The sequence below is a fragment of the Parasteatoda tepidariorum genome, chromosome 5 (genome assembly GCF_982258835.1).
Source record: "Parasteatoda tepidariorum strain Cologne lab strain chromosome 5, Ptep-v5.0, whole genome shotgun sequence".
NCBI classification, from domain to species: Eukaryota; Metazoa; Arthropoda; class Arachnida; order Araneae; family Theridiidae; genus Parasteatoda; species Parasteatoda tepidariorum.
In genome coordinates, this window is record NC_141759.1 from 67,121,309 (window position 1) to 67,239,002 (window position 117,694).

General features: G+C 31.0%; 7 protein-coding genes across 8 annotated transcripts; 1 reads left to right on the forward strand and 6 right to left on the reverse strand.

The window, feature by feature from the left end:
• Positions 1-4,159: 4,159 nt before the first annotated feature.
• On the reverse strand, positions 4,160-4,891 carry LOC107441790 (E3 SUMO-protein ligase ZBED1-like). Its single transcript, XM_016055167.2, has one exon. It carries the CDS (start codon positions 4,889-4,891, stop codon positions 4,160-4,162), a length of 732 nt encoding a protein of 243 aa, XP_015910653.2.
• Positions 4,892-4,939: 48 nt separating this feature from the next.
• LOC147809442 (E3 SUMO-protein ligase ZBED1-like) lies at positions 4,940-5,581 on the reverse strand. Its single transcript, XM_087162813.1, has one exon. It carries the CDS (start codon positions 5,579-5,581, stop codon positions 4,940-4,942), a length of 642 nt encoding a protein of 213 aa, XP_087018939.1.
• Positions 5,582-12,582: 7,001 nt separating this feature from the next.
• On the reverse strand, positions 12,583-43,168 carry LOC147809443 (galectin-4-like). Its single transcript, XM_087164131.1, has 8 exons — positions 42,920-43,168; positions 36,379-36,429; positions 31,404-31,492; positions 29,845-30,049; positions 27,491-27,610; positions 22,243-22,353; positions 16,147-16,235; positions 12,583-12,990 (listed from the first exon to the last, which is right to left on the reverse strand). The coding sequence occupies exons 2-8, from the start codon at positions 36,400-36,402 to the stop codon at positions 12,663-12,665; spliced, it is 966 nt and encodes a 321-aa protein (XP_087020257.1). The 5' UTR covers positions 36,403-36,429; positions 42,920-43,168; the 3' UTR covers positions 12,583-12,662.
• Positions 43,169-46,187: 3,019 nt separating this feature from the next.
• Positions 46,188-76,707, reverse strand: LOC107441793 (galectin-4). Of its 2 annotated transcripts, none has more exons than XM_071185817.2 (8): positions 73,877-74,009; positions 72,515-72,565; positions 66,908-66,996; positions 64,547-64,751; positions 61,266-61,385; positions 51,624-51,734; positions 48,361-48,449; positions 46,188-46,607 (listed from the first exon to the last, which is right to left on the reverse strand). In XM_071185817.2, the coding sequence occupies exons 2-8, from the start codon at positions 72,536-72,538 to the stop codon at positions 46,280-46,282; spliced, it is 966 nt and encodes a 321-aa protein (XP_071041918.2). In that variant the 5' UTR covers positions 72,539-72,565; positions 73,877-74,009; the 3' UTR covers positions 46,188-46,279. The 2 variants fall into 2 exon arrangements, with proteins under 2 accessions (XP_071041918.2, XP_087020256.1); XM_087164130.1 differs by lacking the exon at positions 73,877-74,009 and adding an exon at positions 76,581-76,707 and having other exon boundaries at positions 46,199-46,607.
• A 9,017-nt stretch (positions 76,708-85,724) lies between these two features.
• On the reverse strand, positions 85,725-114,155 carry LOC122273861 (galectin-4-like). The gene is made up of 8 exons (XM_087164132.1): positions 114,056-114,155; positions 110,835-110,885; positions 108,456-108,544; positions 104,813-105,017; positions 100,606-100,725; positions 97,769-97,834; positions 96,138-96,226; positions 85,725-86,123 (listed from the first exon to the last, which is right to left on the reverse strand). Exons 2-8 carry the CDS (start codon positions 110,856-110,858, stop codon positions 85,796-85,798), a joined length of 921 nt encoding a protein of 306 aa, XP_087020258.1. The 5' UTR covers positions 110,859-110,885; positions 114,056-114,155; the 3' UTR covers positions 85,725-85,795.
• LOC147809444 (THAP domain-containing protein 1-like) lies at positions 91,157-92,455 on the reverse strand. The gene is made up of 2 exons (XM_087164134.1): positions 92,158-92,455; positions 91,157-91,392 (listed from the first exon to the last, which is right to left on the reverse strand). The coding sequence occupies exons 1-2, from the start codon at positions 92,308-92,310 to the stop codon at positions 91,294-91,296; spliced, it is 252 nt and encodes an 83-aa protein (XP_087020260.1). The 5' UTR covers positions 92,311-92,455; the 3' UTR covers positions 91,157-91,293.
• Positions 92,766-94,652, forward strand: LOC147809445 (THAP domain-containing protein 1-like). The gene is made up of 2 exons (XM_087164133.1): positions 92,766-93,058; positions 93,826-94,652. The coding sequence occupies exons 1-2, from the start codon at positions 92,906-92,908 to the stop codon at positions 93,922-93,924; spliced, it is 252 nt and encodes an 83-aa protein (XP_087020259.1). The 5' UTR covers positions 92,766-92,905; the 3' UTR covers positions 93,925-94,652.
• Positions 114,156-117,694: the final 3,539 nt, after the last annotated feature.

A 117,694-nucleotide genomic window follows, 5' to 3' on the forward strand; every position in this document is an offset into this window, starting at 1 on the left:
TTCAAAAGTTAATTTTTAATAGTTATTATTTTTTTTATCATTCTATAAAATAAAAATCGAAAAAATTTTGAAATGTTAAGTATACATTTTTTACTTCATTTTACAGAATGTAATTTTATTTGACAAAATGCAAAATTTGATTAAAATCCGACAAATAGTTTCTGAGAAGTCTAATTATAACATTTTTAATGTTTGAGTTTTAATTAGATGAATTTTGCGATCTATATAGGATTATTCAAATCATCAATCATCATGCGATCGAATCAACCAACCACATAAGCGTATTAACTTTATAACTTATAGCCAAAATAGAAAAATTATATCGCGTAATTTTTTCAAGTTTTTATAAATTTTAAGTACCTGCGCAAACAGAAGATACTTATCTATTTAAAAAAAATCTTATGCATTTTTTATTTTTATTACAATAATCAACTTTTCCGCATTATAACGTTCCGAAATTCGCAAATTTATTTTTTACACCCCCTCTGTTCTTAACATTTCATTATCACCTTCAATTTAAAAAAAAAATATTTAAATTATTTTTCTACCATTTAATATTTTAAAATGATGTTTATATAAATATTAAAGTTTTCCTTAAATATAAAATGTCTTAAGAGTTTTTTTGCAGTCTTACAGAAAGCTAGTAATTCTAGCTGGAATAAAATGTAACATTCATTCTTTTCGAGAATGGATTTTCCAAGTTGTAGTAAAACAATTACCAAACAACAGTTTTACTCAAAAAGATATTTAATCAGAGTGAAATTCGCTATCGTGAGGACCAATATGCTTTTCATATATTTGTTGTAATTATTTATATGTAGTGGTGGTCAAACTCATTTATAATTATTAATGTAATTCAAAAAGTTAAGTGAAATAACATGAATTTTGCTAGCATTTTAAATATGAAAAAAAAAATCTTCCTGGAAAACCGGAAGAGTTGGCAGGTATGCATTCTTTAGATTATCCGTATTGAATTCATGGGTGAAAACCAGACGGAAGAGCTGATACTAAAACCATTTAAATTTTAACTATAGTCTTAGGGAAGAATTAAACAATTCTCCTTTTTTAAACTATCCAAGAATATTTACTTTTTTTCTTCGTAAAATTTAAAAAAATCTCATTAGTTACAGAAATGTAATTTTTCTAGAATGAAATGTTTTTCGTACCAGTTTTTGCTCCTTTCCGTCTTGGTATATATAGGCTTTCAGCTCTGAACGAAAGAGTCGAGTCTCACTCGTCAAATGTATCCAAAGGTTAATACGCATTATATTTTGCGATCTTTATTTATGATTTCCACAATAAACGTTAAGGTGACATTCTGAACCCTAAAAAACCAGAACAAAGTGAAAGCAAAAACAGTTCTGTTATATTAACACTAGGGTTTACGGGACGCGTCATTTTGGCGCATTTCGAGTTTTGTAAGGAAAATTGCAAAGCCCGTTTGCATTTTAAGTTTATCTCTTGTAATGACTTTTATCCATTGATCGAGGTAAACATATATTGAAGTCTATTTTCTTCAAAAGCGTTGAAATATTGAAATTCTCTTTGTGGTATACCTATCTCTTCGGATATGCGTCAATTTGACGCGATCGTAATTTAGACAAAATTTTGAGTAAACATGCAAACATCACATCAATAATAAATAGGAATGAACCGACAATACTTCGATCCGTTATCTGATATTGTTATTTCAAATGAAACAAGCGATAAACAACTGTTGCCGATAATCAATAATAGAAAGAACAAACGCAGAATGTAAATTGGTGTCAGATTTTCAGTTGCTTAGTTTAAGTATTGAAAAATAAAATACTAGAACATTTCATAAATATAAATTTTATGTTTTCATTTTTTTTTCTTATAGTATATATTTACATTGCGTTTTAAGTGCAGAGATGCCAACTGCTCCGGACACGCCAACGTAATTTTTTTAAAAAAAGGTAAATAACTACAATGTAAATTTTGCAAATATGAAGTAGTGAATTATATAAGCCTACGAATTATTTAGAAATAGTGGTGGATAAAAATCTTCTAAATTGAATTTATTGAACCAAGAATTAAAATTGATAAACTACCACTTTAAAATATATATTTGCTGTCCGGAGCAGTTGGCATCTCTGAAGTGCTGTTATATGTATTCGTTCATGCTTCAAATTGACGCGTGTTCGTAGAGATAGGTATATAAGAATAGTCCGTAAACCTAGTGTTAAATATTATTTACCAAATATAACCTGAAACCTTCATCAAATGCTTTGTCATTTATAAGATGTGGTAATTATCAATGTATTATTTCTTTCTGAAATAGGCTGACAGCAAAATATTTAAGTCACCACTTCTTATTCATTGGTAATTAATGCATGACGAGTCTCACTCGTTAACTGTATCCCCCATACCTGCCAACTTTTCCGGAAGATTTTATTTTTATATTTAAAGTGGTAGTAAATATATACTATTTTTTCTTTTATAAACTTAATTTTTAGATGATTTTGATCACCACTATTCTTACAAAAATAAAGCACATATATTAATATGCGTTACTATCATGGTTGTCAATTTAAGGTTTCTGAAATACAACGTATTTGTTTGCTTAAAATTGAAGTTTTAACTCCATTTCAATACCATTGGGAAAAATGATAATGGAAAGGATTAAAAGTTGGCAGGTATTAAATACGCATTTAGTCGCTTATGGTTCGTAATCGCATTACATTTTGATATACTTATTTATGAGTTCCACAATAAATGTTAAGTCGACGTTCTGAACCCGAAAATGGTCTGATAGATAAATATCCCTGAAAATGTCACATATCTACCTACGTGCGTCAGTCACTAAAGCTCTTAAATTGTAATGCAACTTGCTTCACTTAGTCTCAATTTCTTTTCTAACTTGAGAAAAACTTATTTTTTTAACCCTTAAACGCAGACGGGACACCGGTATCCATATTATATATATATATATATATATATATATATATATATATATATATATATATATATATATATATATATATATTACGGCTTTTTAATTACAAGCAAAAATATTTTTTGGTATGTTTTAATCATGAATAACAGTCTAATAGTTATTAAAAAATATGTTAGATTATCTGAATTATATTAGTGTTAAATTATAAAAATGTAAAAAAAATAATAAATTTAAATAATTTTAAATTTCTTTTTATATTCAATTAAAAAATATTATGAATAATTGATTCCGTAAATCAAAGAAAATTTATATCTCTGTTACATCACTTATAGACTTCTCTCTGCTTATAGTGACTGTCAAATTGTCATTGTGGTAATTAGGACTGGGCGATGCTAAGATTTCAACATCGTGATGCATCGCCACTCAAACATCGCGATGTTACGTTACTGTTTCACATTTGGTTTTGCTTAATTTTGCATTCTCGCACTTTTTAAGCGTTTGATTGATTGATTGTGGCATTTACATCTTGTAATAAACCCAATCCTTAATTATCACATAAAAATTTTTATAAATTTGTCTCATTACTAACAATAAATTATATTAGTAGCCTGTATTCCAATTGGGTCTCCTCATTTTCACTAGTTTCTACAAAATATGATCTTTGTTGTAATTGTCTAATGTCAAGTAAATTTTTTCGACTGAAAAAAAAGGAAGAAACTGGTGATCTCCGCATATAGTCTTATGAATCATATATTAAGAGCAATATAATTGTAACCAGATATTGAAAGCTTATTTTATTAAATAACCATTATTTTGTATTCATTACCTATGCACCTCATTATTTTGCGAACCTTATTATCAAATATTGAAAAGTTATATTACCTTTTCGTAAATCAACTGTACAAAAATGTTGTTCATGAATACTTTCGAGATAAAAAAAGAGGTATGATTATGTTTCTTTAATTTTAATTAATAATTTATTTTATTTGGCATAAAATTTTTATTTACTTTGTATGCATAATAAACAAAATTATATTGAACACAATAACGTGACAAAATAACAAATTATCACGAAATATTATTAGAAAGCCACGTACAAAGTTGTTATGTGTAGTTTAAAAATAAATCATGAAATGATATAAGCATGAGAACAGCTTGTATCAAATAAAAAGAGAGGTTAAATTGCAAATATAACACAAAAATACTTTCAAAGAAAGTAAACTGCAAATCAATACAGAACATTCAAATTAAGTTTTTATTTTGGAATAAAAATACTAGCATTTCCGCATTTTTCGGTAGTAAAGATGCTCTGTGTTTAGTAATTACATTCCCTCCAGTGCTGAAAATTCGTTCGGAAGGAACACTTGATCCTTGAATGGCCAAATATTTTTTTGCAAGAGCTTTTATAATTGGAAAATTGTGCTCATTCAACTTCCACCAGGTGAGTGGGTTTTCATTCAGGCCTATTTTAGGCATGGATAAATAATTTTTCAGTTCTTTCTCTGCTTTATTACGGGGAAGAAAATCGTCTATGCTTTCAGTCTCTTCGTCGTCTTCTAAGAGTTTTTCTAATCCTTTTTTGGGCTGTGGAATTATTCTTTCACAGCTTGAAACTGTTGGCAATTCGGTATGCAGGCTGATCATCTTTTCTAAAGCTATCTTTTTTGTTTCCTCTGCATCCTCCACATACCGGAGACGAAATCGTGGGTCGCTGAACGTGCTAAGTCTTAATAAAATCATAAGCTCATTATTGTCATATCTATGAAATGGTGACAAAATTTCTACTTTGATCTGCCTCTGCAAATTGCTATCATTTTCCTCTACCTTTAAACATTGTCGTATTTTCCGTAGAAGAGGAAGAACCGATGACATGGTAGTGTAGTTTTCGCCAGAAAGGTTGTTTGTAATCTCCTGTAGTAGATTTGTTGTTGACAGCAATTCTTCTATAGCTCTAATTTCCTCATTATCAAGCATTAGATGTTTTTTAGCTGAATGAGTTTGAAAGAGCTTGCATAAGGGCAATTAGTTGTCCAAAAATCTACGGCAAAGCTTCATTATGCTCCACCACCTTGTTATACATGCGCTGGGCAAGGAAACAACTTTCATTTGAAGAAACTCTTGGGAGTTTTTAAAATCCCTTGCCATCTTCCAGCTATGTGCGATTGAGCTTTGAAGCTTTCTCAGTCTTGTTACAGCTTTATTTAACACTGGAATTTTCAAAGCTTTATTAATTCCTATATTTATTGTGTGTGCAAAACATGGCATATGAGGTAAGTTTAATAATTTTATAGCTTTAAGTATATTTGCCCCATTATCAGTAGTACAACAGCTAAGTTCTGGCACATTAATTTTCCATTCTGTTAATATATCTGTTAAGGTTTCTGCAATATTTTCAGAAGTATGGTCATCTTGAAAAACAGTACAGGAGAGGCAAAATGATTTCAAATTCCATTGAAGATCAATGAAATGAGCAGTGATAGCAATATAAGGAACATTGGCAACTGATGTCCAACAATCAGTTGTTACAGCCAGATCTTTAACCTGTATGAGTGATAATTCTTCTCTTACCTTATCAATTGTTTGATTATAAAGTTTTGGTATAGCTGTTTGTGAAAAATATTTTCGGCTAGGAATACTATATCGTGGGTTGAAAGTTTTAATCATATTTATGAAGTATTGGGACTGAACAATGTTAAATGGCTGTAAGTTGCCAACAATGAATCGTGCAATTGATTCAGTGCACTGTTTTGAAGAATTTCCATCGAGTGGCTGAAAATCAAGCATTGTCTTCTGCTTCTTTTGGGGGGGGCAATTCAATAATATGACCAGATTTTGAGCTTTTGTCATTTTCAGTCTGAAGAATGACTTGTTCATGATCATCAAATTCCTCTTCAGCAGTTGCTGCAACCTGCATGAATTTATTAGCAAGAGAAATTGGATGGTTAACCTTAAGGTGACCTGTTAAATTTGTTGTACTCCCCCCTTTTGAAGAAACGGGAGCCTTGCATAAAATACAAATAGCAACATCGGTTGACACTAACTGGCCTTTTTCATTAGCTGGTTGTCTGAAATACTCCCAAACAGGAGTTTTGGTTTTCTTTTTTTGAACTAACTGTTCATATTTTGGGCAGTCTAATCCACGGCGAGCAGGACCCATCTTTCAGCTGCAAAAATTTGAATATTTCTTCTAATTTCAAGTAGAAAAAAAATATGTCCAAAATATATATGAAAACCGAAAATATATTCAAAATTTTATATTTTGTAGTGAGTAATGACAAAGGGATATAATAAAAAAATAGACAAGTGTAATTTAATTGCAAAATGATATTTCCTTTTAAATTTAGAAACATTAGGTATGTTTTAGCTTATCAGTAAAAAAAGAAGAACAAGTTTTGAAACTTTGCTTTTAATTTATTTGGTGCTACTGTGAAGTAAAACTAAAACTGAAATTTTAAATATATCTACATTAGAATTTGAATTGGGTGTGAAAAGGAGAGAGAAAGATTGCTGAGATGGAGATATTCAGATAAAACTTTTAGAAAGTGGAAATCTGCCAAAATGCATCAAACTAACTTTATACTAATTATATTCATTTTATAGGTAAATATTAACAACTAAGTAATTTATAATTGAATGTGGGATTTAATTTCAATAGAGTTATATCAAAAATATAATCAATAGAAAGAAAAGTAAAGATAGGAGTAAATTAAACCCATGACTTTTTATAGCTTGGTTTATTATAAAAAATTATGGTAAAATTATTTATTGTAAATGCTTTTTTTATTATTTTTATTTTTAATATTTCCTTCTTTCGAATTAAAATAATTCAAGACTATCTTTTCTATTTAAACAAAACACAATTTTTCAATATTTAGATTTTGTTGAAAAAAATCTGACATTTTTTAAATAAAAGCAAGAAAAGAAATAGTGTATTAAATAAATAGTTAACTAGTGAAATGAATAATTTATTAAAATTTTACATGCTGCTTTAAGAAAAAGAGTAAATTATTTTTAATGAAGAATTAAGAAAAGTAAAAAAAAAATAATAAAATAAAATTATCTATCAACCTTGACTAACAAAAATTTCTTTTAACTTACAACATTATCAAAGTTTGTTATGTATCTTAGACAAAAACACATTAAGAAATTATTATATTACATTAAGAAATACTTTTTCTAGAAAAAAAACTGAAGAAAATGGTGCATTTTTTTTCTTCAAGTTTTATATTTTAATAATTTTATATTAACATGAATATTTCAGCAATTAATACATATTTAATATATTTGTGGAGGGAGAATTATTATTGTAGTGAGCAAAAAAAAAATACTTTTAATAACTTTTAGACTTAATAATCGGATTCAAAACAGTCTAATTTTTTTAAATTTATTTTTCAAAAACTATTCAATTTCTTTCAACTTTTGTATTTTAAAATTACTTTCTTTAAAAAATTGCAGTTCAAACTTTTTTCAATTATTAATAACAAAATAATAAACAAAATAATTAAAAATCATTTTGCATGAAATTATATTTGAATAAACGAATTTTATAATTGCTTGCTAAAATTTTTTAATTCGAGTAAAACGTTCTCGAGTTGTGGCGAAATACGCTAAAAGTAACAATAACATTGAGTGGTCCCTAACTATTGATTTCACTCCTGACCAAATTATTAGGACAATATTTCATAGACTGCGGCTACGGCCTATATCTTGAGGGTCAGGCATCATAATCCGCAGAAAAATATTTTCAGATAAGTACGTTTTTGTGCTTCACTTCATAATTTAAAATATCACCTGCTTTTAGCATATTTAAGGTCTCTTCCTTGGAACCACAAAGATTAAGTCCTAATCCGCAAAAATCCGATCTTTAGACCAAAAGTTATTCTGGGTGATTCGAAAAATGCAGAACATCACAAAGCAACCTAAGATTTAGCGGGACCTGCAGCAGTATAAGCCTGTCGCAAAGTATGTCAGCCAATTGTAGAAATAATATCGATAGAGTTATAAAATTTAAAAGAAAATTTAAAATGCACATTGAGCCAAGAATTATAAAAATCTTCATAAACAGAAAAATAAAAAAGATGATTAAAAAAATGGATTGGGGCAAATAGAAAACTTAGAACAGCTGATGCGGTTTAACCTCCGACCTTTTCATTCTCCAGAATTTATTTACTACCTTCAATATTTTTGAGGAAATGGAGAAAAATTAGTATAGAAACAAAATTTCCTGGAAAAGAATTCGATGGGAATTAATATTATGGCTTCAATAATGTGAAAATCAATAATTTAAAGATTTAATTTTATAATTATAGTCAACCAAATATATTATTATATTGATAAACTATATTTCATGAAAATAAAATTTAACTGCATAATCTTATAAAAATCGTTATAAATAAAGAATGATTTGAGAAAGATCGAATAGCTATCAAACCGAAAATGATGAATGATCATGGAATGACGAAATCGAAACGATTGTCTTAAAAAGAAACTTTACATATAATAAGTTGTCAATATAAAAACGAGTTTGCCAAAATTTTTTGTAAAAATATTAGATTTTTTATATTTTCTAACAATAATAATTATCTTTTAAATGGAGTAGTCTTAACACAAAATTACGTATGTGAAAATTTTATCCATATTGAAGAAATGCAAATTTCAGATTTAACTAATAAATAGTTCAAATAAATAAATAAAAAAACTTACCGGAACAGATATCCGTCAAACAAAAATGATCTTTTCTTCAACAAAACAAAACTAATTTGAAAGTATTATCGAATAACAAAGCATCAATCATCTACAGAGAATCACTTTCGTTTAATGGATTTGCCCGATTTGAAGAAAGCACTTTTTCGTCCTTAGATTCGTTGGCGATGAGTTAGTTTCACTCATAGTCACATCGGAATTCATCGTGTCAGCACATTCGCGAAGGAAGAAACACATGGGGAAAAGATCGTCACGACAATCGATGTCGGCTCGCGATCGGGGGAAAATGCTCTTCACGCGTGCTTGCGAACATCGATGTTGGAGAGGGAGAATCGTGCTTCGTGGCATCGGAAAACATCGATGTCCACCAGGCATCGGAAAACATCGTGCTCACATCGGAATTTACGATGCTTCGAAAAAGAATCAAACTAAGCATCGGATCGGCGATGATTGCACAACATCGATGTTTTCCGATGCATCGATGTATCGCCCAGTCCTAGTGGTAATTGGAATAGAAAAGGGGCATTTTGCCTCTATATACATGTAGGGCTGTATATAGAGGCAAAAATCTACGATTTTTGTAAAAACTTATTCTAATGGTAGCTGACTTAAAGTTTTGATGTATTATTTTTTATTCATTTAAACTTATATTTTTCACACCGGTATATGTAAATGATTTAAAAGTTTGCATGCCAACAGCTTTTACCCGTACTTCCTGTAGATGCTACTGCTAAAACCAACAGCGGACAGTCATTCAAACTGCGCACTACAATGTTACACTTCTGTAGCTTTAGGAATAATTTTGACTATTCAAGGTGGAAAATTAAGATATTTAAATCCATTCGTATAAAAAAAACAGTTGTCATTTTAACCATTTGCACTCCTATGCCACCTCTGAATAGACATAGAAAATCGCCACTCTAAAATTTAAAATCTTAATAATCAGTAATCACATTATTTTATGGTTATCGATTATTAAGATAATCGATAATAAATTCGACCTAAATATAGCAACTGGTTTAGGATGGAGGGAATATGCAGTTTAGATGATTTAGTATTTACATTACTGCAAATATATTAAACTAATCGGAGTAACTCAGTGTAAAAAAAAATTCCTATTTTAAAACTACTTCCTATTCTTTACACACAAAAAATACACCATATTAAGTTTTTTTAGTAAATCCCTAGTACACAGCTTAAAATATAATAAAATATATTAAAATATTGATTATTAAATATAAATTTGTAAAATTTGTTGAACAAATTAAAAGATTGCTTATAATTTAAACTATTACAAATAAACTCAATTATCCTTACTGATACGAATTCATTTAAAAATATAATAAATTCTTTATTTTGTTAAAGAAAACTATATTGTATTTGATAAATGAAAAGGAAAATAAAAGAAGTTGATCAATTAGAATTCCAACAATTTCAAAATACTTCTGCTCAAATATTTGAGTAACGGTTGCTTAGCAACAACGATTATCTGAAGTTGAAAATTCTCATTTTAAGCTGCAATTTTAAAGCAGAATATTAATGCGTCACTCTTAAAATTAATTAGGAAGTTCTTGAACTTTACTCTTTAAAATTTGCACTATGCGCGGAATATTTATTTAGATTTTTCTTTTATTTTAAACTGCATAGAAAAATCTTCCAGGTCTTTAAGAAATACCCTTTAAAAAAGATATTTTGCAAATATTTTGTAATGTGATTTATTTGTTTACAATAACAAAATATTTCTCGTAAAATTTTTTAAAAATACCGTCACAGCCTGCATTAAAAAATTCATTGAATTATAATGTAATGATAAAGAAAATTAGATATTAAAGAAACATATCAGTCAGAAACTCAAATGTGCAAATAATGTAAAGGTAAAATAATTTTTATTATTTAATGTACATCCTGAAATATTTTTTTGAAAACTTCAAAAGTTATTTTTCGTTTAAAAACATTTTTCAGGCCTTTTATCTTTAAAACGTTCCCGCCGGGCGTTGCGCCTGAAAGCGGAACGGAAAAGAGAAAATACTGGTAGAAGAACTATTTCAATATTAGATAATATTCAGGAGGAGTTAGTCTATCCTTAACAATAACAATTCACTGTAAGGAAATTTATCACGGCGAAGAAGCAATTCAATATAAAAATTGCATCCGTTAAAAACAATTGGTAGCTATGGATTTTTATTATTCCCTGGAAAAACTAAAAAATGACATTTATTGTTACCAGTTTTTACTCCGGTGCGCTGCCAAGATGAGACAATCTAGCGTGACCCACCGGTGGGTCACCATTTTTTTACTTACGGGTTTTATTGAACATCTAAAACAATAAATTAAAACAACAAGTATCAGATCAAATGCAATCAATTACTGCCAGGGATGAATGCAATATGCTTGCCATCTTTTAGTATATCGGTAATCGTAAATTATTATTTATTTATGCTTATTTCGATTAGATGTATCTGTTTAGAAAATCTTCCTTGTCAATTTTTCGCATTATTTTTCCCAATACCAGCAAAAATTGTGCATTATTGATTTATTTTTGGTACAAAAAATAAGATTTAAAAGAACATTGACCACCATTATATAATAAGTGGCAAATTAACCTTCAATGCTTGAGAAATCAAAAGTACTGCCGCCTATACCTATTGTATTCAAGGCGTTGAATGCCAAGATTATTAGTAACACATAATTCAAGTAAATTTTTTTATATTATTATCGTTACTAAAATGGTTTGAAGAAATTAATGCAACGCATGCTGAGAAAATCATTTTGGCCAGACGGGCAAGCCATGTAAATTTAGAGTGGTATTGAACGTGTTAATTATCTAAGCATTTTGCAAAATTTTTTTAGGTATAGCAAAGAAACGTTACTAAAAATTCTGTGTATGTGATAATGCATTTCAGAAAAATGACAATCGCACTAAATTATGACAAAACATAAATCAATGTGACGAAATTTTATGGCAAATATTATTATTTTAAAGTTAATTAAAAATCTTACTCCCAGGATTGTTTTATATGCTTATTTCAATTTTAGTTAAAGAAGATAAAAATTCTTAAGTTTCAAAGTTTAGATTTTTTTTATTAAAATTAATACAAAACAGAAAAAATTTTGTACATGGTTCCCACGGTTCTTGGAAAAAAAACTTAGTACAGGTAGTACATTTAGGCTAACGATAGAAGATATGTCTAAATTTAATACACCACTTGGATGTTAAGTGGTTTAAAAAGATCATCATCGAAATATAACTGGGCGCCTGGGGCCGTTAGCGGCCTTTTTCTCATTCATCTTGTATTTAATCTTTAAGGTCCCATTCATCTTGTATTTAATCTTTAAGGTGGTTCTTTCTGGTAATTGGAATAAAAGGAAATCATATATTTTGTATTTTAGTTAAAATTATGTCACTACAAAAATGAGCTGCAATCGGCCTGAGGTTTATGTCTTCTCTTAAGTTTTCGAAAGTAAAAATTTCGTTGAATCCTGCGGTGTCACAATATATGGTCTTTTCAAAACTGGTTTAAAAAGATGGAATTTTTTTGCACATATACTTTCTGTGGAAAACAATTTTTAGTGGTAGTTACACAGAAATTAAATTATCGACATTTATTTAACTTTCGTTCCCACTTTTTAAAATTTACACGACCTCGGGAACCCTGTTGTATCATAAAATTTGTTTGAAATTGGTTAAAAATTTAATCCAATAGTCATTTTTATATGGAGAGTCACCATACGGGTGAATTACTCTTAGTGTTCAATGCGAGCATTTGTTCCTTTTTATATTTTTAGCACCCCTCAGTACATCTCGTTTCACGTCATGTACTGAACTGACTACTCGCTTGGTTAGTTATAAAAATGGCACATCTAGACCAAATGGCTATAAATCTCTACAAAATTAAATACTTGAAAATGCCCCACGCATCTGAAATTGCAATCTTTTTTGAAGAAAATAAGAGATCAGCAAAACCTAAAAAACATTTTTATAATGAATTTTACAAAGCTTAAACAATACAAAACACTTCATATGAAAACAAAAAAATAACATTCATGCAAATCGAATGGATTGTACGGAAATATCGTTTGCAATGTATAGAGTGTCAAAACGAGAAAGTGGCCACAAGCGATGCCTGAACTCGATGAAGTGCTGCCCATTAACTGCAACCATGTACTTATTCTCAGTGACACGTATTATCATATCGAAATGACAGATACTGTTGAAAGGGAAGGATGCTGAGAGCGTTTCTTCGTCATGCCATGCGTTGTTGGTGCGAGTGTTTCTTACAATTGATTGATTGAAGAAACGGACATCGAAGTGAAAAGCAACATCGGGAGGAGCATATGGTGAAGTACCGGCCTGAAGATTGATTGTGAATCTGTTAAACAAAAGTAACACATGATGTAAAATGATACAGCACAGATATAAATATAACCAAAAATGGCAGAAATCGGTAGCTGTTTCTAATGCCACTTGCCTATACAGCAAGGGAATTTAGTAATTTTTTCAGTGGTGCCATCTATGGGCCATGATTTCAACTTCAGTCACACATAAACGTCACAACCCGTTTCACAAGGCGGACCTTTTCACACACTTTTCATCCATCCACAGATCCTAATTTTGACCTGAACCAGAGAATGATTAATCTCCAATTCAGTGCCTTCAGTAGTACTATACTTAGTAATATAACTATAGTTTGTTATAACAATTTGTGACCTGACAGATTTAACGTGCACCAGTCACCATTTAGCAAATCTTCAGCGGCGGGAACCGAACTCACGACCCCTTGGACATAGGCTCAACGCCCTACCAGCCAGGTTATCCCGGTTCTCAAAATAAATATACTCCAGGGCTCGAAAAAACCCGTCCCCGAGGACGGCTTGTTCAACAATGTACCCGTCCTCCTTTGAAACTAACCCGTCGCTTCTAAATAAATACAAATATAATTTTCTCTTATTTATTACAAACATTTATATAAATTGCACAATGAGTTAGTAGTTACTAGGATTACAAATACTAGGATTACATTATACAGTAATAAAAGAAATACTAGGTTACTAATAGTAAAACCTAGTATTTCTATTATGAAATAATTTATTTCTATAATGAAATAATTTATTTCTTTGATGAATTAATTTAAATAATAAAGGTTAAGTTATCTGTCAATTATCATGTCAATTTATCCGATGGTACTGCATTTTTTAAATGAATCAAGTATGACGTTTGCCAGTTCCACAATCAAGCCAATGATTTACAGAGGTTTCTACACAGAAATCTGAAAGAGGTTTTCCATTTAGGTAGATGTTCATAAATGCGTTTAACGCTTCTTGTTTAAGACCTGTAAGTAATGTGTTTTTTTGTAAATTCACTGAAAAGCCCCTTTCAACCGCTGTAGTACTCCCAGACAGAGAAAACATCAATTCCACTATGCGCAGTATGTTGCTGTATTTCGAGATTAGAGGGTCATTTTAGAAGTGAGGCGCTAGACTCTTGTAAGATAACAAAAATTGAAAATGTATCACGAACATTAATGGGAAAATGGCCGTCCGCGCGGACGCTGAATTCGAGAAATTTGTCGTCCGCGGGGAATTTTTGACCGCCGAGGACGGGCGGTTTTTCGAACCCTGATATACTCGTTATACCGATAAAAGGAATGTTTATTAAAGTTTTGATAAAAATACAACGATATGACTACACTATTCCCAAATACTGTCATACCTGTCAATTTGACCATTTTATATTTCATTTTATTACCGTCATTGAACAGCCGACCCAATTTTTGGGTTTATGACTACTAATGTTCAACTCCGTAGCCTTGTAATTTTGAACCCAATCCAGAAGACAAGGGAACTCCTGGATCAAGTATTGGGAGAAATTTGCCTTCGTGGAGGACTTTTTGATGAAACTAACCCGCATTTGCGTTACATGGAGAGGAAGACAACGAGAACCTCCCACGGTTAGCCTGACGGCATGTGTTAATAGTTATTATTTAATTCAAGTGACATTAAATATTTCGTCGAAGAATGACAAAGATTCATTAAAAGAAGTATAAACTATAAAACCACTCTTCTTAAAATATTTGCCAATATAATAAGCTACAGACAACGAAACGAAACAAAAATAAAATAGTATTTCTATATTTTAAAAAAATGAATTCTAAGTCAATAACTCAATAACCTATCATACGTCACAACAGCATTAGTTCTAGGTTTATTTTTAAAAAGAATCAATAAGTCAAATACAGATGTGCGGATTGGAGATTAGAAGGCTCGACAGAGATTTTAACTATTTATATTTTAAGCCGTTCATGTTCAATTAATTCTGAGACCTAAGCTTATTCTGGTAACATTATATTTTTGTGTTTCAAACTAGGTTTGTTTTATCAAAACAACGTTTGTTTAAATATACAGCATTTTACGTTTTTAATGGAACCTAGGTTACTTTTTTAATTCAACAAATAACTGTTTTACTTTATTGTCAACCATGAAAGAAATATGTTTGACTTAAAACAAAAAAGAAAAATTACACCAAGTATGCGTCACAGCGGGTCACTGATGAAAGTTTTTTTTATAAAATGTAAAGTTTATTTATTGCACGTTAGTGTGTTTATCTTTTTTATTTATATAACCCAATTTCATCTCTCTTAATCCATGAGAGCTACAAGCACATTTATGAAGCATAAAACTCCAAACCGGACCGTCAAATTACTACTTTTATTTTTATGATTTTTTTTTTTTGAAAAACTAGTGGGCTGCGCCCCCTGCTCGCCAACCCCCGAAAATTACTGCGCAATCTTATATGGTTTGCTTCGCAAACCAAGCTCGCTTCGCTCGCTACTAACTTAGGTACATTGCAAATGCACAAAATTCTAAGAATTCAAAACAATCATTCAAATCCATATAAAAACTATTTTTTTTTTTAAAAAAATTACATCTTTTTAGTAAATACTAAGTCATTAAAATAAATTTGAATTCAAAATAAATGACATGTAATTCGTTAAACCTATTAGAAATGTGCTATAGTATAATTCGTGATATAAATCAAAAATCGTCAAATAAATTCGTGATATATAAATTCGTGAAAAAAAGAGCTTTCGACAAAATACTAAAATAGAGATCTATCGACAAAGACTACTCACTTCTGTCTAGCTTAATAGTATGAGATTGCCGCAGCTGATGCTCTCTGGTGATTTCAGTTTCCGTTTTCAAGAGCGCTATACGTTGAGCCACCTCAGCTAGATTTGGCATGTGACATTTTTTAGCGGCAATCATCGGTCGATTCGCAGTGTGAGAGAAATAGTAACGTAAATAAAACAAAGCAAATGTTGCCACCGGCGGAAAAGAAATACAGCCAAAATTTGGGAGCCACGTAAGAGAATTATATATATTAGATATTATTGAGTGCGCTGCATTGTGCATATCATAATATAGAAATGAGTAGAAACTAAGCAAAAATAAAATTTTGGAAATTACACAGTGTTGATTTCTTTCAATAGTCTGTAAGTATATCATTTGGATTGACTGGTAAAACTTACTTGTTAGGGTTCGTAGTAGGTTTACCACTAATGTATATCATCATGCCTGGTCTTAGGCCTCCACACAAAGGATAAGCATAAGGTATACTCTGTAAAAAAGAAATACACAACCAGTATCATTACATAATTTTCTTTATTCTTGTTTGAAATATTTAAACCTTAGACTTCCTCAATATCAGTTTAAATTTTTGTTGAAGGTCGTATCTCCTAAAAAAAGGCGGGAAACTACTGTTTATCACCTTTGATTAGAAAAATTGGCGACAAGCATTAACTTAGATTCAATAGAGTTCTGAGTTAGTATCCAATAAGTTTTAAAATCGGTACCCCCTGATGTTTATATTTCGAGGGAAATATCTAGTATATATTCAGGGGTCTGTCCAGACATTTTGTGAAAGGTCTGTTTTTGTAAAATTGTGAAAAAAAATTACTCGTAATTTGTGAATATAAAATGAACTTAAAGTCACATTCCTTCAACCAGGGTCCGTTTTTAAGAATTTGGGCAAATAGGGTCCGTTATTTAAACCTTTCCAAGGATTTTTTAAATTGTAAAGACATACAAGATTATGCTCAACATTGTAAAATTATAATTGAAAAATAAACAGCAATTGCTGCTTCTAAATTAGAGTTCTAAAATACATACAGGGTGTCCCAAAACGACCGCATAAACTCAGCACAGCTAGATTCCTCGTTGGGAGTACATAAAAACTGAAGAAGCGTTCCCGCACGATCCGTAATTTACGAGAAAAATACGAAAAACAAAGTATGACATCACTGCCGGTGCAAGAAAAAACACTTTATTGAACATATCAACAGCAGTATACTATGCACAATTTAAAGCAGAATATGAGCGGTGAACGTTTTAAACATTATCGTCTTGAAAGATATGCAAATACTGTTGTTGATATGTCCAATAAAGTGTTTTTTTCTTGCACCGGAAGTGACGTCATACTTTGTTTTTCGTATTTTTCTCGTAAACTGTGAATCGTACAGGAATGCTTCTTTGGGCAGTTTTTATGTACTACCAACGAGGAATCTAGCTGTGCAGAGTTTATGCGGTAGTTTTGGGACACCCTGTATAGCAGGGCTCGAAAAAACTCAGAAATTTCACCCGTCCCCGAGGACGGCTTGTCCAACAATATACCCGCCCTCCTTTGAAACTAACCCGTCGCTTCTAAATAAATAAAAATATAATTTTCTCTTATTTATTACAAATATTTATGTAAATTGCACAATGAATTAGTAGATACTAGGATTACAAATGCTAGGATTACATTATACAATAAAGGAATGACTAGGTTATTAATAGTAACCTAGTATTTCTTTTATGAAATAATTTAAATGACGAAGGTCAAGTTATCTGGAATGTCAATTTATCCGAGGGTACTGCGTTTTTTGAATGAATCAAATATGACGTTTACCAGTTCCACAATCAAGCCAATGATGTACAGAGGTGATGCACAGAAATGTGAAAGTTTTTTTTAATTTAGGTAGATGTTCATAATTGCGTTTAACGTTTCTTGTTTAAGATCAGTACGTAATGTGTTTTTTTGTAAGTTCATTGCTGAAAAGCCACTTTCAACCGCTGCAGTACTACCAGACGGAGAAAACATCAATTCTAATGACAAAAATTGAAAATGTATCACGAACATCAACGGGAAAATGGCTGTCCGCGCGGACGTCGGATTCGAGAAATTCGTTGTCCGCCGGGAATGTTTGGCCGCCGAGGACGGGCGGTTTTTCGAGCCCTGCTGTATAGTATTTGATATTTAGTCTAAACTGCTGAACGCAGAATATTCATTTTGGACGAATAAAGGAAGAAGCGTCTGCTGAAGACAAAACTTAGTTCATTTACATCTGTCCTTCTCCCCCCCCCCCTTCCTGGGAAGGGTTTATTCGATTAACAAAATAATAATGAAGATAAACAAATTTGTGAAGGGTCCGATTAAAAGATAAATTATTTTGTGAAGGGTCCGTTTTTAAGTTATAATATTTTGTGAAGGGTTCGTTTTTATGAAAAGAGATTTTGTGAAGGGTCCGTTAACGGACCCAAATTTCTTCTGAACAGACCCCTGATATTATCCCTTTGGTACCATTTGGTAGCCTAAAAGTTGAGGATATCTCATATATATAAAGTTCTAGAAGAGACATAACATAGAGCAGCGGTTCACAGTTTTTTAACGACTGTGGAACCCTAAATGATTGAGTTTCTTTTGACGGAAACACGAGACTTAAAAGGAATAAATTTCATTAATTATTGTAGATTAAATAACGAAATATTAATTGTTTTGAAGATATGCAAGGATCTATTTATTATTAATTATTTTTAAAATATTTAGTGAGTAAAGAATAAAAAAATGTTTCATTATATCGTTTTATCAATATTACTCTTGCATTACGTTTTTATGTCAGGCAGTTGATTTCACAGGTCTGAAGCCGCCATCTAGATTTGAAATTTGATTTTAAACCATGCATAAATTAAAACATGGTTTACATTAACATACAAGCGAAAAAGGAAGGAAATAAATTTTGAGAATGGTTATCTGAGAACATACTTCTTTTTTGTTGAATTTGGATACTTTTATTCGATTTAAAACACGAATGAAATTTTTCATAAATGACTATCCTTTTCATAATTCATTTATTATATGGTTATTCAGGGGTCTGTCCGGATATTTTGTGAAAGGTCCGTTTTCTTAAAATTGTGAAAAAAATTACTCGTAATTTGTGAATATAAAATAAATGTTAAGTCACATTCTTTTAACCGGGGTCCGACTTTTGTGAATTTATGCAAATAGGGTCCGGTTGCAAAAAATTTTTTCAAGGAGTTTTTAAATTGTAAAAAGATACAAGATTATGCTCAACACTGTAAAATTATAATTAAAAAAAATTTTTTTAAAAGAAAAACAGCAATTGCTGCTACTAAATTAGAGATGCAACATACAAATATTTGCTATTTAGCCTATACAGCTAAACGCAGAATATTCATTTCGAACGAATAAAGGAAGAAGCGTCTGCCGAAGACAAAACTTAGTTTGTTTACATCTGTCTTTCTTCCCCCCCCGGGGGGGAAGGGTTTATTTGAGTAACAAAACAATAATGAAGATAAACAAATTTGTGAATGGTCTGATTAAAAGATAAATTATTTTGTGAAGGGTGCTTTTTTATGATAAAATATTTTATGAAGGGTCCGTTTTTATGAAAAGATATTTTGGGAAGGTTCCGTATTTCTTCTTAACAGACCCCTGTTAATAGAAAAAACATTCTTGTAAAAAATTTTTCTTTATAAGCATTTAAATTAAATACTTTCATGAAAATAACGGATTATTAATTAGATATAAATTTAATTACAACTTTCGAAAAACATTACTAGTAAAAAAAAATTCTAGCTCTCGGAACCCCTGCAACCCTTTCGCGGAACACCATTTGGGTACAGCTGACATTCAGAGAAAAAAAAACTCTTCTTGTAATAGAAAATACACTTGCAAACGAAAAGCGATATTGCTATGCCGCTAATCTATTGCATTGATACAGGGAAAAAGCACAGAATACCATTTCAAATGTACAGATTAAGTTGAGAGGTCTAGATGAAAGGTCCATATATAAATAATAGTATTTTTTATTCCGTATAGCAATTTAAAAGTATAATTTTTTAACTATCATTTTTCATTGAATCAAAAAAATCTTAGTGAGTTTGCATCAAAAAACTGCTGAGTAAAAATAATACAAAAAAAAGAGCACGCTTAAATGCTATTTAATCATGAATCGTAGATTTTATATTATAGTTTTATGTAATTTATAGAACTGCAAAATTTCTGTTTTTTCGTATCAAAATTTGTTTATCATTAATAAACTAAATTATTAAGCCTAAACTTTTGACTGGTCTGACTAAACTACGGAGCCATATTTTTCAGACTGTGGCCTGCATTTTAAGAATCAGAAATACTCCCAAGAAATTTTTTTTTCAGCCGTTTAGTAGAACTTAGTTTCATTTGCATAAGAACATTTACATTACTTCATAGAAAGTTAGTTTCATTAACAGTATATAAAAACATGTTTGTGAAAATTGCAACACCATGAAGGACTTACGCGAGTGAGCTGAAATTTTCAGGAAATGCAAAGTAGAGCATGATATGCAAACGATTAGAATTTCAGACCCGTAGAGAATGCGTATGCTGAGCAGCGCCCTCTGAACGGCGGATGGATCCGAATAAATAGACGGCTGTAGCCAAGCGAGTATGGTTATCGGTGGTTATCTGCTAGTGGTAAACGTTAGCTTTACTTATGCCTATTCGACGAAAGAGAGCGAGATTTCAAGAACTTACGGAGTTTAAAGGAAAGAGAATCATCGGTCTTCGTGAAGCTGGGTTATCTTATCGTGCAGTAGCCGCTCGTGTGCAGCGTAACAGCAGCACAGTGATGCGTGTTTGAAAGCAGTGGATGGACGAGTGTCGGACAACTCGGAAATCTGGGTGTGGACCCCGAAATGTCACGTCAGCTCGCGATGATAGACCAGGGGTCTGTCCAGACATTCTGTGAAAGGTCCGTTTTTCGTGAAATTGTGAAAAAAATTACTCACATTCTTTCAACCAGGGTCCGCTTTTATGAATTTGTGCAAATAGGGTCCATTATTGTAAAAAAAAACTTTTTCAAGGAGTTTTTAAATTGTAAAGACATACAAGATTATGTTCAACACTGTAAAATTATAATTAAAAAAATTAAATTTTAAAAAATAAACAACAATTGCTGCTTCTAAATTAGAGATGCAACATACAAATATTTGGTATTTAGCCTATTCTGCTGAACGCAGAATATTAATTTCGGACGAATAATGGAAGAATCGTCTGCCGAAGACAAAACTTAATTCGTTTACATCCATTTTTCTTGTTTTCTGCCCTGGAAAGGGTTTATTCGATTAACAAAATAATAATGAAGATAAACAAATTTGTGAAGGGTCCGATTAAAAGAAAAATCATTTTGTGAAGGGTCCGTTTTTAAGTTAAAATATTTTGTGAAGGGTCCTTTTTTATGAAACGATATTTTGTGAAGGGTCCGTTAACGGACCCAAATTTCTTCTAAACAGACCCCTGTAGACACCTGTTCGGCGTTGCGCTAACGGACCGTACGGCACTCTCTAGACAACTGGCAGCACGGTGGTCAATAGCTACAAGTGTTTCATTGTGTGCTTCATCAATTCGTAGACTTCTGCTGCAGCATGGGCTGCGCGCAAGGACTCCTTTATACAGGAACCCCCTCACGCTAAACCTTCGCCGCCTGCGGCTGCAATGGGCCAACCAGCATAGGGACTGGCGTGCTGATTGGCAGCGTGTCGTGTTTTCTGACGAATCTCACTTCAATTTGTGGTACCATGATGGCCGCATTCGTGTCAGACGCTATGCCGGTGAACGTCATCTTCCGGAGGGCGTTATCGAACGCCACAGTGGACGAACAATCGGAGTTATGGTCTGGGGTGCCATAGCATATCATGGACGATCTCAATTGCTACGAATTGTGGGTAATCTGAACAGCGATCGGTACATCAGTGAAGTTCTACAGCCCCAAGCTGTTCCCTTCCTTCAGGCCTTGCCAGGTGCTGTATTTCAACAGGGCAATGCCCGCCCTCATATCGTTAGGACTTGTATAATACTTCCTTGCATCGCGACAGGTACAACTTCTTCCTTGGCCGGCGTATTCCCCGGATATGTCACCGATTCAGCATGCGTGGGATTTCGTTGGTCGGCGTCTCGCTCGTGATCCCCGTCCTGTTGCTTCTACAGACGAACTTTGGGTACGCATGCAAACAGTATGGAATTCTCTTCCTCAGACAGACAATCAAAGTTTGCTTGACTCCATGACACGTCACGTAGCATCACTTATTGCGGAGCGTGGTGGCTACACAAAATACGGATTTCGATCTCTTGTTATTGTTTGTTTGCTTTGAAAGTTTAATCATTTATTTGTACTACTACCACTCAACTGTGTATTAAATTTCATTCAATTATAACGATTCCTTCATGGTGTTGCAATTTTCACAAACAGGAGTTTATGTTTGTCCTGCAATAAGAGGTAAACTGTAACTTAAAAAGAAAAGAAACTTACCGGATTATATACAGCTGGAAAATTAGTACTAAGGTCTGGGCAAACAGGTTCTGGATATGCCGGATAGAAATGATTAAAAAAGGCAGTTTCACAAGTTAGTGAAGAGGATCCCTATAGGAAATATAAATCATATCATTTGGAAAATATTTAAAAATATTCATTATTAGTAATTAATAATGATGTTATGAGACGATGAAGGTTAGAAAAAAAGGTTTTTTTCCCATGAAAATTGAAATATTTCAGCCAGAATTTGAGACTGCATGTCATCTTGATAGTGTTGCACCTAAGAACACAGATATGTTAAGGAGTCTCTTAAGTACCTTTTTGGTTAAAACGGATTCCTTTTAATAACATTTGACAGCGCTTTCTTTTCTGTTAACAATTTTTTTTCTTCAAAATTTACAAGTTTATTTGCAAATAAACAATCTTTTTTTCGATTTAGTGGATTGCTTTGTTTTTTTATGAAAAGACATTCGCCTGATTTTTAAAATATAATTATTTTTTTATTAAAAAATTGAATAGAAAACTACTAGAATAAAAAAAAAATAGATTGTGTTATTTTTGACGAAAATTATACAGGGAGGAGCTTTGGAAGAAATATAATGGCAGAAAACAAATTGTGGAAAATATTTCCTGAAGTTTATATTGCCATTTAAGCCGACCAGGTGGCTGACTGCGGAGCCGATGGTTGCGGGTTCGAATCCCGCTCAGGGCATGGATGTTTCTTGCTCTCTCTCTCTCTGTGTATGTTCTATGTCCTTTCTTCTGTGTGTGTGAATGTAACCCGCCCTATAAACGGGTTTGTGGTTGTAGGACGTGGGCGACGCTACTCCACCGCCGTGGCTAAGCCATATGTGCTCACTGGGTAAGGACAGGCCCCTCTTCCCCACTGGGCACTATGGGCACGTGCCCAGGGCCCCGCGATCGAATGGGGCCCCCTAGTTCCTGCCAGATTACCAAATGATAACCGATACATTATTACCGAAAAACATTAATTTGGAAAAATCTGATGATAATGACTTACTACAATACCTACGCTTATTATATTAGCTTTAGTTTGCCGCATGCGGATAGCTATACCTTGTACAACATAGCTTGAACTTTTTGACAGATGGGTCAGTGATGGGAAACAGAAAATATCTATTGGTGTAAAAAATGTGTTGGCTAAATATGTGGCTGTATGTATGTTTTAAACTATTCAAAATAAATAAATTCATTCGTCAATCAATTTTATTGCACTAGACATAAAAACATTGGGTAGGTAAGAAACCATTGTTTTCAGTTTTTCTATTTAAATTTTACCTCGAAGCAATAAAAACCACTTAAGACTTTCGGAAAATGCTTGAGTCCTTAACAGGTACTTTTATGTTGTGTGTCTATTCTTATGATTATTATCAATTTTTAATATTATTAAAATAAGAAGATATTGTTCGTCGTTGCAAAGTTATATCGATTTCAGATTTGACATCTGTCAAAAAGAAAGATCAAACTAATAAATAAACAGGGTATAATACTCCACTCTCTCTCAAAAATGAGTTTTTCCGATATTAGTATGTTTAGGTTAATTTAAATACCTATATGTAAGTATAAGAATACAATTTAAAAAAAAATTATTAAATTAAAAAAAGAATTATTTGATGCGGTGTGGTTTATGTCTTAAAGAAACCTATTCGAACGTCATTCGTAATACCAAAGACAAAAAAGGGGAATTCCCGATCGTCGTTTGACTTGACGAACGGGAATTCCCTTCAAGTATTTGTCTGCGATGTTGTGACGTTTGTTTTGTTTGTAGTTGTTAGTTTGTTACTGACTGTGCTCGAGCTCTGATAAAAAAAATAGTATTGTTTGATTAAATCGTCGTTTTGTCTGTTTTGTGTTAGCGAATATTTTCGTTATAAAATTAATTAAATAGTGAATTATAATATAAAATGTCGAAACGGTCATATCCTAGTGGATCTGAAAAAAGGAAAAAAGCTCTACATCAGAAAGAAGTAATTGAAAAGTTACCAAAATTAACATCATATTTTACTACTACTACTGGAGAAACTTCTGTAAGTAGCAATCAACTCATAAATGTTCCACATGATGACTCAGCTCAATTACAAATTGCGGGAATTTCTAAACCTTCATGTTCCAATTTTGAAAAAGAGATTGAATCAGAAAGCGACTATTCCTACGACGAAAGTGCAACGACTTCAGTGACTTCACTAAAACCGACAACTCCAACTGTGTCAATTGAACAGCAGTTTTCCAACACAGAAGAATTAATATCGCACGATCCCGCCGATTATTTTCACGAAAAGTTTGTTGAAATAAATCGCGAAATTTTAATTCGTAAGGGACCAGTATATTTTCAAAATAAAGATTCTGACTTTTCCGAGGCATCCAGAACATACAAAGATGGTAATAAATTAGTAACGAGATATTTCAACAAAGCATTATTTATTCGCAAATTAAAGAACAATGAAAGCGTCGAAAGAAAATGGTTGCTGTATTCGCCTTCCAAATGCTCTGTATTTTGTTTTTCATGCTGCTTATTTAACCCAACTGATGTTAATCTTTGCTCTCGGAATGGATGTAATGATTGGAAGCATATTAATCACATAATTTTAACACATGAAAATAGCCCAGCGCATAAGCAATCTATGATGACTTATCTGGCACGAAGTAAAGCGGTTGGTAGAGTAGATATAGACTTATTATCTCAACATCAAAAGGAAGTGGATTACTGGAGAAACGTACTTAAACGGATTGTAGCTGTTGTAAAATTTTTGGCATCGAGAGGGCTTCCATTTCGCGGCGACAATGAAATCTTAGGATCTCCAAACAATGGAAATTATTTGGGTTGTGTGGAATTATTGAGTGAATTTGATCCATTTCTTGCAGATCACTTAAAAAAATTTGGGAATCCTGGAAAGGGTAACATTTCTTATTTATCAGCAAATATCTGTAATGAGTTTATTGAAGTAATGGGAAAACAGGTTCTAAAAAAAATTATAAATGAAGTTAAATCAGCAAAATATTTTTCCATAAGCGTTGACAGTACGCCCGATCTGTCTCATATTGACCAGCTAACTTTCATCATTCGATACGTAAAAGACTGTGTTCCTGTTGAAAGGTTTTTGAAATTTATACCTATTAAAGAACATAAATCTAAGTATTTAGCGGAGACCATCTTAAATTTTTTAGAGATACATGATATTCCCATAAAAGATTGCAGAGGACAAAGCTACGACAATGCTTCAAATATGTCGGGAAAGTATAGTGGTCTACAAACAAGAATCAAGGAAAAATGTGAATTTGCCACCTTTATACCATGTGCAGGACATTCACTAAACTTGGTAGGTGTCCATGCTGCTGGGTGTGTACCGGAGGCATCACAGTTTTTTGAAATAGTTCAGAAAGTGTACAACTTTTTTTCGGGCTCTACCCACAGATGGAATATGTTAACAGAACATTTAGGTTCAAAAAAAGTTGTTAAGAGTCTTTCACAAACCAGATGGTCAGCCCGAGCTGATGCAGTAAGTGCTTTGCATGGGGGTTATAAAAGAATATTAGAAGCTTTAATCACCATCGCAAACGATACTGAACAGGCACGAGAAACAAGAGACGAAGCCCTTAGTCTGTCTAGAAAAATGGGAAATCTAGAATTTATTATACTGACGGAAATCTGGAGCACTATATTGGAAAGAATAGACAAAACAAGTAATTATCTTCAGAAAGAAACAATAACACTGGACGTTGCAACCAATTTGTTGACTTCACTTTATGATTTTATTACTAACCTCAGGGATAAATTTGATAACTTCGAATCATCTGCCAAAGAAAATAACCCAGAATCTGACTACAAGGATCTATCTCAAAGAACAAGACGTAGAAGCTCACGGCAGAGTTTTTTTGATGGCTCTGCGCCATCAGTCCAATTGAATGGAAAAGAGCGATTCAACGTAGAAACCTTTCTCCCAATAATCGATACCTTGAGTGTTCATCTAAAACAGCGACAAAGTTCATATGAGATCGTCAGTCAACGTTTTAGTTTATTTTTTCACTTAAAAACTCTGAATTCCGAAGAGATACGACAAGGATGCAAAGAATTTTCTCAAATCTATCACGAAGATGTAAATGAAAAAGAGTTAGAAATAGAATGTCAACATTTAAAAGAATACTTAATAAATGTTCAGAGTGAAAATGAAGCATCTAACAGTGTACAGGAAGTATATAATCTATTAAAGCAAAACAAAATTGAAGACACATTTCCTAACGTAGAAATTGCATTGAGAATATTTTTAAGCATGATGGTAACTAACTGCAGCGGAGAACGCTCCTTCTCCAAATTGAAACGAATAAAAAATGAATTAAGAAGTACAATGCTTCAAGAGAGATTAAATAGTTTATCGCTGATGTCCATAGAATGTGATATTCTCAATACCATAGATTTTGAAGAAGTGATTAACGATTTTGCTCATCTTTAATCTAGAAGGGTACCTTTGCAATCAACATAGAATTAATCTAAGGATTTTAAGTTAAGCGAGTTACTTTTGTAGATTATTTTTTATATTTCCTATTTTTTTATAGCTAGTAACTAAATAAAAATAAATTTAGAACCTTGTTTGTCTTTCTTTATCTATTGTAACTAAATAGTGTTTTCTCAAGGTCATAGGGGCCCCATGATCCTAATGTGCCCAGGGCCTCAAATAGTTTAAAGACGGCCCTGGGTAAGGATAAGAGAGTAGCGATTCTGGAATTTCTGAGGCCAATGGGAAATAGATCCAAGTGCCCGCTATTAACCAAATAAATAAATATTACCATTTAAATAGTATAACCTTTCGCGGAATTTAAGATGGAATGGGTTACAGACGATGGGAAGTATTTAATTTCGCAAATAAAATGTCACCAACTATTATTGGATAATCATACACAAATTCAGTAAATTTTTACGTTTGATAAGTTATTTTTCGAATGGTCTTGTTTTATTGCGAAGATGTCAATTTCTGCCAGGGTATGAATTACATTTTCCAGGTTTATTATTATTGCATATTTCAAAACGTTCTGAATATAGTAATAAAGCATTTTAATTTAATAAAAATTACATAATCTGAAACTAATTGCATCGAATGTTGTTTTATGTGGCTGAACTAAATTTAATCAGTCTAAATACATATGAATCATTAGATCTCATGTTAAAAATAAAATCATAATCCTAAGTGAAGTTCACAAATTTACAAAAGTCACTACATTTTAAACTTACACAATTGCCAACGGAGCGAATTTGTTCGATTGAAACAGATCCCTTGATGTGGAGAGCAGTTACTGTGTAATAAGGAATCCTGTGGACGAAATCCCAACAATGTTGATTATTTACATTTATCTGAAAGAACAAAAATGCAGCACTTAAAAACCTATTTCAAACATTAAACTTGCAACAATACCAAAATATCTTACACAGTTGCCAACTTTTTGGGGTTTTATTTATGCATGTTAAATTATTGCAATCAAATTACAAAGGTGCTAGAAGGCATTTCCTTTTTTAAGATTCCATTTTAACGTTTATAAAACGCCATCGGATTCATACAAAAACATTTTCTATAAAAAATAATTTGCAGCACTGGTCACAAATATATAGAGAAGTCTAAGCTGACCTGTCCACTCAATATTTAATAATGATCAATAAATTGCAGATGCAAACAAAAAGAATACGTATCTATTTGGATAGAAATACAGGGACAGCGCAAACCGAAATTGATTAAATGATAGTGGAACACTGATCTAGTTCTGCCTTTGAATTTGAAAATTCCATTAAAAGAATAATCGAATTTAATATACTAACTAGCCACCTTTAAGAAAAATTTAAAAAACAGTTTGTAAAATTTCCGATAAAAGTGTTGCAAATGACCAAATAAATTCATAAGATTGACTAGGAATTAAAGCCTGAAAAATTTCCGATAAAAGTGTTGCAAATGACCAAATAAATTCATAAGATTGACTAGGAATTAAAGTCTGAAAAATTTCCGATAAAAGTGTTGCAAATGATCAATTAAATTTATAAGATTGACTAGGAATTAAAGCCTGTAAAATTTCCGATAAAAGTGTTGCAAATGACCAAATAAATTCATAAGATTGACTAGGAATTAAAGCCTGTAAAATTTCCGATAAAAGTGTTGCAAATGACCAAATAAATTCATAAGATTGACTAGGAATTAAAGCCTGAAAAATTTCCGATAAAAGTGTTGCAAATGACCAAATAAATTCATAAGATTGACTATGAATTAAAGCATGAAAAATTTCCGATAAAAGTGTTGCAAATGACCAAATAAATTCATAATATTGACTAGGAATTAAAGTCTGAAAAATTTCCGATAAAAGTGTTGCAAATGATCAATTAAATTTATAAGATTGACTAGGAATTAAAGCCTGTAAAATTTCCGATAAAAGTGTTGCAAATGACCAAATAAATTCATAAGATTGACTAGGAATTAAAGCCTGAAAAATTTCCGATAAAAGTGTTGCAAATGACCAAATATATTCATAAGATTGACTAGGAATTAAAGCCTGTAAAATTTCCGATAAAAGTGTTGCAAATGACCAAATAAATTCATAAGATTGACTAGGAATTAAAGCCTGTAAAATTTCCGATAAAAGTGTTGCAAATGACCAAATAAATTCATAAGATTGACTAGGAATTAAAGCCTGTAAAATGCCATCAAACATTTGTTACTTTTTTTTTTCAAACTGACTGTATATAGTGTTGGTCACACATGACAAGCTGAGTGGATGAACAAGGTCAGTAACATTTCCTACTACTTGATCCAGGAGTTCCCTTGTCTTCTGCATCGGGTTCAAATTTACAAGGCAACGGAGTTGATCGTTAGTGGTAGTCGTAAACCCAAAAAATTGGGTAGGCTTTTCAACGGCTGTTATGAAACTAACCTTAGTGGAAAACCCGCATTCGTGTTGCATGGATACTAAAACCACGAAAATTTCCCATGGTTAGTCCGATGGTAAGGTGAATCTAGCCCTTGACTCCTCTACTACTGAGGATATTTTATTTCAGCAGATGCGAGACGGGATTCGAACTTTTGTAATTTCATTTGGAGGCGAACGCTCAAACCACGGAGCCATAGCTGCTTTAAAAAGTTAAACTTTTGCCGATGTCAATCCCCTTAAAATTCGTATCGTATCCACAACTGAAATTCAAGAGACGAAAAGTGTGAATTATCATTCAATTTCTTATCTTATTAAACCAGTATTAACTTACCGCAGTGTTTCCCAAAGTGTGGTACGCGTACCCCCGGGGGTACGGGAATCGTTTAGAGGGGGTACGCGTTCTTATGCGAAATATCTTGCAACAAACGAAAATTTCAAAAATTTTATTTAAAAACAAAGCTAGCCATAAAAATCTACGATTACGTATTTTTCTATAGGCTATTTTTTTGCAGAGTTAACAGTTAATAATTAGTGGTGTCAGCAGCTAGTTGCGATTTCTAATTTTTGTACAATTTTTTATAGTAAAAAATGCATTAATTTTTTATTAGTGGTACACAGCGTTGCGAAAAATTTAGAAAGGGTACTCAAAAGTCATAAGTTTGGGAAACACTGACTTACCGTATAGCAATGTGACTTCACGATAATCAGCATAAGGAAACTTTGCCCTTGACAAAAAGGAAATTTTCCTTCACGCTCTTCTGTCTGCCAACTACTTCGCACTAAAGTGTTACGAACAGCTACATTTTCGTCAAATCTCACACTTATATGTAATGGTCTATCAGCGTTTGAAGTATCCATTCCGGCAAGGAAGTTTATTTCAAACCTGCGAATTTAAAATGCAATGTGATACATGTATTCAGTACTTTTTCCATTAAGTAAAAACATTTACAATCCATATGTTTATTTAGCAGTAGCATATACAAAGCTGCCAACTGCAACGCTTTTTGCAAAATATCTGATAGAGGGAGACAGTTAAAAACTAAAGCTATCAGAATTTTTGGTAATGTTGCCAACATAATAAAAGCCTCACCGCGAGAAAGCTGGAACAAAGTGGCGCTTCATATGAACTTTTGAATCATTAACATGTATAGTGGTGTGGAAAATAAACTTTAAATAAAATTTATAAAACATTGAATTATACATTAAAAACAAAATCTTAGCTACCACTAGAAGAAATTTCCAAAAAAATGTCAAAAGTTGGCAGCCCTGTATATATACAGTGTTACCACAGGTCTTAAAAAGTTTAAGGTGGTAAAAAAAAAATTCATTTAATACATTTGGAACATCACTAAAGGTTCTTTAACAGGGAAAAAATAAATCTATAAGAAAGTTCTACCCTAACAGACGAAAAAAAAGGTAAAGGAAACTTTAGTGATCATAATAAAATAAAAAATTATTTCACTTTAGGAAGGTATGGTATACTTCATATAAACACTGTTTTTCGCACACATTATTTGGACGTCATCACACTTTTCAACTGTGCTCAAGAGTAATAGTAAACAGTGCGCATGCGTCGTCATTGTATGCGTTGCTATGGAGACCGCAGCTGTTTGATAATTTTTTTAGAATTCTTTTTTTCACTTTTAATTTTGTTATGCATTAAGTTGGTGAGTTTATTTTATTTATATTCTTTTTATGATTCACTTATTCATAATTACTGTCTTGGCGATATCAATATAAAATATTAATACTAAAGAAAGAAAATAATATCGTGACCTCTTAAGAAACGTATATTGATTTGAATTGAGAATCAATCCAACCCATTCGACCAGAACTATTTATTTTTAAACTCTACCCTCTACCCTACATTTCAAAACAAATTAAAAGCTGTATTGACAGAACATACACAAAAAAAGGAGATAAAATGTTTTTTCATATAATTTTAAATACTTTATCTTTGCAAATTTGCTGTATACATATTTTAATTTAAATTGATGTTTTACAATAATAATCTCTATTCAACTGATTTGGGGGTACCGCAGATAAATTTGGACTTGTGAAGATAGTACTGCAGATTCTTACCTCAAATACTGCAAAAAGGGTTGTTGTTACAATTTCAACAAAAAAGTATTACTTGATATTTCAAATATACTGCAAAAACATGGTGTGTGTTCTTTTTCCTGAAAAACAGGCTTAATACTAAAAAGGAAGATATGACACTATTATAAATAATTTACCTCTCACGATTATATGGTACTGTTCCTTTGATTTCTACAATTGTTCCATCTTGAAGACCTTTTGGAATGCATCCCAAATACGGAACTCCCTGCAACAACAGAAATATAAAAGCAAGAGAAATACTCGAATTGTACTCGCTAATCAAGCTTAATTTATATATTTAAAATGTTGGAAGTTAAAAGTTACAAAATTCACTCTACTTTGCATTCCAGTTAACAGTGTTTTTTGAAGTTTTATAAAGCCAAGGAAAATAAAAAAGCCATAGTTTAAGTGTCCTACACTTGAAGCAATGAGATGATTTTAATCTTGCCGTAAATAACTTAAATATTTTAAAAGTTCTTAAAAAGAATTTAAAAATCGCCAATTTGGCGATATTTTTAAACCTAGATAAAAAATTGTCAAAACCACTGCCTTATTCTCAGTTTTGTAAAATTTACTTAGCCCAGCTTTCTTAGCCAGAAAGTTTTTTTTTTAATATATTAAAAAATTGCATCACAAACGCTTTTCATTTTTACAAAACTGTGGCTTTTCTCCATATTGACGTTTTGTGCCTTTTTCAAAATAAGCGTAGACAGCGCTGGTTTTAGATAGGCTTAACTTGAACTAACAGTCATGTCATGAATAACAGTTGCAAACTCACAGCAGCTATAAAGATAGCATATTATTATTCGCAAAAAAGCATCATTTCATATTATGACGAAGCCTTTGGAAAACAGTCTGAAGAACATAACATTTCAAAGTCACTATATGTGAAGATGGAAAGGAAAAGGGACGTAAACGGCTCCAGGGGCCCATATAAAAATACATGTCGATGATACCCTGCTAAACCTCTAAATGTTAAATAGTATTTAATTTGAATAGTAACCAGAATTGAAGCGGGAAAAAAAAGCAGTTTTTTTTTTCGAAAACCATTGTTAAAACCGAGGTAGTTGTTTTTGTTGATGTTTGTTTAAAACAAAATATTAAGTCCCAAATTAAGCGTAATTTATCCACTTAAAAGTTTCTCACAGAGATCTTTTTAGCTATTAATTAACAGTTTGCTAAAAAATACAAACAAAAATTTTCTTTTGCTTGTAAATATTTTAACACGATAAAAAATACATAAATACTAAAAACTTGAACATTTATTACTACTCAACTTAGCAAAACCCTCTAAACATTACACATCTAAATGTTTTGCTAATAGTGCATGTATGTAAAAATTAGATGACCTCTTTCTATAAAGAAATGACGTGATTCAGAATTATTCACATTAATGTCCTTATTTAAGCAGTAATATAATTTGTATCATTAATATCAGTTAATTGCTCCTAAATTAAAAATTTGTTTTTTATTTATTGAATTAATACAAATTTTAATATAAATAAGCCAAAGATATTCAAGGCAATATATTTTTTCAAATTAAAAAAAAACTTAAAATTCATAGAATGATGAAAAAAGTGAATAAGAAAAATTGAAGGCATAAATATAAACATATAAGATAGTAAAGGTATGTTTTTTTTATTACTAAAGGTTTGAAAAATAAAAAATAAATAACTTTTTAATCAATTATTTTAGCATGATAGAATTTTAAATTTAACAATATTCTTATTGACGCATTGCAGCATTATATAAATAAGAAGAAAAACATACTTTAGATTTGATATCTAATATTTTTTGTGAATTGATTATTTTTCTTTAAAAAAAAATTTTTTAAATATTATTAAAAAGGTAATTTGAAAATTACCATAATGAATATGAACATACTCCATAAAGAGAATCCGAATTTATTTACACTGGGATAGAAAATAGTTTTATAATTAAACAGAAAAATTAAAATTTAGAAAACGCCTCATTCCCATTTATACTTATGACTGTAGCGAAAATAATAATTAGATGGTACATAAAAATAAACTTTGAGAAACTTAAACTAATTCAATAACTGCATTATTTACCTGGGACGTCTATTTTATATTAAGCATTTTAATACACATCGACTTTATCTTAAATTAGCACACTTTACATTACATCACAGGGGTATGTTTAGAAGAAATTTGGGTCCGTTAACGGACCCTTCACAAAATATATTTTCATAAAAACGGACCCTTCACAAAATAATTTATCTTTTAATCGGACCCTTCACAAATTTGTTTATCTTCATTATTGTTTTGTTAATCGAATAAATCCTTCCCAGGAAGGGGGGGGGAGGAAGAAAGACAGATGTAAACGAACTAAATTTTGTCTTCGACAGACGCTTCTTCCTTTATTCGTCCGAAATTAATATTCTGCGTTGAGCAGTATAGGCTAGATACCAAATTATTGTATGTTGCATCGCTAATTTAGTAGCTGCAGTTACCGTTTATTTTTTGAAATTTAATTATAATTTTACAGTGTTGAGCATAATCTTGTCTGTCTTTACAATTGTAAAACTCCTTGAAAAAGTTTTTTTGCAATAACGGACCCTATTTGCACAAATTCACAAAAGCGGACCCTGGTTGAATGAATGTGACTTAACGTCTGTTCACAAATTACAAGTAATTTTTTCACAATTTTATAAAAACGGACCTTTCACAAAATGTCTGGACAAACCCCTGCATCAGTAATATGGGAAGTTTTTTCTACAGTGGAAGAAAGCATGGAAAACATTACCCCGGAAGAAATAGCTATCTAGTAACCCAAATGGAAGATACTCTTTTTGAATAAGAAATATTTAATACTTAAAGAGTTGTTTTAAACAGTTTATAACTGCGATGTAGTTTAAATAAAAGTGTTGATTTTTGAGCTACTTTATTTAATTTTTAAGTAAGTAAGAACTAAAAAGCAGAAATTTTTTTTCATACATTTCTTAAAAAATGAAGATGACTAGTTTTTCAATATTTTATTTTAAAGAGTATAGTATAACTCAATTGTTAATGTAACATGATCGAATTTTATTAATACCACTAAAGTAACAAATCGCATACTAAACATAGACACTACACACATATTGAATTCTCAACTACAAATAACTAAAGTAAATAATGTTAAGTATAAATGCTCAAACCGACTCTTAAAGAATATGATATATAGATTTTGAAATTCTCCATAAAAAAAAAACAGAAATAACAAACAAATAATGCTTTTTTTAAAAAAAATAAACGTGATAAACCTTAAACTTTCTGTTACTATATTAAATTAAATAATGTTAAGTATAAATGCTCAAACCGACTCTTAAAGAATATGATATATAGATTTTGAAATTCTCCATAAAAAAACAGAAATAGCAAACAAATAATGCTTTTTTTAAAAAAAATAAACGTGATAAACTTTAAACTTTCTGTTACTATATTAAATTAAATAATGTTAAGTATAAATGCTCAAACCGACTCTTAAAGAATATGATATATAGATTTTGAAATTCTCCATAAAAAAACAGAAATAGCAAACAAATAATGCTTTTTTTTTAAAAAAAATAAACGTGATAAACTTTAAACTTTCTGTTACTATATTAAATTAAATAATGTTAAGTATAAATGCTCAAACCGACTCTAAAAAGAATATGATATATAGATTTTGAAATTCTCCATAAAAAACAGAAATAACAAACAAATAATGTTTTTTTTTTAAAATAAACGTGATAAACTTTAAACTTTCTGTTACTATATTAAATTTAATTTAATTGAGTTATTCTTATAATACTTATTGTTGAACGATCGTATCGATCATTTTTAGTTTCTTTCATTTTGTCCAATTTCTTCTACTGCCCTGGAAGATAAAGGTTTCTTCCGAACAACTGTTCAACACAGATATTTTTGTGGAAAATCATTTCTACGTAAGTAAATATAAATAAAAATTGCAGATTTATGTTTATTTGAAATAAAACAGATACACAACAGCAATAAAACTAAAAATTGTAAAAAATGTAAGAGTATTTCATCTTTTTTCATTTTGTTATAATCAAACTGGAAGTACTACTATAAATAATAGAAAATTTTATGATATAAAATATACTTTTTTTAAGAAAACTATGCTTGTTTTTTTTAAAACTATTTGGTTTAAACAGTTGTTTAAACCACATTGTCAAACCAATCAACCTTGTCTTTAAATGAAAAAATTTACTAGCTTTAAAGTAAAAGGACTACTATTATTTTTTAAGGCCCATGGAAAACCTGAGTTAAGTTATGACAATTTTATTTATTTATTTCTTTTAGCTTTGAAATGAACTCGTAAGTTTCGAAAAAAACCAAATTCATAAAGAATCAATGAATCTGAACCAAAAAAGCAATAAAGATTTATTTGATAAATTATCAAAAAAATATTTTTTTCTTTTTTAGGAATCAAAACAGAGGAATCATCTTTTAAAGAAGCTACTAGCGAATTAATCAAAATATAAATTTGTAAAGTAAATAATACATTAAATATGAGAAACCTAAAGTTTCTTCGAAGTAGATTAAATAATTGTTTTTTAAAAAAACAAATTTAGAAACAATTACGAAAATAAGTTTGTTGTTTGCTCAAAAATTGCTCATGCATCCTTGCAAAATTACAACAATAAACAAAATCAAAATATGAAATGTCATTAATAACTATATAATTTCGAAGTTACTTACCAACTTCTTACGGTTGTTAAAAATGTATTCACGAAGTGGTAATATAATAATGCTTTGGGTGATAAAAAATTTATTTTACTTTATTTATCTGCTGTGCATACCTTGCAATCTGTTGCATAAATCTATAACTAGTACTGAAGAAGTTCGCATAAATTCTCAAATTCAATCCAACTTACTCTTCAGTTGCGAGAAAATAATTAAATTAGGTGCAAAAATGAAAACTAATACATTTTAGATGTCACATTAACTAAGGCAAACAATGCATGTTTGAAATGTTCGTTAGTTTGCAAAAAAATTTTTAGAACTCATTAAGGTTTGCAAAATATATAATTTTATTTCTTCAATAATGCTATAATTATTAATTAATTAGAATATAATTTAATATAAAAATGCCCAAAAAACTTACCGGTTTCAAAACTTCTAATGTCATTGCTTCAAAAAACTAATTGCGGATATTCTAAAAAAAAGTATTATAATAATTAAATCATAGAAAAAATGTCATCTTCATTAAATTATTAAAGTATTTATTCAATCAATGGAATGCGATTTATATGGGATAATACAGATTGTAGAGCAATTGTTTTCCCAAACTTTTTATGTCTTTGCCAGGATCCCTTTTATATCAAAATCTTGACCATGTGCCAGGGTTTGTAAAAACCTGGGGATTTTTGAAATAACCCAACCCGCCCGGGTTTTATTGAAAAACCCCGGAGAAAATTGGGTTTTATTTGAAAAAAAACAGGGTAAAATTGGGTTTTTTCATTTAGTGCTCATCAACCTTAAAATTTTACTGCGAAAATTGAAATGTTTTCTGATTGAATCTTTTTTAAAGCTTCAGAAACAATTGATATATGTTTTTCAAAATTGATAGTTTATTGGTGAAGCCCAACATTATTTAATATTTTTAACATATTATTGTTAGATTTATTTTGATGTTCAAGAGGAATCTCTTGATAGTTATGGTAATTAATGGCAAGAGCTTTTACGCAGTCACAATATGAACTCCACCTAGTATCATTTGGTAATTGAAGCATTGAGCTGTTTTTTTATTTTTATTTGCCCATCCATGTGCTTGATGCACATTTCTAAAATATTTGTTAACTTCCACGATGTGTCCAATGATAGTATTAGGAGATACTTCTTTTTCAACCAAATTAAAAAAATTGTGAAAAAACTTTGGGGTTTTTTTCAATTGTGGGTTTTTTCAAGGTGGGCCCACCCAATAAAACCCGGGAGGGTTTTTTCGAAGTGGGCCCACTTGGCGAACCCTGTCATGTGCCCTCATGTGAAATAATTTTATTTCAAAGCATAATAGAGAAATTACAAACTTAAAATTGATGTCCTGAATGGTTATTGTTTTCGTCAGCGGTTCCCTTTTTTTTTCATTCTACGGAACCCTAAATAATCAACCTTCTCTTGGCGGAACCCCGACTTTATAAATAAAGTTTGCCTTGACAGTTGTAGTTGGCGCAAAAGATCACAATACAAAAATATTTCCGAAAATTTTATTAAAATTCTGTAATTTAAATGTCAAGTGATATTTGATAATTAAGAAAATTACAATAAACAAAATAAAATTATATTTAAATTAATACTATTTATAATAAAGAAAAATTATTAAAAAAGTAAGAGAATGAAAAATAAAGGGATCGAGAGAGTGAATCGAATCTCAAGCATCATTGCAAAGCAAATGTCTTACCTCAAGCCATTCAAGATTTACTAATAGCAAACTAAGTTTCATTAATAAGTGTTTATTTATTTATTGTTACTACATAAATTTGCAGGCTTATAAGCTCAATTTATGCTTCTAAGCCTATGTCATATAGAAGGACAGATATCACAATACAGAAAAGTACAGCACGAAGCCACAACAGCAGGATTCGAACCTGCTACCTCCACGCTTCGCATAGCGTTTGGCGGGCGATACTGCTCGGCCAGGGAAGCCTCGTACCTAAGTGAATTTTCTTAGTCTTGCCTTCACCCTGTTAATGCGTGACTAACCGTCACAAGAAAAAAATTTCCTTTTTTTTTAATACGTTTTCAGGGACGCCGCAAACTTATACTTGGAAAGGGCAAAATTTTCATTTTGTTGAATGAAATTTCGAATTTGACCAAATCATTCATAAGTTTTTAATTCATCAGCTTCAATAAAAAATTTATTTTGTAGCTAATATCTTTACAATATGTCAATTTTTCCACCAATATATTACCTATTTAACGACTTTATACTTAAAGGGGTAATTGTGGGCCCAACTCAAAAATCCTGAAAATTTCTTGAATAAAATCATTCGAAAAATTTATATCTTAATAAATTTAAATCATTGAAATTTTCAAAACATGATATTCTAAATGAATTATAAGGAGCATAATTTAAATGAATAATTGTGTGTAAGTTCACTTTTATCTCTATTCCACCAGAAAAAATATTTACAAATGAAAGAGATGCCAAGTATAAATTCTAGTTCTGATATTTTTAAATAAAATATACAAGAATTTTTATATATAATTGTGATCGATGATTTCTTAAATCTTCTGGACTTCGGATTTCAGGAAACTTTCGGATCGCGGTTAACGAACAATCCGGATTTTTTCCGGAGCACAATCACTTCTGTACTTAAATATTCTAGTCAATGAACTGCGATTGGTTAATGGACAAGGCAATAAACTGTTGTGAAGAACCGGGATTCGATCCCCAGAGGCGACTTGAAGCCCGCTCGGCATCAGATCGATGGGTACCAGTCAATTTGTGAAGTGAAGGATGCCCGTAGAGCAATGCTGACCACATTGTGGAGCCTTATCCACACAAAGGGTTGTTGCGAGAATGCTTTACTTTTATTCCGGTTAATAAGTAATGCAAAATGAACTTTTTGATAGATAGATATAAATAAAGAAGAAAAAAAAATTAATTACCAGCTAAGATGAAGACAAAATTTTTCACTATCCTATGAATCAAATAACTAATTATTTAGCAATCGGCATATCTTGTCGAATACCGCGTATAAATAAAATAGGTTTTCTGAGAATCGTGCTTTAAAATTTAAATATAATTTTGGAAATTAAAAAGTTTAAAAAAAGAATAACATGTTGCTGATAAACAAAAAATTTGCTGAACTCATTTAGAATAGATTTTTTTGCTTTATTTAAAAAGTGAACAATAATAAAGTAGATAGCCTAATTTTTCCATTTAATATACATAATAATTAATAATAATTCATTAAATTATATAAAACTAGCTTTTAAACAGATAAAATAAATATGATTATTTTAAAATTAATTGATAAATCACACTTAGAATTAATTTTGACCTTTTTCTCGTAGCATCGATAGGGATTTTATAAAAGCCTCATTCTCATTCTTTTTTTCTAAGCTTTATTTTATACCCTAATTTTTATCAGCGCCAGAGGAAGATGTTTTAACGCTCGGAGCGATACTGAAAACTGAGTCTTTAACTCATTTTTGGAAAAAGAACCTGGATTAAAAAATAATAATAGCATATTTTTCCCCTTGTTATTGTCTCGCTGTTTTAGTCATAACACTGCATAAAATTGATTTTTATATTTTAAATTAAAATATTTTTACCTTAAAATTATATTATCTATATCAAACTTAAATGTTGATTTTGAGAAACATATGAAGATAAATATTAATTAACGATTTCAATGTTAAAAAAGAAAGCCTTTAATTAATGAGAATATCACCTCCGTATTCTAGGATAAATGTCTATTATAAGTAATATTTTCAATATGCATAAATTTCTTAAATTTATCCACAAGTTTGGAAAATACCTTTTATGTTGTGTACCATACCAGATTTATTGAACATTATGAGGGGAAAAAACTAAACACTTTGAATAACTTTTGATTTAAGGAACAACTTTTAACGTTTTAAGACTCTGGTTCGGAGGTCGACCTCAAATATGCTAATTAGTTAGTGAGAGCGATATTTTTAAGTTACAAAATCAAACACAAAAACGTACTGACTCTAAAAAAAACATACCGATTTTTGCGACAAATTATGATGATTATGATTCCGACCACAAAAATGTAAGTATAGCCGCAATATGGGAAATATAGTCCCAATTGTTGGGTCAGAAGAACGGTCGAATGTTTGGTTTTACTTTTTGCGTATTTCGCAATAGTTCGAGAACTTTTAATTCGAATTCTAAAAAAAAAAATTTATACAAATTATAAACTTCATTAATTCGAAGATAATTTAATGTAAAAAAAATTATCAATTGTTTATTTTTTTTATTTAATAAAAGTTAAAGTAATAATTTAATAAAATTATTACTTTAATAATAATTTAATAAAATTAAAGTAAAACAAAACAAAATTCTGATCGCTTACTTAAATTCCAATGATGTTTCATGAAAAAATAATCTTGCCAATTTTCATAAAGCTAACGTGGGATAACACACTTAACTGGAAAAGAATGAATCTATAACTTAATGAAAAGAGACTTAAGCAGTGTTTTCACAACAACGCGAGAATCTCGCATATTTTTTTTCTTTTCTCGCATTAAAAAAATTATTACCGCGAGAAATTCGCGCATTCTATAAACCAATTTCAAAATTCGCGAATTTCTCGCATTTTGAAAAAAATTTCTCATTGCGCCATTTAGAATAAAATCCGTTTCACTTTTCTTCCTGGATCTTTCATTATTTTCAACATCTGCCCCATGATCTAGCTTCCCTGTTTACCAGTATTGTTCAGAATCTTTAAGAACTACAGAACAACATCCCTCCGAACCTCTTTCAGAACGCATTTCTCTGCTACCACGTGTTTACTGTAGGTAAGATTTCTTCATGTAAGACGTTCAAATTTTTTGCGCATTAATGCAAGATGGACAAATACCTTGTAAAGACAATATCTTCTACTCCGAAACGGACAAATGAAAATGAAACAAATGTGGGTAGAAACGATCAAAACGAAACAAATACGCATTTCAGCTACCTAATGAGAATAGCTGATGAAAAAGTAGATATAGAACATTTTCCATATGATGATGCAGCAAAAATATTCAATGCTTTAAAAAGTAGAAGATGTATTATAATTAAAGAAATGATTTTTTTTCAAGTCTCTTTGTGTTTTTGTTTTTTAATTTTTAGAAATCTAACTTAACTTTTTGAAATCTCACCCTGTTTTTGAGAAAGGGGGAGAAATTCTCACCCATTTTTTTTCTGCGATGAAAACACTGCTAAGTCCACATGGACATTCTCTGAGGTAACTCCCTCCTCTGTTTTTTGTCTTGCATTAATTCTTTAGAAACATTGGCGTTAAGCTTACATTCAACCATACTTTAAACCATAAAGAAATTTTATCTAAGAATATGCAATGAAAAAAAAAAAATTTAAATACATTTTTTAAACAAACAATATTTTTAAAAAAAGGAAAAAATCAATAATTTACTGAAAATTAAATCATGAATCTCGTCAGGGCCCGGCTTACAGATCTCGTAGCCCGGCGGGGCACGGGGCACAAAGCCACATGGGGGCCGTCTAAAAAAATTCGACAAGTTTCAGATAAACTGCGTGGCTTTGAATCAAAATATTAAAATATATATTCTCTTAGAAAGAACATAGTGTAAACTTTGATAAATAAAATATTTGTGATTCGTCTAAACAGCGCACTGGTTGCAATCGAAACGGCTTGAGATTCGTAAAAAAGAGATTATAACAAACTAACAAAAACAAACTTTTACAAAAAACAGTCAACTTAATTTCCAAAATGTCCGTCAGCACCATCTATCAAAAACATTTTCTTCAGTAAACAGCCTGATGCCTTATTTAGAAATACATCATTGAAACTTAAATTTAACTAAACTATTTTTTAAAAAAATACTAAAATTTAATTATTAGAGTACGGGTTGCTAGAGAGAATAAGGAAAACTATGTATGAAAGAAGATATTCGCACTAAGTGCATCGCAAAACAAGAATGGCATTCTAAATAACCATTTTGTATTTACAACATAAAAACACTGCTTATCAAGTTTCGTTTGAGGTAGTAAAAATTTTATAAAATAAAAATAACTCACATTGAATGTATTTTTCCCATTTTAAAATACCTACATTAAAGTTGGCATAATATGAAAAAATGAAACAAAAATATGGGGGTCCCATCATTAAGTTAAAAGCCAAACTACTTAGAAAAAATAAAAATATCTTTTTATGTCATTTGGTGTTGGGCCCTTCGAAAGTTGGAGACCCTGGACATGCCCTCCTGTAAATCAGTCGCTGGGTCTCGTTCAGCGCCCCCGTAACCTAGCACTCCGGGTGATCACCCGCCTTTTCCACCAGCCCTGACAATTACAATTTAATTACTCCAAATAAAACAGTAATTTAAACAGTGTAAGACGCGTTGTTCATAATTTTATTTGTGTTTTCTACATAAAATGAATTTTCGCAAATATGCGGAATATGCCGATTGATGAAAATTTTTGAGAGGTCACAGCGATTACTCATCCCGTCGTTTTTTAACCTCTCGTGCATTTACAAGTTAAAGATAAAATTAAATATTCATAATACAAAATTTAATCTTCCTTAATTAAAACAGAAGATTTTTCTTTAAACAAAATTAAGAATGGGTAATTTAAGCATTAAAATACGAGTTAGAAACAAAATTATTTACAGATACACATTAAGCAAACTTAGAGGTGATTTCCGTATCTTGATCTGTGACAGACTGGCAGAATGCTCGCCAAGTCTTGGCAACTTCCGGGCAGCGGCCAGCGAGAAACTAAAAAAAACATCACAGAAAGGGACCAACTCGAAAGGTATAAATCGTAACCACCCCGGGCAAACATCTACATGTTTTTTGTTTAAAAAAAACAACAAAAAAAAAAAACAAGTTTAAAATCTATTTGGCACCTTGGCGATTGTAGTTGGCGCAACAATTCACGATACGGAAATATCCCACTTAGAAAGAAAAATATATTAAGCTGTACTTACTAGAAAAGTTTCAAGAACTTAAGTTATTCTTGTTGAACTAATTTCTTAACTTCATTTAATTACAACTCCCTCTTAATATAGGTTATCGACCGAAAGTGAAACTCCGATATCCATCCAACGGATATAGTTATTAAACTTCCGTTTTGTGTTTTTATTTTATTTGTATTTTTGTAACGAAAACGATATTCATTTCCTATTGGTAGACATGTTCACCCAAGCCCGCCAGTTTAAGGTTGACCTTGGCGAACTTTCTGAAAGCGGCGAAAAGGCGCTAACTGGAGGAGAAAATGAAAAAACAAATTTTTTTTATATAGAATAGATAACCGTCTCCCCGCCATGCCGTTGACTCATAGATAAAAAAAAAATGGAGAGAAAAAATTTTAGAAATTATAAGCTTAATCTTTTCTCAACGTAAATAAATTACATACGCTGTGATGTTATGTTACGTATGTTTTTCATCAAGTTTTCGACACCGGAATGTGTATTTTATAAAAATTCATATTAGTTTTATAAATGGAAGCTTCATTTTTCAGTTTTTTCTTATCATTTAATAATATTATGTTATTTTATGAAAATAAGAATAGCTTGAACTGAAAACGCAACAGAGAATTACAGCTTTTTCGTAATTTGTTTAATAGTTATCATGGTTTTCCTTTTACACTGTACCAATAAGGAAAAAACCGTTGGCGTATTAAAAACACGTAAATAATAAATATTAATACGAAATAATCACTATGGTGGACATAGAACAGGATTTTTAAAAAGTGCTTATTTTCGTTTTTTAAAAGAACCTAAAAGGTGCTTTTTTCATTGGGTGTTTTTAAAAAGTGCTTAATTTTCCCTTTTCCAAATTGAGATATTTCGTTTGCCATGTTAATTTTCGCTACGAATTATGAGGAAAGACACTGTTTACATTGTTCTATTCAACGTTTTCACAATTAATTTAACCCCAATCTATTTCGGCGCATCGTCAGTCTGTAGCGTATGAAAACGCCATTCGATTAACATGATTCAAAATTTTAACAATTGTCAAAAACAATTCCAGAAGGGTTTTTTTTTATTGACATGACATGACGGTTAAAACTGTCAATTGTCAAAAACTTTCCAACCCTACCTAATTATGATATTTTTTTAAAGTACTTAAAATTAGTATCAGAGTGCTTGAAAAGTGCTTATTTTTTGTTGAATAATTTTGCTACGCATCCTGTAGAATGATGTTTGGCAAATAAATATGCTATAGTGGCGAACAAAGAGATTGGACAATTTTTTTTTCCGTTCACTTTCTTGTGCTACTTTTCTAGCCTCAACTTATATTGAGGGCGATAAATGTCTATTCCATGCATTTACTGATATGTGACAAAAATGATTGAATCATAAGCAAATATTACTTACTTTTTTTTTTTAAATTAAGTTTTGTTTTTAAATTATTTTGTTTTTAATTTTAAATTATTTTAAATCCTTGTACCAGCATAACTCGGATGACCGAATACGAGCCAAAAAAAAACACTTATCAACCTTATTAGTATGGAAAGAACAGTTGCTAACGTAAACAAATGCCACATTTCAACAACAAATCAGGATCGAGATACACGCACTACGTCACTCGCAGGTATCTCAGTACCTTAATATCAAAATTGTCTGTTTACCAAAATTAACTAAGCAACATTGGCGTCAATAATAGAAACGAATAAGTTCTATTTCTTCATTAAAATTTCATTTTCGGTTCAAAAATTTTTTTAAATTTCATTTATAGTTGATATTAAATTATTTAGCCCAATAGAAATACCCTTTCAAAGCAGAACTACAAACAGGATAAATTTAGAAATACTAATTTAGAAACGCCGTTTATGCTACAACGTACAAGTTGATCATCAAGTTTAGTTGCCATAAGAAATAATTAAATATTAAAGAACGTGCTATAATTTCTTTTATTTGATTAATGTGAGCTAAAAAATTAGAAAACGTTACTGATGTTATCGTTTAAATATTTGAGAAGTAAAAAAACAGAATCATCTCAATTTTATTTTTTACCAATAAATAGTTCTGACCAAAAAGAAAATTGCATTTTTCACACGTCTCTCTCAAACGATCTAATTGAAATTTTTGGACGAGTTATAGTATTGGGGTATGCTGTCCAAATTTCAGGATGAAAGAAAAAAGGTTATGGAGTAATAAAAGAGACAGACACACAGACAAGCTGTCCAGGAAGGTAAGGGATGGAACAGATAGGAAAAATTATAGCTAGTTTCTTTTACAATCGGAAAAAAATTCAAGAGGAATTAGGCTTAATAAAATAAGGAAGAAATGGGAGAAACCTTTTTTTTTATTCAAAATGAAATATCTATGATTAAAACAGTTTATAATTGCACTCTAGTTTAAATAACAGCATTAATTTTCAAGCTATTTAGTATATCATTCTGTAATAAGCGAAAACGATGAAGTCACAATTGGAAGAAAAAATTATTTATTACGGAATTAATAGCTAATTTTACAATATTTTAATTAAATGAGTGAAGTAAAACCTAATTTTATAACTATAGAAAAAATTGTTAAAATTGCATAATCAGAAAAAAATTTTTAAAATAGCTTTCAAATTTTATTAATACTACTAAATTAGCAAATCGCATACTAAACACATTCTACACTGCAATAAAAACACATATTAAATTTACAATTACAGTTGGCATACTAGTTTTTGTTGTCATTCCCTGGGAAGGATAGCTACGAAGTCTTTTTCTTTTTATACCGCCAGATGGCGTTCTTTTTAAATTTGAATGTGTTCGTTTGCTTTTTGTTAATAAACTTTACTTTCTGTCTGAATCTCGATCCACGGACTACAGTTTTCTTTAATTAAATATTGTTAAGTATTAATACTCAAACCGAACGTTAAATAATAAGATTGATTCTTGAAATTCAGTATAAGTTTTTTTTTTCTTTTGGAACAAAAGTAGAAGTAAAAAGATTTTAACTTTCTCATATAATATTAGCTTAATTTGTTTAAATTTAAGCATCTCTTTTAACACTTCTAAACAATTTTATTGATATTTTTAAGTTTTTTTCTTCTTCATTTTATCCGGTTTCTTCTATTTTATCCAGCTTCTTCCGAACAAAATGTCATCCCTGAAATAGTACATGAATTATAATTATTGTGATTTCTAATAAAATTTGTAATTGGATTTTACAATTCAACAGATTAAAATAATAGGCTAGGATATGATATTTGTTTAGAAGTGAATCTGAAATTCCAATCAGAATATCAAATGTAAAATATTAATGTTAACTTCAAAACTAATTTTTTGAAGTAAATTTTATTTTGTTTAAGTCTACACAAGGCGTTATATGAGAGCTGAACACAAAAATTCAAGCAAATCGAATCGATTGCACAGAAATATCACTTTCAATGTAGAGAGTGTCGAAGCGAGAAAGGGGCCTCAAGCGGTGCCTGAACTCGATGAAGTGTTGCCCATTCACTGCAACCATGTACTGGTTCTTGGTGACACGTATTATCATGTCGAAACGGCTGTTGGAAATGAAAGGAAAGGATGGAGACTGTTTTTCTTCGTGATGCCAAGAGTTGTTTGTGCGTGTGTTTCTAACAATTGTTTGGTTAAAGAAACGCACATCAAAGTGAAATGCTATGTCCGGAGGATTGTAGGGCTGTGTTCCTGCCTGTAGATTGATCGTGAATCTGAAAAACAGGAAAACAATGTTACTCTGCAGTCACGCAATTTAAACACAATTTCAATACATAAGTTTTTTTTACCTCGTATAAGGCCAAGGGAAATATACATCCCATCGATTTCTTTAATTTTTAACAACTTATATAGAGGGTGTCCTAGCAATATTTGGGGAAAACTTTAAGGGGAGGTAGGGGACATCACGAGGATTCAGAATTGCATACCAACCCATGGTCGGTAACGCCATGGGAAAAATGTAAGACAGGTACAAGAAGCAAAGAGACACAAGACTGAGATCATCTGAAATATTTGTTGTCAAAGTTATTACGTGTGCTGTGGTTGATGATATATCATCAACCACAGCACACGTAAGATGTTCCAAGCTTCTACTATTGCTAACGATACATGCGTTACACCGTCCGGCAATGGTAGACTCGCTCGAATACACCGGGAATTTTTGGAGCAAAGACGATACTTGCAGCCAAATCCATTTCGGAATCCGCAATTGTTGAGCACACAGAACTTTTTTATGCACTTCTTAAAAAGAAATCCATACTGCTTAAATTAGGAGAGTGTGGTAACAACCTCGCCCAATCCATCTTGTGAACATCACTGAGAGGGAAACGAAAAATGTTTCCGACCATAGGTTGCTGTGCAAATGACTTCCCCTTAAAGTTTATTCCAATAACCCAAGGACGAACCGTGGTGGCTCAGGGGATAGAGCATTCGCCACCCAATGAGGTGAACCTGATTCGAATTCCAGCGATATCTGGTCGATACGAATTCCGTAACCGGCTTGCACCGACCACAGTGCTGACGTGATATATCCTCAATGGTAGACGGATCATGGGTTAGAGTCCCCTTGCTGTCAGGCTAACCATGGGATGTTTTCCTCTCCACGTAACTCAAATGCCAGTTACTCCCATCAATAAGTTCTCCTCGAAGGCAAATTTCTCCCAATACTTGATCCAGGAGTTCCCTAGTCTTCTGGATTGCGTTCAAAATTACAAGGCTGCGGAGTTGAACATTGGTAGTCGTAAACCCAAAATTGGGTTCAACGACGGTTATAAAGTAAAATATTCCTATGACATCCAGTATGTAATCATGCGATTCTCCTTTCACGTTCGATGGTATCATATATAAAACTAGCTTTTTTTTATTCTGGCTGCTAAAGATCACAAAGGCGTCATCTCAATACGGTTCTCTCGCATTACATCTCATTTTATTAAGTATGCGTACTCTTTACGTATACTCAGGACTTTGGTAAGCGTTTCTTTCTCTTTTACCCGGTCCTGAAGGGATTAAATGTCGATGGGAAGCTATTGTCCTACCAATTATATGTGCGGTCATCAACCGGTAACTTCAAAAAATATATATGTATTAAATATCAGTGAAGGGCTTTCTTTACATAAATGCAGAGTTGCCAACTTGCTCCAGACTGCGGATAAATATTTTCTATTGGTAGTGTTTAAATATATGATTTTGGTTTAGTAAATTTGATTTATAGGTTTTTTTTCTCTCCACTATATCTAAATAATTCAGAAGCTAGTCTGAAACGTCAGATTATTACGGTTAGGTCATGTTGAGCCTTAATATCTGAACAATTCTCCGAAAATCTGCGAATATTAGTAAATAATTCTCTACCGTTTTTTAGAATATTTTGTAGATGTTCGATATTCTATTCCAATAAAGTCATGAACTATTGTATTTCGTTTTATTAAAGATTGTAATTAGAATATTTTAAATCTTATTTCAAAAACTTACCTATAAGGACTCATGGTGGGTTTACCACTGATGTATATCATCATACCAGGTTTCAAACCTCCATAAATAGGATAAGCGTAAGGTATACTCTAAAAAGTACAATAATTTCGATTCAGCTGGAAAATTTTATTTTTTGTACAGTATAAACATAGCAAACAGTTCAATGAAGAATTAATAGTTTTGATTTAAAAAAAAGTGCGATAGAACGCGGTAGTGAGAATCTCTCAGAAAGACTTTTTGTACACAAAAAAACTACGTAAAATTTTTATTCATTACCGCGTGAAATGAGAAAATGAGACACGGTTGCTTATGAAAAGAGAACCGGACGTCACAAACGATATTCATGAGGAAAATTAAGAGCATTTGAGTTACAGGATGGTTAAAAAACGCAAAAACAAAGTTAGTATTCGTACAGGATCATATCGCGATCTATTTCAAGTCAAGGTTGAAAGCCTATTACATAATGTATCTAGATGGAAACGGGCAAAAACTGGTAAGGAAGATATTATCATTCCAGAATTTTTTTTTCAAAAAAAAAAAATTTTTTTTCAAACTACCACGATTTTTTTTTTGTTGCAATTATAGCATACATATGAAACCGTTTCTATTGCTAGATCAAGTTCCAAATCTAAATTTAACCCTTCGCACTCGAAGTCCCTTCAAAAGTTATGAAAATGGACGCAACCACTAACATTTAGAAAGATTTTTGTATAAACTTGCCTTATATTACCCGGAGATAACTGAATGAAGTGGTAACTAAACATTAGGATGAAAAAAATTTCACAATTAGAGTGGTGGTTAATTTACAGGTGACAGTAGTGACTGACGACCACCTCTCGAGTGCAAAGGGTTAATATTCAAATAAAGCGTCTGATTTATGTTTCAAGGATAAGACCAATTCTCATATATGCATCACCAGCATGGTGCAATATTTCATAAACGCAAATTAAGAAACTTGTCACTTTCCATAACTAAAGCAAGATGGTTCATACGAAACAAAGACCTCCATGAAGATCTTAAAATAGAAAGATGCTACAAATTTAATCAGATTTTTTTAGACAAAGCTAAAACGCAATACAGCAAACTTTATAAAGATATTTTTAAGTACCAGAACCTAGAAGAAGATAAATATATCAAACCCATTGCGGCACACTTTCTATGTGATATGACGTAATCAAGACTTCAAATTTATACATTAAATTCGTCCATTATTACATCCAGTTTCAAAGACCAGGCGAAAAGAACAAAGATATCCTCTCTCATTTGAAATTTCTATGTCCTTTATCTACCTCAAACATTGTTGTGGACAAGATGAATAGGCAAAGGCCATGTTAGGCTTAGGTACCCAGTTCTATTTGGTAAGTGAAGTGCCAGAAAAAGTAGATATTGTTGATTAGTTTGATAAAAATAAAAGATTTACTCCTCCCGAAAACTATCTATGGATGGATGATCGTGTAAAGCTAAGGGTGGTGCGCTAGTGGACTTCCGGGTTACTGCTTCCGATATATTTTTACGCCGCAGATTGAAAAAATGCGCCATCATATTATTGCATCATATCTTTTGCAGTATTTCACATGTATCGAGTTCTTGCTTTCAGCCTTTAAACTTCAGCATTATCATATTAATATTATAATCATTAGAATATTTTCTAATTGGGCTAACTTAAAAAGATATTTTTAAAGATATTTTTGGCGAAATTTTATTCAAATATAGCCAAATAAGGGATAAAATACAAAACATGGCAAACCTTAAGAATTATTCACAATGCGATATTAACTTTCCAAAAATGTTTTTGGCCTTACGACCTCTGAGAATCAATACATTTCTGAAAGCTCTTATGAATGGTACAATTATGTTTAGATTTGAACGCAAATTACAATAATAAAACTGCATAGAATATTAGGCTTGTTTACACATCGCCTCGTAGTCATAACATAAGCGGAGGGATACACCGGAAATTTTCTATATTTCTTCCGGTTTAAGGACGCTTGTTATTGTTTACATTAGACCACCCATCCTATCTCGCTTTTACTCCAGATTCGAGCGTCGACATGGAGACAGACAAACATGATAAAGACAAATGGAATATTTCTGTTATTTATGATTCGAAATTTGTCTGTAAATTTTGGCTGATTGGCAAAGCTGAGCTTTCCTTTCATTTGTGTTTACATCACAAAACATTTGACAATTTTGTTCCCAAAGTGGTAGCAAAATTTATACTATGAAATATATATCTAGTTTTAAAAAATATATCATTAAATTTTCTTGATCCAGTAATACAAAATGTATATTTTGAATAATTTATGCATAGCGTCTTTTTAAAAGAACTGTTCTTTTTCAGGAAGAAAAAAAAGTAGTAGATCAAGTGTTTCATTTTTGAGATTTTATTTTTTTGAAACAAAATAGTTTTGTCCACCTGAATATATTTTATTTGAATATTTATATTTGGATTTGCTATCGACGGACAAAGCTTTTATCAAAATAAAGTGGTAGATAACAGAAATAAATATTTATTTGGTGTAAAAAAATATGTACAACCATTTTTTTTTCATGCAAGAGGGCAACAATCTGGAAAAATTAGTTAATCAAGTTATAATTTTATAGGCTTCAATATCACGTGACTTTTAAGGTATTTTGTTGGCCGGTTATAACACAAATATTTAATTTACATTTTTGAACGATAGTAATTAGTTAAAAGATTTTGTCCCGCCTTGATCTTTTCCTACCAGTTTTTAAACTTTACTGAAAAATGGCTACCCTGTCAAGCAGGTGTTTTTCATGTTTATCCCACTTTTTACGGCTGGGAATTAATTGGTTAATGTTTGATTTTTGACTTAATAAATTTAAAAATAAAAAAAAAATGTCACCTCATTCCCAATTTCTCATGGTGAGTTGGAATTGAGAATAATGGTGAGTGAGAGTAATTATTAAAATCAAACAGAATTCTGAAGCTACTAGTGTTTAATATTTTACTTATTTATAAAATAAATTTCTGAAAATGGAGCAGATTGCTTTTAGACTTATCCATTTCTATTGAAACTTCCACTAACTGTTAATTACTTCAATATAAGTAATGAAGAAATGGAACTCTCAAGCATATTTTTCACAGTAGATATTTTGAATAGTTCACTTCAAATAATAATTATCATACACCATACTCCAATTTCTAAAGAACTAAAATAATTTTTTTTTCAATATTATTAAAAAAAAACTTTTCAAGGACTTTTTTCAAGATATTTAAAATATTAAGACCAAACACTTACTGGATTAAACACTGGTGGTAAAGCTGTTGCAGGCTTTTGGCGCACAGGTTCAGGATATAAAGGACAAGTAGGATTGGGATATGCAGGTTCACAAGTTGTTGAAGGATAGACCTAAGTAGAAGCTAACTATATTATTTGACGCACTAGGCAGTAAACTCAGATAAGTGGTTGCTTAAATAAATTATCAGTAATTTTTAATAAGAAATAAATATCGATGAAACTGGATCTAAGAAAACATATTGGCACCCACATAAACAATGTTACTTTATAAAAATTATCCTTTTTTTTAAAACTTAAATAAAAGTTACAGCTAATTGATATTTTCTCTGCTTTTTGCAACTTCTTGTTACCGTTTAGCTCACTGTAGAGTTTTGGGGGTTAGAAATGTGATACTTTTAACTTTAACGTTACAATTGTCGAAATATATACAACGTCGTTGCCGAGTGGAAGGATGAAAACGGGTCTTTGGCAGGGAAAGAAGGTACAAAATTTATTTATTAATTATTAGACGAAGAACAGTTATCAAAGTGAACACGAAATCGTTGTGCTCCTCAATAAAAGTTAGGGAAAATCTTGCGAAGTAAATCCGTAAAGTGTTTTGTTTTAGGGAATAAGGGAAAACTTAGTAAATGTTATTGGTGTGTTAAATGGGTCCAGGGAAAAAGTCTTTCCCACGAATTAGTTAGAGGGATATTCACCAAAATGGTAATTAATGCATACTTGAACTAAAAATAAATTAAAAGACAGGATGTGGATTTTAAAGAGTGAGTAACAGAGTTTCGATTTGAATAATAAAATAAAAACAGGATTTACAGAAAAGAATAACATAAAAAGATTAGTTGAAGCTTTTTATGTTACACACACACAGAGATATATATATGTAATACAAAAATTATAAATACTTTTATATTAATGAAAGCATTAAAACTCTTTTCATGAAATGTCTTTGGTATAGAATAGGTGCAGAGATATTCTATTTTGGGACTTCAAGGCTGAAAACAAACCAATGAATAATAATTAGATTTATATTTCAAAGGAGTTGCTTTTAGAATCTTACCCTCTTTCACTTCCATATTAGGAAGCATTAAATTATTTTCCTTAATACGTAGGGTTACAAGTTATGCGACGATTGAGCCTTCTCACTTCCTTTTCTATTAGTATATAATGCATGAGCAATTGTTGTTGGTTGACTCTTGCTGTATGATGTGTTCCATGTAAGATCTGTCGGAACCATCCAGAGTTTTGTCCACCCCCTTCCTTGTGGAGAGTGGATGTGAAATGTTATAGCCACCAGCCTACCCGTAAATAAAACTAATGAAGGAATAATTGGTTCAGGACTGAATTATTTGAGCTAAACATAACCAATGATAACAGGGATGTAGCCCTGTTATTACACACACACACACACACACACACATATATATATATAGGGTGACCAGACGTCCCCGATTTCCGGGGATTGTCCCCGGCGAGGACCTCGTGTCCCCGGTCGGTTTGCGTCCCCGGTTTTGTCCCCGGTTATAAAATTGAAAAATTTTGTGTAAAATATTTGATAAAAATATGTTATATATAATTTTTATTTTCTCAAAAATTTTCATACAAATTAATGTAAGCATTGAAAATTAAAAGTAAACTAGTTTTTAAGAACACACTATAACTTATACTACAGAAATTTTGGAACACATAACTTTACACATAGTTATGCTAACATTTTTACTAGGCTGTACGCCAGATATGTTTATATAAGAAAAGAAGTTTAAAACAAGACGTAACATGAATATTAGTTGCTGCTTTTAAAACAATTAATATCTTGGGTTACATAAACTGCCAATATTAGTTAATTTCCACTGAAAACAACAACACTACTACAATTACTACATTTCCGTTTTATTTTAGAAAAATAACTAAAACATTTTATAATCAGGTAAACATTTTATAAATATCTAACCAATAAAGTATAAAACCATTTTTTATGAAATTGTTATTATTATCGCTTACGACTAATTAATTTTTATAAATTCTAATTATTCTACATTTCGAAAATCTCATAATTTGTTATCGTAATAGATATTAACAAAAATATTTTTATTTCTTTAAAATAGATGTCAATATGGCAACAGAAACAAAAAAAAAGAAAATGCCATTATTTGGATGATTGGAAAAACGAGTTTCCATTTATTGAACCGAATCCTGATAATTCTTCCAAAGTAAAATGTACAATGTGTGGAGCAACGTTTTCAGTTGGAAGTGGAGGACGAACAGCTATAGCAGATCACATTCTTACAATTAAACACAAAGCAAAACAAAAAAACAAAAGCAAGCAAGCAAAAACAAAAACAGCAAAAACAAGGCAGCAAAAACAAAAACGAAATCCGTCAAACAGTGTTTTCGTAAGCTGGAACCATCTAAAGAAGAGTTTGACTTAGCAACATATGAAGGAACGCTTGCATTTCACACCATTCGTCACAACCAATCGTTTCGCAGCATGGACTGTACTTCAAATTTACAGAAGAAATTTGTAGACAAGAAATTTTCTTGTGCCCGAACAAAATGCGAAGCTATCGCTGTCAATGTTTTTTCTCCGTGGGCATTTCTTGAATTGAAGATAGATTTACAGTCTGTTCAATTTGTAACAATATCTTACGATACTTCCAATCACAATCATGTAAAATTACTTCCTATTTTAGTGCAGTATTTTCAGAGGGACTGTGCTAAAGATCCAATTAATAATAAATTTGTATCACTAAACGAAATTAAAGGAGAAACTGCAAAGATTTTATCTTCAGAAATATTAAACGCATTATTCGAGTTCCAATTGAAGGATAAAATGGCTGGTTTGTCTGCGGATAATACTAACACTAATTTTGGAGGATTGTTAAGAAGAGGAACAGAAAATGTTCATACTAAACTTCAAACTGAGTTAGGAAGAGGTATTTTTGGCTTTGGGTGTAATGCGCATATTATACATAATGGCGCTAAAACTGCTTTTGATTGTTTGATTGTAGATATTGAAGTTATGGTATCTAAACTTTTTAGTTATTTTAAAATTTACACAGTCCGAATTGAAAGACTGAAAGAATTTTGTGAGTATGCTGACCAAGAATATCATCAAATTTTAGGACACATTCATGTTAGGTGGTTGACATTACTTCCTGCTGTAGAAAGAATTCTTAAAATTTATTCATCTCATAAAGAATTTATGTTGTCTGAAAAAAAGTGCCCAAAAATCTTGAAGAATTATTTTGAGAGTGAAACAACCGAGTTATGGTTGTTTTTTGCGCATTTGCATGCTGCAATTTTTAATCAAAGCATCTTGAAAATTGAAAGCGATGACAAATGTGTTATTGAATCTGGAGCGGTTGTCAAGATTTGATATTTAAATTGAAAGCACGAAAGAATGCCAAATTTGTGCCACTTGTTGTAAAACCTGAATTGACTAAATTGATTGCTGAGAATATCATTACTGAAGATTCTTACTTTAGAAACGTCGAAAGAATTCTATGAAGCTGCGGTTTCATATTTAGAAGCTTGGAACGATAACAACGATGATATGTCTGATTTGCAGTGCCTTGTTTTATATTGTAAGCCTTCACGGTCTGAATTCGACGAGGCAGTTCTGTCTCTCTCTTCAAAATGTGCAATTTTGAACGTTAATTCCGACGATTTATTTGACGAGTTTACTGATCTTGAAGGTTATTTGGATTCAAAGACGATAAATGGTACCAATCCGTACACATAACAGACAAATGGCGCGAAATAAAAAATTATTTTCTAAAAAACAGTATACCATTTACAAATATGAAAAGAATTGTTGAGCTTGCAATGTGTTGGCCAAGCGGCAATGCGCCTGTAGAACGGGTATTTTTCGCGCATAAATAACTATTGGACTAAAGAAAAATCGCGAATGGATGTGAATACAGTGAAAGCGGTTTTATCTGTACTGATTAATTTTGATTTTTCTTGTGACATATTTTCTCAATTACTCGAAAAAAATCCTGAAATTTTAAAGAAGATTCATTTTTCAGAAAAATACGGTGTTTAGAAATGGTATAATTTTAAAAGCAATACAATTGTTTTGTTAACAGATTTTAAAATTGCGTAAAAATGTTATGATCCCGATTTTAACGATATAATTTATATACTAAATTATTAAAAAAATGTAAACGAAAAAAAAAAATATTTTTTAAGATAAATGATCAAATTTTTTTTCCCAATTTTTTCTGTCGATAAATTTGGGGGGGGGGTAGAGATGAGTGTCCCCGGAATTGCCCGAAAAAATCTGGCCACCCTATATATATATATATATATATATATATATATGTAACATAAAAAGCTTCAATTAATCTTTTTACGTTAGTTTCTTTGCTATAAAACAACTCCTACTTTATTACTAATTAATTATTCTAAACGAAATACTTTCTCACACTTTTAAAAGCCACATCCTGTTCTTAAATCTATTTTTGGCTCAAGTATGCATTTAATTAAGAGCAGGACATTTTTCCCTTTGCTCTTGTGTGGGAAACGTTCGATCTATTTCATAAACCAATAGCAACTACTAAGAGTTCCCTCTGTCCCTAAATTAAGACATATTACGGATTTTACTTTGCAAGATTTTCCCTAACATATAACCAAGGAGCGCAACTTTTCGTGGGCACTTTCACTCATTCTCATGACTGCTCTTGTCTAATAATTAATAAATAAATTTTGTACCCTCCTTCCCGACCTATGACCTGTTTTAATCCTTCCACTCGGCAACGACGTTATAAGTCGACAGGATTTAACGGTCGGGAACGGGGTACGGTACATCAACGATATGGAATATCTCTCATTTAAAATTAAATAAATCAACTTCGGAAGAGGGTACTTCAAAAATATGGAATAACTTCAAATCATTTATTCAAATGGACATTTGGTAAATAAGCAGTCAAATTCTTCTTCAACTTATGGCAATAATTAATTCACCCAGTATCTTCATCAAAAAAATAAACTCTTCAAAACTTTTTGTTTATTATAAATGATACGTACGCACAGTGGAACAAAACGATCATCGGTTTTCCATATGTCTATGCTGCATATTTTGTCTACGTTCCTGAGACTACTAGAAAGCTGAGCTTCAATTTCTTTCCTTGGACTAAAAAGAAAAACTGCATCGAACTCCTGATAATTAAAATGTTTTTATTGAAACCCTATCCTTTTGAGAAAGCATTGATTTTGCCACTCTTAAGTGCTGAGCTGGATTTTATCGTCGATGAATTGTTTTCACACCCCGGAATTATGATGGTCTCCTTAGATGTTTGACATTCCTCTCCCACCTACTCAGAACTCAAAGAAAAATAAGCTTCAATTTCTCCATTCAATGTTAATTTACGATTCATCTTAACGAAGAAACAAATTTTCTCCCTAGCAGCTCTCGTCTTTGGTTTTGGAATTGTGTTCACGGAATTTCAACGCACTCTCATCTCTGATGTTGTGATTTTCAAAATATCTTGGACTAATTCGAACTTTTTCACGTATCCTTTGAGTTTATTTTTTTTTACAATTCTCATAAAACAATTTCTTAAATGATTATGATTTTAATTTTTTCCCATATTTGATGTTTCAAAGTGAAACAACTTTTTATACATTAATCGTATTTACTGTTGAAATTTTTATTTCTTTAAATTTTTATTTTCAGTTAATTGATTTATTTGATTGAAAAGTGTTTCAAGAAATTATTTTCATATTGTTTTATGTGTTACAGCTTCTATGATTTTTTGGTTAGTAGAATTTATATTTTTGTTTTACTATAGTGATTAGGATTAAGATGAAAATGCCATTTAAATTTTTTTTCTTTTCGTAATGCAACTGCAATAATTATTAAAAATTGATTTTTGGTATAGATATTGATATATGAATGCAATTACGGTGTGGCAAAAATTAAATTAGGAAATGTTATAACTCATACAAATAGGTAGAAAAATGAACAAAATACTTGTTGTTAGAATTTTAATTGAAGAGTAACCAAACATTAATGCTTGAGTCCAACGTTGGTAATTAGTTCAAAGCTCTGTTCTAGCTCAGTAATTTCCATAAACAAATCGTTTCTTTATTTCTGAACTTTAATTCCAGCATACAGATAGGAAAATGATCAAACACAAATTGAAAAATTTAGTAACCAAATTCACTTCAAAAACACGTAAGAAATAGAAATGAAAATATTTGAATTCCCTAACAATTGTGACAAATTGAATTACCAATTAAGATCTCTGCACAAAAATTACTTTAAAAAATTGTCCGAACTAAAATTTTTGAAGAAAAAAAAAATTATGTCCAAAAAAAAAGAAAGAAAGAAATATTAATAAAAAAAAAAGAAATTAAAGGTAATTTGCAAATAAACCTAACTTGCACTTCAGATTAAAAATAAGGAAAATAAACTGCTGTTTGTAGAAAATGCAACACCATGAAAGAATCATCAGAATCAAATGAAATTTAATGCAGAAACGACTTGTACTGATACAAATAAATGATGAAATTTTCAAAACAAAAGAAACAAATTAAGCGTCCGAAATCAGTATTTGGTGCAGCCACCACGCGCTGCAATAAGTGCTGCTATACGACGTGGCATGGAGTCAAACAGATGTTGAATATCTGCTTGAGGAAGAGAATTCCATATCGCTTGTATGCGTAACCAAAGTTCGTCTTTGGAAACTGCAGGACGCGGATCACGAGTGAGACGCCGACCAACCATATCCCACACGTGCTCAATAGGCGACATATCCGGCGAATAAGCAGGCCAAGGAAGAAGTTGCATGCGTTGTGCTGAACAGAAGTCTCTAACAGTCCGCGCAACATGTGGGCGTGCATTATCCTGCTGAAAGATAGCTCCAGGGATGCCTTGAAGGAAAGGAACGACTTCGGGCTGTAGCACTTCACGGACGTATCTGTTGCTATTGAGATTACCCTCAATTCGTATCAAATTGGATCGTCCATGATACGAAATCGCACCCCAGACCATAACTCCGGGTGTTCGACCACTATGTCGTTCAATAATACACTCAGGAAGGCAGCGTTGACCGGCATAACGTCTAACACGAACACGGCCATCATGGGTCCACAAATTGAAGCGTGATTCATCTGAAAAGACAACTTGGTGCCAATCAGCTCGCCAGTCTCTGTGCTCAAGAGCCCACTGCCGACGCAGCCGTCGATGATCCGCCGTGAGGGGAATCCTGTATAATGGCACCCTTGCACGCAATCCACGGCGCAGCAGACGACGACGAATTGACGAAGCCGACAATTGTACACCTGTAGCAGTAGACCAATGTGCTGCCAGCTGCCTGGAGGAAGCTGTGCGATCATTCACCGCCATGCGGAGCAGGTGTCGATCATCGCGCTCTGACGTCACCTTCTGTCGTCCAGTGCCTGTTTTTCGAGTTGTTCGGTGCTCGTCGGTCCACTTCTTCCAAACTCGCATCACTGTGGAACTGTTCCGCTGCATACGAGCTGCTATTGCGCGATAGGAAAATCCTCCTTCTCGAAGGCCGATTATCCTCCCTCGTTCAAACTCCGTAAGTTGCTTGAATTTCTTATTCTTCCGTCGTGGAGGCATACTCAGGTCTCACTAAACGTTTGCCACTAACAAATAATCATAGACTATTTTCAACGTCCCGCTACAGCACTTTATTTATACGCTTTCAGCATCAATTCAGAGGGCGCTGCGCGCGCCACGCACGCGCGATGGCTCTGAAACTTTATTAATTTGCATAATATCCTATAATTGACATTTGCTGCGAATTTCATTTGATTCTGATGATTCCTTCATGGTGTTGCATTTTCTACAAACAGCAGTTTAGCTAAGTCAGTCAAATTTTAAAAACTGATTTACCTTAATACCATATTAAATTTGAAAGCTTTGTTTTGGATTTCAATTAGTGATAAATTGTGTTAAACGGGTTGTAATGTAAAATCTGAGAAGACTGATCACCTTTTCTGATTATAAAAGCAATTTGTCTGTACACATATTTCCTGAAATCCGGGTTAATAATTGCAATAAAAATACCAATAAAGAAAATAAAAGTACAAATAAATAAATATAAAGAAAGTAGAAAGAAAAGAAAGTAGAAAGAAAAATAAGAGAGAAAAGGAAAAGAAAAAATTTTATAGAAGGTAAATTTTGGACATAAAAAAAAAAAAAAAAATTTCAAATAGCAGAATTGAAAATGATCTTGTGTTTTCTAATATTCTTGAGACTAAATATGAAAATGGTGCGTAATATTGTCAAAATTATGTTGACAGAATTGTGCAAATCCAAGAAAATTAATTAATTCCTAACTTCAGGTGATTTTGAAAAAAAAAAAATTTCCAAATATTTTGCTAATAAAGTGACAAAAAATGAAAGGTAAATAAAGTGAAATAAAGACAATATTGAAGTCTTGGACTTGAGAATAATAACCACTGTGTCATTTTTGTTTTCAAACAAGGTAAACAGAACTCAAATCTAATTTCAGATGGAAATTTTTCCTGTAAAACTGTTTTTTACATTTTGTGTTTTACATTTTAACTTGCACATTTTTTAAAAAATGTTTATAAATTTTTTTATCATGATTGAAGATTTAACTTAAATAGTGTTTTTATGAAGAATACTTCTTTTAGTGAAAATGCTGTGTTGTGATTTTTAAACAAAAGACTTTTAAAACTGAAAAAACTGCACTGTCAAAAAAAAAAAATTGTTGAAAATGAAAATCGTAAAATTGCTGATAATGCTACTACAGATTTTTGATTGTGCTAAAATTTTTGCAGTGAGAACATATGTAAATGTTATATAATTTATATTACTTTTATATATTGTTACCATTACAAATTTGGTTATTTTATTTGTACTTCTACCATAGGGAAGATTTTGCAAATGGATAATTTCAAAATTTTGGGATTCTAACTAAACATTTTTGGCGAGGGGGGATGTAACATAAAAAGCTTCAATTAATCTTTTTACGTTAGTTTCTTTGCTATAAAACAACTCCTATTTTATTACTAATTAATTATTCTAAACGAAATACTTTCTCACACTTTTAAAAGCCACATCCTGTTCTTAAATCTATTTTTGGCTCAAGTATGCATTTAATTAAGAGCAGGACATTTTTCCCTTTGCTCTTGTGTGGGAAACGTTCGATCTATTTCATAAACCAATAGCAACTACTAAGAGTTCCCTCTGTCCCTAAATTAAGACATATTACGGATTTTACTTTGCAAGATTTTCCCTAACATATAACCAAGGAGCGCAACTTTTCGTGGGCACTTTCACTCATTCTCATGACTGCTCTTGTCTAATAATTAATAAATAAATTTTGTACCCTCCTTCCCGACCTATGACCTGTTTTAATCCTTCCACTCGGCAACGACGTTATATATATATATATATATATATATATATATATATATATATATATATATATATATATATAAACACACACGTTACGAAGTGTTTTAGAAACATCGAGTAACAGATCTTTATAATTTTAAATATTTTATTATGCGTAGTGCTTGGTGAAAACTTAAAATTTTAGAGCATAATGCGTTAAAATAATTTTAACATGGATTGAAAACACATAATTTCTTGAAAGATATTTTGAAATAAACAAAAAGGTAATTCAAATATAAACTTACACATTTTCCAATAAATTGAATTCGTTCGATTGAAACAGAACCTTTTATATGAAGGGCAGTGACTCTGTAAAAAGGAATCCTGTGGATGAAATCCCAACAGTGTTGATTATTTACACTTATCTGGAATGAAATAATATGATTGTACTGTGAGTCAAAAAAGCGGACCACCCCGAATAACTTTTGATCTAATGATTGGATCTTCACGTTCAAGGACTCATTCTTAATGGTTCGAAAGGATGACTTCAAATAAGCTAATTAATTAGTGCAGACGATACTTGAAGTTAAGAAATCAGACACAAAAACGTACTCTCTCTGAATAAACATACCTTTTTTTCGACGGATCCCCCCAAAATATAGAAAATCTGGAAAGTATGGTCCTAACAGTTTGGTCAGGAGAACGGTCCGAAGTTTGGACTCGAAGTTTGGAATTTTATACTTTTTGCGTATTTCGCCATATCTCGAGAACATTTTAGGCAAATTGAAATATTTTGGAGACAATTGTAAAATTTTTTTTATCCAAGGATAAATTCCACTCAAAAAATAACTTTCTGTAAAATATTTATAATTTTAAATAATCGAAATTTTTTTGAATTGTAAGGTAAACAAATTTTACCTCATCTTAAATTATCTTATTTCACATGGCAAAATACAAAATTTGAGCGAAATTGCTTGAACAGTTCCTGAGAAATCAAATGCAATTTTTCAGGAAGTTATTCAACCGATTTCGTTCAAATTTTGTGTTTTACCATGCGAACTTAGATACTTTAAAATGCGGTAAAAATTGTATACCTGACTATTCAAAAAAATTTCGATTATTTAAAATTATAAATATTTACTTAAATTTCTTTTTTGCGTGGAGTTATCTTTGGATAAACGAATTTTATAATCATGAGGAAAGATTTTTCAATTTCCTAAAAAAGATTTCGAGATATGGTGAAATACGCAAAATAAATTAACAATATGGATATCTTTGAATCGCTCTCCTGATCAAAATATAAGGACCATATTTCCTAGATTGCTTCTAACTCCTATATTTTGAGGATCAAAAAACCGAATCAATCTAACAAAAAAAAAGGCATGTTTATTCAGAGAAAGTACACTTTTGTGTTTTAATTTCGTAACTTAAATTATCGTCTTTATTAAGTAAATAGCTGTCACTGTATTTTCAGGGTGCGTAGCCAAAATATTTAACAAAAAATAAGCACCTTTTAAGCACTCAAAAATATTTTTAAACACTTTAAAAAAAAATATCATAATTAGGCAGGGTTGGAAAGTTTTTGACAACTAACGGTTTTATCTTGTTTTAACCATTATGTTAAAAAAAAAACTTTTAACTTTGTTTTTGACAAGTGTCAAAAACCATGAAATTTTGAATAATGTAAAACGAATGGCGTTTTCATACGTTATGGACTGACAATACGCCGAAATAGATTGGGGTTTAATTAATTCTGAAAACGTTAAATGTGAGCTGTGTCTTTTTGCATAATTCGAAGCGAAAATCAACATAGTTAAAGAAAAATCTCATTTTGAAAAAGGGAAAACTAAGCACTTTTTAAAAACACCCAATGAAAAAAGCACCTTTAAGCACTTTTTAAAAACGCTACCCACACTGATTTTATTTTAAATCCTTAAAATAAGACACTAATCAGAAATGAATTTCTATAACTTATTGTCTCTGAAATTTTTCTAATTCCAATCAACGGAATAAAAGCTACCTTTTTTAAAAGATTACAATTAAAAAATCTGAAGCAGTGAATCAAAAATTTTTTATCGATTTTCTCTGAATTAAATCGTAATCGAAGAGATGAAGGGACGATTTTTTTTTCATTTATTATAAAAAAGTAGTTCAAAGTTGAATAAACTGTTGGAGGCGGTTTGAACAATCTTCAGATATTTAACACCTTATTCTTTTTTAATATAATCTTTCATTTTAGGGAATCCATAACTTCAATATCTACAACATTTCAAAATATATTGTGCTCTTATGTCTATTCTTTATATCAGTTTCAGTTGATTGTTGAATTTCTACATTACAGGTTCAGATAAAAATGTTTTATCTTTCTCTATTCTTTTATTTGTTCGATAAAGTTTGTGTACGACAATTTTATTAGATATTTCTAATCAAAAAGGTGGTAATATCAATAGAAACAAACACAATGTACACAGAATTTGTAAACCACGATTTGAATAATAAAAGATTAGTTCAGACTGCTTTGTTTATAAATAAACTACTAATAAATTCTCTTGTTAACAGCCGGAATAAAATATATTTATGGCAATTGCTTAACGTTAAATAAATCAGTGCTGTTGTTTTGCTGCCATTGTGAATATTTACATATTGAAAGATTCGAGAGACTTTCAATAAATAGAAACCATCAAATATTTGTTTGAATTCAAGAATTTTCGAACAAAGAAAAGCCCATTCTTATTATTTTCTAAATAATTACTCAAATTAGCCTGCAAATGTTTCCAACTCAGATTTAAATTAATTTGTCATTCAAAAATGTGTAAAAATTGCCTAAAAACAGGGAAAGAAGATTTTTTTTTCTTCCAATAGTAGCATTTTTATATACACTTTTGCATTGTTAGACGAATTACAAGTTTCTGGAATATTACGAAATACTCAGAAACAACTTATTTGAAACCTGGAAAAGGTTTTCTTTAAATCTCAAAACGCTTTCCTTAACAATTTTAAAAAAATGGGGTTCACGATTTTATTACCCTTTAACTATGAAATGCTAAAATATGAAAATTAAAATCTAAGTTCCATTCCACGCTTATTTCCATTAGTTCTTTGTATAAATCAAGGAAATCTAATTTTTATGACATAACTCACACTGCTGATATGGAGCTGGGAGTTATGAGTTCGATCCTGGTGCGACTAAACAACTGACATGTATAAGCAGTAACAAGACGCTTGCTGTAAATCTTCTCTTTGCTGGGTTCCGTATAAGTGGAGAGAAGGGCACCAGCTCAGATGCTGTCCCCGTCGTTTGTCTGAGGTTAAAAAAAAATGCTTGTCGCTCCTACTATGGCTGTTAAAACACTGAAAAATGGGGCTAGGACTTGGTTTGGGTGCTTGTACAAAGTGAGGTTTAAATGCAATTTGAAAAATGTTAAATGCAGATATTTATCTTTATGGTAGATATAGTTTGATGTTCAAGTTAATCCCTATTTATCATCAAAACTAGGTAATTTTCCTCTGATTTTTTTTTAAGGATTTACAAACTGGAAAAGAAAACTCTTCCTTTTTCTTCTCATGGGATTCAAATGCCACTTACCGTATAGCAATGAGACCTCACGACTATCTTCATCATGAAACTTTGTCCTTGACAAAAAGGAAATTTTCCTTGTCGTTCTTCTGTTTGCCAACTATTTTGCAGTAAAGTGTTCCGAACTGCAACATTTTGATCCATTCTAACACTTATGTGTAATGGTCTATCGGAATACGAAGTATCTATTCCGGTAAGGAAGTTTATTTCAAACCTGTGAATTTGAAATGCAATAAGTATACATTTATTCAGAACTAATTCTGGTAGTTAAGATTTTAAAATTAAATAAATAAAATCAAAGAGTGTAAATCACTTCTCGCACTTTTAATCACTTCTTGCATTGCCTGTGGCAAGATTAAAAATTAATTTGTATGAAATCAACTTAGGGCAAACAAATGTTATAACTGTGTACAAATTTTTTTCAATTCCCTTAAAAGTTTTCGAGATGTGACGAAATACGCAAAGAGCCAAATTACCATTATGGAATCTTAACTTTGGACCGCTATCCTGACTAAACTAATAGGGCTATATTTCAAAGATTGCTCCACCCCATACTTTGAGGGTCAAGAATCCAAATCGGTCGAAAAAAGGTATGTTTATTCTGAGTAAGTACGTTTTTGTATCTGATTTCGTAACTTAAAATATTGCTTGCACCAATTAACTTGGATATTTGAAGTTACCCCAGCAAATCATTAAGATTGAGTCCCAGAATGTGAAGATTCGATCATTAAATCAAAAGTTATTCAGGTTAATTCGCTTTTTTTTTCTTCTCTTCTTCGCTCTGTACATGAAAATAGGGTGCACGATGACTTTTTCAACTCAAAATTTGAAACATATCGGTCAAAAGTATAAAATATTTAAATATTCGTTCAATTTTTATTTTTATTTTGACGTTTAAAATCACTTACTTTAAAACAAGGTAAGAATATGATGCCTTACACTTCAATTTTTTCGACTAATAATAATTATATCAATGCAAAATAATTTATAAATATTATTTTTAAAATTCAAATTATCTTTGAATATACTTCTAAAAAAATTCTTCGATTTGCTAAAAAGTTCTTCAAGGTATAGCGAAGTACGCAAAAAGGGAAATCAATATGAAATCCTAAGTTCATGAAGTACAGTGAAGGAGTCCAAACTTTCAACTGCTCGCCTACCTAAACTACTAGGACCATATTTTCCAGATTTGTGGCAATCCCTCTCCCTGATTTGGGAGTCAGAAATTCGAATCCGTTGAAAATCGGAATCTGCCGTTTTTATACAGATTTAAGTACCTTTTTGTGTCTGATTTCGTAACCTAAAACATCGTCAGCATTAATTAATTAATTAGCATACTTAAGGAGAAGCTTTGAATTCATTAAACGTTTCACTTACAGGCAAATAGGGTCATTACATCAAAAGTTATTTAGGACACTCTTTTTTTTTTTTGCATACAACACGTAAAAGCAAACAAATTATTTGTGAGAAACGAAAAGTCGTTTTAATATTACTCAGTGTCAAATATCTTTGGAATTAGAATTCAATAAAATAATATAAAATAAAAAGTTGTTCGAGGATAAATAAAATATTCAAATTGAAGTTTATTTTGACTAAGGACGAACTTGTGTCTTTAATCGTAAAAGTTTGGTTAATCGATTTTCAAAAAAAAAAGCGAAAGAAAAGAAAATTTAATAAAAACTTAAAAGGAACATACGTTTCCAATAAAATGACATTATCTTCCGGGGAGAGTTCGTCGACAACGCTAAGATTTATCTATCAAAAGGAACCGTTAGATAGAATAACCATAACATATTTTATATTCTAGTGATTTAATATTTGTAGTGGTATAGTTACACCAAATTACTTTCATACCAGAATTTTATCTTAGATAGAATTCGATGAACGAATACCACTAGATGATTTATGCTTTTCTTTATTTATAAGTATTGTTCGGGAGAATTGTATTTTCACCGAATTTTTGAGAGCTGTTTTGTCAGCAAGTCAAGTATTTAATGTGGGCTATCCATCGATGTTGACGAGTTCATATCATATCCAGAAGTCACCAATATGGGTAGAGTTCATATTCTATGCCGACCTTTAACTATTATAATGTCATAGTATATTGGTATGTAATATTTGTAGTGATAGTTACGCCACAAACTAAAGCCCTCTTTTACGGTATGGCGCATTGGTCACGGTACGGACACCCCATGATTACTTTGGTTTCAGGAAGGGGAATTTTTGTTTTTACTGTGCTCAAATATTAGAAAACAACTGATTTTTTTTTATCGAATGCTAAAACTCAACTTTTAATAAAGTAAGAGATAGAATTCAAAAATAGTAAATTTTACTAATAAGCAAGATTTGAAAGTCTCTTACGTTACTTACCACTCACGTCCATATGGAACGGTTCCATTGATTTCAACAACACTTCCATCTTGAAGACCATTCGGAATAAGGCCTACATACGGAATTCCCTAAAACCATTGGAATATTTAATTCATACAAAATCAACTACTACAGCTTGCAAACATCGAACAATAAAATAAGGCAACTACACAACCCATGCCTCAAAGGGATCATTTATTGGTTGATTAACAGCAGTATAATGCTAAGTGTGTGTGAACATGGTATAATACTCAAATAACTAAATAATAAAATTTCTATAGAAAGCTGAATATTTAAAACAGTAAAATTGGCATGAATAATTTTTATTTTATAAAAACATACCGATAAAAGACTGATTTTTGTAGATATGGAGATCATTCCTATAATGCCAAAGAATGAAATTATTAAATCAAATCCATATTTTTTTTAATTATTTCAAATCCATGAAGGAAAGCAAAACATTTTTTAACAAAGAGGTTTATCACAATGACATTTTTCTAGTACAAAAGTACAGTGTTAAGTACTTTAAAAAAAATTGTTTTAAGTACGAAAAAAGTACTTTAAAAAGGTGAAGTGAATGTAAAAATACGAAAATTAAAGTCATTTAGGGTGAAAATTTTTTGACCGACAAAATTATTATATACATTATTAAGTGAAAGTGAGACTTTTTTCTATGTTTAACGCTTTTGTTAACCTTAAAAGTAAGCATCAAATAACAAGGCATAATATAACTTTGTGAAACTTTTTCATGCTGTTGCCTAAATTTTGTCTATTGTGACTGGCGAATAGTAGCCCTTAATTCTCACATTGGATTTGAATGAGACTGGATCATTCCATTTATTTCAAAGGTGGGGAAAGTAGAATTTACTGCGCATCATTTCGGCGCAGGAACTATACAGTGAATCCGATTGCAATAGTTTCTTTGAAGACACATAAGCTCCTATTCTTTCTGCAAGCAGATTTTTAAAATTAAAACTATGGCGCCATTTACCAATTTGGATTTATATATACATTAACTTATACATTTCTAATAAGTTTTAAATTAATCAGATGTTTTTAAAGATAATATTTTTTACTCTCTGATTACATGTTTTAAAATCGTAACTGATTTCATATAGTGTCTGAAATATTTTTTTATATTTCTTAATGTATTTTTATGAAGTTGAGGTAAGAAAATCTAAGTAAAATCTAGAAAGATTAATCATAGTATAGAATTGCCCTGCCCGGTATACATTTGCCCGGTATACCCTACACTGATGTTTCTTCTAATCTATCGTCAGTAAGTATTAAAATATCGAATAAATGTAATTATATCCACGAATAAATTAATATCAAATCGGATGTAATAAATATTTTGGACATTCACCTAAGCGACTATGTGATTGTCAACAACCACCGATTTCGGTCATTCACAGTAACATGCACATCATTCACATTATAACCTCATCAGGACGTTTATTTCATACTTTGCCTAAATAACATCTGACATTATATATAATGCCTAGGCAATGTGTGAAATATTAATCATTTCATACTTTGCCGGCTAGTTTTAGGCATGTAACAGATATAAATATTGTAATATAATCTTAGTAATGCCGGATATCATACTTTGTCGGTAACAGATATAAATATTGATTTAAAAAACAAAAGCATAAGTACAACACTTTACAAAAATACTACGAAAAATACCACACCCCTATTTTAAGTCAAACAATACTTGCCATTCATATTATTGAAAATACGACGTATGAAAGTAAATTCTACTTTCCCCACCTTTGAAATAAATGGAATGATCCAGTCTCATTCAGATCCAATGTGGGAAACAAGGGCTAGTCTGGCGAATTAATTGTTATGATATTATTTGTTATTGAAATGAGCGTTCGTGATTGAAAATAGCGTCTGGAAACGAGAATCTAGTTTTAATGCTCAATGACATAATATGACGTCAACAATAAATGCGGAAATTATTTATTTTTTTAACCATATTTGTGATAGTTACTTATTTTTAAGGTTGCCTTAAGCATGAAATGTTGAAGTTAATTTTACTAGTAATTATCATGTCTTTCGAAGTAGGCTTGGTATTATATCTGTGTCTCTCAAAATATCAATTAAAGTACTTTATAAACGAAATTTATTTATTTTAGTAATCTTTCTATTTAATTGTCACGACACTGCTACAAAGTCCCACATCTTCTTTCGACCTTTATAATAATGTTCAGTATTCTAGGTTTTGTTTATATGGTTATTTGAATCGCACATCTAAATAATATTGTCTAGGAAGGATTAGTATACTTTTTAGTAATACTATTTTAGTTCAAAGCAGTTATTTATTTTTAATGTTATAAGACCTTTATAATAATGCTCAGTATTCTAGATTTTGTTTATATGGTTATTTGAATCGCGCATCTAAAAAATATTGTCTAGGAAGGATTAGTATATTTTTTAGTAATACTATTTTAGTTCAAAGCAGTTATTTATTTTTAATGTTAAATGACCTTTATAATAATGTTCAGTATTCTAGGTTTTGTTTATATGGTTATTTGAATCGCGCATCTAAATAATATTGTCTAGGAAGGATTAGTATACTTTTTAGTAATACTATTTTAGTTCAAAGCAATTATTTATTTTTAATGTTATATGACCTTTATAATAATGTTCAGTATTCTAGGTTTTGTTTATATGGTTATTTGAATCGCGCATCTAAATAATATTGTCTAGGAAGGATTAGTATACTTTTTAGTAATACTATTTTAGTTCAAAGCAATTATTTATTTTTAATGTTAAATGACCTTTATAATAATGTTCAGTATTCTAGGTTTTGTTTATATGGTTATTTGAATAGCGCATCTAAATAATATTGTCTAGGAAGGATTAGTATACTTTTTAGTAATACTATTTTAGTTCAAAGCAATTATTTATTTTTAATGTTATATGACCTTTATAATAATGTTCAGTATTCTAGGTTTTGCTTATATGGTTATTTGAATCGCGCATCTAAAAAATATTGTCTAGGAAGGATTAGTATACTTTTTAGTAATAATATTTTAGTTCAACGCAGTTATTTATTTTTAATGTTTCTATAAAAAGTGACGTGATTAAAAATTGAAATAAGGAACAATGTTGTGTGTAATGAAGAAATGTGTAGAGAGAATTATTACAGTCCTGCGAATTAATGAAAATATTTGTGTATCGAATGCTGCAAATCGCAATAATTGCTGTTTATTATTTTTAATAATCGGATTGATCAAGCGAATTGAGTGACATTGACCCGTTTACTCTAAACTCATATTTTTTAAGCTTAAGTACCACTGCACGGTACACATTTGCTCGGAATACCCTACACTTGTTTTTTTTAAAGTTAAGTGCTACTGCCCGGTATTCCCTACACTGTTTTAAAGTTAAATGCCACTTCCCGGAATACATTTACCCGGTATGCATTACACTGATGTTTTTTTAAGGTTAACTGCCATTGCCCGGTATAACCAAACCTAAGCTGTTTCAGCACACTCATCCGTGTCTTCAAATGCTGTTTAAAATTTCCTTCCGCATTGAAATTCGCACCGAAAGCATCACAAGCATGAAGCTAAGTTTTTAATTTGGTTTAAATTTGGTGTTACAATATCAATAATATTAGGATGATTTTTAATGGTATGCTTTCGAAAAGATTGATATGCAGAAAAGGACAGGCAGAACATTTAAGAGTGTTATTGGTTGAATTGTCCATGTTGGAAATTAAAATTACTAACTACGAACACTTGTTACTTGAAACAATAAAAAAAATTGACTTGAAGTAAAAAAAATATGAAACAAATATCAATAAATATAACAAAAAATTACCTAACATCACAATATTGGTAACTAATTTATTTTTCCTGTCTTCTCCCAGAGTTCAACGCGCGCATCTATCGTTTAATGTCATATTATGACATCGTAGAGCATTTGAATAAGGAAAACAGAAGCCAGATTCTCATTTTTCTGTAGACGCTAGTGTGATTGAAATTCTTTTTTTTTCAAAAATAAATAATTCACATTAATTTTATACTAAAATTTTTCGAAAAATGTTTGCATGTTTATAAAAGAAAAAATATTTTTTTGTTATTGTAAATTATATTTATATTTTATTTTAAATTAACTGAGAGAGCACTTCGGATCATTTAATATGCACACACATACAATAAAAATTCATAACTTTACATCATCTATTAAGTTTCATAACATTTGGCAACTGTAGACAAATATATAAAGCTGAAGCGCAAGCGAAAAAACTTCAAAAAATGTAAACCTCCGCTAACTTATTTTATTTATTTTTAAACACATAAAAATTTTAAAAAAATTAAATAAAATAAAAAAAATATTTAAAATAAAATAAATTTTTGAATTACCATGATTTTGAATTAATTTAATCAAAAAGTACAGATATAAATTTTAAATTTTAGGTGTTATATCTTACTAACTATACCAAAATGTCGGATGTTGAATGAAAAAGCTAAAAAAAAGTGGCGTATAAGTTATAAAGCTGATTTAATACAAAACTAAATTAGAACATCTAGAATAAAGCACATTTAGAATGCATAAATAGCAGAAGTTAAATAAACATTAACTCCAACACTAATTCAAAATTTAAAAAGAGGGAAACATCTTGCACAGAAGAGAATACGGATTCAAAAATTTATAATTCTTCTTCTAATAGTTCAAGCCAGCGGTTCCAAAATGTTGTTCCGGGGTACCCTAAGGTTCCGTGTAATGATTAAAATGGTTCCGAGAGTTAGAATTTTTTTAAAACCAGAAATGATTTATGTAGCCTATATTTATATTTTGATTCAATCGATAATCCATTATTTATTTAATATTTTGGTTGTTCTTACGAAATTATTAAAAATAAAATGCCGGAAGAAATGGCTTAATTTATATTAAAAGAATTAAAATATTTTTTAACAAAACAATTTTTTTAACAACAATTCTTGAAAAAATTATGAAAAGGACTTGTATTATGTTAATTATGTAAAGGACCCAACGTGCTTCTTAAGTCAAAATAAAATGATTAAATTAGCTAATAAAAAGTATGTTTATCTAATTTTTGACAGTTCTTTTTTGACCTTGAATTCAACGAAATTGAATCCACTTTATGTATATGCGCCAAAAACAAATTCTTACAGAAACTATATGTAGCTAAACTATATATAGCTAAACTATATATAGCTAAACTATATATAACTAAACTATATGTATAAGATTCAGAAGCGTGAATTCAACTATGTGATATAAAACTTATTAAGATTATATGATAAAAAGATGAAAAATACTTATTCCTTTTATTATTGAAAATAATGAAGTATTTTATTAGTAAATAGGCGGACAAATGTCTTTATATACTTTGTTTATTAAGTCGGAGTTTTACTGAAATAAGGTCGATCATTTAGGGTTCCACAGCCGAAAAAAGTTGGAAATAATTGATTTAAGTTATATTGTCTTGAAAAAATTCCTAAACTGTTATACAATAACTCAACAAATACCAGTAAATTCACTGAAATATCTACTTATTATTTTCCCCTTAAACTCTGAAATGTAAAAACAAACTAAATTTAAAAAATCAACTAAGCAACTTACCGGTCTCACAACTTGAGATGTCATTGCTTCGAGGAACTAATAATCGATAATCTAAAGAGAAGCCAAAATTTTATTTAACATCGCCTAAAAAATTACATAGTTTACAAAAAACTAAATAAATAAAAAACATCGCTATCTAGCAGAGAAACAAATGTTAAGTTCAAATCACATTAAATTAAGTTGGCTAGTTCTATATGTTAAATCTTAAATAATATTTTCGATTTAGTTACTTAATTTTTATAAAAATGTCATTAAATTTTTTTGAAATTTACTAAAATAAAAATGTTTTATTGGCAAATACGAATTAAAATGTTGCTTCTCTTTTTCATAAAGGTGCAGGATACCATATAGTCAGTAGAAACCGTATATTCCATTAACATTAATTTCTATAAACGTTAATCAAATAAAAACAAAGAAAAGTTAAAAAACTCAAACATAAAGTGTATTCACAGACAAAATAAACTTCTACCATCAAATAATGCACATATTTCAAAACTTAACTACATCAATCAAATGAACGAAAAATTGCTTACAATTCTCAAAACATATTATATCCATAGATTATTTGTTTTAGTTGCAAATTTTAAAATACTCATTACGAACAACATTTTTGGTTTTAACTCGCATTACTCGAAAATAGTTACCTTTAACAATAAAGCATTCCATGGCTAATAGCAGAAAGAATTTTCTTCCTTGATAACAGCCATGTCCCCTATTTTTACATTCTGTTTAACCAAATTCATTTACTTCTTTAAATCATGTACTCAATTAGTTGTAGCATTAAGCATACGACTTTCTTAAATTAAATTTCTCAGGAACTATTCGACCGATTTCGCTCAAATTTGGTCATGTAAAACTACATTTTTTAAAAAAACAAAAAAAGCTTTATTCGTTGCAATTCAAACATTTTTCGACTAGTAATAAATAAAATAATAAAAAATAATAAATATTCATTAAAAATGATTTCTTGCATGATCTTTGGATAAACGAATTTTATAATTGCGTGCAAAAATTTTCAATTAGCTTAAAAAAATTCTTTTTTTACAAATCTTTTTTTGCCTTCCCTTCTTTTGAATATTTAGTTACACTATTAACATATTCTTTTCATTTTTCGTTCATTAAAATTATGCGAAAACAATTTTTTACTATTAAAAAAATAATTATTTAAAAAAAATCTCTTAAAAAATCTATTTAAATTCTTAAAATCCACTGATTGAGAATAAAGCGTTAATTTTAGTTTTTAACAAAATTCAAGTCAACAATGTTTTTTGTTTAGTTAAAAAGCATTCTTACTTTTAATTCATGCAACATTTTTATTTCAAAAATTAGCATTATAGAATATTTGGAAAAATACCTACTTACCAAGAAAAAATACTTAAAAAAAAAGAAAGAAAGGTAGTTGCAATGGCGAAAGCTATTCTAATAAAATTATTCTGAATGATATCTGAACGGTCCGAAGAAGCGGGTAATCCCCGATTTCACTTTTATCTTCTTCAAGATAGAGACGTTGTACCTTGTTTGGCGAGTTTATCAATGTAATTTTGGCGAACTTTAAAAAGATACTTCGTTTGTAAACGTTTTTTGTTGTTGTTGGTATTTTGAGATTTTGAGGATAAAATTCGAAAACACAGAAGGAACGATAAAAAATATGTATGTTTCAGTTATACGTCAGGTTTATAAATATATATATATATAATTACGAAGATCACTCTGAAATTTTTTTGACTTACGAACAGACGATAATTAACAGTTTAATTTGAAAATACAACCGAATTTAGCATAACAGACGATTTTTTAATGATTTAAGTTTTAGATTGTTTAGCGTCGAATAAATTTCAGAGGAGAAAATGGAGCTGACGCGAGAACATTATCGTGCTATGATTTTCTATTATTGTAAAGTGGGATTAAATGAAGAAGAATGCTTCCAACGGCTTCAATTAGCATTTAAAAATAAATGTGCATTTCATGCTACTATATTCAAATGGTTTACAGAATTTCTCGGAGTTCACAATTCACTTCAAGAAGATCGGAGTAATCTGGGATACGGAATAAGTAAATGGATAATGATCTCTGTACATACCAAATGATATTGAAGGAACTTAACGTTGCATCCACATCTATTTATAAAACTATCCACGAAGAATTAAATATGAAAAAGGATTGAAGACAGTAACAACAAGCTGTTACACCCCCGTATATCTTCTGGAAATTCTCCAGGAGTGAATGTTAGACGACTTATACATCTTATACATGACAATGAAGACTTATACATGACAATGCATCTTCTCATTCAGCATGCCTAACATTTGAGTTTCAGGATCAAAAACACAATAAAGTGAATATTTACCATATGGATTAAGTGAATGTTTAGAATATTTACCTTACACGCCGGCTATAACTATATGTGACTTTGGCTATCTTTTAATCTAAAAAAGAACTTAAAAGGACGTTTTCATTCCGAAGAAGTGATTGATTTTGGTATAATTGAATTTTTTTCATCGATTTCAAGAAATGAATTGTTTGAAGCATTTAATCTTTGGAAAATTTGACTATAAAAGTGCATTGATAGTGGACTCCTGAAATTTCGTAAGTATAACTTTAAGAACCAACATGTATCTTAAAAAATTAAGACTAACCCTCGTATATACATATAAAAACAGACTATACTCAATAATTTCTTATTTTACTTATTTATTTATTACTATTATTATTTTTTTCGAATATAGGCAAACATTCTAACAATTACGGAATTAAATTAAAAGAACCCTATCACGACATATGAATGACTTAAACAGATATATATATATATATATATATATATATATATATATATATATATATATATATATATATATATATATATATATATATATATATATATATATATATATATATATATATATATATATATATATATATATATATACACAGTCAAATAAACAACTGACCATGTTTTTCAAATTCAGAAGAAAATTTTGTGCAAATTCAATTTGCTATAAAAAAAATTTTATTCTAGTTCGCTATCACACAAGAAAAAATATTTCGCCAAAACCTCAGATGTTGAAGAGTTAGATTAAGGGCGGTACGACTTTTTTAGTCGAATTTTCATACAGTAAAGATCCACTGGAGTTGTATAAAAGCGTGGAAACACATAGATATCAACTCTATTAAAACAGCACACCAAGTTGAAAAAGAATATAAGGTCTGGGAGAAGTTTAAAAGCGTTTTCTATATCTTAATAATTGAGAATATGGAAGCATTTTAGAAAATCAGAAAAATTATTAAAAACATAATTTTTAGTCTTTTATAGTAAAGTATTCTCGCAACAGCAAATTGTGGAACTGGGGGAGGGGGTTATGGACGCTAAGGATCCACAATTTCCTTATAAACGACATGCTTGGGGCAATGTAGTCATCATTGCGCACAGGCCGTCTTTACTTTCTAAACAATTATGGGTTGAGAGAAAGATGGGTGGGCTTCAAACCGCTACTAGAGAATGAACCCCAGTTTTCAGAATGATTTAGTGCCGTAACAACAGAGCCATCACAACTGGTTTTTAGACTTATAGTTGTATTAGAATGAGAAAAAAAATCTTCATCGTTTATTATTTTGATCCACAGCTCCTAATATTGGCATTTTTTAAATCCATTCTGGACTAATGTTGAAAGAAAATCACAAAAATGCAACACTTTAAAATAATACAAAAATTACATTCATGAAAAAAGTGACAAGGCATTTAAGCTAAGATTCATATGATATTTTCGAATGCTCCCTACCACTTGATTAATAAAATATCAAATTATTGTTTAATTTGAGATTAAGAATCCGCGTAATTTATTATAGGGAAAACTAATGTCTTATTTCGATTCTCTAGCAAAAGTTATAAATATTTTTGACTTTAATTGTGATTTCACCGTCTATCTGAGAAAGTCATTATTATACAATATAAAACTATGCAACTACTTAAAAACAAATAATATCAAAATTGTTAAATATCGAAACTTGCTCATTATTTATTCATATAAATTTTGTGAATTTGGAAGAAAGAAGTTGAGAAATGCCTTACCTAAAACACTTGAGCTTTTAGATTTGAATGGAATTATCACTTTCTGATTGAACGTGCAACTTATCTTTTTGAATTTATCGTTTCCTCTTTGTAAACTTTATCAAAAGCGAAACCTTGGAATTACTCGGTATCGTTTTAACGTATAGTTCGTTCACCAGAAGTTGGCACTTGGCTCCGCCTATATCACGTGGTATTGGATGATACTATTTCGCTATTTTGGGGAGAAAGGATGTGAACAGGGCTGCTATTTGGCGATCGTATGACAAAATTTTTTATTTCGCAATCTTCATGTGCATTTTATTTCATAAACTTGTTGATATTTCTCTCTTTTTACTGTAGTTTGTTCTTTTTGAAGATATTATGCTGGGAAGAAGTTTTTAAATATAAATCAGCTAGAATAACGAAAGTATAATAGCTGATGATAAAGCGAAGTAAGTGACTGAAAAAGAATTCACTGTTTGTGTTTGGCCATCACCTTCTGCATCAGAAAGCCTCCACACGGTTTCTTATAAGTAGTCTGCGCAGACTATTTAAAAAGTGAACAGTTTGAGCGCATGAAACCAAGTTCTATTTTAAAAATTGACTGAGAGGAATTTGTCATATATATTTGAGAATAGAATCTGTAGTGGTAGACAAGTAAATAAAACAAACCAATCATATTAGAAAATCAAACAAATTTTTAGACATATAATTGCTACCACTTTTTTATTTTTACTAGATTTTCTATTAATGGGCTCTTTCGTAAATTGATTCGCCTTCATAGTGGTCTGATTGGACTATCTATAAAAAACCGTGTGGAGGCTTTGCGCGCATTCGAGGTTATCTCGATTTCAAGCAGGGAAATGTTTTTCCTCTTACTCCCCCGCGCTAAAATGAACTCTGCGTCCGAGGAGGTGGAGCCAAGTGCCAACTCCTGGTGAACGAACTATACACCATTTTATAAACTTCCGCTTTCGCTACTTATTATGTTAATATTTTTACAAAGAAAATATTAACCAAATTCTATTTGTACACGCTATTTAGAATAAATACTAAGCGAATGTTATAGCATGACTTTAGGCTGCATATGGCACTTGAAAATAATTTTAAATTCGTATTGAAATCACTTACGTTAGTTTTTTTTTAAAAAATTCTAAAAGTGATTTGTATTAATATTAATAAAAATTCAAAATCATTACAAAATGTAAATAAAAAATTCGAGATGTGTTCAAAATAGAAGTTTTTGAAAATTAAAGTGTGAACTAGATTATTATATAACAGATATAAATTATATTATTATCTAACACTATAATAATATAGATACTTCATTGGATAATAAGATAATGATGATAATTTTGTTTATAGAGAAAGTTATTTATTTAATACTTTATACGTTATAAAAAGTTCTAAACAAAATCCTTCTATGTCAAACAACAAGGTAAAATTAAGTACAGATAAATTATAAAAATTTTATATTATTCCAAATATTTGCATTGAGAAATTCTGTGCTGTGTATATGCGTATGCACTCTCTCAACATTCGATTTCTAATTAAAACTTTTTTCCTTAAATTTGTGTGCATACAAAATGATTTACCATCATATACTATAACTTAAATAATTTAGCCATCATACGTTAACTGTTGGTAAGCTTGTCGTATGAGAGAACGGAATAAAATTTTATGTAAAAGCCATGCAAAAATAATTATCCAGCTGTTGTGACATAATTTCAGTAATTTTTTTAATTGTTGTATCAGAATTTTCTCATCCAAACATGATTTTCTACAAGCTGCGTTAGACAGAGACGAAGATAGCAAGATGCAGCGTAAAAATATGCATATTTTCCTTTCCTTCCCGTTGTTATTTATCGTGCGCGTTCACTTCAATAAACTATAGTCGGGTACTGATTCGATGACTAGAATCACCAATCTACAAATTATTCGAATCAAGCTGAATCAGTGATTCAAATCGTGATTCAAGATTTCCTGATTAAATACGAATCAAGACTCACCGAGAATGACTCACTGAGATCTTGATTCAAATCAGTAAGTGATTCGAATTCGCTAAGTAAACAGATTATTTTGATTCAAATCACTTTGACAGTTCTTTTCGTTCAAATCTACACTAGACCCAATAATTACGCTTTAAAAGTTTTAACTGTACTAATTGTAACTTTTATTGATTGCGGTTACAGAGTAAGTCAAGAGTTAAAATTATTAATATATTTTAATTTAATGTGATTAGTAAAAATGAATATGCTTAAAGATATTACAAAGTAATAGAAAACAAATTTTAAGTACTGCTTGACATCCTTCCTACGCTTAATAAAAAAAAAAAATACACACACACTAAAAGCGAAAAACTGTAATAAACTTTAAATTTTAATATAAAATTGCAAATATGTACAATGTTTTATTCCAATTACACAAAAGTGCGAATGTTTATATTTTCAAAATTATATAAATTCAAATGCAAATATATAATAAGCTATAAATTCAAAATATTTTATAAAAATAATTCATTCTTCATTTGTAAGTAATTACAAATGCTGTTACTACTTTTAATAAAATGTCGTAAAAGTTGAAGAAAACGTATAATAGAGCGATTTCTCCAAATTATGTTCGAAAACATTATTCCTAACGGAGTAGTTCAAAGAAAGAGATGCCTAAGGCAGTGAATTGAGTAAATTAACTACAGCGGCATTTATTTCTATAAAACAATTGGTTCGATTAAATTACGTTAGCTTAGAACTGCCATTAAATGGATTCTGTAACAGAAAATAAATGTTTTGTAGGTACTTTAATTGCGGCAAAGAATACCTAGATCATTATGATCTTGTGGCATCAAACATTACCTAAGAGCAATGGTAGCTTTTATTGTTATTTAAAGATTAAAGTTATTTTATGATAATTGTTCCGAATCATTTTAATGATATTTCTTGTACATTTGTAAGTAATAATGATAAGTTTGATCTCAATTTTATTTCCTTTATTAAATAATTCTTAACTGATTAATATTCTCAGACTTCTTTTACTCGATATTTAATAAATTTTTGTGCGAGTATTTTTTTTACGTTAAATCAACTGAGCCAATTTCGAGTTCACAGGGCATGACTAGCAAGTATAAAATTTTTGTTCACCACATTGTTTTTTCAGAATTTTTTTAACACGTATAGTGCAAAGACATTTTTAGAGATTAAAACCCCCTCAAGGGGGAGATTTCCGTATCGTGATCTGTAGCAGAATAATCTGTAGCAGAATTATAATAATAAGTCATGACAACTTCCGGGCAGCGACCCGCGAAAAATATCACAGAAAGGGACCAACTCGAAAGGAATAACTCGCAGCCATCTCCGGGCAAACATTTACATGTTTTTTTTTAAAAGAAAAAAAAACATTTGCAAGTTTAAAATCTATTTGACACCTTGGCGATTGCAGTTGGCGCAACAGATCGCAATACAGAAATACCTTATTCATTTATTGCAAAATAATAATAATATTAACTTAAAATAGGGTTGCCATATTGTTTCAATGATTCCTTTATTACCCTAATATCAATAAGTTATAATATTACACTGTAAAAAATAACTGTAAATTCTGTAGAAGAAAGCATGTTTTTCATAGAAAAAAACTGTTTAAAGAAAAAAAAAGTTTTTTTTCCCTTCTTTTATCCGATATTTACGCAACTTAAAAAATTCTCGTTCTTTTTACAGATTTTTTCTGCATATTTAACAAATTACTGCTATTTTGTTGGCAAAACGGTTTTTTTTTCACTCTAATCATAAACGCATTAAAACAGTTAGTTCAAATTCTAGTTTTTTCCATACATTTTTTTTATCAAACGATTATCCTACCTTTTTTTCAAATCATTTTACGATTATTTTCTATACTTGCTCTTGTTTTTCTGGAATTATTATATGGTTTTGACCATTATATAAATAAAGCAGCTATTTGATTGTCAAATAGATACTATGCCTGATTATTATATTTCCTTAGATATAATTTCTTAACCTTGATTTTTTGGTAAGTTAAATTACAAGTTACCAGGTATACGATTGGGCCACTATCGTTTTAAACGATTTTACACTTAAATACTATTTTAATAAGACTTTTAAGATAAAAACAGTTCTTGAGTTATGAAAGAGACAGACACACAGACAAACTCTTCAGGAAGGTAAATTATAGTGCAAATAAGGAAAAACTACCCAAGAGGAAATAGATTTAGTTAGATGAAATGGGAGAAACCTTTTTGTTTTTCAAAATAAAATATCAAAGATTAAAACAATTTTCGAACAGTTTATAATTACAATCTGGCATAAATAATAGCATTAATTTTCATGCTATCTAGTTTATCATTTTTAATTAAGCGAAAACTGAAAATCAACAATTGAGAGAAAAGATTAGTTTATACAATATACAAATAGTTAACGCAATATTTTATTTAAATGAGTGTAGTAGAACCTAATTTTATAATTTTAGAAAAAATTGATAAAGTAGCATAATCAAATTTTATTGATAGTATTAAATTAGCAAATCGCATACTAAACATACATAGACTGTAGATAGACTTAGAGGTTGGGCAGCTCTGACGAGCAGGGCGCGTCGGCCAGAGGTCTATTGTACACAAACCCTAGTCGTGATTAGCAAGAAAGCCCTATAGCTGAAATAAAGTTCAGCAAGCACCTTACAGGAGCATCTTGCAGTTCCCATGCATTGACGCAATGCTGCCCTAGATGCTCAAATCTTTGAGCAGAATAGACATCACAATCACAAAGTATGTGTCGTGATGTCTCTTCTTCTAGATGACATCCCCGACAAAGAGAATTGGATTCTATTCCCATAATGTTTAGGTGTCTCCTGAGGATACAGTGACCAGTAAGAAGACCTATGATCTTCCTTATACTGTTTCTATTATGCTTTAAGAGCTCCTTTTGACGTACACTAGGACAGTCTCGATTCAGCTCCTTAGCTTGTCTCTGACCGTCAGCAGCACGCCATTGCTCATGGGCAATCTTGCCGTAGAGCTTGAAAATAGTTGCCCTAAATGAGGAGGGAGAAATTCCCAGCGCAGGTTCAGGGCCCCAGAAAATTGCATTAGAGTCAGCCGGTGCGGCTTCATCAGCTAGCTCATTTCCACCAATACCCATATGTCCTGGTACCCAATGCAGGAATACCTTGTTATGAGCGGACAGGTCACAGAGAACCGAGAAGCATTCCCACACTAACAAAGAGGTGAATTTACACCTTGACAGTGATAGGAGAGCAGTCTGACTGTCAGAACAGATGCGGATAGTCGTATTTTGATATCCCTTGTCTAAGCATAACTTGCAGCACAAGATAATGGCATAGACCTCAGACTAAAAAAACAGTGGCATAGTTTCCCAGGGGAAAGTGAAGTTTGGTACCGTCATTGGAGCAATAAATTCCTGCTCCTGATTTGGCACCAATCTTTGAACCATCCGTGTACCATATTAGGCATTTGCCTTTAATCCACCGAGGAGAATTAAACCATTCATCTCTAGTAGGAAAATAGATCTTGAAGGGCTTGTGAAAAGCGTATCTTAGTGACATATAGTCACTAGGCATAATAAAAGAGGATAAATCCATCACTTGTGAAACAAGATGTCCCCATGACAAGTGCTTGGAATACTCTTTCCATAGGCCAAGGTACATAAGACGCTTTACGCCTGTCTGAGCTTCAACTTCAATGCGTAAGTTCAGTGGAAGAAGCCCAAGGAAGCTCTCTAGAGCAGCTGTAGGAGTGGTCCTGAGACAGCCTGACAGGGCTACACTGACCATTCTTTGTAGTCTGTTAAGATTAGACCTTGCGGAGCTCAATCTAGTCCTTGACCACCAGACGATTGAGCCATAAGTGATGATAGGACTAATAATCATTGAGTATATCCAGTAAACTATTTTGGGGGATAGTCCCCAGGTTTTACCAATAGCATTTCTGCAAGACCAGAAAATCTTTCTGGCCCTGTTGGTACAGTATTCAAGTTGATGACCCCAATTTAGTTCGGAGTCAAAATAAACCCCGAGAAACTTGACTTTCTCCGTGAGTTCCAATTTATGGTCCAGGTAGTATACATTACCTAGATCAAGTTGCCTTTTTCGTGTGAAGGCTACATAACTTACCTTGGATGGATTGACAGATAAGCTTGATTCAGAGCACCATCTAGCTACTTCTAGGAGTGCATTATTCATGATATCAGAGACTGATTTTCCATGTTTGCCTCTGACAACAATAACACCGTCATCAGCGTACCCGATACAGGGAATGCCAAGAGCAGTTAACCGAACTAACAAGGAGTCCATTACCATACACCATAGGATAGGGGACAGAACCCCTCCCTGGGGGCATCCTACCGTTGCATACGCTTTCATGCTTGCACCCAACAAAGAGGAACAAACATACCTAGAGGATAGCAAATTCGCTATCCACCTGATAATCATTGAGTTTATACCTCTGTTCCTAAGTGCATTGATGATAGTCTCAAGAGGGACTTTATCAAACGCACCTTCAATATCAATGAATACCGCGAGAGCCATCTCCTTATCTGTGATAGATTTCTCTAGCAGGTAGGAGAGCTCATACAGAGCGGTGTCTGTAGACTTGCCTGGTTGATAGGCATGCTGTGCGGAGGACAGTATGGCCTTTCTATGAGCACAGTGTCTCTGAAGTGTCTGTCAATTAGCTTTTCGATCGCTTTCAACAGACAGAAGTGAGGCTGATTGGTCTGAATGATTTAGCCTCAAAGTAATTCTCCTTACCTGGTTTTGGTATGAAAATCACCCTGGTATTCCTCCAAGAGAGATGTATATACCCAAATGCTATACAGGATCGAAAAATCCTTCATAGAATAGGTGCCAGTGTATTCACCAAGCATCATTGGTATGATGTCTTCCATGCCTGGTGACTTGTAGGGCTTAAACGACTTCTCATAGGACCATTCAACCTTCTCATAGGAGACCACCATCTTGGCGGCCTCTTAGTCATTCCTACTACCAGTAGTTGTGGTAATAATATGTAGACTTTCATTCTTCACAGGATGAGATCCAGGGAAGTGTGCTTCAAATAGTTCTCCAAGAGCCTCTTCCCCTGATTCACTGTATCTTCCGTTTGTAAGACGGATCGCATTTAAACTGCAATTAAAGTCTTTGGTAAGAATTTTTGCAATCTTTGCTATGGCAGAAGTAGTGTTAATACCATCGCAGAAAGTCTGCCATGAGCGACGTTTAGATGCTCTGATTGCCTTGTTATAAGCAGTTAGAGCGTTTCTGTAGGACTGTCATTCTCCAGATTTCTTTTCTCTGTTAAATAACTTCCTACATTTTTTACGTAATTTACTAAGCTCAGAAGACTACCAAGGAACTCGCCTTGGGGAGCTAGTAGACGTAACCTGACAAGAAATATGATACGAATCGAGTATGATCTGTTGCACTTGGTCAACAGTCCACTCCACATCATTAACATTATTGTATTTACCAGAGAAGCTCCCCATCTTCCTCTCCAGAACTGCTCTAAAGGAGCCCCAATCAGCTGTTCTGGGGTTCCTCCTTACGACCTTCAGTCCTGAGAGGCCCTTAGTAGAAAAAGTAATTAGTTGGTGATCTGAAGCAGTAACTACGCCAGATACCTTCCAATCAGTAACGTAATCTACTGAACCAGAGTTACATAAAGTAAGGTCAATGACTTCCCTTCTGTTACAAGTAACAAAGGTAGGTTCATTGCCTTTATTAAGGACATACAAATTAAAAAGTAAGATATGTTCCTTTAAGTACATCCCCCCGCTGGTTACAATTACTACTACCCCACACTGTGTGGTGAGCATTTGCATCAAAGCCGAAGATGAATCTACAGCTTGAACTACAGTGGGCAATTAGGGCCCCAGTAATGTCAGCTAATGGATCCTTCTCCTCATACGGGAGATAGGCTGAAGCTATGACCAAATCAGAGACTGTATTATTGTCATAGAATTTTAGCTTTATACTAAACATATACTGCACTACAATAAAAAAACTATTCTTAAGATTGATTCTTAATATTCTGTATGAAAATAGTTTTTTTCTTTTGAATCAAAAGTAAAAGTGAAAAGCTTTTTAACTTTCTAATATAATATTAAGCTTAATTTGCTTCAGGGCTCGAAAAAACTCAGAAATTTTACCCGTCCCCGAGGACGGCTTGTCCAACAATGCACCCGTCCTCCGTTGTAAACCCGTCCCTAACCCGTCGCTTCGAAATAAATAAAAATATAATTTTCTCCTATTTATTACAAACATTTATATAAATTGCACAATGAATTAGTCGTCACTAGGATTACATTATACAGTAATAAATTAAATACTAATACTAATAGTAACCTAGTATTTCTTTTATGAAATAATTTAAATGACAAGGGTCAAGTTATCTGGAATGTCAAGTTATCCGAGGGTACTGCGTTTTTTAAATGAATCAAATATGACGTTTGCCAGTTCCACAATCAAGCCAATGATTTACAGAGGTTTCTGAACAGAAATCTGAAAGGGGTTTTCCATTTAGGTAGATGTTCATAATTGCTTTTAAAGCTTCTTGTTTAAGACCAGTACGTATTGTGTTTTTTTGTAAGTTTATTGCTGTATAGCCCCTTTCAACCGCTGCAATACTCCCAGACAGAGAAAACATCAATATATGCGCAGTATGTTGCTGTATTGTGGGTCATTTTGCTGCCTTGTAACTTACAAGACTCTTTGTAAGATAACAAAAATTGAAAATGTATCACAAACATTAACGGGAAAATGGCCGCCTGCGCGGACGTCGGATTCGAGAAATTCGTTGTCCGCGGAGAATTTTTGACCGTCGAGGACATGCGGACGGGCTGTTTTTCGAGCCCTGATTTGTTTAAATTTAAGCATTTCTTTTAATATTTCCAAACTTTTTTATTAATCCATTTTGTTTTTTTCTTCATCTGATTTCTTCCATTTTATCCACCTCCGTCTGGGCGAAATGCCATCCCTGATATAATACATGAATTATAAAATTATATTGCAATTTTTAATAAAATTTGTAATTGGATTTAATAATTCAACAGATTAAAATAATAGGCTAGGGTGGATTATTTGTTTATAAGTGAATCTGAAATTCCAATCAGAATATCAAATGTAAAATATTAATATTAACTACAAAACTCCCTTTTTGAAGTAAATTTTATTTTGTTTAAGTCTACACAAGGCGTTATATGAAAGCTAAACATAAAAATTCAAGCAAATCGAATCGATTGCACAGAAATATCGCTTTCAATGCCGAGAGTGTCAAAACGAGAAAGGGGCCACAAGCGGTGTTTGAACTCGATGAAGTGTTGCCCATTAACTGCAACCATGTACTGGTCCTTGGTGACACGTATCATCATGTCGAAACGGCAGTCGGAACTGAAAGGAAAGGATGGAGACTGTTTTTCTTCATGTTGCCAAGAGTTGTTTGTGCGTGTGTTTCTAATGATTGTTTGGTTAAAGAAGCGCACATCAAAGTGAAATGCAATGTCCGGAGGATTGTTGGGATCAGTTCCTGTCTGTAGATTAATTGTGAATCTAAAAAAACAGAGAAAACAAACAATGTTTCTTTGCAGTCAGACAATGTGAAAACAATTCCAATACATAAGAAGTGTTTTTAACACTTTATAAGGCCAAGAAAAATATAATTCCCATCGACTTCTTTAATTTTTAACAACTTCAGCACCATGATTATATACATGGTTGAAAACGTCATGGGAAAATAGGACGACAGGTACAAGAATCAAAGAGACACAAGACTGAGATCCTCTGAAATATTTATTGGTCAAAAATATTTTATATTTTATTTTATAACCGTCATTGAACAGTCGGCTCAATTTGGGTTTACGACTCTAATGTTCGACTCCGTAGCCTTGCAATTTTGAACCAATCCAGTAGACAAGGAAACCCCTGGATCAGTACCCCCAGAGGTATTGATTTGTTGTGGGAACATGGAGGACTTTGCGACTAGACAGATTTAACGTGCATCAGTCATCACTTATTACACGGGGAATCTTCGGCAGACGGGGATCGAACCCACGAACGTTTGAACATGGGCCCAGTGCCCTACCAACCAGGCTATCCCGGCCTCAAAGATATTACATGTGCTGTGGTAGATGATAAGTGAAAATGTCGCCAAAGATAATCGAAATCTCTATTTTTGCCAGCGTTGCATACGTTAGACCGCCGGGACATGGATTGGCGGACTCTCTCATATACATTTGGATTTTGTTGAATATCCACCGTAGCACAGACGATTCTTGCAAACAGATCCTTGTAGTTATCCACAGGTTTTGCATACGTAGCACTTTTCAGTATGCGCCAAGAAAAAAGATAATCTATGCTGCTTTAAATCAGGAGAGCATGGTGGCAAGACAGCATGGTCTGCCACACCAAATCCATCTAGTGAGCAACAACACTGAGCTGTGAACGACCATAGGTTGCTGTACAAATCTGAATCTCCTTGTGATGTTCCCCGTTTCCCCTTAGAGTTCGTCCCAATAATCCTAGGACATCCTGTATGTAATCATGCGATTCTCCTTCTACGGCCGACGGTATGATATATAAAACGAGCCTTTTTGATTCTAGCAGCTGAAGATTACATGGACGTCATCTCAATACGGCTCTTTCGTATTACATCTCATTTTAGTACGTATACTTACTCCTCAGTACGTTAATTATTACATTTTATCAAATATATCAAGCTGATTCGTAAAACAAATTACTTCAAAGCTCTCATATAGATAAATTTTTTAGAGATTCAAGATCAGAGAGAAATACATCATAATCACTTAAATTTTTTTTTCTCAATTGTTACCTTTAATTCCTAAAATATCTTATAACTTTTTAAATAAGACCGATAAAAAAATGAAATTTTTCTATGTATTTGGAATCATAATTTACTACTATATAACTATAAACATTAAAAAAAATTTCTGATAATATAATTTGTAACTTATTAGGTTATGGGACCCCCTTAGTAAAAAAACATGTTTGGAAAAACTCGAGCCCCTGTTCGATTTAAACACTGATCACTGAACTTGCTCTGGCGTATCAGTTCACCAAACTTTTTAAAGTGATAGCAACGTGAAAATTAAGGTCTAAAAATACATATTAACGTTATTATTCTAGTTTTCTTTGAAAACATTAAGTCAGTTTAAATAACTCCGATGAAAGTAGAGTTTCATACTTTATTTAATCAATTCTCAATCAATAACCTACACTGAAATTAGCTACGCCACTACAAATAGAGTTTCGAGTTTGTTTGTTTTTAATCAATATATAAAGTTACAGACACGAGGCAATTTTCTGAGAAGGAAACGCAATTGATCACTGCTATCAACTACCAACTAGAAATGGGCAAAATAAAACTAAACATTCAACGTATGTGTTTTGAATTGAATCAGTTGCTTCGAAATAGAATTAAATTTGTATCGGAATGGCGATTCGACTTAAAGAATCACTTCGATAGTTTCTCTAATCAATTTAAGTTGCCGCCTATGATTTGGGCAAGACTCGCATCACGATATCAATGAAATGTTAAATTCGAACTCTGAATTTAACTAACTTATTCCAATCACAAACATGCCCTCATTTGAATTGATTCAAATGTTGCTGATATAAAATCACCGTTTTAGTTCCCATTTTCTCTACCCTAGAGCTAGTAATAATCGAGTTAATACTCGACAGTTGAAATTAATTTCCTGTCTAAAAAGAGACAAGCGAAACTGCCACGAATTGGCACGAATTTAAAATCCTTATTTTAATTACAAAATGTTAGGCGTTTTATCCCTATGCCGACTTCTCTGAAGCGAAGAAAACAGAAATCGTTAAAAATTAAATTAGGAAAACAATACAATAACCAAATTTATAGAGATATGTGATTTTGTAACTTGAAAGCCATTTAATTTATGAATATCGTATGGTGTCAAAGCATAACATTGGTAAATATTATGGTTCGCAGACTTTTACTTAAATGTAATTTCAACAGCCTGATTAAAATGGAGTAGAAAGACTTGGCGCAATGGTATGAGAGTCTCTTCCGATTAAAATAATATTGAAATAATTACGATTACAACTTTACAAATCCGTTCCTTTTAAATATCAAATCTAGTACAAATGCTCAGTTGAATCATGCAATAATCGGACCATACCTTAAACACTTTTTATATAAAAGGGTGGATTTCGTATACGTGGTACCGCTAAAGTGAAATCCACAAATAATCAAGCTAATGATCCGTTAAAGTGTCAAAAATTGCCTTCATTTCTGAAATTACCAAGGTTATTTTGCCTAGACCAGCTATTTGCAGAACTCCATAGTTCCGGGGAAGAATCACAAGGGTTCCCATAGTTAGGAATTTTTTAAACCAGTTATGATTTTCAAAAATCCTGTAATATTGTTGTAGTATCGTAGGCCAACAAGGTACGGGGGGCGATTGCTCCTGTTTTCCAGTGGCGCCATCTATGGCTAAAACTTCGACTTCTGCCTCACCCTTTTATAGGCCAACCCATTTATTCATCCACAAATCGTAATTTTGACCTGAACCAGCGAACGATAAATCTCCAATTCAGTCCCCCCCCCCAGAGGTATAATTTGTTTTGTTCACATGGAGGACTTTGTGACCCGACAGGTTTAACGTGCACCAGTCAAAATTTACTACACGGTAAATTTTATTTTCGGCCGGCTGGACTCGAACTCCCGTTGTCACGGACCCGAGTCCAGCTCCCTGCCAACCAGGCTATCCCGGACCCAAATCCTGTAATTAAATTAGTATTTAATTAATAATCCATTATTTAAATAATATTTCGTTACTTAGTATTTAATTAAGCATTTAATTGAAATGCTTATGAAAAAAGAAATTTAGAAATAATGTTTTTTCTAATAACAATATGAATAAATTACGAAAAGGATATGATCCGTTAGTATTCCGCATGGAATAAAAATAACCAAATTCAATAATGAAGAAATGTGTTTGTCTAATAACCATTCTCAACGAATATTTTATTCCTTTTTCTTTTTTACTTTGATAGAAAGCATATTCCAGTTAATTCATTCAAATCAAATTAAGAACAGGATTAAATGCCACTGCAGAACTGTGAATTCAACCGTCTGACATAAAACTGAATTTTAAGACTAATATTGGTAAAACGATAAGATGAAAAAATGTCATTCTTCATTCATTCACTAAATATTTTCAAAATAATTAATAAAATTTAGATTTAAATTCATAATTCCAAAGAACTTAATAGTCTTTCGTCGATTATATTTACAATTGCTGATAAAATTTATTTATAAAGTCTATGGGTTCCGCCAAAAGAATGTCGAACATTTAGGGTACCAGAACAGAAAAAAAATTGGGAACTACTGACCTAGATAATCTACATAATATTATGTATCTACCCAACACCTCCTAGAATGAAGGCCTCAGCACGACACACCCCTCTCAATCCTTAGTAGTCCAACGAGAATCCTTACCGCGTCTTTTCAGAAAAGCTTCGATCGGATACTTTATATGAGTTTGTTTTTAATTAGAAACTTACCTTTCAAAAAATAAAATTTTTTAAGCACTTTTCGTCTCTACTGAAAAGAATGAAATTTATCGAACATATACTAACATTCTGAGAAAAATTATTTTAATTGCATTATCAATTGAAATAAAGATATTAAAAAAAAATTGCACTCTAATATACCTTTTGTAATTTATTTAAAGGAATGAGACAATATTATTTGACAATTTATCTATGTAAGCATTTATTATTATTCTTTCATTTAAATATATACATAAAACAAGCTATATATAATAAATAATTTTATCATTGAGTAAAATTTTTTATGAAAACAAATTTTCATTTTTAAGACAGCTGATATAAAGTTATATCCTTAACTTTATTGAAATTTGAACACAATTTTAAATTAGTGTAGTATAGTAAAATTATTTACAAGTTACTAGCTTTTCACAGCTTTCAAAAATGAAAAGTGATGAAACAAGCAACAAAACTGTTTATTTCAAATACAAATATAGAAACAATGTAAGATTTCATTTTAAATCTCTTCAGCTTATTAAAAATATGACCACTTAAACATTAATTTATTAGTCTAGTCATACAAAATATTTTTCAAATAAACTCAAAAAGTATTATAATGCTACTTGTCTTAAAAGTTACAAATAAAAAACAGAAGCTGTATCAAAAATTGATTCTATATTTTAATGTTGAAAAAAACAAACAGCTCCTTTATTTTAATGTTTGTAGTTTTCTTTTCTTAGTTTCTGGTTCAATTTTAGATTGAGTTACTTTTAAGTTTAAGTTAGCTTTCTTTTTATTAAGTCGTTCAGTTAAAATTGAATCATTTAGCTTTTTACAATAATTGCTTAAAAAGGTGTTAATGGCTCGAGTTACTAAAAATTTAACAATGAAACTGGAATCATGAGCAGAGCATTGATTGTCATTTAAGAATATTTCCTTTCTTTCCAAAACATTAATAGTAGTTTCAATAGCCAAAACTTTATGATTATACATTTGTAGAAATGAGCTTTCAAACTCTTCAGAAACTAATTTTTGAACTACCACATATGCGTGCAAGATTATGTCAACAATTTCTTGCTTAGGGTAAACCAAACAACCTCTGTCTAATGTTTGAATGTAAGAGTTTTCAACATCATCTATCACATTAAATTTCTCTTCGATATCCGTTAATGTGATAGATTTCTCACAAGATGAACAATTTTTGTTTTATTTCACCAGTCTTTGGGTCAGTTTTCACCGTTTCTTTAACTATGACATCCGACGAAAAATGTTTCTCACACACCTAAAAACAAGTATACATTTTAAGTATTTTGTTTTTATTTTTAACTATTTCTTCAAAAAATATTATACTAAATACTTTATAGTTTTGATGTCATAAGCTTTTTTACATATTTGATGTAAAAAAAAAATTATGTTCTTACATTTAGTTCTCACTCTTAAAATGTTCTCATATTTTTAAACTCAACGAAAAAAAAAATTTCAGAAAAATCAAAATATTTGTTGAAAGTCATATTTTACTCAATGAAATATGAGATTCAAATTAAATTTTCAATTACAATTTCTATTTTTTCTTCACAAAACCAAGACTTCTAATGCACAATACCCAATGAAGTAAGAGACGCAAATTAAAATTTAAGTAAAACTTTTAATTTCTGGTAAAATTTTAAATTATCACTCTAGGAAAAACAATATTAAAATACTTATAGAACTGTTGTAATAGAGGTTTGTGATATTTTTTTTTTGAATGATTTAAATTTTCGGTTTCATATTGTTTGAATTTTATAGCCTGCATTATGTTTTCACATTTTGTCAAACTTTCTCACACAAAAATGCAATTAAAACAAATTTTAAAACTATGAAAATCATGAAAAATTTGTACTATCTCATTTAAAATGCCTTCTAAATTTAATATATATTTTTCTCCAAAATAAAAAAATGAATATAATTTGATTTAACTACCTGAATGATTATTTTAAAAAAGAAAGTGTTGATTTAAATCAACGAACCCCGATTTCAACAGAAATAAACAATAAGTGAGAAAACTTACTCGAGAATTCTTAGTGATGATAAAATCCTTCCGTGAGAGTGCTTGTAGCCAACGTCTTTGTTGAGCTTCATCTTTGGGAAAATTAAATACGGCAACTTTTGGACCGTTAGCATAATTTCCTTTGCAGTTTACTGCACAGCAATGGTAAGTCATGACACATTAATATATATTGCAAATATGTAATCCAACAGTAGCTATCATAACTTAAAACTTCACGAAAACGAATTAAAAATAACAAAACACGTGGAAGGGGAAGAACCGGCGCCAAAGGGAATGACTGTTATGGTCACCGGAATTCCATTTCGCCAAAATCAAAGCTATGAATGACGCCAATGCTAATGGAAGAATGTGGCAGCCATTCAGGTCTACTTCGTTGGACTACCAACGGATCGGATTTTTCATTTATGTTAACCCGTGCTGAGGCCTTCCTTATTCTAGGAGGTATTGGGTAGATCAATACCTCCTAGAATAAGGAAGGCCTCAGCACGGGTTAACATAAATGAAAAATCCGATCCGTTGGTAGTCCAACGAAGTAGACCTGAATGGCTGCCACATTCTTCCATTAGCATTGGCGTCATTCATAGCTTTGATTTTGGCGAAATGGAATTCCGGTGACCATAACAGTCATTCCCTTTGGCGCCGGTTCTTCCCCTTCCACGTGTTTTGTTATTTTTAATTCGTTTTCGTGAAGTTTTAAGTTATGATAGCTACTGTTGGATTACATATTTGCAATATATATTAATGTGTCATGACTTACCATTGCTGTGCAGTAAACTGCAAAGGAAATTATGCTAACGGTCCAAAAGTTGCCGTATTTAATTTTCCCAAAGATGAAGCTCAACAAAGACGTTGGCTACAAGCACTCTCACGGAAGGATTTTATCATCACTAAGAATTCTCGAGTAAGTTTTCTCACTTATTGTTTATTTCTGTTGAAATCGGGGTTCGTTGATTTAAATCAACACTTTCTTTTTTAAAATAATCATTCAGGTAGTTAAATCAAATTATATTCATTTTTTTATTTTGGAGAAAAATATATATTAAATTTAGAAGGCATTTTAAATGAGATAGTACAAATTTTTCATGATTTTCATAGTTTTAAAATTTGTTTTAATTGCATTTTTGTGTGAGAAAGTTTGACAAAATGTGAAAACATAATGCAGGCTATAAAATTCAAACAATATGAAACCGAAAATTTAAATCATTCAAAAAAAAAATATCACAAACCTCTATTACAACAGTTCTATAAGTATTTTAATATTGTTTTTCCTAGAGTGATAATTTAAAATTTTACCAGAAATTAAAAGTTTTACTTAAATTTTAATTTGCGTCTCTTACTTCATTGGGTATTGTGCATTAGAAGTCTTGGTTTTGTGAAGAAAAAATAGAAATTGTAATTGAAAATTTAATTTGAATCTCATATTTCATTGAGTAAAATATGACTTTCAACAAATATTTTGATTTTTCTGAAATTTTTTTTTTCGTTGAGTTTAAAAATATGAGAACATTTTAAGAGTGAGAACTAAATGTAAGAACATAATTTTTTTTTTTTACATCAAATATGTAAAAAAGCTTATGACATCAAAACTATAAAGTATTTAGTATAATATTTTTTGAAGAAATAGTTAAAAATAAAAACAAAATACTTAAAATGTATACTTGTTTTTAGGTGTGTGAGAAACATTTTTCGTCGGATGTCATAGTTAAAGAAACGGTGAAAACTGACCCAAAGACTGGTGAAATAAAACAAAAATTGTTCATCTTGTGAGAAATCTATCACATTAACGGATATCGAAGAGAAATTTAATGTGATAGATGATGTTGAAAACTCTTACATTCAAACATTAGACAGAGGTTGTTTGGTTTACCCTAAGCAAGAAATTGTTGACATAATCTTGCACGCATATGTGGTAGTTCAAAAATTAGTTTCTGAAGAGTTTGAAAGCTCATTTCTACAAATGCATAATCATAAAGTTTTGGCTATTGAAACTACTATTAATGTTTTGGAAAGAAAGGAAATATTCTTAAATGACAATCAATGCTCTGCTCATGATTCCAGTTTCATTGTTAAATTTTTAGTAACTCGAGCCATTAACACCTTTTTAAGCAATTATTGTAAAAAGCTAAATGATTCAATTTTAACTGAACGACTTAATAAAAAGAAAGCTAACTTAAACTTAAAAGTAACTCAATCTAAAATTGAACCAGAAACTAAGAAAAGAAAACTACAAACATTAAAATAAAGGAGCTGTTTGTTTTTTTCAACATTAAAATATAGAATCAATTTTTGATACAGCTTCTGTTTTTTATTTGTAACTTTTAAGACAAGTAGCATTATAATACTTTTTGAGTTTATTTGAAAAATATTTTGTATGACTAGACTAATAAATTAATGTTTAAGTGGTCATATTTTTAATAAGCTGAAGAGATTTAAAATGAAATCTTACATTGTTTCTATATTTGTATTTGAAATAAACAGTTTTGTTGCTTGTTTCATCACTTTTCATTTTTGAAAGCTGTGAAAAGCTAGTAACTTGTAAATAATTTTACTATACTACACTAATTTAAAATTGTGTTCAAATTTCAATAAAGTTAAGGATATAACTTTATATCAGCTGTCTTAAAAATGAAAATTTGTTTTCATAAAAAATTTTACTCAATGATAAAATTATTTATTATATATAGCTTGTTTTATGTATATATTTAAATGAAAGAATAATAATAAATGCTTACATAGATAAATTGTCAAATAATATTGTCTCATTCCTTTAAATAAATTACAAAAGGTATATTAGAGTGCAATTTTTTTTTAATATCTTTATTTCAATTGATAATGCAATTAAAATAATTTTTCTCAGAATGTTAGTATATGTTCGATAAATTTCATTCTTTTCAGTAGAGACGAAAAGTGCTTAAAAAATTTTATTTTTTGAAAGGTAAGTTTCTAATTAAAAACAAACTCATATAAAGTATCCGATCGAAGCTTTTCTGAAAAGACGCGGTAAGGATTCTCGTTGGACTACTAAGGATTGAGAGGGGTGTGTCGTGCTGAGGCCTTCATTCTAGGAGGTGTTGATCTACCACGCAATCATTAAAGTTAAATAATATCTTTGATAGAACACAGCAACGTTGTTGTCAAGCCAAATTAACAAAATATTTTTTTATTTACTTTTCACAATCTCCTAAAAAATCAAGTTACTACGATATAATGGTCAGCATATTAGTTGATAGGATCAGTTTATCAATTACTTAATGCAAATAATCAAACGGTTTAAAATATATTAGGGGGACCAGAAAGTAATGTCGCTTCGGTGTATTTGAAGATTTTATTTTAAATCAATAATGCACTCACCCTCGTTAGCAACAACCGTTCAATGCCGGATCAAAAAAATGAAATGTTTTTTAAGACTGACGAATATTTAATGCACATAAACGACATTACTTTCCGGTCCCCCTAATAATTCAAATTAAGGAAATTAACATAATGTCATTTATTTATATTTCTATCTAAATCTTGATGTTTATCTAAAAAATGAAGTCAATAAATACAAGCAAACTATTAGCAAATTAGTTGATGAAATGAGAGAAACAAACTTATGAACTTTAACGATATGGAAACCTTTAATGAGCATACTTCAATATATCGTATAAAACTCTTGCTGCTGCACTTTAATTAATCCACAGATTAGCCAGACACTGCGCATATTGTAGAGCTTCAGCGGTAACATGTGCATTTTCTGTTGAAATTTTAAGTGCAACTTTTTCTGAAGAAGCAGCAAAATCATCATTTCAGATCTTTAACATTTAGACATCCAAAACATTTAAGCTGAAATTCAGTTATTATAATTTTTCAACATATTTAATTAACTCAAAAATTGCTTGAATGTTCGATATTCTTTTCCAATAAAGTCAAGAACTATTGTATTTTGTTTCATTAAAGGTTGTAATTAGAATATTTTAAATCGAATTGCAAAAACTTACCTATTAGGATTCATGGTAGGTTTACCACAGATGTATATCATCATACCAGGTTTCAAACCTCCAAAAATTGGATAAGCGTAAGGTATACACTAAAAGGTACAATAGTTTCCATTCAACTTGAAAATTTTTATATTTTGGATATAATATATTAGAATATAAACATAGCAAACAGTTGAACTGAACTCGTATTAAACAGTTGGGCACCTGAGGCAGCTTACGGCCCGTTTCCCATTCATCTTTAACTTGAACTTTGTGGTGTTTCGATGAGGTGGTGGAATGCTAATGAAGTAAAGGAGTATTCATGTGGATAGATTAGTGGTTACCAACTGGCGGCCCGTTTTTTGCGGCCCGCGAACTAAAATATATTAGTTGAAATTTTTTTGCTGACAATTTTGTAAAAATTCTCTATGGATTTAAAATACTTTTATTTCGTTAAAAAAAAAACAACCCAATTTATTCGTTTCTGTGTGAAATTTAACATGCCAACGGTGCAAAACAATTTATTTCTCAGGTTTTGCATCCAAGAAAACTTTTATTATAATTTGTAATTCAATACTTTTGTTTTGTACAACTCGTTAAAAATCTGACAGTAATATTTAATGTTCCTTCAATCATTAAAGAGTCCTATATAAAATTTAGATAAAGTTGCGTCCGCCATTTGACTGGTGTTTTTATTTGCGCCCCCCGACCTTATGTAAGTTGGAAACCCCTGGTATAGAGGATCATTGAGGTTCTGACTGTGTAGTTATATGGAGTAGGGTGATAAGATTATAATGTAAAAGTATAAACTTGAGCTAAGCTTGTATGATGAAAATGAAGTTATGCATATGCGCTATTGATATCGGGAATATGATGCATAACTGCAATAGTACGCTGCTATTGGTCTGATGTTCTTGTCTTCAGTTAATTTTTCATATAGGAATATTTCATTCAAATTTGCTGCAGAGAAAGTGGTGGCTTTATCATATAATTTGATACTTAATTTAGCTACCGTCTATTGCATCTATTCGGTGATTTGTGTCATTTCTTACTAACCGTCTGACTTTTTCTGTCCTTCTTAGTATTTTATTCTGGCTGACTATTAGTTTGTTTAGCTCAGTTTGTGTTGACTTTCTCAAGACTGGTGATAGCAAACAGTTCTATGGAGATTTAATATTTTCATGCGAAAAAAGGGTGATAGAAAGTGGGAGTGAAAATCTCTTATTCCAATTCTGTTTAAATATTTACAAGTCATAAAACAGAATTCTGAAGCTACTAGGGTTTAATATTATAGTTATTTATAAAGTAATTTTCTGAAAGAGGAGCACTTATTTTAGGAGACTTATCACTCAATAGTGACTGTATATTTCAACTAATTAACATTTATGACATTAATTTAAAAATATTAAGTTCTTCATGGTGTTTCTAATGTTCCACTAACTGTAAATGATTTTATGATAAGTAATTAAGAAATGAAACACTCAAATATGTTATCCACAGAAGATAATTTGGATATTTCACTTCAAATAATAATTATTATTTATCAATTTCTGTTAAACCATAAAGATATTTTCTTTCAATGTATTTAAAATAAAAAACACTTTTCAAGGACTTTTTTCAAGATACTTGAAACATTCAGACAAAACACTTACTGGATTAAACACAGGTGGAAAAGGTGTTGCAGGATATGCAGGTTCACAAGTAGTTGAAGGAGTGACCTAAGTAGAAATGAATTATATTATTTCACGGTCTTTGGCAGTAAACTGAGTTAAATGGTTGGCTAAATAAATTATCAATATTTTTTAATAAGAAATAAATATCGATGAAACTTGATGTAAGAAAACATATTGGCCCTGACATAAACAATGTTATTTTATAACAATTATCGCTTTTTAAACTTAAATAAAAATTATAGCTGATTGATATTTTCTTTGCATTTTTGCAAGTTAAGTTTTTGGTGTTAGATTTATGGTACATTTAACTTCAACGTCACAACTGCCGATATATATATATATATATATATATATCATTATTATTCCTTATTCAAGTCTATTATTCAAAATTATGTAAAGATGTATGAATGAAGGATAAAGTTAATAAACGGCTTTCTATCCAAACATGCAGACTCTGACTTTTAAATAAGTCACCCTATGAAAGATGGGATGCCAATGAATGAATTATTCCCTATTTAAGTCTGTTATTTAAATTACAACAATTACCTATTTTCAATGTTTTTTTTATAATTAAATGCATATTTTGTAATTAAATAAATAACATTTTTCTTCTAATTATGAGTTTTGTTAGATAATTTTTTCGAATAAAAGTTTTACTAGTTTTTCTCATTGATGGTAGCACTGATATGTTACTTGCTTCAATTTTTTTCGACCAAATATATTTTTCAATTTTATTTTATAAGATTCAAGCTATAAGCATTACTGTAAAGATTTTTCTTCTTCGTGAAATTTGTTAACTGTTTAATTAGTATTTTACTTTTAAACCTAAACCACATTTTATTTTACGACAACCATGTAAGTTTGATTTCTGCTTTCTTTAATTTTATACTCTTTTTCAACTACATTTTTTAGCCATATCGACACATTATAAGGAATTATTTTTATCTTTGGATAATTGTTCTTTATTCAGAAATATCGCATTAAATTATATCAAAAGATGTGTCCTAATGAAGACTTTTGGTTCTTTCTCATTAATAGTTTTCTAATTAAAACTTTCAAAAAAAATTAAGTAATTATGACTAAACATATAATTAACGTATATAAACATAACCATCAACAAACTTCGCAAAACGCTGTTTCCATTTAAAACTGTTCATTATTTTTTTCATTTTGCATCCATTCTGTAGTTGATTACGAAATGAACGAAAGTGTACGTTAATACATACTCTAAAAAAAAGTATCAATTATTTAAAAAATTTCATTATTTTTAATTTATAAACCAGTTATATTTAAATCTTCTTTTGTAAGGTTCATTATAAGTTAAGTTCTTGCACATAACACATTTAAAGTATTGATACAATAGCTTTCGTTTGACAGAATAACTGGTACATATTAAAAATAAAAGTTAGCATTATTTTATACAACTTATTGCAGAAATATGGATCGAAAACCAGAAATTTAGTTTTGAGACAGGTGCAGTTATTATTGCACATGGAGAAGGCTATTCAAGTAGACAAAGTGCTTCTAAAACTAATGTTTTCCAGATCACTCTTGTCGGAACTTCGCAAAGGAATTGAGGGGGAATTGAGGATGTCAGAACTTTGCAAAGGAAGTGAGGATGTCAGAACTTTGCAAAGGAATTGAGGATGTCAGAACTTTGCAAAAGAAGTGAGGATGTCAGAACTTTGTAAAAAAGGAAGTGAGGATGTCAGAACTTTGCAAAGGAATTGAGGATGTCAGAACTTCGCAAAGGAAGTGACGATGTTAGAACTTTGCAACTTATCTGGATGTTAGAAGCAGAGGACTCAAACAGCACTAGATATCAGTGACGAATTGAATGCTGTCAGGCAGAAAACTGTGTCAGTAACTACTGTACAACGTCGCCTTCGTGACTATGGTGTAAAAGGTTGCGTAGCTGCTAGAGAACCTCTTTTGAAAAAACAACACTTAGTTAAACGATTGAAATGAGTTAAATAACGTGTTAACTAGTCTTCAGAACAGTAGTCAAACGTTTCGTTTCCTGACGAGTCAAAATTTGAGTTGTTGGAAAGCAAACGTAGGCAGTATAGGTTCGATGCTTCGTTTCTAAACGTATGACAAATCAATGTTTACTAACAACTGTGAAGTGTATGGTGGAGGTTCAGTCTTGGTTTGGTGATTTTTTACCGGTGATAAAGTTGGAGATCTTTTAAGAATCGAGGAATTATGGATAAAAAAATATTATCACAGAAATTTGCAGCGTTACGCTTTTCCATCTGGGCAGAGAATCGTTGATCAAAGATTTGTTTTTCAGCAAGATAACGATCCGAAACATTCATCGAAATTGTGTTGAAACTACATTGCATAAAAAAGTACTGAAATACATGAATCGGCCCCCTCAATCCCAAGATACTAATCCTATTGAGCTACTGTGGTATTAACTCGATAGAAATGTTAGAAAAATACGATGTATCAATCATAACAAACTTTGGGAGCCTTTACTTATTTGCTGGAACCAAATTTCAACTAGAACATTCCAAAAACTAATAGAAAGAATGCCAAAAATATGCGCTAAGGGTAAATGAGGATAGTTTGAAGAATACAAGATTGGACGAAATTCATAAGTTATACATTGAATTATAGATCTTATCACATAAGTGTACCTAAAATTATCAAAATAAAGTTAATTTGTTGAGATTATCAGTTAAAAATCCCTGCTATTTGTTCAAATTAGGCAGATTAAATACACTAGAATAATATTACAATATACTGAAAACTTATTATCTTTTAAAAGATATTTTGAAGTAAACAAAAAGGTAATTTAAATACAAACTTACACATTTTCCAACAAATTGAATTCGTTCGATTGTAACAGAACCTTTTATATGAAGGACAGTGACTATGCAAAAAGGAAGCCGGTGAACGAAATCCCAACAGTGTTGATTATTTACACTTATCTGGAATGAAATAATAAGATTGTACAGAGAGCCAAAAAAAAAAAAAAAAAAAAAGACACGGACCACCCTGAATAACTTTTGATCTAATGATCGGATCTTCACGTTCAAGGACTCATCCTTAATGGTTCAAAGGGGTGACTTCAAATAAGCTAATTAATTAGTGCAGACGATATTTTAAGTTACGAATTCGGATTTCCGACCCCCAAAATGTAGGAAATATGGTCCTAATAGCTTGGTTAGGAGAACGGTGCGAAGTTTGGACAATTTAATACTTTTTGTCTATTTCGCCATATCTCGAGAACATTTCAAACAAATTGAAAATTTTTGCTCGCAATCAAGAATAATCCCATTTAAAAAATACGTTTGTGTAAAATACTTAATATTTTCTGTTATTTAATAATAGTCGAACAATTTTTGAATTGTAATGCATACAATTTTTGACTTCATTTCAAATCATCTTATATCACATGGCAATTTACTAAATTTCAGCGAAAAATCGGTGGAAAATTTCTAAAAAAATCTAATTTTAAAGAGGTTGTATTTTTAAAATTCGATTACTCGGGATTCAACCGATTTCGTTCAAATTTTGTATTTTGCCTTGAGAAATTAGAGATTTTGAAATGAGGTCAAAAATTGTATACCTTACTATTCAAATTTTTTTTCGACTATTGATAAGTAAAATAATAAATATTTGCTGAAATTTATTTTTTGTATCGAGATGTCTTTGGATAAACGAATTGTATAAATGTGTGCAAAGATTTTTCAATTTGCTTTAAAAAAATTTGAGATATGGCGAAATGCGCAAAATTAAAATGTACATTAAGGGGTCCAAACTTAGGTCATATTTCCTAGATTGCAGCTAACCCCTATACTTAAAGGATCAGAAATCCGAATCAGTCCAAGAAAAAAGTATGTTTATTCAGAGTAAGTATACGCTTTTGTGTCTTAATTTTGTAAATATCGTCTTAATTAAAATATTTAGTTAGCAGTCTCACTAATTCATTAGCTATCACTGTATTTTATTTTAAATCTTTAAAATAAGACCCAAATCAGAAATGAATTTTTATAACTTATTGACTCTGAAATTTATCTAATTCCAATCAAGAATAAAAGCTACTTTTTTGAAAAGATTACAATTAAAAAATCTGAAGCAGCTAATCAAAAATTTTATCTATTTTCCCCGATTTGTATCGAAATCGAAGAGATAAAAGGGTGATTATTATTATTATTTTTTTTAAGAAGAAAAAAGTTCAAAGTTGAATAAACCACTGGGGGTGATTTTATCCATCTAAGGATACTTAACACCTTATTTTTTTTAATATAATCTGGAATTTTAAGGGATCACAACTTCAATATCTACAACATTCAAAGTATAATGTGTTCTTATGTTTATTCTCCAGTATATTGTTAAATATCAGTTTATTGTTGAGTTTATACATTAGAGTTTCAGATAAAAATGTTTAATTTTTCCCTATTCTTTTATTTGTTCAATAAAGTTTTGTGTACGACAATTTTATTAGATATTTCTTATCAAAAAGGTGGTAATATCAATACAAACAAATGCAATGTACACAGAATTTGTAAACCACGATTTGAATAATAAAAGATCAGTTCAGACTGCTTTGTTTATAAATAAACTACTAATACAATCTCTTGTTAACAACCAGAATAAAATATATTTATGGTAATTGCCTAACGTTAAATAAATCAGTGCTGTTATTTTGCTGCCATTTTGGATATTTACATATTGAAAGATTCGAGATATTTTTATTAAATAGAAACTATCAAATATTTGTTTGAATTCAAGACTGTTCGTTTAATGAAAAGTTCATCCGTATTATTTTCTAAATAAATACTTAAATTGGCCTGCAAATGTTTTCGCCTCAGATTTAAACTAATTTGCCATCCTAAAATGTGTAAAAATTAACTAAAAGCAGAGAAAGAAACTATTTTTTGTCTTCTAAAAGTGGCCTTTTTATGTTAAACTGTTCTTTCGCATTGTTTCCAGATATTTTAATAATATTATAATTTAAAATTATGACCGTCGTTGAACAGTTTGCCCAATTTTATAGACTTACAACTACTAATGTTCAACTCCGTAGCCTTGTAATTTTGAACCCTATCCAGAAGACTAGGGAACTGCTGGAACGAGTATTGGAGATATTTCCCTTCGTGGAGGACTTTCTTGATGGAAGTAACCTGCATTTGCGTTACATGGAGAGAAAGACTGCGAGAACCTACTACGGTTAGCCTAACGGAAGGGGGTCTCTAACCCATGATGCGTCTACCACTGATGATATTTCACGTCAGCACTGTGGCGGAATTCGTATTGACTGGGATTCGAACCCGGTTTGCAGCATTGCCAGGCGAATGCTCTATCCCCTGAGTCATCGCGGCTCATTGTTTCCAGATATGGGTCATTCTCACGAAAACTGTCATTTTTCAGTTCATAAAATCCCGAAAAAGTAAAGTGAATAAAAAGCTCTGAAACTTTTTATATTAATAGAAATATGTAATGGCATTATAAAGAAAGTATATATCCTATAAATTATACTTAATATTTAAATTAGTTAATTTTTAAATAATTAATTTATAATTAATTAATTTATAATAATTAATTAATTAATTTAATAAATAAATTAATTAATGTAATAAATTAATTTATTAATTTTTTAATTTATTTTTCAAATTAATTAATAAGTAAATTAATTATTTTCTCTATTTAAAAAGTGAGGGAATGACACTAACAGTGAGGGAATGATATTTTATTTTAATACGTGTTTTTATCTAAGTTACATCTACCTAAAGTTTGAAAATGATAACATACTAAGTATATCTAATATTTATTATAATTTACTCTTATATATTTAATAGTTTTTACAGGTTTAGGAAATAAAATTGGCTGGCACGATTGAACAAAAAAAAATTTAATAATATACTCATCTTGAATCATTCCCTCACTTCAGCGTCATTCCCTCACTTTATACACTAGTGAGGGAATGACGAATTCAATAAAATTTAAAAATAACAGTTAGACCTAATTAATTTCTGAAGTCAATCACATACAATTATATTCATACAAGAAAGCAACATATAATTATCCACTTTCTCGATGAAGTTGTATTTTATTTTACTCTAAAAAATGACATGAGGGAATGACAAATGTAAAAAATTTTACCTGGTTTGATTCATTCAAATTTATTCCACAGCAAGGCTTCTTTAAGTTGAAGATGGAAACATACTGCAATTTTGTTCTATGATGCCAGTTGTTAACTTCTGAAGTTTTTATTAAAATATTTTTATTCTAAGAAGATTGCAGGTGATAAGAACATTGTTGTGAGGGAATGACTCGAAACACTGGGGACAAAGTTTAAAATAGTGCTGTGTTAATATTTTTATCAGAAATTAAATTTAAAATTGATTTTCTGAATTCTATATTTTAGTATTCTGAAATGAAAAACACGAATTTGTAAAAAAAAATTTTTATTTCAGTAACAATTTTTTTCTTTTTTTAAATCAGCAGTGGGGACAAGTGAGGGAATGACATATTGGTATATTTTAATTACCTAAAATAAATAAAAAATAAAAATTGATAATTTTATTTCTATTCTTTTGTTAGCTTGCATTCTGAAGGACACTTTCCCTGAATTTTTTTTTCGTAAGCTGTAAAACAAACATAAAATATACTGGGGACATGAAAATGACTGTTTTTGTGAGAATGACCCATATACGAATTACAAGTTTCTGGAATATTACGAAATACTCAAAAACAACTAATTTGAAACCTGGAAAATATTTTTTTTTTAATCCCAAAACACTTTCCTAAACAATTTGAAAAAAAAATGGGATTTGCGATTTTATTACCCTATATGCCTTTTAACTATAAAATGCTAAAATATGAAAATTAAAATCAAGTTCAATTCCAAGTTTATTTATCTTTATTGTAGATATATTTTGACAATCCAGTAAATCCCTATTTATCATCAAAACAAGGAAATTTTCATCTAATTTTCTTTTTTATGGATTTCCAAACCGTGCGAAATAAAACTCTTCATTTTTCTTCTCATGGGATTCAAATGCCACTTACCGAATAGCAATGCGACTTCACTTCAATCTTCATCGTGAAACTTTGTCCTTGCCTAAAAGGAAACTTTCCTTGTCGTTCTTCTGTTAGCCAACTATCATGCTGTAAAGTATTCCGAACTGCAACATTTTTGTCCATTCTAACACTTATGTGTAGTGGTCTATCGGAATAGGTAGTATCTATTCCGGCAAGGAGGTTTATATCAAACCTGCGAATTTTAAATGCAGTTTAGTACATTAATTCAGAACTAATTTCAGAAACTAAAAACATCTACATTACTTATTTTTTATTTATGGATAACCGTCGCTGAACAGCCGATCCAATTTTCTGTTTACGACGACTAATGATCAACTCCGAAGCATTATAATTTTGAACCCAATCCGGAACACAAAGGAAATCCAGGATCAAGCTTTGGGAGAAACTTGCTTTCGTGGAGGACTTTTTTGATGAAACTAATCAACACCTCCTAGAAGTAGGAAGGCCTCAGCCAACACCTCCTGGAAAAGAGTAGGCCTCTGCACGGGTTACCATAAGTATCCTTTAGTAGTCCAAACGTAATGACATCTTTCTTATTTTCAACCACTGCGCAGCTTAGTACCCCGAACGCAATGGCATCTTTCTTATTTTTTATCAACTGCGCAGTTAACTTCGTCACATCGTACTACTAAATTGATCCGTGCTTAGGCCTTCCTTATTCTAGGAGGTGTTGCCTCAGCACGGATCAATTTAGTAGTACGATGTGACGAAGTTAACTGCGCAGTTGATAAAAAATAAGAAAGATGCCATTGCGTTCGGGGTACTAAGCTGCGCAGTGGTTGAAAATAAGAAAGATGTCATTACGTTTGGACTACTAAAGGATACTTATGGTAACCCGTGCAGAGGCCTTCTCTTTTCCAGGAGGTGTTGAACTAACCCGCATTTGCGTTACATGGATAGGAAAAGCATGAAAATATCCCATGGTTAGCCTGACGGCAAGGGGAATCTAATCCACACTCCGCCTACCAATGAGGATAATTTACGTTAGCACTGTGGTCGGTCTATCGCTCGGATTCGAACCCGATTCAGCTAATTGGAAGGCGACCGCTCCATCTCCTGAGCCATCACGACTCCATCCACATTACTTCAAGTTTTTCTTGAATTAAAAGGTGCAGACGATATTTTAAGTTAAGATATCAGACACAATAACGTATTTTCTCAAAATAAACATATCTTTTTTTTGGCGGATTTGGGTTTCGGTACCCCTATAATGTAGGGGGTAACAGCAAACTGGGTAATTTTGTTCTCCATAGTTTGGTCAGGAGAGCGTGCCAAACTTAGGACCCCTTAATGTTAATTTTACTTTTTGCGTATTTCATCATATCTCGAGAAATTTTTAAGCGAATTGAAAACTTTTTAGACACAGTTATAAAATTCGTTTATCCAATAACTCCCTGCAAAAAATGAAATTCAGTATGTACATATTAATTTTAATTATTTTATTATACAGTAGCCGAAAAAAATTGATTTGTAAGGCAAACAATTTTTTGTTTTAAAGTATGTAATATTACATTGCTAAATAGAAAATTTGAGCTCGGTTGATAATTTGAAATCGGTTGATTTATTCCAGCGAAATTTAATTTTATAAACACGACTTTTTTATTGCTCACAGGACCTTCGTTGTTCTCAAGAATAACTTTAATTTTCATATAAACATTATTTTAAAATATTAAGTGGTGGAAAAACAATTTAAATTATTTCTTTTCAAATTTAAAGTAATAATGAAATGTGTTGAATATAGTAGGTGGAAAAAATTTATTTGTGAATTTCGGAGAACTTTAGTGCAAAAAAGTTTATCATTGTAGCGAAATTAAATAGGCATTTTTTTGAAATCGATTAGTAGCTTCTGTTTGCGCAAATACTTGAAATGAATAAAAACTTGAAAAAATTAAGCCATATAATTTTTTTACATTTTTTTTTTAAATATAAATATTATCAAACCCCCACACACTATTTAATTAATTAGTATATTTATCGAGAAGCTTTGAAATCATTAAAAATTTCAATTACCGGAAAATCGGATCATTAGGTCAAAAGTTATTCAAGACGTTTATTATTAAGCTAAATTATTTTTTATTTTGCTCACAACACATGAAAGCAAATTAATTATTCGTGAGAAACGAAAAATCGTCTTAATATTCTTCATTGTCGAGTATCTTTGAATTTAGAATTCAGTAAAAATAATACAAAATAAAAATTCAAACGGTTGTTCGAGGATAAGTAACATATTCCAAACGAAGTTTATTTTTATTAAGAACTAAGTTGTGCCCTTAATCGTAGACGTTAGGTAAATCGATTTTCTAAAAAAATCGAAATAAAATTAAGTTAATAAAAACTGAAACATAAGTTTCCTATTAAATCATAACTAAAGTACTGTTTCACGGTTCGGCGTATTGACCACGGTATAGATACCTCAACCCAGATAGCAAAATAAGGTTTATTTTCACTCAACAATAACCTTTGAATGTAAACCTAAAGGGTTTTTAATACGGTTTACATGTAAGCCTTCTAACCTTGAAACGAGATCTGTGACAATCTGCTCTATTCGACGCACATTATCATAATCCAAAAAATTGGAAAACAACCTTCTATACAAAAACCTTAAATCGAGGTTGACTCAAGGTTTTCAAGCGGGAGAAATCCTTTATTAAAGCTAGTCTTAAGGTGAAAATAATCTTAAATCTAGGTAATTATAAGGTTTCTTTTCGCAAAGTCTTGTATGCTCAGCTAAAATCCACCTTGTCATGAAATTTTAATGGACTATGCAACTTGATCCTATCGCTAGTGTAACGTCAGCTAAAACGTCATTTCAGATCTAAGTGGCAATACTTTTTAAAAAAGCTTTAAAAAATAATTTTTAATTCTTTTAGGATGAAAGGTTTGGAACTGCAGACCTGTTTGCTTATAGAAAAAAGATTTTTAGTACAAGCATTGCCGCCCGGCCTATGTAGGGGGCAAGAAACTGTCCTTGCAGCAAAAAGGTCCTGGGTTCGAATCCCGGGCAAGGCATGAATGTTTCTTTCTCTCTCTCTGTGTTCTATGTCCTTTCTCTTTTGTGTGTGAAGGCGATCCGCCCTATAAACGGGTTGTGGCTGTGTGAATGGCGTGACAGAAGTCGAATTCCTGACCATAGATGGCGCCACTGAAAAACAGGAACAATCGCGCCCCCACTGCCTAAAACAGGCATACGACAAAAAAAGTACAAGCATTTTCGTGACAATGAAAAGAAAGTTCCTGTGAATGAATGTATGGATGTATGAATGGGTCCGCCCTATAATCAGGTGTGACGTATGGGTGTGGCAGAAGTCGATTTCTTGGCCATAGATGACGCCACTGGAAAACAAGAACAATTGCACCCCTCTGTCTTAACAGGCATACGTCAACAACAACAAAAGAAAATTCCGACACAGGATTGTCGTCAGGTTACATGCTTTCTGGGCATGGCTCAGGAAGGAGAATTCTAGTTTTAACTGCATTTAAATATTAGAAAACAACTTTTTTTTATTTTATCGAATATTTAAACTCTACTTTTTATAAAGTAAGAGATAGAATTTAAAAAATAGCACATTTTACTAATAAGTAAGATTTGAAAGTTTCATACGTTACTTACCACCCATATCCTTTTAAAACGGTTCCATTGATTTCAATAACACTTCTCTCTTGAATACCATTCGGAATAATGCCTGTATACGGAAGTCCCTAAAATCATTGGAATGTTTAATTGATAGAAAAGCAACTACTACAGCTTGCAAACATCGTGCAATAAAATAATGCAACCACATCACCCCTCGACTATGCCGCAAAGGGATCATTTATTGGTTTGATTAACAACAGAATGATGCAAAGTGTGTGTGAACATTGTAAAATACTCAAATAACTAAATAATAAAATTTCTATAAAAAGCTTAATATTTAAAACAGAAAAATTGCCATGAATAATTTTTACTTTATGAAAACTAATACCAATTAGAGACTTTGATTTTTGTAGATAGAGAGATCATTCCAGTTATGCCAAAAAATGAAATTATTAAATTAAATCCTTTTTTTTTCGTTTGAATTATTTCAAATCTATGAGTGAAAGTAAGACATTTTCAACAAAACAAAATTATTAATAATCAACACAAATGATACTATTTCAGGTAATTCGGATGATGCTTTATTATTGTTTTCCGAATTATATACATTTAGAAATATATACTATTCTATAAAGAAGAGGAATATTCTTTAACTATTTTTTTTTCTAATGGCAGGCACTGAATTTGAATATTTTGCCTATACTAGGCCAGAATTGTTGCTCATTTCGCGTTACCCAGTGGGCACCTGTGAACCAAAGTCACGGAGGCGAGCAACATTGCCCACGCCACACTGCCACAAACCCGTTTATAGGGTGGGCCACATTCACACATCATACACACAAAACAGAGGACAGCACAAAGAGAGAGAGAGAGAAACATCCATGCCCAGAGCGGGATTCGAACCCGCAGCCTTCGCAGTCAGGCATGCTAACCGCTCGGCCACCAGGCCGGCTCTTTAACTATTACAGAATGTGATTTCAGCACGTTCTGAAATCACATTTATTCATTCGAATGAAGTAAGCAATGTTGACTTCACTTTAATTTGCAATGAATTGAAGCAAAAAAAATGTATATATTTTTTACCGTAATACTCACATCTGTAACAGTATGCGATCACGAAAACGAAGTTATCGATTGCAAGTTTGTTGATAATAGTAAGGTAAAAATTATTGAGAAATTGTTCTTGGCGCGTTCTGTTTCAGGAAGATTTACCAATGTTCTGGGTCGTTCCTTAAGGAAATTTTGCTTCTTATTTGCTGCGTAAAAATGGCGTCCTACTCTGCCAATGTTTTTGATAGAACTAAATGAAAACTTAATAAATAAAAGCCTTAAAATAATAAATAAAAGCCGCTAGAGGGCGTGTTCAGGCGTTGCGATTGCGAATATGAAGTTAACGATTGATGCGCATATTGATTTTTTTACAATATCTGTGATAGTTACTTACTTTTACGGTTGCCTTAAGCATAAAATGTTGAAGTTAATTTTACTAGAAATTATCGTGTCTTTCGAAGTAGGCTTGGTATTATGTCCATGTCTCTCAAAATATCAAACTTCTTTATAAATGAAATTTATTTAGTTTAATAATCTTTCTATTTAATTGTTACAGAGTCCCACATCTTCTTTCGACTTTCATAATCCTGTTCAGTATTCAAGGTTTTGTTTACATTGCTGTTTGAATCACGCGTCTAAAAAATTGTCTAGAAAGGAGTTGTATACTTTTAAGTAATAACATTTCAGTTCGAAGCAGTTATTTATTTCTAATATTTTTTTGAAAAGTGAAGTGATTGAAAAAATTGAAGTAAAGAACAATGTTGTGTGTTATGAGGAAATGTGTAAAAAAAATTATTACAGTCCTTCCGATTCATAAAAATATTTGTGCATCTCTCGTTCTGCTATTCATAATAATCGCTGTTTATTATTTTTAATAATCGAGTTAATTAATCGAATCGAGTGACATTGCCCGGTTTACTCCAAACTCATATTTTTTTTTTTTTTAATGTTAAGTGCCACTGCTCGGTAAACATTAAACTATATGTAACTAAACTATTTATAAGATTCAGAAGTGTGAATTCAACTATGTGATATAAAACTTATTAAGATTATATATGATAAAAGATGAAAAAAATTTATTCTTTTTATTATTGAAAATAATGTAGTCTTTTATTAGTTAATAGGCTGATAATTGTCTTTTTAAACTTTATTTATAAAGTCGGGGTTCCACTGAAAGAAGGTAGATCCATAGCCGAAAAAAATTGGGAACAATGGATTTAAGCTATATTGCCTTGCAAAAACAAATCCTAAACTGTTATACAATAACTCAACAAATGTCCGCAAATTCACTGAAATATCTATTTATTATTTTTCCTTGAAACTGAAAAACAAACTAAAATTTAAAATATCAACTAAACAACTTACCGGTCTCACAACTTGGGATGTCATTGCTTCCAGGAACTAATTACAGATAATCTAAAAAGAAGCAAAAATTTTGCATAACGCATACCTGCCAACTCTTTTGGATTTTTCGGAAGATTTTATTTTCATATTTAAAGTGGTAGTAAATATATACTATTTTTTCTTTTATAAACTTAATTTTTAAATGATTTTGATCACCACTATTCTTACAAAAATGAAGCACATATATTAATATACGTTACTATCATGGTTGTCAACTTAAGTTTTTTCAAATACAACGTATTTGTTTGCTTAAAATTGAAGTTTTAATTCCATTTTAATACCACTGGGAAAAATGATAATGGAAGGGATTAAAAGTTGGCAGGTATGATTAACGTCACATAAAAAATTCTATAGTTTACAAAAAAAAATTCATTCTTATAACAGTCAGACAAATGTTAAATTCAAATTACATTCAATTAAGTAGGCTAGTATATGTTAAATCTTAAATAATATTTTCTATTTAGTTACTTAATTTATATTAAAATGTGCTTAAATTTATTTGAAATATACTGAAATATTCTTTGTGAATTTAACTAAAATAAAAATGTTTTATTGGCTAATAGGAATTAAGATGTGTTTCGCTTTTTTATAAAGGTGCAGGATGTCCCATAGTCTGTAGAAACCGTATATTCCACCGAAATTGAAACATTAATTTCAATAAATGTCAATCAAATAGAAACAACGAAAAATTAAAAATCTGAAACATAAAGTGTTCAGACAAAATGAACTTATACCATTAAATAACGCACAAATTTCAAAACCTGAAACTTAACTACATCAATCAAATGAACGAAAAATTTGCTTAGAATTGTCAAAAACAAATTATATCCATGGATTATATTTTCTTCCATGATAACAGTCATGTCCCCCAATTTTACATTCTATTTGACCAAATTCATTTACTTTTTAAAATTATGTTCTCAAATTAGTTGTAGTATAAAGTATACGATACGACTTTTTCGAAGTACCGATTTCGCTCAAATTTTGTATTTTGTCATGCGAAATTACATTTTTTTAAATATTGTAAAAACTTTTATGCATCATAATTCAAAATTTTTTCGACTAGTAATAAATAAAATAATAAATATTTACTGAAAATTATTTTTTGCATGAAATTATCTTTGGATAAATGAATTTTATAATTGCGTGTTTTCAATCAGCTTAAAAAATTTCCGAGATATGGTGAAATACGCAAAAAGTAAAACTAACATGAAGGGTCCTACCGCACTTTCGACCAAACTATTGGGACCATATTTCCCAGATTGCAGCTACCCCTTCATTTCAGGGGTCAGAAATCTGAATCCATCAAAAAGAGATATGTTTATTCAGAGAAAGTACGATCTTGTGTCCGATTTCGTAACTTAAAATATCGTCTGCACTGATTAATTAGCTTGTTTGAGGTCGCCCCCTCGAACCATTAAGATAGAGTCGTAGAACGTGATGATCTGATTATTAGATCAAAAGTTATTCAGGGTGGCCCGTTTATCTTTCTGCGCATTGTACGTTCAATTTTTTCATATTGTTATTAATATTGCAAAGTTTGGACTACTTTAGAAATTTTTTGACCTAAAATTAATTCTAATATTATATCTCAAGCGTCAGGTAGTTTCCAGTCGCTAGAATAGCGGTTCTCAATTTTTTTTCCGCTTATGGTACTCTACTCTAAATGATAGGTCTTCTTGATAGATATATAGATATATAATGATAGACCGTGAAACCTTGGGACTTAGTCGAAATATAAGTCAAAGAAGGGCTATTTATTATTTCGAAAATATTTAATGATCGAAATTTTATAAATTATTCTGAAAATGTTTAATGAATGTATGAAGTAGGAAATTTTTTCATCACATCGTTTTGAAAATACACTATCTTCCAACAAGTATTTGGACACGTGTGATTGAAAAGAAACACAGGCTTTATTCATAATCAATAGTTGGTAGAGCCTTCACGAGAGGCAATTGCAGCGTGAACCCTCCGGGGAATACTTTCTACAAGTCCTTGTGTGACGGCTAGTGGTATTTTCTTCCACTCGGCTTGGAGAAGACATGTAAGTTCCTTCGTCTATTTTGGACGGGTAGTACACCCCTTAATTTGGTGATCCAACTCGTCCCAGATGTTCTCGATAGGGTTCAGGTCTGGGCTCTGGGCAGGCCAGTCCATTCGATTAACCCCATTGGCACCATACCAAGCCTTGGTGACCCTCGCTACATGACAGCTGTCATTGTCGTCCTGGAAGTAACAGGGGTCCACACCGTAAAACAGCCGCAACGTAGGAAGCACATTGTCATCCAAAATAGTACAGTAGGCATCTTGCAGGGATCTAATGCCGATATTGTTCCCTACACGATATATACCGGCGGAGGGCGTGACGTATCTCAAGACCACAGGTATAGTCATTTGCATAAGTGTCTAAATACTTATTGGTAGATAGCGTACTAGTCTCAAAAATAGGTTTTATGTCATGGAAGCTAAGGCTCTACAATTTCCTGATAAACGACATGCTTGTGGCAATGAAGTCATCATTGCGCACAAGCCGTATTTACTTTCTAAACAACCTGTCACCTGGGTTGAGAGAAAGATGGGTGATCTTCAAGCAGCTGCTGGAGATTGAACCTCAATTTTTACAATGAGTTAGTGCCTTAACAACTGAGCCACAGCAACAGATTTGCAGTAGAAATAATATGAAAAAAATTTATCTTAATAGTTTATTTTGATCCACATCTCCCACCTTTTACATTTTTTTAGTCCATTCTGGACTAACAGTGAATGAAATTTACAAAAATGCTATATTATAAAATAATATAAAAATCTTTTTTATGAAAAAAGTGACAAGGCATTTATGCTGAGATTCATATGATATTTTCGAATGTTCCCTACCACTTGATTAATTAAATATCAACCAGTCGCTTAATTTGAGATAAAAAATTCGCGTAATTTATTAGTAATTTATTATGGTGAAAATTAATGTCTTATTTCATTTCTCTAGCAAAATTTATAAATATTTTTGACTTCCCTGCCACGTTGACAAAGTTATCATAAAATGTAGAAATTTGTCATTATTAAATATAGAACTACTTAAAAATAAATAACATCAAAATTGTTAAATATCAAAATGTGCTCATTATTTATTCATATAAATTTTGTAAATTTGGAAGAAAGAATAAAGAAAAAATTAAACTTACCGAAAACGCTTGAGCTCTTAGATTTGTAAGGAATTATCGCTTTTTTATTGAACTTGCAACTTATCTTTTTGAATTTATCGTTTCCTCTTTATTAAATTTATCAAAAGCGAAACTTTGGAATTTCTCATTATCATTATCGTTTTAACGTACATTATTTTTGAAACTTCCGCTTTCACAACTTATTATGTTAATATTTTTGTAAACGAAATATTAATAAAATTCTATTTGTACACGCGATTTATAATAAATAACAAGCGAATGTTATAGCATAACTTTAGGCTGCATATGGCACTTGAAAATAATTTCAAATTCTTATTAAAATCACTTATTTCTTTTAAATTCTAAAAGGGATTTATGTTAATAAAATTTCAAAATTTGAAACCCTCAGTCCCTACGCAGACTGATTCAAGTGGTCACCCACCCGCACACTGACAGCTGCCAGTGATGCTTAACTTCGGTGATCTGCTGGGAACAGTGTCTCAACGATCAGTCCAACGCTGGACGGTAAAGATAAATATGCTTAAAGATATTACAAAGTAATAGAAAAGAAATTTTAATGTTACACATACAGCTTGACATCCTTCCTATACTTTAAAAAAAACGAGCATACCCACTAAAAGCTAAAAACTAATAAATTTTCAATTTTAATATAAAATTGCAAATATGCAGAATGTTTTATCCCAATTACATGTAAGTGCGAGTGTTTATATTTTCAAAATTATGTAAATTCAAATGAAATATATAATAAGCTATAAATTCAAATTATTTTATGAAAATAATTGATTCTTCATTCGTAAGTAATTACAAACGTTCTTACTACTTTTTATAAAATGTCGTTAAAGTAGAAGAGAACGTACAACAGAGCGATTTCTCCAAATTATGTTCGAAAGCATTATTCCTGACGGTGTAGTTTAAAGAAAGAGATTCCTAAGGCAGTGAATTGAGTAAATTAACTACTGCGGCATTTATTTCTATAAAACAATTGGTTCGATTAAATTACGTTAACTTAGAACTTCCATTAAATGGATTCTGTAACAGAAAATAAATGTTTTGTTGGTACTTTAATTGCGGCAAAGAATACCAAGGTCGTTATGATCTTTTGGCATCAAACATTGTGTAAGTGCTTAAAAAGATAGCTTTTATTGTGATATAAAGATTAAAATTATTTTATGATAATTGCTCCGAATCATTTTAATTATATTTCTCGTATATTTGTAAATAATAATGGAAGTTTGGACTAAATTTTATTTCCTTCACTAAATAATTCCTATCTGATTAATGTTTTTAAACCTTTTTTTAATCGATGTTTAAATTTTTGTATGAGAAATTTTTACGTTGAATCGCCTGAGCCAATTTCGAGTTGATATGATAAATAGTTTAAAACAAGGCATGACTAGCCAGTCTAAAATTTAAACATTATTTTCCCAGAATTTGTTTTCCAACACTTATAGTATAAAGACATTTTTAGAGATCAACCCCCCCCCACAAGGGGGAGATTTCCGTATCGTGATCTGTGGCAGAATAATCGCCAAGTCCTGACAACTTCCGGCCAGAGGTCCGAGAGAAACTTAAAAAAAACATCTCAGAAAGGGACCAACTCGTAAGGTATGACTCGCAAACATATACATGTTTTTTTTTTTATGAAAAAAGCAATTGCAAGTTTAAAATCTATTTGACACCTTGGCAATTGTAGTTTGCGCGACAGATCACAATACAAAAATATCCCCCTTATTCATTTATGGCAAAATAATATTAACTTAAAATAGGGTTACCATAATGTTTAAATGATTCTTTTATTGTCCTCATATCAGTAAGTTATAATCTTACACCGTAAAAAATAACTGTAAATTCTACAGAAGAAAAACATGTTTTTCATAGAAAAACACTAAAGAAAAAAAGAAAAAAATTTCCTGTTCTTATCCCACATTTACGAAAGATAAAAAATTCTCGTTCTTTTTATAAATTTTCTCTGTATATTTGACGGATTATAACTGTTTTGCTGACAAAACTTTTTTTTTTTTTTTTCATTTTAATCATAAACACATTAAAACAGTCAGTTTAAATTCGAGTTTTTTTTTCCATACAGTTTTGCTTAAGGTACTATATTTTTTTTCAAATCATTTTGCGATTATTTTCTATACTTTCTCTTATTTTTCTGGTATTATATAGTTGTGAGCATCACATAAAGCAACTATTTGATTGTGAGATATTTCCCTAGATATAATTTTTTAACCTTGAATTTTTTGGTACATTAGGTTACCAGACAATTTTATACGGTTGGGCCACTATCACTTTAAACTATTTTACCCTTCAATATTATTTCAATAAGACTTTTAAGATAAAAACAGTTCTTCACACTTTGAGACTAAAAGCCACGGTGGATCAGGGGATAGAGCATTGGGGTGATCCAGGTTGGGGATACCAGCCATGGCTGGTTGATACGAATTCTGCTCCCGGGCCCATTTACCAGAGCTGACGTAAAATGTCCCCAGACTTATAGTAAAATGGAATCAGATTTCCATCGGGCTAACGGTGGGAGGTTACATAGTTTTTTTCTCAATGTAACACAAATTCGGAACTCCCACGAGGACTAATTTGTGCGAATGACCCAGGAGTTCTCCTGTCTTCAGGGTTGGGTTAAAAATTACAAGGCTACGTAGTTTAACAGTGATAATTGTAAACTCAGAATTGGGACGGTTGTTCAACACCGGTTATAAAATAAGATACTGCGACACTAGAGTTGCGGTAGCTCAGAGAGAATGCTCACCTCCCAATGAGCTGACCCAGGCTCAAATCCTCATTCAGGTTAATTTCTGTCCGTAGTTTCTGAAAATATTGTTCTCAGTGGTAATAAAAGGTAATATTTTAATAAATCAAAGCTTAAAGAATTTTTCTCTTTTGCATATGAATAATTTAAAAAGATATCGAAAAAGCTAATTTGAGTAATGAACGTGTAACTAAATTCTGATATCATATGAAGTGTTTGAAAACAAGCAAGAGCAAAGTAAAATTTCCGTAATTTAACTCATAGGGAGCCAAAGTTCCTCTTTAGAGAATTTTTTTTTCAAAAAGAAAAAGTGAAAATTTACTTCATTCTAAGAATTTACTTTGCAAAGCTTGGACGCTTTAGTACACCTTAGTATTTATATCAATTTCTCGAATCTAAAATAATTCGAATAATATTTTTTTATAACTAAAGTTGTTGGCTAATGGCAAAAAATACTTTAAGTAGAAATTTAATTTTTTCTTTTACAAAAGGTACAAATTACTTTTTCCCCCTCAACTACAAAATGTTTGGCATTTTTACCTCCTTGGCAGGAAATTGTTAAATTTACTAAAATATCACTTAGAAACTAAACGTGAACCTTTCAGCTCTTCAGTAGAAAAAAAAATTTCAAAACAATTGAAGGATTTTACTATATTCTTTAGAGTTTTTTGTAAAGAAAAGCTAACTCAAGGAGATACGCACTTCTCCACTCTGCAAGCTCTGAGTTTATTCTTACTAATGAGTACGTATACTAATACAAGATTTATAACGTGTATCAAAAGGTCACGTCCAGGGTCAGAAAGACTAGTTTCTCATATGATACCGAGGGCCGTGAAGGAAAAATCGCGTGATCACGCATATTTATTTGATCC

Bases quoted from the DNA above. Each gene is read 5' to 3' on its own strand.
- LOC147809444 (XM_087164134.1), bottom strand. From the start codon at position 92,310: ATGACTTACCATTGCTGTGCAGTAAACTGCAAAGGAAATTATGCTAAC. The intron at 91,393-92,157 runs GTAAGTTTTCTC...ACTTGTTTTTAG, and splicing joins TCATCACTAAGAATTCTCGA to GTGTGTGAGAAACATTTTTC.
- LOC107441790 (XM_016055167.2), bottom strand. From the start codon at position 4,891: ATGCTTGATAATGAGGAAATTAGAGCTATAGAAGAATTGCTGTCAACA.
- LOC147809445 (XM_087164133.1), top strand. From the start codon at position 92,906: ATGACTTACCATTGCTGTGCAGTAAACTGCAAAGGAAATTATGCTAAC. The intron at 93,059-93,825 runs GTAAGTTTTCTC...ACTTGTTTTTAG, and splicing joins TCATCACTAAGAATTCTCGA to GTGTGTGAGAAACATTTTTC.
- LOC147809443 (XM_087164131.1), bottom strand. From the start codon at position 36,402: ATGACATTAGAAGTTTTGAAACCG. The intron at 30,050-31,403 runs GTAAATTATTTA...TTAAATTCGCAG, and splicing joins GTACCATATAATCGTGAGAG to GTTTGAAATAAACTTCCTTG. The intron at 12,991-16,146 runs GTAAGTTTTACC...TTTGTTTAACAG, and splicing joins CCTACTACGAACCCTAACAA to ATTCACAATCAATCTTCAGG.
- LOC107441793 (XM_071185817.2), bottom strand. From the start codon at position 72,538: ATGACATCTCAAGTTGTGAGACCG. The intron at 51,735-61,265 runs GTAAGTTTATAT...GCTTCTACTTAG, and splicing joins TTCAATTTATTGGAAAATGT to GTCTATCCTTCAACAACTTG. The intron at 48,450-51,623 runs GTAAGTGTTTGG...TGTACTTTTTAG, and splicing joins TACCACCAGTGTTTAATCCA to AGTATACCTTACGCTTATCC.
- LOC122273861 (XM_087164132.1), bottom strand. From the start codon at position 110,858: ATGACATCCCAAGTTGTGAGACCG. The intron at 100,726-104,812 runs GTAAGTGGCATT...ATTTCATTCCAG, and splicing joins TGAAGTCGCATTGCTATTCG to ATAAGTGTAAATAATCAACA. The intron at 86,124-96,137 runs GTAAGTTTTTGC...CTGTTTTTTTAG, and splicing joins CCTACCATGAATCCTAATAG to ATTCACAATTAATCTACAGA.
- LOC147809442 (XM_087162813.1), bottom strand. From the start codon at position 5,581: ATGATTAAAACTTTCAACCCACGATATAGTATTCCTAGCCGAAAATAT.